The following is a 125,931-nucleotide window of genomic DNA, read 5'->3' on the forward strand; positions in this document are numbered from 1 at the left end:
CAGCGCCTCGCCCGTGGCCCCGTCGGTCAGTCGACCTTCGGACCTTCGCTTACCGCCGACACCACCACCACCACCCCTCCTTCTCATGGCCGATCATCGGTTCATGACTTTGTACACCTCTATAAGATCTCCCATCTTCTTCCTGCGCTCCAAGGGATATTCCTTTTCCTTTTCTCCAGAAATGCTGCCTGACCCGCTGAGTTACTCCAGCACTTTGTGTCCATCTCCCCACACACTCCCTACTGCGGCCTTTCATGGCCTGTGCTGCCTTAGTGAGTTAAGGGCCTGTCTCACATGGCGATTTTGTTGCCCACTGTCATATCAGTGTCACCAAAAGATTTTGAACATTTCATTCTCCGTCTCAGAGGGCGGTGGAGGCAGGTTCTCTGGATGCTTTCAAGAGAGAGCTCGATAGGGCTCTTAAAGATAGCGGAGTCAGGGGATATGGGGAGAAGGCAGGAACGGGGTACTGATTGGGGATGATCAGCCATGATCACATTGAATGGCGGTGCTGGCTCGAAGGGCCGAATGGCCTACTCCTGCACCTATTGTCTGTTGTCTATTGTCTATAAAATCCAGCGGCGACAAAAAAAGTCTTGCGACACTTGAAAAAACACCGCACGTCATAGGCCATCACGCCGCGAATTTTACGGTGACCTGATACGTCAGTCAATGTTGCCGGCAGTCGCCGAAAAAATCATCAAGTGGGACAGGCCCCTCTACATACCGTGTCTCTGTGATCCTTGGCACACTGCCAGCAGTTCAGCAGTTCCTGCAAGCGGGGTTGAGATGATGAAATGTCAGAAGGACTCAAAACCCGAACGCGAGATTGGTCTTTTTTTCTCTTTTAATTGCATTGCAATTAATCTTCAGTCGCTTGCCTGATCCAAAGCAAATTGGCTTGCCTGGACTGAGTGGCTTTTGACATTTTCAGTTTGCACATAGATTGCTGAATCAAAACCTTATATCAGCCGCATTAAAAACAAGTCAAGTGTTGGAACCTGCTTTGTAATTCCGCGTATGATTCATGTAACGCGGCAAACAAGCAGATTAGAACTAATTAAAACTTCCACTTCCCTCGTTTACCTCTGATTAAATAATATACCCTCCATCCCGTATCTCAACCCTGTGGACGGCTTGATTGTAATCATGGTTTTGTGTAGAGATACAGTGGGGAAACAGGCCCTTCGGCCCATTGGGTATAGTCACCTCGTTGACACCGTGGGCAGCGCGGTGGTGCAGAGGTAGAGTTGCCACCTCACAGCGCCAGAGACCCCGGTTCGATCCTGACTACACTGAGTTTGCACGCTCTCCCCGTGACCTGCGTGGGTTTTCTCCGGGTGCTCCGGTTTCCTCCCACTCTCCAAAGGCATGCAGGTTTGTACGTTAATTGGCTTCGGTAAAAAAACGTAAATTGCCCCCCCCCCCCCCCGTGTGCGTGGGATGGTGCGAGCGCGCGGGGTGATCGCTGGGCGGCGCGGACTCGGTGGGCCGAATGGCCTGATTCCGCGCTGTGTCTCTCTAGTCTAAACATCTAAAGTAAAGGGAGAAGGCAGGAGAATGGGGTTGGGAGGGAGAGATAGATCAGCCATGATTGAATGGCGGAGTAGACTTGATGGGCCGAATGGCCTAATTCTGCTCCTATCACTTTATGAACTTATGAGCTTAGATGGACGTCTCGCTCAGCATTGACGAGTTGGGCCGAAGGGCCTGCGTCCATGCTGTTTGACTGCATGGTTCTCAATGGAGATTTGAGAACTTTTCGATTTTTAGCTTAGTTTAGTTTAGTTTAGAGACGCAGTCTGGAAACAGCAAGTACAGCCCACCATGCCATCCACAAACACCCGCACACTTGTTCTCTCCCACACACACCAGCGACAATTAACCTACAAACCCGTACGTCTGTGGAGTGTGGGAGGAAACCAGAGCACCCGGAGAAAAACCCACGCAGACACACGGGGAGGGAGAGCTCTGTGCAGACAGCAAGCCGGTGGTGAGGATCGAACCCGGGTCCCCGGGGCTGTGAGGTAGTTGCTCTACCGCTGTGCCACCGTGCAGCTTCAGTCTTGAAGTGGAGCTGAACGTGCCTGAAAGATATGTTGCTTCAGCCGAATGCAAACACGCTGCCTTAATCCGAACCTTAATGAATGTAACGGGTCCATTCTCATGCTTCCTCTAACATGGGATAATGTCACAATGAAACAGTGACTTATACATGAGCTGTGCAGAGTGCCTGATTACATTACTAATTGTCAGGAGCAGTTTGAAGGGTCATTCTCAATTGTTCCTCCTTTGAAGATTACTCGGGCAAAATATGTTTTTTATTGTGAGGCATTCACGGTAAAATAATCTCAGTCACAGAGTCATAGATTGATACAGCGTGGAAACATAGACAATAGGTGCAGGAGTAGGCCATTCGGCCCTTCCAGCCTGCACCGCCATTCAATATGATCATGGCTGATCATCCAACTCAGTATCCTGTACCTGCCTTCTCTCCATACCCCCTGATCCCTTTAGCCACAAGGGCCACATCTAACTCCCTCTTAAATATAGCCAATGAACTGGCCTCAACCACCTTCTGTGGCAGAGAATTCCAGAGATTCACCACTTCGGCCCAACTTGCCCTCATCGACCAACATGCCCCATCTACACTGGTTTTCTCCGGGTGCTCCGGTTTCCTCCCGCACTCCAAAGACGTGCAGGTTTGTAGGTTAATTGGCTTCGGTAAAAATTGTAACATTGTCCCTGGAGTGTGTAGGATAGTGTTAGCCTGCGGGGGGGATAGCTGGTCGGCGCAGACCAAGGGCCGAAGGGCCTGTTTCCGCACTGTGTCTCAAAAACTAAACTAGACTTAACACACCAACGGCTGGATTAAACATCCCTCTAAAGTTGTTTCAGTCGCATGATTGTTAATTAAATTGGCTCCGGTACCAGCTACTGTCTCTACGCATCAGATGCGAAGAAATTTCGGGCCAGACTGCGAATGCCAGAGCTGATTAAAGCAATAATGACAGAGAAACAGCATATTTGCCTCACGGGCAACTCTGAGCCTTGTCAGACATTCCTCGACTGCCGTGATGGATTTGCTCCATATAAATGATCACAATGACGCCCTCTCTGGAGCCTCAGCTCCGGTACAAAACGTGAAAGGAGTGGTGATGGGGAGTTTGGTGTAGAGGGGTTCAGTGGACGATATTTTATTGTCACTTGTACCGAGGTACAGTGAAACGCTTCGCTTTATATACAACCCGCTAAAACCCCTTGCGCTAAACGTTAAACGTGGCAGCGGTGGAACCTCGCGGGTCGGTGGAACCGCGGTCGATGGTGCGGGGGAACCACCGTGACGGGATGGAGGAAGAACAATGGAGGACCCATCGTGGGGGAATGTGGGGGAGATCTGACCAGGCACCAGATACTCTGTAACTTTAATGGTGCCCTTTATTTAGCGACTATTTGCATACCTTGGGTTCGCAAGCAAAGAATTTAATTGTGCCATTCCTGGTCATTTATTATGTATCTGTACGCTGTGGACGGCTCGACTGTAATCATGTATTGTCTTTCCGCTGACTGGTTAGCACGCAACAAAAAGCTTTTGTACAAGTGACAATAAACTGAACTGAATTGAACTAAAATCGTACAGCAGACCTCACCTGGGCTTCGAGTTCGAGTTTGTGTTGGGTTCCAGGCCATCCCACTTTCCCATCCACTCCCTACACACGAGGGGAAACTTTCTGCAGATTGCCAATTAACCTACCAACCCGCACGTCTTTGGGATGTGGGAGGAAACCGGAGCACCCGGAGGAAACCCAGGCGGTCCCAGGGAGAACGTGCAAACTCCACACACAGGCAGCACCCAAGGTCAGGATCGAACCCGGGTCTCCGGCACCGTGAGGCAGCGGCTCTACCAGCTGCGCCACTGTGCTGTGGTGTTGCCAGCACGTGAATGAATGGTATTTGAAGGGCCATATTTTTCAGCAACACACAGCAACTTCAAGACTCAAGTTCTCATTGCATTTACAGCGATCTAGGAGAGATGTATAAAATCATGAGAGGAATTAGATCGGGTAGAGTCTCTTCCCCAGAGTAGGTGAATCGAGGACATAGGTTCATGGTGAAGGGGCAAAGATTTAATAGGAATCTGAGGGGTAACTTTTCCACACAGAGGGTGGTGGGTGTATGGAACAAGCTGCCAGAGGAGGTAGTTGAGTCTGAGACTATCCCAACGTTTAAGAAACAGTTAGACAGGTACATGGATAGGGCAGGTTGAGAGGGGAATGGGCCAAACGCGGGCAGGTGGGACCAGTGTAGATGGGGCATGTTGGTCGATGAGGGCAAGTTGGGCCGAAGTGGTGAATCTCTGGAATTCTCTGCCACAGAAGGTAGTTGAGGCCGGTTCATTGGCTATATTTAAGAGGGAGTTAGATGTGGCCCTTGTGGCTAAAGGGATCAGGGGGTATGGAGAGAAGGCAGGGATGGGATACTGAGTTGGATGATCAGCCATGATCATATTGAATGGCGGTGCAGGCTCGAAGGGCCGAATGGCCTACTCCTGCACCTATTTTCCATGTTTCTCTACCTCCAGTTTATTCCCCCACCTCTACATTCAGTCTGAAGAAGGGTCTCGACCTGAAACGTCACCTATTCTTTATCTCCATAGATGCTGCCTGTACCTTGTTTTTAAGAAGGAACTGCAGATGCTGGAAAATCGAAGGTACACAAAAAAGCTGGAGAAACTCAGCGGGAGCAGCAGCATCGATGGAGCGAAGGAAATAGGCAACGTTTCTGGACGAAACCCAGAAGGGTTTCGGCCCGAAACGTTGCCTATTTCCAGAAGGGTTTCGGCCCGAAACGTTGCCTATTTCCAGAAGGGTTTCGGCCCGAAACGTTGCCTATTTCCAGAAGGGTTTCGGCCCGAAACGTTGCCTATTTCCAGAAGGGTTTCGGCCCGATACGTTGCCTATTTCCAGAAGGGTTTCAGCCCGAAACGTTGCATATTTCCTTCGCTCCATAGATGCTGCTGCACCCGCTGAGTTTCTCCAGCTTTTTTGTGTACCTGCCTGTACCTTGTGCCTGTGACGATAACAAGGACTCAGCTTGCCTTCTCTCAGTCCGTTTAGGACATCATCTTGATCGCCGCCAGTTCATGAACATCAAAATGATTCAGTGCAGTGTGTCATTTAAGTGCTGGGAAACTGGCAGTACTCTGCTGCACCATCTGCAAACCTAGCTGGAAATTCAACACAGGAGACTAAATGAAGGGGGCTTCAGTGCAAACTGCTTATAACCAAATAACCATATAACAATTACAGCACGGAAACAGGCCATCTCGGCCCTACAAGTCCGTGCCGAACACTTTTTTTCCCTTAGTCCCACCTGCCTGCACTCATACCATAACCCTCCATTCCCTTCTCATCCATATGCCTATCCAATTTATTTTTAAATTATACCAACGAACCTGCCGCCACCACTTCCACTGGAAGCTCATTCCACACCGCTACCACTCTCTGAGTAAAGAAGTTCCCCCTCATGTTACCCCTAAACTTCTGTCCCTTAATTCTGAAGTCATGTCCTCTTGTTTGAATCTTCCCTATTCTCAAAGGGAAAAGCTTGATCACATCAACTCTGTCTATCCCTCTCATCATTTTAAAGACCTCTATCAAGTCCCCCCTTAACCTTCTGCGCTCCAGATAATAAAGACCTAACTTATTCAACCTTTCTCTGTAACTTAGTTGTTGAAACCCAGGCAACATTCTAGTAAATCTCCTCTGTACTCTCTCTATTTTGTTGACATCCTTCCTATAATTGGGCGACCAAAATTGTACAACATACTCCAGATTTGGTCTCACCAATGCCTTGTACAATTTTAACATTACATCCCAGCTTCTATGCTCAATGCTCTGATTTATAAAGGCTAGCATACCAAAAGCTTTCTTTACCACCCTATCTATATGAGATTCCACCTTCAAGGAACTATGCACGGTTATTCCCAGATCCCTCTGTTCAACTGTATTCTTCAATTCCCTACCATTTATCATGTACGTCCTATTTGATTTGTCCTGCCAAGGTGTAACACCTCACATTTATCAGCATTAAACTCCATCTGCCATCTTTCAGCCCATTTTTCCAAATGGCCTAAATCACTCTGTAGACTTTGGAAATCCTCTTCATTATCCACAACACCCCCTATCTTGGTATAATCTGCATACTTACTAATCCAATTTACCACCCCTTCATCCAGATCATTGATGTACATGACAAACAACAAAGGACCCAACACAGATCCCTGAGGCACCCCACTAGTCACCTGCCTCCAACCCGACAAACAACCATCCACCATTACCCTCTGGCTTCTCCCATTCAGCCACTGCTGAATCCATCTTGCTACTCCTGCATTTATACCCAACAGTTTAACCTTCTTAACCAACCTTCCATGAGGAACCTTGTCAAAGGCCTTACTAAAGTCCATATAGACAACATCCACTGCTTTACCCTCGTCAATTTTCCTAGTAACCTCTTCAAAAAATTCAAGAAGATTAGTCAAACATGACCTTCCAGGCACAAATCCATGTTGACTGTTCCTAATCAGACCCTGTTTATCCAGATGCTTATATATATTATCTCTAAGTATCTTTTCCATTAATTTGCCCACCACTGAAGTCAAACTAACAGGTCTATAATTGCTAGGTTTACTCTTAGAACCCTTTTTAAACAATGGAACAACATGCGCAGTACGCCAATCCTCGGGGACTATTCCCGTTTCTAATGACATTTGAAATATTTCTGTCATAGCCCCGGCTATTTCTACACTAACTTCCCTCAATGTCCTAGGGAATATCCTGTCAGGACCTGGAGACTTATCCACTTTTATATTTTTCAAACGTGTCAGTACTTCTTTTACTTTGAAACTCATAGTTTCCATAGCTACTCTACTTGTTTCCCTTACCTCACATAATTCAATATCCTTCTCCTTGGTGAATACCGAAGAAAAGAAATTGTTCAATATCTCCCCCATCTCTTTTGGCTCTGCAGATAGCTGCCCACTCTGTTTCTCCAATGGACCAATTTTATCCCTCGTTATCCTTTTGCTATTAATATAGCTGTAGAAACCCTTTGGATTTACTTTCACCTTACTTGCCAAAGCAACCTCATATCTTCTTTTAGCTTTTCTAATTTCTTTCTTAAGATTCTTTTTACATTCCTTATACTCCACAAGCACCTCATTTACTCTGATTACCTCTGATCCATATCCAGTCATTTTCACATCACATCGAACCTCCTTCTCAGACTTGCCCTGCCCTATTGCATGTAAAGATGTTCATGCGATTAAGGGCAAAGCTGGTGAAATAGGCAGCCTAAATAATTACAGGTCCATACCTTTAGCCAGCAGACGGTCAGAAGTCCGAGAAAGAATTCTGATGGATAGATTAGTTTGTTAATTCCACAGATAACCACTTTGGTTTTAAAGCTAAACATGGCACTGACATATGATGAAAGAATGAGTCGACTGGGCTTGTATTCACTGGAATTTAGAAGGATGAGAGGGTATCTTATACCAACATAAAATTCTTAAAGGATTGGACAGGTTAAATGCAGGAAAAATGTTCTCTATGTTGGGGGAGTCCACACCCAGGAGTCACACAGTTTAAGAATAAGGGGTAGGCCATTTAGGACTGAGATGAGGAAAAAAAATTTCACCCAGAGAGTTGTGAATCTGTGGAATTCTCTGCCACAGAAGGCAGTGGAGGCCAATACACTGGATGTATACAAGAGAGAGTTCCCGGAGGTTGCAGGTGGTTGCCGGAGGTGGCAGGTAGTGGAAGCAGGTAGGGAGACTGACAATAACCTTCAGGGAACCGCACGGAAACCTTGGGTGGGGCGCAAAGTCTCCAGAGGTTTCCGTTCAGGTTTCCTAAGTGGGACAGGGGCATTAGATAGAGCTCTTAGGGACTAACGGAATCAAGGGATATGGGAGAAAATCCGGAACGGGGTATTGATTTTAGATGATCAGCCATGATCATATTGAATGGCGGTGATGGTTCGAAGGGCCGAATGGCCTACTCCTGCACCTATGTTTCTATGTTTGTTTCTATATTCCTTTTCTCCAGAGATGCTGCCTGTCCTGCTGGGTTACTCCTGCATTCTGTGTCTCCTCTCAGCAACCACTTGTGTTCCTCCACATTGGAGAGGATGTATACAGGGCCACGATGTAACCAAATTGTGCCACATCGGGTGAGTGTAATAATGGATGGGATTTATATAGCGCCTTTCTAATACTCAAGGCGCTTTACATCGCATTATTCATTCACTCCTCAGTCACACTCGGTGGTGGTAAGCTACTTCTGTAGCCACTGCTACCCTGGGGCAGACTGACGGAAGCGTGGCTGCCAATCTGCGCCTACGGCCCCTCCGACCACCACCAATCACTCACACACATTCACACACAGGCAAAGGTGGGTGAAGTGTCTTGCCCAAGGACACAACGACAGTATGCACTCCAAGCGGGATTCGAACCGGCTACCTTCCGGTCGCCAGCCGAACACTTAGCCCATTGTGCCATCTGTCGCCGTGGGCGTGGAACTGTCCAGGGGCTTCCGCTCTGCATCTCCTGAGAATACATATCGTAGGAGGGTTTTATTGAAGCTGCAAAAGGGACAATAGACAATAGACAATAGGTGCAGGAGTAGAGGCCATTCAGCCCTTCGAGCCAGCACCGGCATTCAATGTGATCATGGCTGATCATCCCCAATCAGTACCCCGTTCCTGCCTTCTCTCCATATCCCCTGACTCCACTATCTTTAAGAGCCCTATCCAGCTCTCTCTTGAAAGTATCCAGAGAACCTGCCTCCACCGCCCTCTGTGAGGCAGAGAATTCCACAGACTCACCACTCTCTGTGAGAAAAAGTGTTTCCTCGTCTCCGTTCTAAATGGCTTACTCCTTATTCTTAAACTGTGTGTGTGGCCCCTGGTTCTGGACTCCCCCAACATCGGGAACATGTTTCCTGCCACGGGGGAGAACGTACAAACTCCGTACAGACAGCACCCATAGTCAGGATGGAACCCGGGTCTCCGGCGCTGTGAGGCAGCAGCTCCACCCGCTGCGCCACCACTGAGCCGCCCTCTTGTCTGATGTCAGTGAGGTGAAGGCTCTTTGACGAAGCAATATGTCCAAGGAACTCGGTAAGTGCTTATTTAAGAGAGGATCAGTGTACGCACTGGCAGCCCGTACAGATACTCATCATGATGAGATAAGTGTGCGCTGGCAGGCTACTGACAGGATTAGCCAGCTCTAGTCAGACAGTCTTTGAGTCATAGAGTGACACAGTGTGGAAACAGGCCCTTCGGCCCAACTTGCCCACACCGGCCAACATATCCAGGCTACACTGGTCCCACCTGCCCGTGTTTGGCCCATATCCCTCCAAGCCTGTCATATCCATGTACCTATCTAACTGTTTCTTAACCATTGGTATAGTCCCAGCCTCAACTACCTCCTCTGGCAGCTCGTTCCATACACCCACCACCCTTTGTGTGAAAAAGTTACACCTCGGATTCCCATTAAATCTTTTCCCCTTCACCTTAAACCTGTGTCCTCTGGTCCTCGATTCACCTCCTCTGGGCAAGAGACTCTGTGTGTCTACCCGATCTATTCCTCTCATGATTTTATACACCTTCATAAGATCACCCCTCATCCTCCTGCGCTCCAAGGAATAGAGTCCCAGCCTGGATATGCAGGGAATGGAGGGATATGGATCACTGTGCAGGCAGAGGGGATTACTTTAACTTAACGTTATGCTCAGCACAGACATTGTGGGCCGAAGGGCCTGTTCCTGTGCTGTACTGTACTGTTCTATGTTCTAACTGGAGTGTGAGGTGGTTCTTTTTTATCCCACAGAACTATTCTTCACTGTGAGTTAAGCAATCCATCCTTCCCCACCTTAAATGTTTTAGACAAATGTTGACGACAGAAAATGAATATTTACAACGCTCTGATAATCTTTCAGTTTTTTCAGGACGTGAAAACTCCGTACAGACAGCACCCGAGGCCGGGATCGAACCGGGGTCTCTGTTGTTGTGAGGCAGCAACTCTGCCGCTGCGCCACCGTGCCGTCCCTACTTGAACTAGAGGGGAGCTCAGACGAGGGGGAATGGGACCAATTCCCTCAGGAACTACTAAAGGACTGGATGGGCCAACATGGAATGGTGTGGGTATGGAGGAAATATGGAATGTTAGATGTTGCTATTCAGGAAGGAACTGCAGATGCTGGTTTACACCGAAGATAGACACAAACTGCTGGAGTAACTCAGCGGGACAGGCGGCATCTCTGGAGAGCAGGAATGGGTGACGTTTCTGGTCATAGAGTGATACAGCGTGGAAACAGGCCCTTCGGCCCAACTTGCCCACACATGCGTGACATTTCGGGTCGAGACCTAATTTGAGGAAGGACATTCTTGCTATTGAGGGAATGCAGCGTAGGATTACAAGGTTAATTCCCGGGATGGCGGGACTGTCATATGCTGAGAGAATGGAGCGGCTGGGCTTGTACACTCTGGAGTTTAGAAGGATGAGTGAACATCTCATTGAAACATATAAGATTGTCAAGGGTTTGGACACGCTAGAGGCAGGAAACATTTTCCCGATGTTGGGGGAGTCCAGAACCAGGGGCCACACACAGTTTAAGAATAAGGAGTAAGCCATTTAGAACGGAGATTAGGAAACACTTTTTCTCACAGAGTGTGGTGAGTCTGTGGAATTCTCTGCCTCAGAGGGCGGTGGGGGCGGGTTCTCTGGATGCTTTCAAGAGAGAGCTAGATAGGGCTCTCAAAGACAGCGGAGTCAGGGGATATGGGGAGAATGCAGGAAGGGGGTACTGATTGGGGATGATCAGCCATGATCACATTGAATGGCGGTGCTGGCTCGAAGGGCAGAATGGCCTACTCCTGCACCCGTTGTCTATTGTCTATTGTCTATTGTCTATTGAGACCCTTCTTCAGACCTGAAGATCATCAACAATGGGCCATTGTGGGCTCCACCCTTCCTTGGCCATCTGTTGTCGGCCCTGGTTTGGTCTGGACTTTTCCTTACCTCCAGTTCCCTCCCCTCCACCTTGAGTCTGGAGAAGGTCCCTGACCCGAAACGTCACCAATTCCTTTCTCACCGGAGATGCTGCCTGTCCCGCTGAGTTACTCTGGCACCTCGGGTCTATCTTGTACGTGTGGCTGTCAGAGTCATACTGATCTGCTGTGTTGTAAACTCATCATAGAGAGAAAGATCATTTGTGAAAGAGCTCTCACAAATAATTTAAATGCATCATACAAGCCCCGAGAACAAAGGCAGGAAGATACTATAGATGATACTGACTATTCTCCCTTCATCTAAAGTAATTAGAGTTTCCGATGGAGTGCAGAATCTGCAGAAAGTTTATGAATATCCGAAGGCTATTATCATTTTAATGTGTTTTTCTTTTCTTTACATACATTATTTTCACCTTTGAACAGTGCTATTCATTGACAAAGTTTGCTAAGTCAGTGGTTGCCAATGTCTGAGTGGTCACAGAGTCACAGCAACATAGAAACACTGTAGCAGAGAAAATAGCTGCAGGAGGAGGCCATTCGGCCCATCGAGCCAGCACCTACATTCAATGTGATCATGGCTGATCATCCAGAATTAGAAACATAGAAACATAGAAAATAGGTGCAGGAGGAGGCCATTCGGCCCTACGAGCCAGCACCCCCATTCAATGTGATCATGGCTGATCATCCAGAATTAGAAACATAGAAACATAGAAAATAGGTGCAGGAGGAGGCCATTCGGCCCTTCGAGCCAGCACCGCCATTCATTGTGATCATGGCTGATCGTCCCCAATCAACAACCCGTGCCTGCCATTCCAGACAATTAGTAGGAAAGAACTGCAGATGCTGGTTTAAATCGAAGGTGGACACAAAATGCAGGAGTAACTCAGCGGGACAGGCAGTCTGAAGAAGGGTCTCGACCCGAAACGTCACCCATTCCTTCTCTCTGGGGATGCTGCCTGTCCCGCTGAGTTACTCCAGCTTTTGTGTCTACCATCCAGAATCAGTACCCCGTTCCTGCTTTCTCCCCATAATCCTTGATTCTGTTAGCCCCCAGAGAGTCATAGATCAAGTTCAAGTTCAAGAGAGTTTATTGTCATGTGGCCCGGATAGGACAATGAAATTCTTGCTTTGCTTCAGCACAACAGAATATAGTAGGCATAAATAAATACAGAACAGATCAGTGTGTCCATATACCATTGAATATATGTATACACACACACACACACACACACACACACACACACACACACACACACACACACACACACACACACACACACACACACACACACACACACACACACACACACACACACACACACACACACACACACACACACACCACAACACACTCACACACACACATAAATAAGCAGATAAAGTGCAATAGGCTATTAAAAGTTCAGATTTTTGCTTGAGTTGAGTTTAATAGCCTGATGGCTGTGGGGAAGGGGCTATTCCTGAACCTGGACATTGCAGTCTTCAGGCTCCTGTACCTTCTACCTGAAGGCAGTGGGGAGACGAGTGAGTGGCCAGGATGGTGTGGGTCCTTGATGATGCTGCCAGCCTTTTTGAGGCAGCGACTGCGATAAATCCCCTCGATGCTAGGGAGGCCAGAGCCGATGATGGGCTGGGCAGTGTTTACAACTTTTTGCAGCCTTTTCCGCCCCTGGGAGCACAAGTTGCCGAACCAAGCCACGATTCAGCACGCTCTCTACTGTGCACCTGTAGAAGCTCGAGAGAGAGTACTCCTGAACATAGAGAGTGGACACAGGCCCTTCTGCCCCACTTGCCCAAACTGGCCAACATATCCCAGTTATTCCTCCACGTAATCCCCTTGCAGGTTGGGGGGCTCATAACTTTAGGGGGAAACTTTATTTCCTAGTCCCTACCTGGTCGGAGAGGTGGCTTCCCTCTGAGCTGCTTCTTCGCCCCTTCCTCGCGGCCTACCATCGGATCCGGACAGGAGCGGCGTTTCCTGCCGGGATCGGCCGGGAATGCAGCTTCGGCGGCGGCGCAGCGCTGGGACACCATCACGGAGCGGGCGATGCCTTACCGGGTCGCCGTGCCGTGGGCTCCGGAGTGCTGTGACCGCCGACTCCAACATCCGAGGAGCTGTGGCCACGGGCGGGCGGGTGGCGCTGGATTTAGAACACCGCGGAGCCTGGGATCCGAGATCGCCAGAGTCGGAGCTCCAACCAGCGTGGACTGAGGACTTCGGGAGCCGCGGTCTCCGGGGAGGAAACGGCCGCTCCAGACATTTCCAAGCCGCTGAGGAGTGTTCACCCGACACCGGAGTTCCATCTTCCCGGCAAAGAGGGCCTGAAAACATCGGACTGGCTGCGGAGGCCACAAATAGGCCCCGACCTCGAATGTTTCACAGAGGGAGAGGACTTAACTTTCTGTTGCCTTTCCCCACAGTGGAAAATGTTGATTCTGTTATGGGGGGGGGACGTTCATGTGGAATTCTACAACGTGTTGTGTCATTTTTTTTTTTTTTTTTTTCCCCCCAATTTTTTATTTAAGCAAAACAAAACAAAAAAGAGAAAGAAAAGAAAGAAAGAAAAGACAACAGGAAAAAAGCCGCCAGATGTAACAGTATTAGTTCAATCCACATAGTGCTGCACAGTCAGGTATTGCAAGAGCACAGGACTACATCGCTGAAGATAATATGAAATTATGAAATTACTGGTCTTTGAGATGGTTGTTTAATTTTTCAATGGATGTTCGGAAACTTCATTATTTCTTCTATGTAAAGCACTTTGGTTTCAACGCGGGTTGATTTAAACATGCTATATAAATAAAACGTACTTACTTGCTATAACTCCTTACGTTTCTGTCTGCTTGTCAAAGCAAAATAGTTGTGGGAAGTTTAAGCAAAGAGAGATTGCAAGATGATAAAATCCACCGGATATCAGAGATAATTGCAGTTTCATTGTAAAGGTGTGTTTGTGTTTTTACACTTTAATGATGTTGAATCTTAACTGTACAATCAGCAATATCTCCGGGAGGTTGGGAGTATTTTTCTGTACGTTTAGAATGAATTGTGGACGCAGGCAGCCCAGACCATCGCACAAACCAACCTCCCTTCCATCGATTCCATCTACCCCTCACGCTGCCTCGGCAAGGCCAGCAGCATCATCAAGGACCAGTCGCACCCCGGCCACTCCCTCTTCTCCCCTCTCCCTTCAGGCAAGAGGTACAGAAGTGTGAAAACGCACACCTCCAGATTCTGGGACAGTTTCTTCCCGGCTGTTATCAGGCAACTGAACCATCCTACCACAACCAGAGAGCAGTGCTGAACGACTATCTACCTCATTGAAGATCATCGGACTATCTAAAATCAAACTTTATCTTGCACTAAACGTTATTCCCTTTATCCTGTATCTGTACACTGTGGACGGCTCGATTGTAATCATGTATTGTCTTTCCGCTGACTGGATAGCACGCATCAAAAAAGCTTTTCACTGTACCTCGGTCCACGTGACAATAAACCAAACTAATTAACGAATAGTTTGTCTGTATTATAAGGGCAATGGTTCAGAGTCTGAAATGGAGCAACAGTCTAGATAGAACATAGAATAGTACAGCACAGGAACAGGCCCTTCGGCCCATAATGTCTATGCTGAACATGACGCCAATATCTTACAGTCTCTCCAACTAACATCAGATGTAAAGGCATGGGCAGCACAGTGGCACAGCTGGTAGAGTTGCTGCCTCACAGCTACAGAGACCCAGGTTCGATTCCGACCTCGGGTGCTGTCTGTGCGGAGTTTGCACGTTCTCCCCGTGACCGCGTGGGTTTTCTCTGAGATCTTCGGTTTCCTCCCACACTCCAAAGACGTACAGGTTTGTGGGTTAATTGGCTTGGTGTAAATGTAAAATTGTCCCTAGTGCGAGTAGGATAGTGTTAGTGAGCGGGGATCGCTGGTCGGTCCGGACTCGTTGGGCCGAAGGGCCTGTTAAACTAAACTAGTAGATAGACACAAAACACTGGAGTAACTCAGCGGGTCAGGCAGCATCACTGGAGAGAAGGAATGGGTGACGTTTCGGGTCAATAGACAATAGACAATAGGTTCAGGAGTAGGCCATTCGGCCCTTCGAGCCAGCACCGCCATTCAATGTGATCATGGCTGATCTTCTCCCCATATCCCCTGACTCCGCTATCTTTAAGAGCTCTATCTAGCTCTCTCTTGAAAGCACCCAGAAAACCTGCCTCCACCGCCCTCTGAGGCAGAGAATTCCACAGACTCACAACTCTCTGTGAGAAAAGTGTTTCCTCGTCTCGGTTCTAAATGGCTTACTCCTTATTCTTAAACTGTGGCCCCTGGTTCTGGACTCCCCCAACATAAGGAACATTTTTCCTGCCTCTAGCGTGTCCAAGCCCTTAACAATCTTATATGTTTCAATGAGATACCCTCTCATCCTTCTAAACTCCAGAGTGTACAAGCCCAGCTGCTCCATTCTCTCAGCATATGACAGCCCCGCCATCCCGGGAATTAACCTTGTAAACCTACGCTGCACTCCCTCAATAGCAAGAATGTCCTTCCTCAAATTAGGGGACCAAAACTGTACACAATACTCCAGGTGTGGTCTCACTAGGGCCCTGTACAACTGCAGAAGGACCTCATTGCTCCTATATTCGATTCCTCTTGTTCTACAGGCCAACATGCCATTCAGTCGAGACCCTTCTTCAGACTAAACCAGTAAACAGGTACAGCTCCCACTGAAGAGCCTAACATGCTCAGCCTAACAATTTACCCAGTGCTGACAGTGCTGTGCTGTTCCACCTCAGAATACATTTCTCCATAATAACGTCGGCTCGCTTCACTTTAGTAACAGATGCGGCATTTGAGACACAACAGCAAGTAATGATCAAACTCTCCTGCCAACCCTTCAACAGCCTCGTGGAACCTTGGCTGTCACGTTGGTGTGAATAACATCCTAACAAACACATACGTACACACACACACACACACACACACACACACACTAGCTTTAGTTTCACTTATTGTCGCTTGTATCGAGGTACAGCGAAATGCTTTTGCTGCATGACTACAATACATCCATTTACAGTGTACACTGTAGATACATGATAAAGGAATGACGTTTAGTGCAAGGTAAAGCTAGCAAAGCCCGATCGAGGATAGTCCTGAGCGTTTAAGAAAGCACTGCAGATGCTGGAAAAATCAAAGGTAGACAAAAATGCTGGAGAAACTCAGCGGATGAGGCAGCATCTATGGAGCGAAGGAGGGTCTCGACCCAAAAGGTCACCTATGCCTTCACTCCATAGATGCTGCCTCACCTGCTGAGTTTCTCCGCATGTTTGTCTACCAATGATAGTCCGAGGGTCACCAAAGAGGAAGATAGTAGTTCAGGACCGCTCTCTGGTTGTGGTAGGACGATTCAGTTGCCTGATAACAGCTGCGAAGAAGCGGTCTCTGAATCTGGAGTTTTCACACTTCTATACCTTTGGCACACCCCCAACAGACCAAATCCAAAGAGTGTACAATCTTCTCCATCCAATATCTGCTCCAAATCCCAAAACACCGAATGTTAATGAGGTTGAAAGAAGCAGAACTGGGTATGGTTTACTTTAGAAAGGTTTATGTTGTACGCCTCTTTAAGATCACCCCCTCATCCTCCTGCGCTCCAAGGAATAGAGTCCCAGCCTGCTCAACCTCGCCCCATAGCTCAGGCCCTGGAGTCCTGGCAACATCCTCGTAAATCCCCTCTGCACCCTTTCAAGCTTGACAATATCTCTCCACCAACACGGTGAAAACATGAGGAAAAACAAAAGATCGTAGCAGAAAATACGTTGGCGAGGGTTTCGCGACAATAAAATGTAGGATTAATTATCCTGCTACACATCCTTCCTCGCACCAGTAGCTGGCCTTAGTTTAATTAAGAGATACAGCGTGGAAACAGGCCCTTCGGCCCACCGGGTCTGCGCCGACCAGCGATCCCCGCACACTAACACTATCCTACACACACTGGGGACAATTTGCAATTTTTACTGAAGCCACAAACCTGTACGTCTTTGGAGTGCGGGAGGAAACCGGAGCTCCCGGAGAAAACCCACGCAGGTCACGGGGAGAAGGTACAAACTCCGTACAGACAGCACCCATAGTCAGGATGAAACCCGGATCTCTGGCGCCGTGAGGCAGCGATTCTACCGCTGCGCCTCCATGCCGCCCCTCATCCTTGTAGCGCAGAAGGATGAGGGGTGATCCCATAGATTTACCTTGCACGGTGGCTCAGTGGTGGAGTTGCTGCTTTACAGCCTTGCAGGTTCGATCCCGACCACGGGTGCTGTCTGTGCGGAGTTTGCACGTTCTCCCCGTGACCACGTGGGTTTTCTCCGGGTGCTCCGGTTTCCTCCCGCACTACAAAGACGTACAGGTTCGTACGTTAATTGGCTTGGGTTTGTATACTTGGTATAAGTGTAAATTGTCCCTTGGGTGCGTAGGGTATTGTTAGTGTGCGAAGATCGCTGGTCGGCGCGGACTCGATGGGCCGAAGGGCCTGTCTCCACACCGTATCTCTAAACTAAACTAAAGGTTTAAGAAAGAACTGCAGATGCTGGAAAAATCGAAGGTAGACAAAAATGCTGGAGAAACTCAGCGGGTGAGGCAGCATCTATGGAGTGAAGGAATGGGCGACGTTTCGGGTCTAAAGGTTATGCCCTTTATCATGTATCTGTACACTGTGGACGGCTCGATTGTAATCATGTGTTGTCTTTCCGCTGACTGGATAGCACGCAACAAAAAGCTTTTCACTGTACCTCGGTCCACGTGACAATAAACTAAGCTGAAACTGAGGTGAATCAAAGAGCAGAGTGACAGAGAACTCATTATCGTCCCACAGTACGTCACACTTCCTAGAAATTCAATTTGAGCTTTCGCACTGCGCTGCAAGAGGAATACTAATGTGCGATGTACTATGTACGGTGAATACTAACTTAAAATGACAAACCTCTCTGTGTCTGGTTATTTCTCTGCTCCTTTAGCTGAGGTGCCAGTGCATCAATAATATCATGTGTCCCAATATTTCAACTCCCAAAGGCAAGTTCCCCCCTCGCATTTCCACATAATTGAAAGATTTCTTCCTTTTATGATTATTTTTTTCTTCAATTTGAGGCGTGGGCCTCAGCGGCAAGGCCCGTCCCTCATCGCCATGGAGATGGTGGGGGGAGAGGGGGGAGAGAGGGGAGAGAGGGGAGGGGGTGGGAGATGGGGAGGGAGAGGGGGAGAGGTGGGGGGGGGGAGGGGGAGGGGCGGGGGGACAGCGAGGGGGCGAGAGAGGGGGGGGAGAGGGGGAAGGGGGGTGGAGATGGGAGGGACCGGGGGGGGTGGAGATGGGGAGGGTGAGGGGGGAGAGGTCTGGGGGGGGAGGGAGACGAGGAGAGGTGAGAGGGATGCGGGAGATTAAGGAGGCGGGGGTGGTAAGGGTAAAAACGGGGAGATGGGGAGGAGCGGGGGGGATGGGATGGAGGGACAGGGGGAAGATTTGGAGGGGGGCGGGGGGTGGGGGGGGGGGCGATTAAGAGAAGGGGGTGGGCGTGAAGGACGGTGGGGGATAGGGTAAGGGGGAGGAGGAGGGGATGGGGAGGGTGGGATGGGAGAGGGGGAGATTAAGATAAGAGGGGGTGGAAGGGGGAGAGGTAGGGGAAGGGGGTGGGGGGTGGAGAGAAGGGGAGCAGAGGGGCAGGGGAGAGGGACGAAGGGGGAGGGGGGAGGGGGAGGGGGAGGTGGAGGGGGAGGGAGGGGGAGCGGTGGGGGAGGGGAGAGGGACGAAGGGGGAGGGGGGAGGGTGAGGGGGGAGGTGGAGCGGAGGGAGGTGGGAGATGGAGGGGGAGGTAGTGGGATGAACCAACCCTCTCAGACTGTTACAGCCCTTTTTTCTTACAAAAATAAATGTATTCGATTATTTGAATGTTTGGATGTTTCCACTAGTGGGAGAGTCTAGGACTAGAGGCCTCAGTCTACTCCGCCATTCAATCACGGCTGATCTATCTGTCCCTCCTAACCCCATTCTCCTGCCTTCCCCCCATAACCCCTGACACCCGCACTCACCAAGAATCGCTCAATCTCTGCCTTAGAAATATCCCATTGACTTGGCCTCCACAGCCTTCGGTGGCAACGAATTCCGCAGATTCACCGCCCTCTGGCTAAAGAAATCCCTCCTCACCTCCTCCCCCCTGAAGGAACATCCTCCAATTCTGAGGCCGTTTGCGTTGGGCCTCACTCTGACAAAGGTTTGGCGTTGAGACGGCCATTCATTCCATCCCACGCCAACAGGCGCGGAGAAAATAAACGAGAAGAAAATGGCACCGTCTGGAAAAATAAAACATCAGGGTTTAGAAATATGTATTCAATAAAAATGGCCTACTATCTGGAAAGTTACAGGCGGTGTAATCTTCACTTCATAACCCTGCATTAATCCTGTGCTCTGCAATTTGAATCACCCTCTGTTTCACAGTAAACATGAAAGGAATGTTAAACAGATCAATAGGTTAGATAACACATGTATTCACTCTTCCTTAATTGCTCAACACCAGAGTATATTTTGTAGACATCGGCAATACACATGTTTAATGTATATTAATAATAAAGTCAATACATCTTCTTAATAACATATATCATGCAGCAGCAAGAAATTCAAACACTATGCCCGTAGGTTGGTAAATTTGAATCATTGCTGGAATGGAAACACGGTGGTGGCGTTTAAAATACATTGAAAGGAAATACACAGTTATATAGTCTGTCAGTAACTTAAAATGGGAAAGAAGGGACTGCAGATGCTGGAAAGTCGAAGGTGGACAAAAATGCTGGAGTAACTCAGCGGTGAAGATCTGCGGCCTGCGTGGCTTCTGGCTGTGGCGCGGCTCGGCGGGGACTTTAAATCTTCGACCGCCGGCCTGCGGCCTACACCAACCTGAAGCCGCGGTCTCCGGTGGGGAGGCATCGATTCAGGACTTACCTGGACTTTTGCCTTGTCTACTCATCTGGAACCCCGCAGCGGAGGCTGTGGAGGGTTGAGGTCCCGACCACGCGGGGGAAATGGAGGAGGACTGGCCAAATGTTGTGCCTTCCACTACAGTGATGTATGCTGTGGTGGATGTTTGTGTTAATTTTTTATTGTGTTTTTGTGTGTTATTTGTTTAGGGAGGTTCTACTGCAGTTGTACAGGGTCTTGGTGAGACCACACCTGGAGTATTGCGTACAGTTTTGGTCTCCTAATCTGAGGAAAGACATTCTTGCCATAGAGGGAGTACAGAGAAGGTTCACCAGACTGATTCCTGGGATGTCAGGACTTTCATATGAAGAACTGGATAGACTCGGCTTGTACTCGCTAGAATTTAGAAGATTGAGGGGGGATCTTATAGAAACTTACAAAATTCTTAAGGGGTTGGACAGGCTAGATGCAGGAAGATTATTTGCGATGTTGGGGAAGTCCAGAACAAGGGGTCACAGTTTAAGGATAAGGGGGAAATCTTTTAGGACCGAGATAAGAAAAACATTTTTCACACACAGAGTGGTGAATCTCTGGAATTCTCTGCCACAGAAGGTAGTTGAGGCCAGTTCATTGGCTATATTTAAAAGGGAGTTAGATGTGGCCCTTGTGGTTAAAGGGATCAGGGGGTATGGAGAGAAGGCAGGTACAGGATACTGAGTTGGATGATCAGCCATGATCATATTGAATGGCGGTGCAGGCTCGAAGGGCCGAATGGCCTACTCCTGCACCTATTGTCTATGTTTCATTGTACCGCTGCTGGCAAATTCATTTCACTTGCACTTTATGTGCAAGTGACGAGTAAAACTAATTGATTGATTGATTGATTTTTGATTCGTACAGGCGTCAGGGTTTATGGGGAGGAGGCAGGAGAATGGGATTAGGAGGGAGAGATAGATCAGCCATGCTTGAAGGATGGGATGGACTTGATGGGCCCAATGGCCTAATTCTGCTCCTATCCCTTATGGACATGAAAATGCCAAATTGGTCAATGGCTCGATAGCAGTCCATATGTTGGAAGATTTGACTGGATAGGATGCAAACAAGATATTTTCACAGCATCACGGCGCATGTGAAAATCATAAGCCAATTCCAACAGCGATGGAGAGAGGAATCTGCTGTTCTGGAGCCTTGCCAGAGGACAGAGTGCAGCACAAAATAAACAACAAGGCTAGTGTAATCTCCAGGGCCATGTAAGTCCCTCTGTTACATGCAAACCACCACAAAAAACAAGACTCTAAACTCAACTGATTATAGGAACAGTCTCGGGAAAAAAACACCCCTTTCAACGGAGACTTTGCAAATGTACTTAGATCAGACGCAAAGTGCCGGAGTAACTCAGCGGGACAGGCAGCATCTCTGGAGAGAAGGAATGTGTGACGTTTCGGGTCGAGACTCGGACTTTAGACGTTGCAAGTTGACTTTGTTCCGCCACAGAAACGTTTTTTTTTTGGCGGAGTTTCACAAGTTTTGCAAACTTACTGTGAGAAGTTTCTAAACACCGCTCCCACCAGCACTGGAGATTTTTTCGACAAGTCCTTGCAAGTAAAGTTGAGTGGGAGGAAGGGAAGGGAAGGGAAGGCAGACACAAAAAGCTGGAGTAACTCAGCGGGGACAGACAGTGTCTCCGGAGGGAAGGAACAGGCGACGTTTTGGGTCGAGACCCTTCTTCTTTGACTGTCTACGAGGATGGCTGGACTACGCTGGCCCGATGCTCAGGAGCTCTTGGTACTCCTGCTGGGGTTGTTGCTGGTGTGCTATCTCATCAGGGCAAGGATGTCGAACAAGCTTCCCCCGGGACCTTCTGCCTGGTGGCAGCTTGTAAATATCTTCTCTTCTGACCGAAAACCTCCCCATATTCAGCTGGAACAGGTACGTGGGGAGGTGTGGGTGGGGGGGGGGGGGGGGGGGGGTTAGAGAAACGGCCGATCTCGACAAGAGGGCTTGGACACATTAGAGTCAGGAAACATGTCCCCGATGTTGGGGGAGTCCAGAACCAGGGGCCACACAGTTTAAGAATAAGGAGTAAGCCATTTGGAACGGAGACGAGGAAACACTTTTTCTCACAGAGAGTGGTGAGTCTGTGGAATTCTCTGCCTCAGAGGGCGGTGGAGGCAGGTTCTCTGGATGCTTTCAAGAGAAAGCTAGATAGGGCTCTTAAAGATAGCGGGGTCAGGGGATATGGGGAGAAGGCAGGAACGGGGTACTGATTGGGGACGATCAGCCATGATCACATTGAATGGTGGTGCTGGCTCGAAGGGCCAAATGGCCTACTCCTGCACCTATTGTCTATTGACAAAATTCATAAGCTCATTAGTGACAGGAGCAGAATTAGGCCATTCGGCCCACTGAGTCTATGGTGGCCCAGCAGAAGAGCTGCTGCCTTACAGCACTTAAAGCGCCAGAGTCCCGAGTCACGACCTTCTCCCCGTGACCTGCGTGGGTTTTCTCCGGGATCTTCGGTTTCCTCCCACACTCCAGAGACGTGCAGGTTTGTCGGTTAATTGGCTTGGTGTAAGTGTAAATTGTCCATCAAGTGTGTCGGATATTGTTAGTGTGCGGGGATCGCTGGTCAGTGCGGATATGGTGGGCCGAAGGGCCTTTTTCTGCGCTGTATCTCTAAAAAAAAGTCTCCACCGCCATTCAATCATGGCTGATCCATCTCTCCCTCCTAACACCACCCCCCTGCCTTCTCCCTGACACTCGCACTAATCAAGAATCTATCTCTGCCTTAAAAATATGCACTGACTTGGCCTCCACTGCCGTCTGTGGCAATGAATTCCACAGATTCACCACCCTCTGATGAAATAAATTCCTCCTCATCTCCTTCCTAGTCTAGACAGTGATGACTAGCCGTCTAGTCAGTGGTGGGTTCATCTGTTGTTTCTTCCTTAACCAGTACAGAAAGAGATACGGGGACGTTACGACACTGTACATATTGTGGATGCCAATTATACTTCTAAGTGGGTTTCAGACAATCCAGGAGGCTCTGATCCAATACAGCAGGGAATTTGCTGGCCGCCCTAGGACACGCATCAATGATCTCCTCACCAAATGTCAAGGTAATGGAAATGTGGCTATTTTCTACGTATGTGTAGAGCAATCTTGGCTGTGGAGGCCAAGTCAGGGGATATTTTTAAGGCAGAGATAGATAGATTCTTGATTAGTACGGGTGTCAGGGGTTACGGGGAGAAGGCAGGAGAATGGGGTTAGGGGGGGAGAGATAGTTCAGCCATGATTTGTATACTTGATGGGCCGAATGGTCTAATTCTGCTCCTATCACTTATGACATGACCTTGTGGGGTCCATAAGTGACAGGTGGACACAGGTGAGGGGGGCGTTTCTTTAGCAGATAGTCGGACAAAGGTCAGAGGTGATGAAAAGACAAAAAAAGTGGAACAGAGAAAAAGAGGAGGGACGAGGAATGTAAAGTCATCGAGGTGGAAGTTTAGTTTTAGTTTAGAGATACAGCGTGGAAACAGGCCCTTCAGCCCACCATGTCCGTGCCGGCTACTCTATCACCAACACAACACTACACTCAATAGGGACAATTTACCATTTTTACAGAAGACTAATTGGCCTACAAGCCTGTACGTCTTTGGAGTGTGGGGGAAACCTGGGCACCCGGGGGGAAAACCCACGAGGTCCCGACCGAAACATCGCCGGTCCATGTTCTCCAGGGTTGCCGCCTGAGTTACTGCAGTGCTTTGTGTCTTTATCAACAATTATTTTACCCCTTTTGTCTCAGGCATCATTTATGCACCCTACGGGAGGTCCTGGAAACAGCAGCGAAGATTCACTCTCACCATTTTGAGAAACTTTGGACTGGGGACAATTACTTTTGAGGAGAAAATCCTGGAGGAGGCCAAGTATTTGATCGACACGCTCAAGGCACCGTTGGAAGGTAAGATTCGGCACAGTTTTATTTCCCTGCTTATATTGTTCTGTCATTGATTTGACATCAATATCTCAGAATAAAGAAAGGCTTAGAACAAATGTAAAATTGTCCCTAGCGTGTGTAGGATAGTGTGAGTGTGCGGGGATCGCTGGTCAGCGAGGACTCGGTGTGCCGAAGGCCCTGATTCCGCGCTGTATCTCTAAACTTATCTATAAAAAAGATGAGGGGGAATTTCTTTGGTAAGTTTTCTTTTGTTTAGTATAGAGATAGTGTGAAAACATACCCTTCGGCCCACGGAACGAACACACACACACACGCACGCACACGCACACGCACACACACACACACACACGCGCGCGCGCACACGCACAACACTCACAACACTCACACACCACACACCACACACCACACACCACACACCACACACCACACACCACACACCACACACCACACCACATCACACACACACACACACACACACCACACACACACAAACACCACACACACACACACACCACACACACACCACACGACACACAACAACAACTACAAACACAACGCGGCGCACAACCACACACACACACACAACACACACACACACACACAACAACCAACACACACACACACACACACACACGCGCGCGCACACACACACACACACACAACACACACACACGCAACACACACACACACAACACACCCACAACACCACACACACACCACACGCACGCACAGCGACGCACGCACACACACACGCGCGCACACACTCACACACACACACGCGCGCACACACACACACACACGCACACACACACACACACACACACACACACACACACACACACACACACACATACGATGTACAATTATACCATTAGCCCATTAGCCTACAAACCTGTACGTCTTTGGAGTCTCGAAAGTAGAAACCGGAGCACCCAGAGAAAACCCACGCAGGTCACGGGGGGAACGTGCAAACTCCGTGCGGACAGCACCCGTGGTCAGGATTGAAGCCGGGTCTCTGGCGCTGTGAGGCAGCAGTTCTACCTGCTGCGCCACTGTGCCACACACGGTACACGTGACATTGAACTAAACTAGGAGTCGACCAACATCCCGCTCTCATGCAGGTCAAGCAGCGGACCCCCGCCCTGTTATCACCAGCGCCGTTTCCAATGTCATGTGCATGATCATCTTCGGCAGACGCTTCCACTATGAAGACAAGACCTTCAAACACTTGGTCGGGCTGTACGACCAGATGCTGAGAATACACTCAGGGTTCTGGATGAGGGTGAGTGAAATTTCAATGGGTAAGTGTGGCGGGTTGCCCACAGTAGGGGAATCACTACATGATGGGCCGAATGGCCTAATTCTGTTCCTATCACTTTTGAACTTATGAACTGCAGGTGCTGGTTAATGCACAAGAGGATGCAAAGTGCCGGAGTAACATGTCGAACATGTTTAGGTCTGAAGAAGAGTCCCGACCAGAAAACGTCACCTTTTTGTTTATTTTGATACAGTGCGGAAACAGGCCCTTCGGCCCACGGGTCCGTGCCGACCAGCGATCCCCGCACACCAACACTATCCCACACATACCAGGGACAATTTTTACATTCATAACAAGCCAATTAACCTACAAACCTGCACGCCTTTGGAGTGTGGGAGGAAACCGAAGATCTCGGAGAAAACCCACGCTGGTCACGGGGAGAATGTACAAACTCCGTACAGACAGCACCCGTAGTCGCGATCGAAACCTGCTGACCGGCGCTGTAAGGCAGCAACTCTACCGCTGCGCCACCTATCCACGTTCTCCAGAGATACTGCCCGGCCCGCTAAGTTACTCCAGCACGTTTTGCACTTTCACTCAGATATAATGTACATTTTTGATGGGCTTTCCAACATCTGCATCCCCTGCGCTATCGGTCAGAGAGTCATCGTGTCAGACAGCATGGACAGCAATTATTTGTGGACAGTATCACCCCACATTTCCCCCAAACCCCCACAGAATTAGTTGTAGGCAAGTACCTCGACAGCTGTTCGAAAACTTCATTGAGTTCCTGAGAGGCCCAAACCTGAGGGGCGGCCACAGTGGTAGAGTTGCTGCCTCACAGCGCCACAGACCCGGGTTCGATCCCGACTACGGGTGCTGTCTGTATGGAGTTTTGTGTTCTGCCCGTGACCTGCGTGGGTTTTTCTCCGAGATCTTCGGTTTCCTCCTACACACTCCAAAGACGTGCAGGTTTCTAGGTTAATAGGCTCGGTAAAGTTACTAGGGACAATTTACATTTATACCAAGCCAATTAACTTGCAAACCTGTACGTCTTTGGAGTGTGGGAGGAAACCGGAGCACCCGGAGAAAACCCACGCAGGTCATGGGGAGGGCGTACAAACTCCGAGGCAGCAACTCTACTGCAGTAACTAACCATATAACCATATAACAATTACAGCACAGAAACAGGCCATCTCGGCCCTTCTAGTCCGTGCCGAACACTTACTCTCACCTAGTCCCATCTACCTGCACTCAGACCATAACCCTCCATTCCTTTCCCGTCCATATACCTATCCAATTTATTTTTAAATGATAAAATCCACCACTTCCACTGGAAGCTCATTCCACACAGCCACCACTCTCTGAGTAAAGAAATTCCCCCTCATGTTACCCCAAAACTTCTGTCCCTTAATTCTCAAGTCATGTCCTCTTGTTTGAATCGTTGGAAAAAGCTTATCCACGTCAACTCTGTCTATCCCTCTCATAATTTTAAAGACCTCTATCAAGTGCCCCCCTTAACCTTCTGCGCTCCAAAGAATAACATTGTAATTAAGACTATGTCTTTGCTTCCTGCTAGATCTGTGCTGTGTTTCCCATCATCCTCTATCTTCCTGGGCCTCAGCAGAGGATCTTTGAAAACCAGGCCGCCATTTTGGCCATCCTTCAGGGCTTCATCGAGCAGCATCGAGAGACTTTGAGCGGTGAAACCATTCGGGACTTCATTGACGCCTATCTCCTGGAGATGGAAAAGGTGAAGGGACGCAGTTTGTATTGCTGGAAATTGGTGCGGCCACAAGCATGCTCTTCACGTTACTTCAGCAGCTTGATACTTTGCAGGTCCGCATCCCAGGCCTCCAGAAACCCTCTTGGAGTACGGAGCCAGGCCCTTCTGCCCTTCAAGCCAGCACCGCCATTCAATGGCTGACCATGCCCAATCAGTACCCCGTTCCTGCCTTCTCCCCATATCCACTATTTTTAAGAGCCCTATCCAGCTCTCTCTTGAAAGCATCCAGAGAACCTGCCTCCACCGCCCTCTGAGGCAGAGAATTCCACAGACTCACCACTCTCTCTGTGAGAAAAAGTGTTTCCTCGTCTCCGTTCTAAATGGCTTACTCCTTATTCTTTGAAGTCTGACCGCATTCACAACCATTTGCAAAACAGGACAACGTTTTCTCTTTCTCAGGAGCGGGATGGATCCCCCGACTCGATGCTGACAGAGGGAAACCTGCTGCACGATATTCATGACCTCTTCTTGGGTGGGACTGAGACCACCTCGACCACACTGTATTGGGGGCTTCTCTACATGATGGCTTATCCTGACGTACAAGGTAAAGGCAAAACTTCAACCAGGTCTGGGGGGGGGGGGAGGGGGGGGGGGGGGGGTGGGGGGGAGGGGGGGGGGGGTGGGGGGGAGTTCCCCCCGCCACGGGTACAATGTAATCCCGTGCTACCCGCTCCATGGTCGGATAGTCAGCGACTAAACCGTCTCCCCCACCTGGTTTGCCAGGTGAGGAGGGGGCTGTGGACCCCCAGCAGGACCAAAAACAAGACCTGTCAAAGGGCGGATGAGCTTCTAGCGAGCTGGTGATTGAGTTAAGTCAAGTCAAGTCAAGTTTATTTGTCACATACACATACGAGATGTGCAGTGAAATGAAAGTGGCAATGCTCGCGGACTTTTGTGCAAAAGACAAACAACCAAACAACCAAACAAATGATAGGCACAATCATACCACACATATTCTTTTACATAATAAATAATGAAGGGAAGAACGTTCAGTAGAGTTAGTCCCTGGTGAGATTGGCATTTACAGTCCGAATGGCCTCTGGGAAGAAACTCCTTCTCAACCTCTCCGTTCTCACCGCATGACAACGGAGGCGTTTGCCTGACCATAGCAACTGGAACGGAGGCAGTGCAGTGTAGGTTCACGAGATTTATCCCTGGGATGGCGAGACTGTCATATGAGGAAAGATTGAAAAGACTAGGCTTGTATTCACTGGAGTTTAGAAGGATGAGGGGGTGAATCTTATAGAAACATATAAAATTATAAAAGGACTGGACAAGCTAGATGCAGGAAAAATGTTCCCAATGTTGGGCGAGTCCAGAACCAGGGGCCACACAGTCTTAGAATAAAGGGGAGGTCATTTAACACTGAGGTGAGAAAAAAAGTTTTCACCCAGAGAGTTGTGAATTTATGGAATTCCCTGCCACAGAGGGCAGTGGAGGCCAAGTCACTGGATGGATTTAAGAGGGAGTTAGATAGAGCTCTAGGGGCTAGTGGAGTCAAGGGATATGCGGAGAAGGCAGGCACGGGTTATTGATAGGGGACGATCAGCCATGATCACAATGAATGGCGGTGCTGGCTCGAAGGGCCGAATGGCCTCCTCCTGCACCTATTTTCTATGTTTCTAACGGCCATCCACACTTCAGTAGAAGTTGCGATCACTGTCGTACACGGCATTGTAAGGAATGATGATAAAGCACACACACACCAACATCCGATACTTCCAGCGGCGGAAGTCCGCAGGAACTGGAGGACAGAGATGTGTGGTGCCTCCGTCACCGTTCCCGTCGGAAACCAGCGCCACTGAGTCGCTAACGTTTCCAACAATGATGAATGAATGAATGAATGACTTCAACCAGGGCCACTAAACCCCTGTCATGGAGATTTGCAGTTTGGACACAAGCCCTTCAACCCAACTTGCCCACACCGGCCAACATGCCCCGTCTACACTAGTCCCACCTGCTTGCGTTTGGCCCATATACCTCTAAACCTGCCCTATCCTTGTACCTGTCTAACTGTTCCTTAAATGTCGGATAGTCCCTGCCTCCGCTACCTCCTGTGGCAGCCCATTCCATACACCCACCATTAGTTACCCCTCAGGTTCCAATTAAATCTTTTCCCCATCCAATTCAGGTGTGGGAAGGAACTGTAGATGCTGGCTTACACTGAAGATAGACACAAAATGCTGGTGTAACAGCGGGGACAGGCAGCGCCTCTGGAGAGAAGGAATGGGTTAAATCATTCCCCCTTCACATTAAACCCAGGTCCTCTGGTTCTCGGTTGCCCTACTCTGGGCAAGAGGCTTTGCGCGTCTACCCGATCTATTCCTCTCATGATTTTGTACACCTCCTCAAGATCACCCCTCATCCTCCTGCGCTCCAAGGAGTAGAGTCCCAGCCTGCTCAACCTCTCCCCATAGCTCAGCCCGCCCCCCAGTCATGGCAACATCCTTGCAAATCTTCTGTGCACCCTTTTTCAGTTTAATGGGTCGAGACCCTTCAGATTCGGGGGGGGAAGGGAGACATGGAGATAAGGAAGTGCAAGGTGTGAAAAGGAGACATCAAAGGAGATGAAGTTCAAGGTGTAGAGTGCATCATCGATAGCTCGGAGAACGTGGCAACGAAGCAGACGGAGACAGCCAGACATTTTTGCTGTGTGACTTGTTCAGATTTCCTCCTCTCTGCTTTTCGCAGTGAAGTGTCAGAAGGAGATCGATGAGGTGATCGGCCGTTCGCGCCGCCCGTCTATGGAGGACAGTTCCGACATGCCGTACGTCAGCGCAGTTATCCACGAGGTCCAGCGATACGCAAACATATTTCCCGTGTCAGTTGTCCGGGCCATGACACAAGACACCGCATTTATGGGGCACCAAATCAAAAAGGTGACTATTTGGAACAAAAAGAACAAGTCACCCATCCATGGCCTCCAGAGATGTTTCAGTTCGGGACCCTTCTTCAGACACAAAGTGCTGGAGTAACTCAGCGGGTCAGGCAGCACCTCTGGAGGACATGGATGGATGACATTTCGGGTCGCGACCCTTCTGACTCCACCCTTCCTGAGGTCATCTGTTGCCAACCCCGTTTCATTCTGGCCTTCTCCATCTTTCAGCCTAAAGAAAGGGTTCCAACCTGAAAGATCACCTGCCCCTGTTCTCCAGAGATGCTCCCTGACCCGCTGAGTTACTCCCGCATGTTGTGCCTATTTTCACTATCTCTCCCTGGTCAATTGTCTGGAGTAACTCAGTGGGACAGGCAGATGCTCTCTGACCCGCTGAGTTACGCCAGCACCTTGTGTGTTTTTTGTAAACCAGCATCTGTAAACCAGGCCATTTGGAAAAATGGGCTGAAAGATGGCAGATGGAGTTTAATGCTGATAAATGTGAGGTGTTACACCTTGGCAGGACAAATCAAAATAGGACGTACATGATAAATGGTAGGGAATTGAAGAATACAGTTGAACAGAGGGATCTGGGAATAACCGTGCATAGTTCCTTGAAGGTGGAATCTCATATAGATAGGGTGGTAAAGAAAGCTTTTGGTATGCTAGCCTTTATAAATCAGAGCATTGAGTATAGAAGCTGGGATGTAATGTTAAAATTGTACAAGGCATTGGTGAGACCAAATCTGGAGTATGGTGTACAATTTTGGTCGCCCAATTATAGGAAGGATGTCAACAAAATAGAGAGAGTACAGAGGAGATTTACTAGAATGTTGCCTGGGTTTCAACAACTAAGTTACAGAGATAGGTTGAATAAGTTAGGGCTTTATTCTCTGGAGCGCAGAAGGTTAAGGGGGGACTTGATAGAGGTCTTTAAAATGATGAGAGGGATAGACAGAGTTGATGTGATCAAGCTTTTCCCTTTGAGAATAGGGAAGATTCAAACAAGAGGACATGACTTCAGAATTAAGGGACAGAAGTTTAGGGGTAACATGAGGGGGAACTTCTTTACTCAGAGAGTGGTAGCGGTGTGGAATGAGCTTCCAGTGGAAGTGGTGGCGGCAGGTTCGTTGGTATCATTTAAAAATAAATTGGACAGGCATATGGATGAGAAGGGAATGGAGGGTTATGGTATGAGTGCAGGCAGGTGGGACTAAGGGAAAAAAGTGTTCGGCACGGACTTGTAGGGCCGAGATGGCCTGTTTCCGTGCTGTAATTGTTATATGGTTATATGGTTATCTGCAGTCTGAAGAAGGGTCTCGACCCTAAACGTCACCCATTCCTTCTCTCTGCCTGTCCTGCTGAGTTACTTCAGCTTTTTATGTCAGTCTGCAGTTCCTTGTTCTGCCATTTCACTGGTCTGATGTGAAGATTTCTCAAGGTGTGCCTGCTTAGAAGAAATTCTCCTCCTTTCAGTGTCAACGACCGGTAGTTGAACCGAGAAAGATAGAGAAAATAGACACAGAGTGCTGGAGTAACTCAGTGGGTCAGGCAGCATCTCTGGAGGACATGGATGGGTGACGTTTCGGGTCGGGACCATTCTTCAGACTACAACCTTCCTGAGGTCATCTGTTGCCGACCCTGTTTCATTCTGGCCTTCGACATCTTTCAGCCTGAAGAAAGGGTTCTAACCTGAAAGATCACCTGTCCTTGTTCTCCAGAGATGCTCCCTCACCCGGTGAGTTACTCCCGCATGTTGTGCCTGTCTCCGTTCCTTAACCTCGATGTTCTGTCGCTGTAGGACACCCTGGTTTTGATAAACCTATACTCAGCCTTGACTGACGAGGGCCAGTGGAAGCATCCACACCAGTTCAACCCGGAGAATTTTTTGAACGATAGCGGGGAATTCTTCAAGCCAGACGCATTCATTCCGTTCTCAATGGGTGAGTAGCTGGTGAGTGTTGGTGGCCTCTCAGCGCAAGAGACCCGGGTTCAATCCTGACCACGGGTGCTGTGTGTACGGAGTTTCAACTTCAAGTGAGTTTATTGTCATGTGTCCCCGATAGGACAATGAAATTCTTGCTTTGCTTCAGCACACAGAACATAGTAGGCATTGACTAGTAGGCATAGTAGGCATTGATCCAAGCAGTCGTTCCAGGTGCGACAAAGGTTCACCTGTATCTCCTCCAACCTCATCTACCTCATCTGCTGCTCTAGATGTCAGCTGATTTACATCGGGGAGACTAAGCGGAGGTTGGGCGATCGTTTCGCCGAACACCTCCGCTCAGTCCGCAATAACCTACCTGAACTCCCGGTGGCTCAGCACTTCAACTCCCCCTCCCATTCCCAATCCGACCTCTCTGTCCTGGGTCTCCTCCATTGCCAGAGTGAGCAACACCGGAAATTGGAGGAGCAGCACCTCATATTCCGCCTGGGTTGCTTGCGTCCGGATGGCATGAATGTTGAATTCTCCCAGTTTTGCTAGCCCTTGCTGTCTCCTCCCCTTCCTTAACCCTCGAGCTGTCTCCTCCCATCCCCCCGCCCTCGGGCTCCTCATCCTCCCTTTTTCCTTCCTTCTCCCCCCCCCCCCCCCCCCCCATCAGTCTGAAGAAGGGTTTCGGCCCGAAACGTCGCCTATTTCCTTCGCTCCATAGATGCTGCTGCACCCGCTGAGTTTCTCCAGCATTTTTGTGTACCTACCATAATATAAATATATACACACATGAAATTCTTGCTTTGCTTCAGCACAACAGAACATAGTAGGCATTTACTACAAAACAGATAAATGTGTCCATATACCATAATATAAATATATACACACATGAATAAATAAACTGGTAAAGTGCAAATAACAGAAATGGGTTATTAATAATCAGAGTTTTGTCCGAGCCAGGTTTAATAGCCTGATGGCTGTGGGGAAGTAGCTATTCCTGAACCTGGTTGTTGCAGTCTTCAGGCTCCTGTACCTTCTACCTGAAGGTAGCAGGGAGATGAGTGTGTGGCCAGGATGGTGTGGGTCTCTGATGATACTGCCAGCCTTTTTGAGGCAGCGACTGCGATAAATCCCCTCGATGGAAGGGATGTACGTTCTCGCCGTGAGTTTTCTTGGAGATTTTCAGTTTCCTCACACACTCCAAAGACGCGCAGGTTTGTAGGCTCATTGGCTTGGTATAGGTGTAAAATTGTCCCTCGTGCGTGTAGGGTAGTGTTAATGTGCGGGGATCGCTGGCCTGTTTCCGCGCTGTATCTCTAAACTAAACTAAAGCCCAAAATGAGGGTCCAAGTAGTTCCAGTTTGGTTAGCAGAGTCAAGAAGGGGCGAATGGCCACCGGCTAATCTGGGACTTTGTGTAGCGCCACGAACAAGATTAGCGAGGCCGAGCGCAACACCTAACGTATTTCTGGGCCATGTTAAGCCAACCTTCCTCCGTCTCCAACAGGTGTCCGCGCTTGCCTTGGGGAACGTTTGGCCAAAATGGAGCTCTTCCTCTTCTTCACCTCGCTCCTGCAGCACTTGGAGTTTCACTGGCCCGACGCAACCACCTCTCCCAACCTGGAAGGCCAGTACAAAATCGTGGTGGAGCCCCAACCATACGAGATGCTGGTCAGACGCAGGGAGACCTTGGGCGACCTGTGACCTCCGCTAACGAGGCAGAGGGGGGGGGAAGAGTTGGTGACGGGACCAGGAACGATGGGGCGTTTATCTCACGGGCACGATTATCACGGTGGGGCAACGAATTCCGCAGATTCACCGCCCGCTGACTAAAGAAATTCCTCCACGTCTTCCTAAAGGAACATCCTTTAATTCTGAGGCTGTGACCTCTAGTCGTAGACTCTCCCACTAGTGGAAACATCCTCTCCATATCCACTCGATCCAAGCCTTTCACTAATCGGATCTCCGGTTTCCTCTAACACTCCAAAGACATACAGGTTCTTGGGTTAATTGGCTTAGTATAAATGTCAATTGATTATAGGATAGAGTTAGTGTGCGGGGATCGCTGGTCAGCGAGGACTCGGTGGGCTGAAGGGCCTGTTTCCACGCTGTGTCTTTAAACTAAATTAAACAGAAAGCAAAGAATGACTGAGCTACATTAGGACAACAGCCGGCCATGCAGCCCTTCTAGTCTGTGCTAGCCTCTGCACATCAGAACGTTCCTTCCATATGATGTGGATTATGTGCAGATGGATAACTGATGGATACAAGGAACTGCAGATGCTGGTTTACAAAAAAAGACAGAGTGCTGGAGTAACTCAGCGCGTCAAGCAGTATCTAGCTCTAGGGGCTAGCTGAATCAAGAGATATGGGGAGAAGGCAGGCACGGGTTACTGATTGTGGATGATCACAATGAATGGCGGTGCAGGCTCGAAGGGCTGAATGGCCTACTCCTGCACCTATTTTCTATGTTTCTATCTCTGGAGAATGTGAATAGGTGATGTGTTGGGTCGGGGCCTTTTAATTTAGTTTAGACATACAGCACGGAAACAGGCCCTTCGGCCCATCGAGTCCGGGCCGACCAGCGATCCCCGCACACACTAGCACTATCCTACACACACTAAGGACCATTTTTACATTTAAACCAAGCCAATTAGCCTACAAACCTGTACTTCATTGGAGTGTGGGATGAAACCGAAGATCTCGGAGTAAACCCACGCAGGTCACGGGGAGAACGTGCAAACTCCGTACAGACAGCACCCGTAGTCGGGATCGAACCCGCGTCCCTGGCGCCATAGGGCATAACTCTACCGCTGGGCCAACCTGCCTCCTGTTCTCTTTACCGATTGTATTTGGATGGGGGTGGAACAGAGTAAAGTAATTTGAAGGAATGACCTTAATCCTGCCCCTCCCCTCTTCCAAATGTCACCATCTCCCACACCCTGACAATCAGCCTGAAGAAGACCCCTGACCCAAAACCATGTTCTCCTCAGATTCTGCCCGACCCACTGAGTTACTCAAGCATCTTGTGTCTTTTTTTAAAGACAAGGGTTGATCTTGATATGCAGGGCGGCACAGACATTTTGGGCCGAAGGGGCTTTCTTGAGCTGTGCTGTTCCATGTTCTGTGTGTATGTGAGTTTTCAAATGGAGATGTACTCTGAAATGAAATTACTACAATATTAATCCATAACCCGTATAATGCCATTTCCCCCTGCTGTTTGTCTATAGTCAAAGTACCTTCTACAGCAGAATGAATAGAACTCTGTAATTCCCGATAATTAAAACTCACCAATATCTTACTGATGCAATTAATATCCAACTCTTTAAAACAGAATCAATGCAAATAAATAGTTCCAAATACCTTGCTCTGTAGCATCATTAAGAGTTGTTTCAGATCATTGTCTTGTAGGTCAAATCTTGCGGTAATTGGTTGTACTTGTAGTGTGGCACGGTGGCGCATCGGTAGAGTTGCTGCCTTACAGCGCCCAGAGATGCTGCTTTCCATACCAGGGCATCGGAGAAGTCCTCGCTCTTCAGGGAACGGGGATTCCCCTCCGCCACCATAGATGAAGCTCACACCAGGGTCTCATCCATACCCTGTAACACTGCTCTCTCTCCCCATCCCCGCACACACAACAAGGGCAGAGTCCCTCTGGTCCTCACCTTTCACCCCACCAGCCGGCAAATACAACACATAATCCTCCGCCATTTCCGCCACCTCCAACGTGACCCCACCACTCGCCACATCTTCCCATCTCCCCCCATGTCTGCCTTCCGCAAAGACCGCTCCCTCCGCAACTCCCTCGTCAATTCTTCCCTTCCCTCCTGTACCACCCCCTCCCCGGGCACTTTCCGTTGCAACCGCAAGAAATGCAACACCTGTCCCTTCACCTCCCCCCTCGACTCCATTCAAGGACCCAAGCAGTCGTTCCAGGTGCGACAAAGGTTCACCTGTATCTCCTCCAACCTCATCTACTGCATCCGCTGCTCTAGATGTCAGCTGATTTACATCGGGGAGACTAAGCGGAGGTTGGGCGATCGTTTCGCCGAACACCTCCGCTCAGTCCGCAATAACCTACCTGAACTCCCGGTGGCTCAGCACTTCAACTCCCCCTCCCATTCCCAATCCGACCTCTCTGTCCTGGGTCTCCTCCATTGCCAGAGTGAGCAACAGCGGAAATTGGAGGAACAGCATCTCATATTCCGCTTGGGGACCTTGCGTCCGGATGGCATTAACATTGAATTCTCCCAATTTTGCTAGCCCTTGCTGTCTCCTCCCCTTCCTTAACCCTCTAGCTGTCTCCTCCCACCCTCCCATCCGCCCGCCCTCGGGCTCCCCCTCCTCCTCCTCCCCTTTTCCTTCCTTCTCCCCCCCCCACCCCCCATCAGTCTGAAGAAGGGTTTCGGCCCGAAACGTCGCCTATTTCCTTCGCTCCATAGATGCTGCTACACCCGCTGAGTTTCTCCAGCAATTTTGTGTACCACTGAGTTACTCCACGTTTTTGTGTCTATCTACATGCAAACAACGGTGGAAGCTTTTAGACTTTAGAGATACAGCGTGGAAACAGGCCCTTCGACCCACCGAGTCCGTGCTGACCAGCAATCACTCCACACACTAACACTATCCTACACACACACACACACTAGGGACAATTTACAATTTTTTTAAATCAAAGTCAATTAACCTACAAACCTGCACGTCTTTGGAGTGTGGGAGGAAACCGGAGCACCCGGGGATAACCCACGCTGGTCACTGGGAGAACGTGCAAACTCCGTACAGACAGCACCCGTGGTCAGGATTGAACCCGGGTCTCTGGCGCTGTGAACGCTGCTATGTTCAGTTCCGTCCCCTTATCCTGTGATACAGCTCCCTCTGCTGGCAGAGGCTGGTGTGGGAATGCTCTCTCCCCATCGACCAATGTCCCACCTCTTCTCCCCCCCCATCTATCCCCCCCCTCTCCCCCTCCCAATGGGTGCCCTGCAGAGAAACGAGAGACGTGTTGCAAGGGACTGCAGATGCTGGTTTACACCGAAGATAGGCACAAAATGCTGGAGTAACTCAGCGGGACAGGCAGCATCTCTGGAGAGAAGGAATGGGCGATGGTCTGAAGAAGATGTCTCGACCCAAAACGTCTCCCGTCTAAGTTACTCCAGCATTTTGTGTCTGAGAAATGAGGCTCCAGATATTGTGGGCTGAAGTGCCTAGGGTTTCAGCCCGAAAAGTTGCCTATTTCCTTCGCTCCATAGATGCTGCTGCACCCGCTGAGTTTCTCCAGCACTTTTGTCTACCTTCATATTGCTATTCCATGTTGTCTAGTACTATGCAGAGTGTGTCAGTGCTGTTTGTGAGCAAACTGTGTATGGGTGATCGCTGGTCAGAGCAGACTCGGTGGGCTGGAGGTCCGGTTGCCAAGCCATGTGTCTGTAAAATTAACTATCTACCATCTAGATCTCTCCTTCCCCTTTCCCGTAACTCAGTCTGAAGAAGGGTCTCGACCCGAAACGCCACCAATTCTCTCCAGAGATGCCGCTTGACCCGCTGAGTTACTTTTCGAGTATATCTTCGGCAAAAGCCATTAAAGCTTTGTGTCACAAGGAACTGCAGATGCTGGTTTAAACCGGAAAGACACAAAGTGCTGGAGTAACTCAGTGTTTAAGAAGGAACTGCAGATGCTGGAAAAATTGAAGGTGGACAAAAATGCTGGAGAAACTCAGCGGGTGAGGCAGCATCTATGGAGCGAAGGAATAGGTGATGTTTCGGGTTGAGACCCCTCAGCAGGTCAGATTCGATTGATACATGGATACAGGTGAGGTTTTTTTTTTGATCGGCAGATGTTTGGACGAAAGGTCGAGAACCCTTCTTCAGACTAAGAGTCAGACCCGAAACGTCACCATTCCTTTTCACCACCCTATTCATTTATCCTTTCAAGCAAATCATCGCTGATTGATGAGGATTTGGCTGTCGGACTTTAGGAAGCCTTCAGGCTGAATTCCACAAAGAAAAGATTGGTCTATCACGGAAACAGGCCATTCGGCCCACCGAGTCCACGCCGACCATCGATCACCCGCTCACACTAGTTCTGTGTGATCCCACTTTCTCTCCACTCCCTCCACACTGGTGGGGGGCAATTTACGGAGGGCCAATTAACCTACAAACCCGTCTGAAGAAGGGTTTCGGCCCGAAACGTTGCCGATTTCCTTCGCTCCATAGATGCTGCTGTACCCGCTGAGTTTCTCCAGCATTTTTGTGTACCTTCGATTTTCCAGCATCTGCAGTTCCTTCTTAAAAACCTACAAACCCACATGTCTTTGGGGTGTGGGAGTAAACCGGAGCACCAGGAGGAAACCCACGCGGTCACGGGGGAGAACGTGCAAACTCCGTACAGACAGCACCCGAAGTCGGGATCGAACCCGGGTCTCCGGCGCCGCGAGGCAGCGGCTCTACCCGCTGCGCCACTGTGCCGAATAGCGGAGTAAATCAGATGTCCTTTGGTAGTCAGGCCTACATGACCACTCCAGCACGCTGTGTCATTTTTACAATAATAGACCCACCCGCAGACATATAATAAACGCACGTACTCACACCGCACACCCAGGGTGAACAAGACCAACATCGAGATCTAGTTAGCTTTTATTAATTAAAAATATTTTTCCAGAAAGCCATGCTCGAGGGCAAACTTGAAAGCAGCAAGCTTGTTATACGGCAGTGCAGTGCAGGTGGCAGAGAGACACCTAAACAGTGCTCTGACCACCAAAAACCTCAACATCATAACTCTTCACCCACTCTGTGTGTAGAGATAGGGGCAAGGCCCTCTTGCAGAAGTCTACTTTAGTTTAGTTTAGAGATACAGCGCGGAAACAGGCCCTTCGGCCCACTGAGTCTGTGCCGACCAGCGATCCCCGCACGCTAACAATATCCTGCTCACACGAGGGACAATTTACACATACACCATGCCAATTAACTTACAAACCGGCCCGTGGGAGTAAACCGAAGATCTCTGAGAAAATTCTTGATCAGTACGGGTGTCAGAGGTCACGGGGAGAAGACTTGATGGGCCGAATGGCCCAATTATACTCCTATCACACAACCTCACGAAAACCCACACAGGTCACGGGGAGAACGTACAGACAACATCCGTGTTCAGGATGGAACCCGGGTCTCTGGCGCTGTGAGGCAGGAACTCTACCGCTGCGCCACCCTGCAATTAAGGCCATGCAACAAAATAAGAAAATCTAACACGCTTTAAAAAAAATAAAATCTTCACAATATTTCCGTCACGCATCTCATCGGTGTGTCGTGCCGTTTATTGCCTCTGCTCCCAGTCGAATTGCGTTCGTCCGGAAGCCAAGGTGTGGAGAATTCTCCACCTTAGTTATAGTCCACGCTTTTTTTTTTTTCCCCTTCTTCTCTCTTTATATTTTTGCGCCGTCGACTTGCAAATGTCCTTGAACCCAAAGTGCTTTCACAAAGTGCAGAGTTGGCAGTGGTGACTTCAACCCCGAGCCACAGAGCTCCAAGGGCACCAAGGGGTTTCGGGGTAAAGCTGACAGTGAATAGACTTGAACCTGTAAAAAGACGGAGAAAAACGTCGGTTCTTTGAAGATCGACACAAAAAATCCGGAGTATCTCAGCGGGACCGGCAGTCTCGTTCGGTGACATTTCGGGTCGAGACCCTTCTTCAGACTGGTTATGGGATGATTGGAAACGAGGGATATAGACGATGAAGTAGAGACATAAAGAACAATGAATGAAAGATGTGCAAAAAAGTAACGATGACAACGAAAACAGGCCATTGTTAACCATTTGCTGGGTGAGAACAAGAAGCTGGTGCGACTTGGGTGGGGGAGGATGGAGAGAGAGAGAGGGAATGTCGGGGTTACTTGAAGTTAGAGATATCAATATTCATACCACAGCTGTGGTGCTAGCTGCCCAAGCAACCCGAAATATCACCCATTCCTTCTCTACAGAGATGCTGCCTGTCCTGTTGAGTTACTCCAGCTTTTTGTGTCGGTGCTGGCTCGAAGGGCCGAATGGCCTACTCCTGCACCTAGTGTCTATCTCTGTGTCTCCCTCTCCTCCCCTGACTCTCAGTCTGAAGAAGGGTCTCGACCCGAAACATCACCCACTCCTTCCCTCCAGAGATGCTGCCTGACCCGCTGAGTTACTCCCGCTTTTTGTGTCTATCTCCGGTTTAAACCAGCATCTGCAGTTCCTTCCTGCACACTATTATTTTTCTGCAGCGTTGTATAGATTTATGCTTCATCTTTCTTTCTCATTTTATCATTTCCTGCCACCTCCAACGCAACAAAACAATGATCTGTTGCTGCAGTGTTTTGGTGAGATATCGCTTTTCAATCATTTCCGTAGAGGTTATTTCCATATCAGTCTGGCCTGCACCAACAATTCGAAAGAGGAAGCTGCAGATGCTGGTTTAAACACAAAAAATGCTGGAGTAACTCGGCGGAACAGGCAGCATCTCTGCAGAGAAGGAATGGGTGACGTTTCGGGTCGAGATGTCTGAAGAAGGAAGGGTCTCGACCCGAAACGTCACCCATTCCTTATCTCCAGAGATGCTGCCTGTCCCACTGAGTTGCTGCAGTGTTTTGTGTAGATAGAAACATAGAAAATAGGTGCAGGAGTAGGCCATTCGGCCCTTCGAGCCTGCACCGCCATTCAATGTGATCATGGCTGATCATCCAACTCAGTATCCTGTACCTGCCTTCTCTCCATACCCCCTGATCCCTTTAGCCACAAGGGCCACATCTAACTCCCTCTTAAATATAGCCAATGAACTGGCCTCAACTACCTTCTGTGGCAGATAATTCCACAGATTCACCACTCTGTGTGAAAAATGATTTTCTCATCTCGGTCCTAAAAGACTTCCCCCTTATCCTTAAACTGTGACCCCTTGTTCTGGACTTCCCCAACATCGCGAATAATCTTCCTGCATCTAGCCTGTCCAACCCCTTAAGAATTTTGTACGTTTCTATAAGATCCCCCCTCAATCTTCTAAAATCTAGCGAGTACAAGCCGAGTCTATCCAGTCTTTCTACATATGAAAGTCCTGACATCCCAGGAATCAGTCTGGTGAACCTTCTCTGTACTCCTCTATGGCGAGCCTGCTGAAAGACTGCTGTGAATCTTCGGGTCCCCAATCTATTTCTGTGACAATAGGTCACCTCTCATTCTTCTGAGAGTTGGCTACAACCAAGCCAATTCCTTCCAGAACACAACGGGTTAAAATGAACTCACCGCGAAGGGTCTTCGTCGAATGGAAACGCTCCCTTCAATTCAACTATGTTCCTCTTGTTCTCAAACGTTCCGTAACTTAAAGTGACCTGGAAAAGAATATCACAATTTCAATGTTATATCAACATTTGGACTTTAGAGATACAGCGCAGAAACAGGCCCTTCAGCCCATCGAGTCTGCGCCAGCCAGTGACAACCCCGTACACTAGCACTATCCTACACATACTACAGGCAATTTACAACTCAGCCAAGCCAATTAGCCTACAAACCTGTATGTCTTTAGAGTGTGGGAGGAAACCAGAGTACCCGGAGAAAACCCACGCAGTTCACGGTGAGAACATAGAAACAGAAAATAGGTGCAGGAGTAGGCCATTCAGCCCTTCGAGCCTGCACCGCCATTCAATATGATCATGGCAGATCATCCAACTCAGTATCCTGTACCTGCCTTCTCTCCATAGCCACAAGGGCCGCATCTAACTCCCTATTAAATATAGCCAATGAACTGTGGCCTCAACTACATTCCTTGGCAGAGAATTCCACAGATTCACCACTCCCTGTGTGAAAAATGTTTTTCTCATCTCGGTCCTAGAAGATTTCCCTCTTATCCTTAAACTGTGACCCCTAGTCCTGGACTTCCCCAACATCGGGAACAATCTTCCTGCATCTAGCCTGTCCAACCCCTTAAGAATTTTGAACGTGCCTTATGAACGTACAACTACATACAGACAGCACCCGCAGTCGGGATCGAACTGGTGTCTCTGGAGCTGTGCGGCAGCAACTCTACCGTTGCGCCACCGTGCCTGCCGCCCCTGCACCACCGAACCTCACACACACACACACACACACCCCCCTCCCCAGGTCTATGTAGTTCGGAGCTTATTTGGAAAGTAAACCTTTCCAAATCAAGAACACACTGTGTAGGCCGAAGGGCCTGTTCCTGTGATATCCATCTACATGAGTGTCTATTGGAGTGTTAGTCAATAGATAATGGGTGCAGGAGTAGGCCACTCAACCCTTCGAGCCAGCACCGCCATTCAATGTGATCATGGCTGATCATCCACAATCAGTACCCCGTTCCTGCCTCCTCCCCATATCCCCTGACTCCGCTATCTTTAAGAGCTCTATCGAACTCTCAATTGAAAACATCCAGAGAATCGGCCTCCACCGCCCTCTGAGGCAGAGAATTACACAACTCTCTGGGTGAAAAAGTGTTTCCTCATTTCCGTTCTAATTGGCCTACTCCTTATTCTTAAACTGTGGCCCCTGGTTCTGGACTCCCCCAACATCGGGAACACGTTTCCTGCCTCTAACGTGTTCAATCCCTTAATAACCTTATATGTTTCAATAAGATCCCCTCTCATCCTTCTAAATTCCAGTCATTAGACAATAGACAACAGGTGCAGGAATAGGCCATTCGGCCCCTCGAGCCAGCACCGCCATTCAATGTGATCATGGCTGATCATCCCCAATCAGTACCCCGTTCCAGCCTTCTCCCCATATCCCCCGAAAACCCTATCTTTAAGAGTCCTATCGAGCTCTCTCTTGAAAGTATCCAGAGAACCGGCCTCCACCGCCCTCTGAGGCAGAGAATTCCACAGACTGGTTGTGGTTGGCATGGGGCATTGATGGGTGACCAGGACTACACCCACCTGGCTTGGTATCTGAGTCCTTGATACCAGCTGCAGGTTCTCCAAGTGGGAGTGGAAGAGGGGGCTTCGAACGAGCTTCACCCCCAGCAGCGCCTCCACGATGTAGCCGATCGTACAATCGTCCGGGAGACGGATTCTCTCCGCCGTGCGCATGAAACGCCCCTCGCTGAAGGGAAGAGAAAACACAATTCATCACCTAAACATGAACATTCAGTAGCGTTTCATCGGTATGGCACAGTGGCACAGCTATTGTCGACAGAAAATGCTGCCGTAACTCAGCGAGACAGGCAGCATCTCTGGAGAGAAGGAATGGGTGATGTTTCGGGTCTGAAGAAGAGTCTCAATAGACAATAGGTGCAGGAGTAGGCCATTCAGCCCTTCGAGCCAGCACCGCCATTCAACGTGATCATGGCTGATCATCCCCAATCAGTACCCCGTTCCTGCCTTCCCTCCATATCCCCTGACTCCTCTATCTTTAAGAGCCCTATCTAGTTCTCCCTTGAAAGTATCCAGAGTACTGGCCTCCACCGCCCTCTGAGGCAGAGAATTCCACAGACTCACAACTCTCTGTGTGAAAAAGTGTTTCCTCGTCTCCGTTCTAAACAGCTTAAACTAAATAATTCTTAAACTGTGGCCCCTGGTTCTGGACTCCTCCAACATCGGGAACATGTTTCCTGCCTCTAGCGTGTCCAAACCGTTAATAATCGTAATGTTTAAGAAGGAACTGCAGATGCTGGAAAATCGAAGGTAGACAAAAGTGTTGGAGAAACTCAGCGGGTGAGGCAGCATCTATGGAGCGAAGGAAATAGGCGACGTTTCGGGTCGAAACCCTTCTTTAGATTTCTGTCTACCTTAATAATCTTATACGTTTCAATAAGATGCCCTCTCATCCTTCTAAACTCCAGAAGGAAATGCCTGTCCCGCTGAGTTACTCCAGCATTTTGTGTCTACCTTCGGTGTAAATCAGCATCTGCGGTTCCTTCCGACACATAAACTAAATATAAATGTGGGAGGAAACCAAAGATCTCGGAGAAAACCCAGGCGGTCATGGGGAGAACGTACAAACACCATACAGACAGCGCCCATAGTCACGATCTAATCCGGGTCTATGGCGCTGTAAGGCCACAACTTGCCCCTAGTTTGTAGTGAGTGCATGTAGAAGTGTGATAGCATAGGACTAGTGAGAATGGGTGGAGGAAGGAACTGTAGATGCTGGTTTACACTGAAGATAGACACCAAAAGCTGGAGTAACTCAGCGGGTCAGGTAGCATCTCTGGATAGAAGGAATGGGTGACGTTTCGGGTCGAGACCCTTCTTCAGAACCATTCAGACTGTGAAGGGAGAGATAGATCAGCCATGAATGAATGGCGGAATAAATTTGATGGGCCGAATGGCCTAATTCTGCTCCGATTCCTTATGACCTTATGAACAGGTGATTGATGGTCGGCAGGGGCTCGGTGGGCCGAAGGGCCTGTTTCTGCACTGTATCTCTAAACTAAACCTTCCAGCAACAATGGGATCCTACCTTGCCCACGGTGCCATCTTCAGGGCCAATCCACGGCTGATGCAGAACCCAGCGCCTCCCGTGGCAAACCAAAAATACACTGATTTCTGGGGAAAAAAACAAAACAGACAATAGATAATAGGTGCAGGAGCAGGCCATTCGGCCCTTCGAGCCAGCACCGCCATTCAATGTGATCATGGCTGATCATCCCCAGTCAGTACCCCGTTCCTGCCTTCTCCCCATATCCCCTGACTGCTATTTTTAAGAGCCCTATCTAGCTCTCTCTTGAAAGCATCCAGAGAGAACCTGCCTCTGAAGCAGAGAATTCCACAGACTCACCACTCTCTGAGAAAAAGTGTTTCCTCGTCTCCGTTCTAAATGGCTTACTCCTTATTCTTAAACTGTGGCCCCTGGTTCTGGACTCCCCCAACATCAGGGAACATGTTTCCTGCCTGTAGCGTGTCCAAAACCTTAACAATCTTATATGTTTCAATGAGATCCCCTCTTATTCCTCTAAACTCCAGAGTGTACAAGCCCAGCCGCTCCATTCTCTCAGCATATGACAGTCCCGCCATCCTGGGAATTAACCTTGTAAACCTACGCTACGAAGAAGGGTCTCGACCCGAAACATCACCCATTCCGTCTCTCCAGAGATGCTGCCTGTCCCGCTGAGTTACTCCAGCATTTTGTGTCTACCTTCGATGTAAACCAGCACCTGCACTTCCTTCCTGCATACAAACTAAATTGAAGTCTGAAGAAGGGTGGCTTCCTGAAACGTCACAGCGGTAGAGTTGCTGCCTTACAGCGCTTGGAGCGTCACAGACCCTGGTTCGATCCCAACTACGGGTGCTGTCTGTACGGAGTTTGTACCTTCTCCACGTGACCAGCATGGGTTTCCTTTGAGAACTTCGATAGCCTCCCACACTCCAAAGACGTGCAGATTTGTAGGATAGTTGGCTTGGTATAAATGTAAAAATCGTCCCTAGTGTGTGTAGGATAGTGTTAGCGTGCGGAGATCGCTGGTCGGCACGGATTCGATGGGCTGAAGGGCCTCTAAACTAAAATCTAAAGTTATCCAGCACTGTGTGTCTATCTATAGACTAAATTAAATTTAAGTTCCAAAGGGTTTCCTAGTACTCACGAGGCTGACCCCACTCACCGTTTTGTTGTTGTGCAGCTTCACGATAGCCTCGATGGGTCGGTCTAGACTGGGCTTCCCCACGTAGACGTCCAGCGTGGGCGGGAAGCCAGACAGCAGCTCGACCAGAGCGCGCACGTTGATATAATTGTCATCGTCGACATGACAGAACCACCTAGAGAAGCAGAGGAGGGGAAGGCAATGTCACGGTGGGCCAGCGAGCTGCCATGGTGTGTAAGGAGCAACTGTAGATGCTGGTTTAACACCAAAGATAGACACAAAAAGCTGGAGGGCAGAGGATAAGGGCGGCACGGTGGCGCAGCGGGTTGATTCACTGCCTCACAGCGCCAGAGACCTGGGTTCAATCCTGACTACTGCCGCTGTCTGTACGGAGTTTGTACGTTCTCCCCGTGACCGCGTGGGTTTTCTCCGGGTTCCTCCCACACTCCAAAGGCGTACAGGTTTGTAGGTTAATTGGTCTGCTGTTGTTGTAAATTCACCCTGGTGTGTGTAGGATAGTGTTAGTGTTAGTGTTAGTAACATTTTTTATGTTTCTATGTTTTGGTGTCGAACCGAAACGTTGCCCGTTCCTTCTCTGCAGAGATGCTGCCTGTCCCGCTGAGTTACTCCAGCGTTTTGTGTCTTATCTTCTATGAAGGACGGGTCAGCGTGCGTCTGTGTGTGCTTGCGTCTCTGTGCGTGCGTGTCTCTGCGCGCGCGCGTGTGAACGTGTGCGTGTGTGTATCTGTGCGTGTGCATGTGTGTGCACGTGTCCCTGTAACACGGAGTCTCCGTGTGCTCCGTCTCCCCACCCCACCCACACGCCAGCCCAGCGGACCTACCTCAGGCGCGATGCCACAAACACGTCGAACTCTGCCGCCATCTTGCACGACAGCGCCTGGTGGCTGTGGGCTGACGAGCAGTTGGTATTGATGAATCGATGACCTGTGTGAAGAATGGCCAGAGGCTTAAAACCAGGGGATGCAGGCACTGCCATGTACTTGGTTTACAGTCTCAGCAACATAGCCAGCCAGCGAATACCAATCCCTTCATTTGCTATTCTTTTTTTTTTTTTAACCAAAAATAATGTAATCAGTTATTTACAGTAATATTACAGAACGAAATAAATCAAAACGAAATCCACCACCGGGTGCGGACATAACCCTAGACAAGGGGCAGGCAGCCGGCTCGGGCAGAGCCCTCTTCAGCCTGGTGCCGTGACTCGGGTGTGGCCAGCTTGGCCAGGTCTTTTATTTGTTTTTCGTAGAATGATACAGTGTGGAAACAGGCCCTTCGGACAAACTTGCCCACACCGGCCAACATGTCCCATCTACACTAGTCCAACCTGCTTGCATTTGACCCACATCCCTCTAAGTCTGCCCCATCCATGTACCTTCCCAAATGTTCTTGGCATTTCCCTTGTTAATTAAAAAAAAAATTAAAAATTTAATTTTAAAATAAATTATAATTTAAACATTTTTTAAAATGTTTTTAAATTAAAACAATTCTCCCTGTGACTGCGTGGGTTTCCTCCGGATGCTCTGGTTTCCTCCCACATTCCAAAGTTTAGGGCAACACAATGGCACAAAGTGCAGTTGCTGTCTCACAGCGCCAGGGACCCAGGTTCGATCCTGACTACTGGTGCTGACTATACGGAGTTTGCATGTTCTCCCCGTGACCGCATGGGTTTTCTCCGAGATCTTCGGTTTCCTCTCACACTCAAAAGACGTACAGGTTTGTAGGTTAATTGGCTTGGTGTGTGTGTAAATTGTCCCTAGTGTGTGTGTAGGATAGTGTTAGTGTGCGGGGATCGCTGGTCGGCGTGGACTCGGTGGGCCGAAGGGCCTGTTTCCGCAATGTATCTCTAAACTAAACCGAGGAGTGAGACTCACCTGTCCTGATCTTCAAATCCTCATCATCGCCATCAGTGAAGATGTACGTCTGAAGGGGAAGGAAGGAGAAGCCATTAGGAAATGTAGAAAAATTCATAACTTATAGGAACAGAATTAGGCCATTCGGCCCATCAAGTCTACCCACACCATTCAATCATGGCTGATCTATCTTTCCCTCTCAACCTCATTCTCCTGCCTTCGCCCCATAACTCCCGACACCTGTACTAATCAAGAATCGTTCAATCTCCACCTTAAAAACATCCATCGACTTGTCTTCCACAGCCGTCTGTGGCGATGAATTCAAGGGTGGCACGGTGGCGTAGTGGTAGAGTCGCTGCCTTACAGCGAATGCAGTGCAGGAGACCCGGGTTCGATCCTGACTAGGTGCGCTGTCTGTACGGAGTTTGTACGTTCTCCCCGTGACCTGCGTGGGTTTTCTCAGAGATCTTCGGTTTCCTCCCACTCTCCAAAGACGTACGGGTTTGTAGGTTAATTGGCTTGGTATAAATGTAAAAATTGTCCCTGGTGTTGTCAATGTGCAGGGATCGCTGGTCGGCGCGGACCCGGTGGGCCGAAGGGCCTGTTTCTGCGCTGTATCTCTAAACTGTACTAAACATGCAGGTGTGGAGGATAATTGGCTTCTGCAAGTTTTCAATGAGGTCCGAGTGTGCGGGATAGTGTTAGTGTACGAGGTGATCGCTGGTTGGTGCGGACGTGATGGGCCGAAGGGCCTGTTTCCGCGCTGTATCTCGAAACTAAACTCACCGCCCGTCTGCTCCTGGAGTCTTTTACTTTAGACTTTAGAGATTCAGCGTAGAGTCTGGATGGAGCCCGGGTCTCTGGCGCTGTGAGGCAGCGAATCTACCGCTGCGCGAATGTGTCGATGGGATCTATGTTCGCTCTTCTGGGGGAGATGCTAACTGCATTTCGTTGTCTCTGTACTGTACACTGCACAATGACAATAAAGATTGAATCTGAATCTGAATCTGAGGGGAGGAGGATTAACTGGTCCCGATGAGTCCGAACATCTGCTTCCTGACAGCCAGCTGGGAGTTTTCCCCCCCTCTCCCACTCCTCCCCCTGTATCTGATCAAGCCTGCACTGTAGGCCCATTCACCCATCTCCTCTCCCCACCCCTCCACAACAAAGCCACTCGCAGGCCCATTGTTGGGCCTGACGGTTTAACTTCGGCCCTCTCCACACTTAACAAGATGAATGAGGCAGCTTTGGGCTCCGTGTAATGTTCTTTGTCGCCCCAGCCACTGGATACAAAAGGCGCTGCCTGCCTTTGACTGGTTAAAGCACGGCGCTGATGAATTGCCCAGCCGGCTCCCCTCTCCTCCCTCCTCACTCCACGTTGGCCAACAACAACTTCCACATCCTCAGATAGACGTGTACAAAATCAGGAGAGGAATAGACGCACAGAGTCTCTTGCCCAGAGCAGGGGAATCGAGGGCCAGAGACATACTGTATGTTTAAGGTGGGGGAGAAAATATGAGGGGTAACTTTTTCCACACTGGATGTATGGAACCAGCTGCCAAAGGAGGTAGTTGAGACTGGGACTTAAGAAACAGTTAGACAGGTACATGGATGAGACGGGTTTGGAGGGATATGGGTCAAACGCAGGCAAGTCAAGTCACTTTTATTTCTATAGCACATTTAAAAAACAACTCTCGTTGGACAAAGTACTTTACATTGGTGGAGGTGCTAACATTATACAACAGTAGTTCATAGATTAAATACATACATCACTACATACATGGTGAGACTGGTGTAGATGGGACATGTTGGCTGGTGTGGGCAAGTTGGGCCGGAGGGCCTGTTTCCAGGCTGTAAGACACCCTCTCTGTCTCTCTCTTTCTCCCCCTCATCTCTCCCTCATCCCCCCCCCCCCACCCTCTCATCTCATCTCCCCCCCCCCCCCGAAAATGTGTATTCAACAAACATGGTCTCAATCCCGGCTTTGACTCTGGGCTGCTAAAACATATGTCCCCCGACACATTGCTCCTTGTACAAGTGTTCTGACCGCAAGTCACATCCCCAGCCCAGCGGCGGGCCATTCGGCCCCACTGCCCCATGCTAGCTTTCAGCAGCCTGGGGCTCACCCTCCACTCTCTCCCCACCCCCTCCCTCGCTCCCCCCTCCACCAACTCGCTCCCCCCCCCACCCCCTTCTGCTCCCCTCCCCCCCCACTCTCTCCTCCCGCCCCCCCCCCCTCTGCCCCGCTCTCTCCACCCCCCAGTCTCTCTCCCCCCCTCTCTCCACCCCCGTCTCTCTCCCCATCCGCTCTCTCCTCTTGTTGCCCCCCTGCTCCTCACCCCCCCCCTCCCCTCCCCCCCCACCCCGCTCTCTTCCCTTCCCCCACACTAGAGCAAGAGGAAATGGACTTCTCACTACCCACACAGTAGCACTTCCTCTCTAGACTATATTCAAGTCGAAAGAGGGAAGTTGTTCAGTTTAGCAACAAGTTACATCCCCTTCATTTCTCAATGCCCCAACATACACTGGAACAGCACCTTAGATTGCACCTGGGCAGCTAACACCCCAGCGGTAAGAACATTGAGTTCTTCAACTTCAAGTAGCCCTTGCTTTCCCTCTCTCTCTCTCTCTCTCTCTCCATCCCTCTTCCCAGTTCTCCGACCAGTCCGACTGTCTCCGACTACATTTTATCTCTGTTTGCTTTGTTGTCACCTTCTCCCAACCAACAACGATCTATTCTACATGTTCCTCGATCTCCATTCCCTTTGTCCCATTTTCACACCTTACACTTCCTTATGTCTACGTCTCCCTCTCCCCTGATGGGCCGAAGGACCTATTTACAGGCTGCATAACTCACAAAATGGTGGAGTAACTCAGTGGGACAGGTAGCATCTCTGGAGAGAAGGAATGGGTGACGCTTCAGGTCTGAAGAAGGGTCTCGACCACAAACATCACCCATTCCTTCTATCCAGAGATGCTGCCTGTCCCGCTGAGTGACTCCAGCATTTTGTGTCTATCTTCATTTTAAACCAGCATCTGCAGTTCCTTCCTACACATTACAACTCTAGGTACATGGATAGGAAAGGTTTAGGGGACATAGGCTAACTGCAGGCAGGTGGCCTAGCATGTTGGTCGGCATATGTGAGTTGGGCCGTTTATGCAAGATCGGGGAGAACCTGCAAACTCCGTAGAAGCAGCAACCGCAGTCAGGATCGAACCGGGGTCTCTGGCGCCGAGAGGCAGCAGCTCTACCCGCTGCGCCACCATGCCGCCCGACAAGTGGGTGAGGTGCTGCTGCCATCCTTCATAACAGGATGCGGGGCCTAGTGGTGGCGACGAGCTGCCGTCAGAGGTACCAATCTGCTCACCAGAAACCAGAACGGTGACAGAAACTGAACATCTTCCATCCTGTTTAGTCCAGAGATACAGCGCGGAAACAGGCCCTTCGGCCCACCGAGTCCGCGCCGACCAGCGATCCCCGCACACTAACCCTACACACACTAGGGACAATTTACAGACGAGGAAACACTTTTTCTCACAGAGAGTGGTGAGTCTGTGGAATTCTCTGCCTCAGAGGGCGGTGGAGGCAGGTTCTCTGGATGCTTTCAAGAGAGAGATAGATAGGGCTCTTAAAAATAGCGGAGTCAGGGGATATGGGGAGAAGGCAGGAACGGGGTACTGATTGGGGATGATCAGCCATGATCATATTGAATGGCGGTGCTGGCTCGAAGGGCCGAATGGCCTACTCCTGCACCTATTGTCTATTGTCTATACCAAGCCGATTAACCTACAAACCTGCACGTCTTTGGAGTGTGGGAGGAAGACCGAAGCACCTGGAGAAAACCCACGCAGGTCACGGGGAGAACATGCAAACTCCGCACAGGCAGCACCCGTGGTCAGGATCGGACCCGGGTCCCCAGCGCTGCAAGGCAGCAGCTCAACCCGCTGCGACACTGCTCCGCCCCTTTGTGACATTACGATTTGCAGGTCACAAAATAGCACAGCACAGAAACAGGCCGTTTGAGTTGCAGTCGTAAGTTCTGGAAGGGAGTTAGATGTGGCCCTTGTGGCCAAAGGGACCAGGGGGTATGGAGAGAAGGCAGGTACAGGATACTGAGTTGGATGATCAGCCATGATCATATTGAATGGCGGTGCAGGCTCGAAGGGCTGAATGGCCTACTCCTGCACCTATTTTCTATGTTTCTATGTTTCTAAGACAGAATTAGGCCATTCGGCCCATCAAGCCTACTCTGCCATTCACTCATGGCTGATCTACCTCTCCCTCTCAACCCCATTCTCCTGCCTTCTCTCCATAGCCCCTGACACCCGTACTGACCAAGAAAATAACAATTTCACAATAGTCCCAGAGTCACAGTAAAATTCCAAAACAACTTCTATTGATTCAGCGAGACAGGCAGCATCTCTGGAGAGAAGGTGACATCTCTTGGTGACATTTTGGATCGAAACCCTCCTTCAGATTCGACCCCGTTCCTTCTCTCCAGAGACGCTGCCTGTCCCGCTGAATTACTCCAGCTTTTTGTGCCTATCTTCCATTTAAACCAGCATCTGCAGTTCCTTCCTACACAAACGTCTATTGATTTTGGTGCTTCTTCAAATGGAATATGATACACTGCCTTTTTGTTTTAGAAAACAATTGAATTATCCAATAATATGACGCAACAATGCATGCCACAGTGCAAATAAACACGATGTCTTCAACACAAACAGCTGTGCCAAGGCAATTCATCAGAGACAGAATTTAACTCCATGCTTCAAGGAGCATTGGCGACTAAATCTCACCCAAGGCCCAGGCCGCATGGTGGTAGAGCCTCTGCCTCACAGCGCCAGAGACCCGGGTTCGATCCTAACCTCTGTCTGTCTGTGTGGAGTCCGCACGTTCTCCCTGCGACCAAACGCGCGAGTTTCCTCCGTGTGATCTAGTTTCCTCCCACATCCCAAAGAGGTGCGCGGGTTTGTAGGTTAATTGGCTTCTGTAAATTGCCCCTAGTGTGTGTTGGATAGAACTAGCATACAGGGTGAATGTGGGTCGGCATAGATCCGGTGGGCCGAAGGGCCTGTCTCCACACTCTAAACTAAACAAAAAAAACAGGCCTGCAGATGCGTAAAATCCGAAATTAATTCCAGGAGCACTATCACCAGGTCAGGCAGCATCTGTGGGGATTGTAAAGGTTACCACAGATGATGCTTGACCCATTGAGTGTTGCCTGCAATTGTTTATTTAAATCTTTTTACTCCAGTACTGTACACCACACTGTACAGGCTCTGGAGAGGGTCCAGAGGAGGTTTACGAGAATGATCCGTTTACGAGAATACGAGAGTGTTAACATACGATGAGCGTTTGACGGCACTGGGCCTGCACTCGCTGGAGTTTAGAAGGATGAGGGGTAAACCTCATTGAAACTTACGGGATAGTGAAAGGCCTGGATAGAGTGGATGTGGAGATGGTGTTTCCATTAGTGGGAGAGTCTAGGACCAGAGGGCACAGCCTCAGAATTAAAGATCGTTCTTTTCGGAAGGAGATGAGGAGGAATTTCTTCAGACAGAGGGTGGTGAATCTGTGGAATTCACTACCACAAACGACTGTGGAGGCCAAGTCAATGGATATTTTTAGGGAGGAGATTGACAGATTCTTGATGAGTGCGGGGTGTCAGGAGATATGGGTAGAAGGCTGGGGAATGGGGTTAGGAGGGAGAGATAGATCAGCCACGATTGAATGGCGGAGCAGACTCGCTGGGCCGAATGGCCTAATTCTGCTCCAGGAACTTATCTATGGAGTTATTTACAATAGTATTCACACAGCAAACTATAACAAAACACACACCACCATAATACAAAATTGCCAAGTATTCCTTAGAGTTAAACAACAAATTACTATAGTGATGGGGGGAGGGGGGGGGTAGACTTGATGGGCCGAATGGCCTAATCCTGCTCGTCTCTCTTATGAACTTTAAGACATGAAAACTCACCTGTCTCCACGCCCTTGTGATCCAGGTCTGCAGCAGCAACTCCAGCCTGGCTTTGTGGAACTTGTGCGTGGTTTTGATGGCGATGAAGATGTCTTTGAGCTCCACCTTGGGCGGCTGCGGGTCCCCTCCGGCCACCTGCCCGCCTGCGGCGCTCGTCCGCCGGCCACTTTCCAGCGAGGCCCCGCTGGCCCCTTCTCGCCGCCGGTGGTCCACCAGAACCAACAGCAACGACGTGACCATCGCCCCGCATACAGCCAGAAAAACCTTCTTCACACAAAGACGCATCCTGCCTCCAATCCTACAACCATGAGACCAAACTAGATCCCATCTCTGAGAGAATTCCTATTAAAATGATCTGAAAGGACTATTTCTCCCCCCCCCCCAACTAACCACCTCAAGAATCAAATCTAAAATTAATATCAACTAGCAAATAATCAATAATCTAAATTCTTATCAATAGTATAATCAATTTTAGTATGATAACCCAGACATTTTAGCCTCTATATTCTCATTCAGGGTTAGACTAATTTGTTATATTTAATACAGTCATTAAGTCCACTCTTAATATTGGAATGAAAAATAATACTTTTCTTATTTTGGGGCAATAATTTCAGGCAAGAGGAACTAAATGACTCCCTCAATCTCTCGCGTTAACCATCTGCCGCTCGCCAGCCAGACTGACTAGAGAAACCTGTCACAACTTTGTGCCTGTTTGCCATTTGTGTCATTTTCGAGAAGTTAAAGAGGTGGGCGAGGTTACAGCGAAGATTGGCGCTTGGGGTTAGCTAATCGCGTTAGTGGTCAGGAAGGAAGGGGTGTAACTGCAGCCTGTTCAGCTAAATGTCACTATATTTTAACCCCTTAAAGGACCTGCCGGTCCCAACAAGACTCAAGTGTGCAGGAAGTAACTGCAGGCCGAGGTGCTGGTTTAAACCGAAGATAGACCCAAAAAGGCTGAAGTAACTCAGCGGGACAGGCAGCATCTATCTTAACAGAGTTACTCCAGCTTTGTGTCCCATCAGGCTATTAAACCTGGCTGGGACAAAACTCTGAACATTAATAACCCATTATCTGTTATTTGCACTTTATCAGTTTATTTATTCATGTGTTTTGTAGTCAATGCCTACTATGTTCTGTGTGCTGAAGCAAAGCAAGAATTTCATTGTCCTATCAGGGACACATGACAATAAACTCACTTGAACTTGAACTTGAAGTCCCAACAAGACTCAGTTCAGTTTAGTTTATTGTCAAGTGTACAGTGAAAATATTTTTTGGAGATAGAGAGCGGAAACAGGCCCTTCGGCCCACCGAGTCCCTGCCGCCCAGCGATCCCCTACACACACTAATATGGACAATTTACACTTATACCAAGCCAATCGACCTGCAAACCTGTACGTCTTTGGAGTGTGGGAGGAAACCAAAGACCTCGTTGAAAATCCACACAGGTCTCGGGGAGAACGTACAAACTCCGCACAGACAGCACCCATAGTCAGGATAGAACCCGGGTCTCCGGCGCTGCAAGTGCTGTAAGGCAGCAACTCTACCGCTGCGCCACCGTGCCGCCCTTAGAGTCTTTTAGATCATAGACACAGAATGCTGGAGTAACTCAGCAGGGACAGGCAGCACCTCTGGAGAGAAGGAATGGGTGACGCTTCAGGTTGAGGCCCTTCTTCTCGACCCGAAAACGTCACCCATTCCCTCTCTCCAGAGATGCTGCCTGGCCCGCTAAGTTACTCCAGCATTTTTTTGTCTATCTTTGGTATAAAGCAGCATCTGCGCTTCCTTCCTACACAGCGAATAGCTTTTGTTGCGTGCTATCCAGTCAGCGGAAAGAGAATACATGGTTACGATTGAGCTATCGAGCATCGATCGACACCTGATAAGGGAATAACGTTTAGTGCAAGGCAAAGCCAATAAAGTCCGATCAAGGATAGTCCAAGGATCACCAATGAGGTAGATAGTGGTACATCACTGCTCTCTGGTTGTGGTAGGATGGTTCAGTTGCCTGATAACAGCTGGGAAGAAACTGTCCCTGAATCTGGATTTTACTGATTGCCTGCTTCATTGTCACCTTCCCCTCAACCAACAATGAATCATTCTACATGTTCCTTGATCATCGTCTGCCTTGATCTGTCCTTTTCACACCTTACCCCTCCATATCTCTAGACTCTCTCTCTCTCTCCCCTGACACTCAGGCTGAAGACAGGTCTCACACCCGAAACGTCACCCACTCCTTCCCCCCAGAGGTGCGGCCTGTCCCGCTGAGTTGCTCCCCAGTTTTTTGTGTCTACCATTGGTGTCAACCAGCAACTGCAGTTCCTTCCGACACAGCTACAGAGATGCTGACTGTGGCAGGCCAGACTTTCATGGCCCTCAACATCCTGTCACGGAAAACTCCGAGTAGAGCAGTCAGCGAGGATTTATTTTTAAAACAAGAAATCGACTTGAACGAGCTGATCCCATCTTGAATGATCACAACACACACAGACCCGACCACTTTCTTTATTTTTTTCGATACATTTAGTTAGCGCAGAAACAGGCCCTTCGGCCCACTGAGTCAGCACTAACCTGCGATCCCAGAGTATTGTGTACAGTTTTGGTCCCCTAATTTGAGGAAGGACATTCTTGCTATTGAGGGAGTGCAGCGTAGGTTTACAAGGTTAATTCCCGGGATGGCGGGAATGTCGTATGCTGAGAGAATGGAGCAGCTGGGCTTGTACACTCTGGAGCTTAGAAGGCTTCATCCTTCTAAACTCCAGTGAATACAAGCCTAGTCTTTGCAATCTTTCCTCATACGACAGTCCCGCCATCCCAGGGATCAATCTCGTGAACCTACGCTGCACTGCCTCAATCACAAGGATGTCCTTCCTCAAATTAACTGAGTTACTCCAGCATTTTGTGCCTATTTTCGCTATCTTTCCCCATTCAATTGCTGATTGACCACACCACACCAGCTCTGGGTCACAAGTTAGCCTGCGACTGCATTATATTCCTTATTCAGAACCTGCAAGGTTCAGTCCCCAGATTTTTGACACTTCCACTATTCTCTGCAGACCAGAGAAACATTCAGCGGAATCTTCCAGAAATACTTCTTCTTTTCAAGACCGCACGTACAATTTTTCAAAATGTGCGGGAAGGAACTGCAGGTGCCGGTTCAAACTGAAGATAGGCACAAAATGCTGGAGTAACTCAGCGGGACAGCATCTCTAGAGAGAAGGAATGGGTGACGTTTCGGGGCGAGACCTTTCTTCAGTCTCAGAGTCATGGGAGAGGGAAACTTTTTCACCCAGAGAGATGTGAATTTGTGGAATTCCCTGCCACAGAGGGCAGTGGAGGCCAAATCACTGGATGGATTTAAGAGAGTTAGATAGGGCTCCAGGTGCTAGTGGAATCAAGGGATATGGGGAGTGGCGGACTGGGTCTAAAAATATTGGTGGCCAGGAGACAAAGGGGGCCCATTTGATATAGGGGGCCCACTTCATCAGGGGCCCACTTGCCATCGGGCAAGCTGACACCCTGGCCAGTCCGCCACTGGATATGGGGAGAAGGCAGGCACGGGTTATTGATTGGGGACGATCAGCCATGATCACAATGAATGGCTCAAAGGGCCGAATGGCCTCCTCCTGCACCTATTTTCTATGTTTCTATGATTGAATGGCAGAATAGACTTGATGGGCCGAATGACCTATTCCTCACATGACCTTATTCTATGACATACATCGGGAACTGTAAATCCCATCGTCGAGTGAGAACGTTAATCACATCCATAACAACCACATTCTGTGTTAGTTTTTTTTTGTGAGGGTTTGGTTTAAATTCTAAACCCACCTGTCTTTCCGAGAGTAGGTCGCAGCTTGTGTGTGTGTGTGTGTGTGTTTTCGAGGGCACTTCATTGTCCGATCAGCAGCAGGACAAAGGCTTGGGGCCGGTGTGCCTGGGGCTTTGTCTATTCGACGCTCCACAGGGACTGAGCCGACGATGGCTCAGGGCTCCAGTTTCAGCTCTGCATTGTCCAGGCTCCCTGTCGGCTCTCCCCACCGCTGAGAGAGGCCCTCTGTTGTGTGGGAAGGAACTGCAGATGCTGGCTTACACCGAAGATGGACACAAAACGCTGGAGTAACTCAGCGGGACAGGAGTAACTCAGCGGGACAGGCAGCGTCTCTGGAGAGAAGAAATGGGTGATGTTCAGGGTCGAGAGAGGATCTCGTGGTCGCTTGAGGCGTATGGGCACCATATGGCCGCGCGGGGCCGGTCCCACTTAGAAGCGCGGAGAGGTACATTTAGAACGGAGACGAGGAAACCATTTAGAACGGAGACGAGGAAACACTTTTTCTCACAGAGAGTGGTGAGTCTGTGGAATTCTCTGCCTCAGAGAATCTCTGCCTCAGAAAATTCTACAGACTCACCATTCTCTGTGAGAAAAAGTGTTTCCTCGTCTCCCTTCTAAATGGTTTCCTCGTCTCCGTTCTAAATGTAAAGGTGGAGGCAGGTTCTCTGGATGCTTTCAAGAGAGAGCAAGATAGGGCTCTTAAAAATAGTGGAGTCAGGGGATATGGGGAGAAGGCAGGAACGGGGTACTGATTGGGGATGATCAGCCATGATCACATTGAATGGCGGTGCTGGCTCGAAGGGCCAAATGGCCTACTCCTGCACCTATTGTCTATTGTCTTGTTATCATTTAATCCTGGAGGAAAGCTTAGAACCCCCTGCAATAGAATAATAATGGGAAAAGCTTACGCCATGTAGAGACTTTCCTTAATAAAATAGTCACAATCAAACAAAATCCATTTATTTCCGCATCTAAAATTGATGCATTTCCATTGTACACAGGGGTACTATGATAGGGTTACTGCCTCACAGCACCAGAGACCCGGGTTCGATCCTGACTGCGGGTGCTGTCTGTACAGAGTTTGCATGTTCTCCCCGTGACCACGTGGGTTTTCTCCGGGTGCTCCGGTTTCCTCCCACAATCCAAAGACGTGCAGGTTTGTCAGTTAAATGGCTTCGGTAAAATTGTGAATTGTCCCAAATGTGGAGGAGAGTGCTAGTGTACGAGGTGATCGCTGGTCGGCGCGGACTCGGTGGGCCGAAGGGCCTGTTTCCGCGCTGTATCTCTAATGTCTAGTATAACTGTGCCCTATGTACAGTAGGATTCTCACTGAACTATGTGTGAAAAAATAAATTCACTGTACTTGGTCATAGGGGATAGGAGTAGAATTAGGCCATTCGGCCCATCAAGCCTACTCCGCCATTCAATCATGGCTGATCGATCTCTCCCTCCTAATCCCATTCTCCTGCCTTCTCCCCAGAACCCCTGACACCCGTACTAATTAAGAATCTATCTATCTCTGCCTTAAAAATATCCACTGACTTGGCCTCCACAGCCTTCTGTGGCAAAGAATTCCACAGATTCACCACCCTCTGACTAAAGAAATTTCTCCACATCTCCTTCCGAAAAGAAAGTCCTTTAATTCTGAGTCTGTGACCTCTACTCCTAGACTCTCCCACTAATGGAAACATCCTCTCCACATCCACTCTGTGCAAGCCTTTCAATTTTCTGTACTTTTCAATGAGGAACCCACTCATCCTTCTAAACTCATCTACTAACTTGTATTCGATGATACAATAAGAGCCAATATGGACAAACGTAACTACAATTTTCACCTGTAGGTAAAAAAACCCAATAACACTGATAATTAAAATAAAATAGTATAAATAGTCTAATAGAACCACAAAAAAAAAGATGTATTTACAATATATTAAAAATAGTCTTTGTAAGCTTGGTTCCTTGTTCACATTATCTTTCTTTGTCACAGTTCTGTGTAGATCCTCACCACCGTGAAGAAGGGTCCCGACCCCAAACATTGTATGTCCATTCCCCTCCACGGATGCTGCCTGACCCGCCGAGATCCTCCGGCACTTTGCTGTTTTCTCAAGATTCCAGCACCTGCAGTTCGTTGTTTCAGGGAGAAGGCAGGAGAATGGGGTTGAGAGGGAAAGAGTGGACCAGCCCTGATTGAATGGCGGAGCAGACTCCAGCATTCTGTGTCCTTTTTGTGAATGGATCTTTGGAATAAGTGTCCACGATCGGGACATCACATGTGTGTTCAGTGTTCCACATTCAATAGGAAGAGCCAGTCGATAGTGAAACGCAGTGCGTTTCAGACACAGTGGTGCAGTGGTAGAGTTGCTGCCTCACAGCGCCAGAGACCCGGGTTCGATCCTGACGACGGGTGCTGTCTGTACGGAGTTTGCACGTCCACCCAGTGACCGCGTGGGTTTTCTCCGGGCGCTCCGGTTTCCTCCCACACTCCAGAGATGTGCAGGTTTGTAGATTAATTGGCTTCTATAAATTGTCCCTAGTGTGTGTAGGATAGTGCTAGTGGACCGGGTGATCGGTGGTCAGCGCGGACTCCGTGGGCCGAAGGGCCTCTTTCCACGCTGCATCTCTAAAACGAAAACCTAAATAAAACTACAGTTGAACTGGAATTTGGAAAGACAGAAAATAAGTTTCAAGATGCACTAGAGAAAGCAAATTAAGGGAACATTGAAGATAGACACTAAATGCTGGAGTAACTCAGCGGGACAGGCAGCATCTCTGGTGAGAAGGAATGGGTGACGTTTTGGGTCGAGACCCTTATTCAGACTTCAGGAAAAGTGTGTGGTTGGGAGGAAGTGAGGAATGATTGAATGGATAAAGGGAATGATGGTTTAAGGCAAAAGGGGCTGGAATTGGGAGGTGGATAAGCGAAAGACCGGAGCATTACAGAAGGCCATTCTGCCCATTCTATCTGTACGGGCTCTATTGAAGAGCAATACGCCTGGTCCAACTCCCCAGCTCTGCAGACTCCTTCCTTGTAGATACTTATCCAGGTTCCTTCTCCACACTGCAACTGAACTGTCCACTTCACTTCCTCCATCTGCCACCCATTCCTTCTGCCTCTCTGTGTCTCCGTGGAGAAGGGGTGGAAGGTGCAATTGAGATAAAGATGTCAGTCGTGAACTTGGTGTCACCACTGGTGTGAATCAGCTCTGTTGTTGGGTTGGAGGCTTCCGCTGTGCCTACACCCAGACAGGAGCGAAGTTGATGTAGGTAGACCCAAAGTCCTTGGACAACTAAGAGAAGACCTGAGGCTGGGTTCCTTGGACATTGAGGAGATCAAATCTGGGTCCGTGGACATCTGGGAGATCTGAATGAAGCTGGTTCCTTGGACATCTGAGAGGAGATCTGGGGCTGGGTCCGTGGACATCTGAGAGATCTGAAACAGGGTCCTTCGACATCTGAGAGGAGATCTGGGGCTGGGTCCGTGGACATCTGAGAAGACATCCAAGGCTGGATCCCTGAACATTGAGGAGATCAAATCTGTGTCCTTGGACATCTGAGAGATCTGAAGCTGGTTCCTTGGCCCTGAGAGGAGACCCCAGGCTGAGGTGGATCTTCCAGTCTGTCTCTGCCGGGAGCATGGACCTTATCCATGGAACGTTCAACCGACCAGCGCCAAGGATCCAGGAACGTCTAGTTCTGCTCGACCCAGACGACCTTCTGCTGCTCCTGGACGATGCTGTCCCTCACGGCCTTGGCCAGCTCGTCCACAGTGGCCCAGGCGCCGGGCTCCACCGCGGCTGAGAGGCACGGCACCGACTCCAGGTGCTTCTGCTCGATGCGGTGGAGCTTCAGGAACTCCGCGTCGCTGCCGCACGACTTTGGCGCCAACTTCCTGTGGGGAGAGGCGACGGGAACACTGAGCGTCCACTCCCACTCTGCCGATAGTGTACCTCAATGCCGACAGTCATATCCCCTCCACAATAGTCTAACCGCTCAAAATAGTCTAATCATCTCCACCAACAGTCATCCCAATGCCTAGTGTACCACTCTACCAATAGTCTACCCCCTCCACCCACTGTACCCCTCCACCCACTGTACCCCCTCCATCCACTGTACCCCCTCCCCCCACTGTCTACCCCTCCCCCCACTGTACCCCCTCCCCCCACTGTACCCCCTCCACCCACTGTCTACCCCTTCACCCACTGTACCCCCTCCACCCACTGTACCCCCTCCCCCCACTGTACCCCCTCCACCCACTGTACCCCCTCCCCCCACTGTACCCCCTCCACCCACTGTACCCCCTCCCCCCACTGTACCCCCTCTCCAACAGCACATTAGCCCACCACTGACAATTAAGCCTTTCAACCATCTACCCCCTCTGCCAAGTCTATCCCTCCACCAACCATCTTATCCCCTCCACCAACACTCTACCCCTCTACCAAGAGTCAAACCAATGGCAATAGTCAACAGTCTAATCCAATCAAACAGTCTCTAATGAGAGGGGATCTTATTGAAATATATAAGATTGTTAAGGGCTTGGACACGCTAGAGGCAGGAAACATGTTCCCGATGTTGGGGGAGTCCAGAACCAGGGGCCACCCACAGTTTAAGAATAAGGAGTAAGCCATTTAGAACGGAGACGAGGAAACACTTTTTCTCACAGAGAGTGGTGAGTCTGTGGAATTCTCTGCCTCAGAGGGCGGTGGAGGCAGGTTCTCTGGATGCTTTCAAGAGAGAGCTAGATAGGGCTCTTAAAGATAGCGGAGTCAGGGGATATGGGGAGAAGGCAGGAACGGGGTACTGATTGGGGATGATCAGCCATGATCACATTGAATGGCGGTGCTGGCTCGAAGGGCCAAATGGCCTACTCCTGCACCTAGTGTCTAGTGTCTTATCCATTCAAAATAGTCTAATCATCTCCACCCACTGTCTACCTCCTCCACCAAGTCTACCCCCCCCCCAAAAACACATTAGGCCACCACCAACAATTCAACCATCTGGCCCTCTGCCTAGTCTACCCCCTCTGCCTACAGCCTACCCAGTAATGCCAACCATCCCCCCCTCTCCAACCACGAACAATATCATCACCGGCCTGGATGTTTACCTCAGTTTCTTCATGTTTTTGGGCGTCACCTTGATATGGATGATGATGCTGTAGATCTCCTCGGTGATCAAGTCCTTGACGGAGTGCACCCCTAAAGGCAGCAAGCCATGCTTGTTCTGAAAAGGGGGGAGAAGGTTGGCCATTGTCATTCAGAGGCCACGCAGGCAAGCTGAGTTGCGGAGAGAGGGTGGGAGGTTGAGCAGCACGAGGGCAGCGAGGGTCGTATTCAGGTCGTGTATCTGGGGGGGGGGGGGCTTCCTCCATCATCCCCCATGTCAGTGTCATAAGGAATAGGAGCAGAATTAGGCCTCTAGGCCCATCAAGTCTACTCCACCATTCAATCATGACTGATCTATCTCTCCCTCCGAACCCTATTCTCCTGCCTTCTCCCCATAACCTCTGACACCCTTACTAATCAAGTATCTGTTAATCTCCGCCTTAAACATATCCATTGACTTGGCCTCCATAGCCATCAGTGGCAATGAATTCCACAGATTCACCGCCCTCTGACTAATAAAGGGCCTGTCCCACTTTCACAACCTATTTCACCACCTTTTTTACTCGTGGACATTTTTCATCAGGCTAGAAAAAACACCCCGACCTACTTGATGCCACGAGTACCTACGACTAGCATCACGGCCTACCTACGTCCTCGTGACGACCATGCTGCGAGTTTGAGTCAAGGGCAAACTCGGCAGAGGTCGTGAAAGTGGGACAGGCCCTTAATGAAATTTCTCCGCATCTGCTTCCTAAAAATACATCCTTCAAGTCTACAATAAACTAAAATAAACTCAACTCAACTACGACTCGGTACCTTAGCGATGACATCTCGGATCGCTTCGAGGGTGATGCATTCATACTTGTCCTGGTTCAGGACCTTTTGCAAAGGAAACCGAGTCTGGTTCTTCAGCTGTTCCTCAGTGAAAACCTCTGGAAGGGATAGAGAGGGACAAACATTCTTGTTACTTCGGCAGCGGTGGGAAGATAAATGCAGAGACCGTTTCAGGTCAAATCCCTTCTTCAGACTCCATATAGTCTATTGTACTCTTATTAATTAAACTCTATCACAGAGAGTTATGGACCAATGGGATTGGTGTAGGTACGCGTCATGGCTAGCACGGATGAAGTAGACCGAAGGGCCTGTTTCTGTGCTGCGCGATTCTCTCAATCGACTATTGAGTCCATTCCAGAGGATGCAATGGGCCAAATGGCCACCTGATTTAGTTTAGTTTAGAGATACTGCGCAGTCACAGGCCCCTCGGCCCACCGAGTTCACGCCGACCACTGATCCCCGCACACCAACACTATCCCACACACTAGGGACAATTTACATTTATACCCAGCCGATTAACTTGCAAACTTTTGGAGTGCGGGAGGAAACCAGAACACCCGGAGAAAACCCACGCAGGTCACGGAGAGAACGTACAAACTCCGCACAGACAGCACCGGTGGTCAGGATCGAACCCGGGTCCCTGGCGCTGTGAGGCAGCGAAGGGCCTGTCCCACTTTCACAAGTTATTCACGAATTCTCCCGAGTTTTCCCCTTGATTCAAACTCGCAGAATAATAATAATAATGGATGGGATTTATATAGCGCCTTTCTAATACTCAAGGCGCTTTACATCGCATTATTCATTCACTCCTCAGTCACACTCGGTGGTGGTAAGCTACTTCTGTAGCCACAGCTGCCCTGGGGCAGACTGACGGAAGCGTGGCTGCCAATCTGCGCCTACGGCCCCTCCGACCACCACCAATCACTCACACACATTCACACACATTCACACACAGGCAAAGGTGGGTGAAGTATCTTGCCCAAGGACACAACGACAGTATGCACTCCAAGCAGGATTCGAACCGGCTACCTTCCGGTTGCCAGCCAAACACTTAGCCCATTGTGCCATCTGTCGTCCAGAATGTTCGTAACGAGTCCGTATGAGTCCGTAGATATATCGTAGCGGCTCGCTGTGCCGGCCGTAGGTACTAGGGGCATCAGGTAAGTCGGGGCGTTTTTTCCAGCCCGATAAAAAATGTCCACGAGTAAACAAATGGTCGGGTTGAAAGAAATTGCAACTTTTTACTCGTAAGGAGGGCATCAAAATAGTCGTGGGAATTCATAGACATACTCATCGGAGTTCGTGGACATAGTCGTGGAAGGTCGTAGGAGTTCGTAGATCACCACAATCTTGTGAGTTGTGAGTCTGTGGAATTCTCTGCCTCAGAGGGCAGTGGAGGCAGGTTCTCTGGATGCTTTCAAGAGAGAGAGATAGATAGGGCTCTTAAAGATAGCGGAGTTAGGGGATATGGGGAGAAGGCAGGAACGGAGTACTGATTGTGGATGATCAGCCATGATCACATTGAATGGCGGTGCTGGCTCGAAGGGCCGAATGGCCTACTCCTGCACCTATTGTCTATTGTCTTTTTTTATTTGGTCCTTTTTGTCCGTTTGTCTTTCTTAGGTCCTTTTTGTCTAGAATGACTGTTTTTACTTCAATTTTTAGGCCTATTGTAGATATGGTAATTTTTTTAATTTTTTAAAGCTATATATATTTATTCTGTTTTTATTAACTGCACTGATGGGAACTGATTGAGAAACCAAGTACTCAGTTAAAATGACATTAAATTAAACACTGAATACCGAATACTAAACTCGGCAGAGGTTTTGAATTAAGGGCCTGTCCCACTTTCACGACTTCAGATTCAGATTAAAATTGAATCTGAATCTGAATCTGAAGTCGTGAAAGTGGGACAGGCCCTTAACTCTACCTCCGCGCCACCTGATGTGAATATTGGGGGTACGGGAGCTCCTACCTGCTTGCACCATTTGGAAGTCTGCAGCAGTTGGTGACTGTAGGATGCGGTGCATCAGAGGCTTGGCTAACACCGTCGGCATTATGACCACTGGTCGCTTCTGACGGACACTGACGGGATGAACAAGGCTGTAAGGTACGACTCTTTCATTCCGATCTGCAATTCAAGCCGACGTCACAGTTTTAACACAATCGCTCATTCCTAAAAAAATCTTTCTTTTTCTCACACCCACTCCTACTCTCCAGAGACGCTGCCCATCTCGTTGAGTTACTCCAGCATTTTGTGTCCATCTTCGTTAAAATTAAATCCTCTAACTTCAAGTAACACTTGCTTTCCCTCTCTCTCCGTCCCTCCCCCACCATCTAGTTTCACTGTCGAATTAATCCATGATTTATTTTACTGATTGCACGCCTCCTTGTCACCCTCCCCTCAGCCAGCAATGATCCATTCCACATTTCCCTTGCTCACCATCCTCTTTGATCTGTGTTTCACACCTTACCCTTCCATATCTCTCTGTAAGAAGGATCCGCTGTTATTGTGTTGCCTTAAAATATTTGGACCATTCATACGAGGCAAGATGTGACTTATTTATAGTGTAGGGAAGAACTGCAGATGCTGGTTTACACCAAAGATAGACACAGAAGGCTGGATTTCAACTCAGGGCCGTATGTCGAGTGGCATTGACTCACCTTCATGGCAGAAGCTGAGGGAGCGGTTGACGTTGGTGGCGTTGACGTTATTAGGCAGACTCGCCACCACTATCCTCACCTGGTCACCGCCCAACGACTTCAGCTCATTGTAGTTCTTCATAGCCTTCAGGAAACAAAATGCTGACGTAACCCAGCGGGTGAAGGGGGCCACGGAGGCGTCCTGAGAAGACCCCACCGAAGTACGAGGACGGACACGTGTAAACGAGGACACCGCTGCCGGGGGAAGGAGGAAAGGAGGGCTCGGGCGTGGGGGGGACCAGCGTGAGAGGGGGAAGAACAACGGGGGACCTTGCACGTGGGGATACTTTGTATCTGTCCACGCCCTTTAGGTGGTGACTATTTTCACACCTTGGGTACACATGCAAAGAGCTTCACTGTGACTTGTCACATGACAATAACGTGTTCAATTCAATTCATCTCTGGACAGAAGTATCGGGTGACGTTTTAGGTCAAGTAACACCCTTCAGATGGTCTGTCCCGCTGAGTTACACCAGCAGGGGGCAGGGGAGAGGGACCCAAAACATCACCCGTTCCTTCCCTCCGGAGATGCCGCCTGGCCCGCTGAGTTACTCCAGCGCTTAGTGTCCATATCTGTCGGCAAGTTACCTTTTTTGCTCTCTCGTTCTTCTGGAAGTTTCCGATGAGGGAGTGGATTTTAACCATGAGTAGCCGGTGAGCTCTAAAACGGAGAGGGAGAGAGAGTGTGAGAGAGAGAGTGAGATTTCAAATCGATTCCCTTCACGGTTGGGATTCTCAGCAGATCCAAGACGACTTTTGTCAAGCAAGTGAGGTGGCTGGGATACAGAGCAGATACTGCTTGCAACATCCCATCTCTTCCCACCCACCGAATCCTACATCTATTCGCACTCTCATAGACACCTGAAGCGTCCCTTGAAATAAGGCAAATAAGGGGTGGCACGGTGGAGTTGCTGCCTCACAGCGCCAGAGAACCAGGTTCGATCCCGACTACGGGTGCTGTCTGAACGGAGTTTCTATGTTCTCCCCGTGACCGCGAGGGTTTTCTCCGGGTGCTCCGGTTGCCTCCCATACTTCAAAGACGTACAGGTTTGTAGGTTTAATTGGCTTCAGTAAAAATTGTAGATTGTCCCCGATGTGTGTGTGTGTAGGCCCGTTTCCGCGCTGTATCACTGAAGTCTATAGCCACCGCGACACACACTGGGAACTGTGAATCCCATCCTCGTGTGAGGACACTGTTTAAATCCACAACTAGCACATTCCGAAGCGCCTGAAGATAGACACAAAATACTGGAGTAACTCAGCGGGTCAGGCAGCGTCTCCGGAGAGAAGGAATAGGTGACGTTTCGGGTCTTCAGACCCTTCTTCAGACCGATCCGAAACGTCACCCATTCCTTCTCTCCAGAGATGCTGCCCGTCCCGCTGAGTTACACCAGCATTTGTGTCCATCTTCGGGGTGGCCTGTTTCCTGTCCCGGAAGACTCTACTTGCCCACAGCAGGGTACCTGTTAGCGCTGGGGATGGTTCCTTGCTCCTGGTCGCTCATGGTGACGGGGTCAACGCGGGCACAGAGCCAGTCGCTGCCCGGCGGGCAGGCCGTGTTCAAGATGTGCAAGATCTCATCGCACTTCACCTGCAAGGAGCAGCTGTCCACCTGCCCCAGGATGTTCAGGTTCACTCTGATGTAGAAGGAGTTTCCATTCAGCTGCCCGTCCACCTCGAAAACCCTGGAGAACGGCCTGCAGGCTAGAGGGTCACAAATCACAAGATCATGAGCGCGGGCAGGCGGGACTACTGTAGCTGGGACATGTTGGCCAGTGTGGGCAAGTTGGGCCGAAGGGCCTGTTCACACCGTATCACTCTATGACTATGATTTTTTTTTCTTTCTTTTTATAAAATATTTGTTTGATTAGAAGCAATTGTACAAGGAGGAAGTAATCGACACAACAATTATACACTTTTCGTACAGCTTCAGTTTTAACATTTTATAAACTAATAAGTAAATCGGAAAAAAAAGAAAAAAGGAAAAAAGGGAAAGGGAGGAACATAGAAACATAGAAAATAGGTGCAGGAGTAGAGGCCATTCGGCCCTTCGAGCCTGCACCGCCATTCAATATGATCATGGCTGATCATCCAACTCAAGAAGACAAGGAAAAAGAAAGGAAAGAATTTCAAAAAAGATATTAAAAAGAAAAACCCCCTGAACTAACGAAGAAGTGAAAAAAAGAAGCGGAGATATATCCCACTACCCTTCCCTACGCCCACTCACCCGACCCTAGTGTCGGTTTTGAATTTGTGTTCAACCATTATGTTGTTGAAGAAATTCAATGAAAGGAGACCAAGGTTCACCAGACTGATTCCTGGGATGTCAGGACTGTCTTATGAAGAAAGACTGGATAGACTTGGTTTATACTCTCTAGAATTTAGGAGATTGAGAGGGGATCTTATAGAAACTTACAAAATTCTTAAGGGGTTGGACAGGCTAGATGCAGGAAGATTGCTCCCGATGTTGGGGAAGTCCAGGACAAGGGGTCACAGCTTAAGGATAAGGGGGAAATCCTTTAAAACCGAGATGAGAAGAACTTTTTTCACACAGAGAGTGGTGAATCTCTGGAACTCTCTGCCACAGAGGGTAGTTGAGGCCACAGTTCATTGGCTATATTTAAGAGGGAGTTAGATGTGGCCCTTGTGGCTAAGGGGATCAGAGGGTATGGAGAGAAGGCAGGTACGGGATACTGAGTTGGATGATCAGCCATGATCATATTGAATGGCGGTGCTGGTTCGAAGGGCCGAATGGCCTACTCCTGCACCTAATTTCTATGTTTCTATGTTTCTACCATGTTTTAGAAAATTGAAATGATTTGTCAGACAGAACAAGCCTTCTTTTTTCTAAATGTAGTGTCTCGGTCATTTCTGTGATCCACATCTTCACTGTGGGAGGCTCTATGATTCTAATGGGCCTGTCCCACATAGGCGATTGCCGGCAAATACGACATCGAAAGTCAGCACCAGCAACAACTTACGTCACCTGGTGACAACCAACAACCTCCTGGCGACTGCCTACATTAACCTGGCGACAACCTACGACAGCACCTATGTCAAGTTACGCTCATTTGACGTCAAATCCGGGGTTGCCACTGTCGCCGAGATTTTCTTGAACATGTTGAAACATTTTCGGCGACCAGAAAGACACTGCGACTCTTAGGGCGACTGAGGAGACTACTCACGGCCATACAGGCAACACCCCCGGCGAACACATAGTCTCCTGTAGTCGCCTAAAAATATGCCAGTGTGGGTCAGGCCCATTAGGATCCCTCAGTGTGTGTCAGAGAATAAGGTCGGAAGGAATAGCAGTAGAATTAGGCCATTCGGCCCATCGAGTCTACTCCGCCATTCCATCATGGCTGATCCATCTCTCCCTCCTGAAGGGCATGTCCCACTTTCACGGCCTAATTCACGACCTCTGCCGAGTTTGCCCTTGACTCATACTCTCGAGGTCGTAGGTAGGTCTAGCAGGTCGTGATGCTAGTCGTAGGTACTCGTGGCATCAAGTAGGTTGGGGTGTTTTTTCAACGCGATCCCCGCACACTAACACTAAACCACACACACACACACACACACACTAGGGACAGTTTACCTGCTGTGCCTTTGTACCGCCCCATAATGAGAAAGGCCCCCAACCCAAAATGTCGCCTGCCCACGCTCTCCGCAGATGCTGCCTGACCTGCTGAGTTCCTCCAGCACTTTCTGCTTTGCTCCAGGATAACCAAAATCATAAGATCACAATTGATAGGAGAAGAATTAGGCCATTTGGCCCATCAAGTCTACTCCACCATTCAATCAGGGCTGATCTATCTCTCCCTCCTAACCCCATTCTCCTGTCTTCTCCCCATAACTCCCGACACAAGTGCAGTTTAGTTTAGAGATACAACATGGAACAGCGATCACCCGTACATTAGTTTATCCTACACACACGAAGGACAATTTACACCAAGCCAATTAACCTACAAACCTGCACGCCTTTGGAGTGTGGGAAGAAACCGGAGATTCCGGAGAAAAACCCACGCAGGTCACGGGGAGAACGAACAAACTCCGTACAGACAGCACCCGTAGTCAGGATCGAACCTGGGTCTCTGGCGCTGTGAGGCAGCAGCTCTAACCCGCTGCGCCACCGTGCCGCCACTGTTGAAGGAGGCATTTGTGGTCTAAAGGCACCGTTGCCAAAGAGGGCGATCAGATCAGGGATGGCCAAGATGGCTCCCAGGTGAAAACTATCCTTAGTTTAGATCACATTCACGCCGGATATTGCTCACCTACCCTTGATCGGCGAGAACGGAAGAGATTCTGGAAACGTACGGCAGGGCAGGGTCCCGAATGCGTCCGTCCCAGCGCAGTTCTGCGGAGCGATCCTCTGCACGCTTCCCTCTCCCTGCTGAGGACGCATTTAAACACATGGAGTTGAGTCGGAACGTTCACCCTCCCTGCAGTCACCAACACTAATCTACCCTGACGCAACAGGCCGGCATGGTGGCGCAGCGGGTAGAGCTGCTGCCTCACAGCGCCAGGGACCCGGGTTCGATCCCGACCACGGGTGCTGTCTGTACGTTCTGAAGAAGGGTCTCAACCCACAATGTCTCCTATCCATGTTCTCCAGAGCTGCTGCCTGACCCGCTGAGTTACTCCAGCACTCTGTGCATTCAATCAGATATAATGTACATTTTGATCCTGTACCCCGGTGTTTGTACGTTCTCCCCGTGACCTGCGTGGGTTTTCTCTGGGTGCTCCAGGTTTCCTCCCGCACTCCAAAGACGTCTGTGGAATTCTCTGCCTCAGAGGGCGGTGGAGGCAGGTTCTCTGGATGCTTTCAAGAGAGAGCTAGATAGGGCTCTTAAAAATAGCGGAGTCAGGAGATATTGGGGAGAAGGCATGAACGGGGTACTGATTGGGGATGATCGGCCATGATCACAATGAATGGCGGTGCTGGCTCGAAGGGCCGAATGGCCTACTCCTGCACCTATTGTCTATTGATGTGCAGGTTTGTAGGTTAACTGGGTTGGTATAAATGTGAAATTGTCCCAAGTCTGTGTAGGATAGTGTTGGTGTGCGGGGATCGCTGGTCGGCACGGACTCGGTGGGCCGAAGGGCCTGTTTCCGCACTGTATCTCTAGAGTAAACACCATGTACAAATGCCCCACCACTCTTCATACTGATATAGGATTGAGCAGCAAGAGAAGTCAATTGGCCCCTCAATCCTGGAATACCAAAGGTTTAGGGCCTGTTAGAAGTATATCAAATGATGACAGGCATAGACGGACAGTGTGGACAGACGGAGAGACCACGTGTGTAAGAAGGAACTGCAGATGCTGGTTTGAACCGAAGATAGACACTAAATGCTGGGGTAACTCAGCGGGACAGACAGCATCTGTGGAGAGAAGGAATGGGTGACGTTTCGGGTCAGTCTGAAGAAGGGTCTCAAGTCCGAGACGACACCTATTCATTCCTTCTCTCCAAGGAAGCTGCCTGGCCCCGCTGAGACATTCAGAGCATTTTTTCCAGGTAGGAAACCTCAAACTAGAGGGCACACTTAGTTTAGTTTAGTTTAGAGACACAGCGCGGAAAAAGGCCCTTCGGCCCACCGAGTCCACGCTGACCAACGATCCCCATACACTAGCACTATCCTACACATACACAATTTACAATTTGACCTAGCCGGTTAGCCTAGAAACCTGTACGTCTTTGGAGTGTGGGAGGAAACCGGAGCGCCCAGAGGAAACCCACGCAGGTCACGGGGAGAGGGCACAAAGTCCGTACAGACAACACCCGAGGTCAGGATCGAACTCGGGTCTCTGGCGCTGTGAGGCAGCAACTCTACCGCTGCCACTACATTTGTTGTGCAAGGCCAATAACTAGTTGATAGTTGGCGGAGAGTAGATTACAAGCATGTGGACAGACGGAGAGACCACGTGTGTAAGGAGGAACTGCAGATGCTGGTTTGAACCGAAGATAGACACTAAATGCTGGAGTAACTCAGCGGGTCAGACAGCATCTGTGGAGAGAAGGAATGGGCGACGTTTCGGGTCAGTCTGAAGAAGGGTCTCAAGTCCGAGACGACACCTATTCATTCCTTCTCTCCAAGGAAGCTGCCTGGCCCCGCTGAGACATTCAGAACATTTATTCCAGGTAGGAAACCTCAAACTAGAGGGCACACTTAGTTTAGTTTAGTTTGTCGGACTCACCCCCAGTAGCTGGTATCCCTCCTGCGGCCACGACCTTTGGTGCTCACAGTTCACCAAGATGGCCGCCCCGTTGCCCCTGGCGATGATGGGATCACGGCCCTGCTGGACTTGGGTGCAGATGCTGGTCAAGTCCGGCATTGACAACGATGAGGACAGTGGCCTACAACAGAAACAGATGCAGGTTTAACCAGCACCCAGCAGATGGGGTTGCTGCCTTACAGCGCCAGAGACATAGAAACATAGAAACATAGAAATTAGGTGCAGGAGTAGGCCATTCGGCCCTTCGAGCCTGCACCGCCATTCAATATGATCATGGCTGATCATCCAACTCAGTATCCCGTACCTGCCTTCTCTCCATACCCTCTGATCCCTTTAGCCACAAGGGCCACATCTAACTCCCTCTTAAATATAGCCAATGAACTGGCCTCGACTACCCTCTGTGGCAGGGAGTTCCAGAGATTCACCACTCTCTGTGTGAAAAAAGTTCTTCTCATCTCGGTTTTAAAGGATTTCCCCCTTATCCTTAAGCTGTGACCCCTTGTCCTGGACTTCCCCAACATCGGGAGCAATCTTCCTGCATCTAGCCTGTCCAACCCCTTAAGAATTTTGTAAGTTTCTATAAGGTCCCCTCTCAATCTCCTAAATTCTAGAGAGTATAAACCGAGTCTATCCAGTCTTTCTTCATAAGGCAGTCCTGACATCCCAGGAATCAGTCTGAGACCCGGGTTCGATCCTGGCAGAGGGTGCTTGTCTGTATTTGACAATAGGATGATTGGCTTCTGTAAACTGTAAATTGTCCCTAGTGTGTGGGGTCGTGTTAATGTGCGGGGATTGCTGGTTGGTGTGGACTTGGTGGGCTGAAGGGCCTGTTCCCATGCTGTATCTCTAAACTAAAGTAGCATCAGGCCATCGATGGAGGGTGAGGGTGGGAGGGGGGCATTTGGTACTTGGTGTGGGGCAGCGATAGATGCAGAGATAGATTCTAGACCTGCACGTGTGTTGTGGGAGTTATGGGGAGATGGGAGGAGAATGGGGTTAGGAGGGAGAGATAGATTAGCCATTATTGAATGGCGGAGTAGACTTGATGGGCCGAATGGCCTAATTCTGCCCCTATCACTTACAATCTTAGGAACTGCAGATGCTGGTTAATGCACAAAAAGACACAAAGTGCTGGAGTAACAGTGGGTCAGGCAGCGTCTCTGTAGAACATGGATAGGTCTGAAGTCAGAAGGAAGACCAGACAACTTAACTCAGCGGGTCAGGCAACATCTCCAGAACATGCATAGCCGATGTTTTGGGTTGGGACCCTTATTTAGACTGACTCCAAAGTCTGAAGAAGGGTCTCAACCCACAATGTCTCCTATCCATGTTCTCCAAGAGAGAGCTAGATAGGGCTCTTAAAAATAGCAGAGTCAGGGGATATGGGGAGAAGGCAGGAACGGGGTACTGATTGGGGATGATCAGCCATGATCACATTCAATGGCGGTGCTGGCTCGATGGGCCGAATGGCCTACTCCTGCACCTATTGTCTATTGTGTATTGTCCAGAGATGCTGCCTGACCTGCTGAGTGACTCCAGCACTCAATCAGAAAGAATGTACATTTTGATGGGGGGGCGGGGGAGAAACTCTGCAGGTCAAGCAGCATCTCTGGAGAACTTGGGGTTAGGAGGCGTGGAATCTGAGGGAGGACAAGAGGTAGGAACGATGATTGGTCCAGTGCCTCACCTCTTGTTGCCGTCGGGGTCGATGGTGGCCTTGCCCATGTCCTCAGTGCCTGGGAAGGGGATGTCTTTGTTGTGTGGAAGTTTCTGCATTTCATCTGCAAATCCAACAAGTCACATTTACACCGTGCCCATAGATGCAGTCATAGCAATGAATCTCAGACTTCTCCAACGACCAAGCAGGCCATTCTGCCCATCAAATGGGTTAGCCACCCCCCCCCGCCCCCCTTGGAATAGACAGGGTAAATACCCAGACTTTTTTACCCAGAAGGAATGGCAGCCCCAGTGGCCTAATGGATAAGGCACTGGCCTCCTAAGCCAGGGGTTGTGGGTTCAAGTCCCATCTGGGGTAAAGTCGTTTTGGGGGTGGGTGCGGTGTCTCAGCGGTAGAGTTGCTGCCTTAAAAAGCGCTTGCAGTGCCGGAGTTTGATCCCGAAATGAAATGGGTGTGTGTTAGCTGTGAAATGAACCACAAGGTGGCGCAGTGGTAGTGTTGCTGCCTCACAGCGCCGGAGACCCGGGTTCGATCCCGACTACGGGCGCTGTCTGTACGGAGTTTGCACGTTCTCCCCGTGACCCGCGTGGGTTTTCTCCGAGATCTTCGGTTTCCTCCCACACTCCAAAGACGTACAGGTTTGTGGGTCAATTGGCTTGGTGTTTGCGTAAATTGTCCCTTGTGTGTGTAGGATAGCGTTAGTGTGCGGGGATCATTGGTCAGTTCGGACTCGGTGGGCCGAAGGGCCTGTTACAGCGTTGTATCCCTAAACTAAACTAAACAGATTAGGGGAATCAAGAACCAGATAGAAAGACATAAGGAACTTTTAAGGCAGAGATTTCTTTAGTCAGAAGGTGGTGATTCTGTGGAATCCAAGTCAATGGATATTTTTAAGGCAGAGTTAGATAGATTCTTGATAAGTACGGATGTCAGAGGTTAGGGGGAGAAAGCAGGAGAATGGGGTTAGGAGGTGGAGATAGGTCAGACATGATTGAATGGCGGAGTAGACTTGATGGGCCGAACAGCCTAATTCTGCCCCAATCACCTACGAACTTATGCACTGCAGATGCCGGTTAATGCACAGAGGGACACAAAGTGCTGGAGAAACTCAGCAGGTCAGGCAGCATCTCTGGAGAGCCATGGATAGGTCTGGAGTCTGAAGAAGGGTCCCGACCAGAAAACGTCATCTATCCACGTCCTCCAGAGATGCTGCCTGGCCCGCTGAGTTACTCCAGCACTTTGTGCACTTGCACTCAGATATAATGCACATCTGCACCCCCAGCGCCATCAGTCAGAGAGTCATCGAGTCAGACAGCACAGACAGCAATTATTTGGACAGGGTCACCACACATCCACCACCCCCACCACCCCCTCGAGTTAGTTGCAGGCAGGTACCTGGACAGCTGTTCCCAAATTCCATTGAGTTCCTGAGAGGCCCAAATAGATATCTAGACAAGTGAAGAAAAGCACATTTGATTACTTTTTCTAATTTAAAGTAACTCCAGCAATCCCCCCTCCCCCCCCCCCCCCCCCCCCCCCCCCACCCACATTCCCCCCACCCTAGTCAGGGATGTCGGGTGAAAACGAGAAGCTGGTGTGACTTGGGTGTAGAAGTAAAACCCCTGCACCCCCTCTCCCTCTCCCTCTCCACCCCCCCCCTCCCCCACCCAAGTCGCACCAGCTTCTTGTTCTCACCCAGCAAACCACCTAACGATGGCCTGCTTCCTTTATCATTGATACTTTTTTGCGTATCTTTCACTCGTTTGTTCTTTGTCCCCCTGCATCATCGTCGCCTCTATCTCTCGTTTCCCTTTCCCGTGACTTTCAGTTTGAGGAAGGCTCTCGACCCGAAACGTCGCCCATTCCTTCTCTCCAGAGGTCCCACCGATGAGTTACTCCACCATATTGATCGGCGATCGGTGCAGACTCGGTTGGCCGAAGGATCTTGTTTCCACGCTGTAAACTAAATCTAAACTAAACCAAAGTTAAGTCAGACCCGTGTCCGATGGGATTGAGCCTTGATGGTATGTTTACCAAACGCCTGCCTAGTTATAGAGTGATACAGTGTGGAAACAGGCCCTTCGGCCCAACTTGCCCACACCGGCCAACATGTCCCTGCTACACTAGTCCCACCTGCCTGCACTTGATCCATATCCCTCCAAACCTGTCCTATCCATGTACCTGTCTAATAATAATAATAATGGATGGGATTTATATAGCGCCTTTCTAATACTCAAGGCGCTTTACATCGCATTATTCATTCACTCCTCAGTCACACTCGGTGGTGGTAAGCTACTTCTGTAGCCACAGCTGCCCTGGGGCAGACTGACGGAAGCGTGGCTGCCAATCTGCGCCTACGGCCCCTCCGACCACCACCAATCACTCACACACATTCACACACATTCACACACAGGCAAAGGTGGGTGAAGTGTCTTGCCCAAGGACACAACAACAGTATGCACTCCAAGCGGGATTCGAACCGGCTACCTTCCGGTTGCCAGCCGAACACTTAGCCCTGCCTCAACTACCTCCTCTGGCAGCTCGTTCCATACACCCACCACCCTCTGTGTGAAAAAGTTACCCCTCAGATTCCTATTAAATCTTTTCCCCTTCACCTTGAACCTGTGTCCTCTGCTCATCGTTCCCCTACTCTAGACAAGAGATAGTTTATCACCTGCTGACCAGTTCCACGTCCTTCAGTCTCCGCAGCAGGGAGTCCTTGCCCGGCGGAAAGGGAATCATTGAGAACCTGTTGATGCCTTGCTCATCATCCATGTTGTGCCAGGAGTCCTCCTGAAACACAGAGAGGGGGAGAGAGGGGGGGACAGGGAGAGGGGAGGGAGAGGGACAGGGAGAAAGAGAGAGAATGATGGTGTAAGCTCATCCATCATGTCCAGTGTAACAGGGCTACGTATTCTGAGGTTAGAGAGGGAAAGGGAGGTTCCTCTTCATCCCAGGGACATGCAGCGCGTGCGGGGTTAATAACACAGCACAAAGAGGTTGGGGAGATTAATGGTTTAGTTTAGTTTAGAGATACAGCAGAGAAACTGGTGACCAACCCCTGCAGCAACGAGTCCCAGCTCTCTGCCACCAACTACAATCAGTCAGAGACCCTGGTTCGATCCCGACTACGGGTGCTGTCTGTACGGAGTTTGTACGTTCTCCCCGTGACTGCTTGGTTTTTTTCCCCCGTGATCTTCGGTTTTCTCCCACACTCCAAAGACGTACAGGTTTGTAGGTTAATTGGCTTTGGTATAAATGTAAATTGTCCCCTAGTGGGTGCAGAATAGTGTTAAGGGCCTGTCCCACTGTACGAGCTAATTCAAGAGCTCTCCCGAGTAAAAAATAATAATCAAACTCATGGCAAGCACGTAGAACGTACGTAGCAGGTACGTCGGAGCTCGGGACGTCTCTTAGTGGCTCGTAACGCTAACGGCAGGTACTCGGGAAACGCGGTAAGCTCGTGAAGATTTTTCAACATGTTGAAAAATGTCCTCGAGAGCCCCGAGTACCTACGAGCGGCTATTACCGTAATTCTCCGAGTTCAAATCAGGGGAAACTCGGGGGAACTCTTGAATTAGCTCGTACAGTGGGACAGCCCCTTAAGTGTGCTGGTCGGCGTGGACTAGTTGGCCAAAGGGCCTGTATCGCTAAACTAAACTAAACTTGTGTCAGGGGTTATGGGGAGAAGGCAGGAGAATGGGGTTGAGAGGGAGAGATAGATCAGCCGTGATTGAATGGTGCAGTAGACTTGTTGGGCTTGTTGATGAGGTGGTCGCAGAAGATGTCTGGACCAAGCAGCGATCCCATGAGTGGACCTTGGGATATGCCGGGGGATTTTTTTGGAAGAAAGTCAAGATGCTGAGAGAATGGAGCAGCTGGGCTTGTACACTCTGGAGTTTAGAAGGATGAGAGGGTATCTCATTGAAACATATAAGATTGTTAAGGGTTTGGACATGCTAGAGGCAGGAAACATGTTCCCGATGTTGGGGGAGTCCAGAACCAGGGGCCACACACAGTTTAAGACTTTTTCTCACAGAGAGTGGTGAGTCTGCGGAATTCTCTGCCTCAGAGGGCGGTGGAGGCAGGTTCTCTGGATGATTTCAAGAGAGAGCTAGATAGGGCTCTTAAAAATAGCAGAGTCAGGGGATATGGGGAGAAGGCAGGAACGGGGTATTGATTGGGGATGATCAGCCATGATCACATTGAATGGCGGTGCTGGCTCGAAGGGCCGAATGGCCTACTCCTGCACCTATTGTCTATTGTCTATAAAACTAAAATGATTACGGGTGTAGCCAATGTATTTCTGCTGGCAGAGAGGGTCACACTCCAGTAGCACTCAGCACATACCATGGTCGATGATTCTTCTCCATGGTCACTCTCTGTAAACAAGAAGGACAGATTCCAGTTAGCTGTGAAGATATGATCACGACTTCACAAATCATAGGAGTAGCATTAGGCCATTCGGCCCATCGAGTCTACTCCGCCATTCAATCATGGCTGATCTCTGCCTCCTCATCCCATCCTCCTGCCTTCTCCCCATAACCCCCGACACCCATTATCATCAGGAATTTGTCTATCTCTGCCTCAAATATATCCACTGACTTGGCCTCCACAGCTCTCTGTGGCAACGAGTTCCACAGATTAACTACCCTCTGACTAAAGAAGTTCCTCCTCACCTCCTTTCTAAAAGAGCGCCCATTAATTCTGAGGCCGTGACCTCTGGTCCTAGACTCTCCCACCAGTGGAAACATCCTCCCCACATCCACTCTATCTACGCCTTTCATTATTCTGTAAGTTTCAATGAGGTTCCCCCTCGATCTAAATTCCAGCGAGTACATGCCTAGTGCTGTCAAACGCTCATCGAATGCTAACCCCACTCATTCCTGGGGTCATTCTTGCGAACCCTGGCCCAATGGGTCAGGTCTGAGTTAAGGGCCTGTCCCACTTACGCGACCTTTACAAGCGACTGCCGGCACCCGTGATAGGTCGCCGATAATTCTCAACACGTTGAAAATTCAGCGGTGACCAGAAAGACCCTACGACTTTTTGGAGACCTCTCACGACCATCGGAGATCTCTCACGGCCACACAGGCGATCCCTGGCAACATGTCGCTGGTGACCTCTCACGACAGCCTGTGTGGTTGCGAGTGATAAGTGACAATAGACAATAGGTGCAGGAGCAGGCCATTTGGCCCTTCGAGCCAGCACCGCCATTCAATGTGATCACGGCTGATCATCCCCAATCAGTTTCCGATTACATTTCCCCCCCCCCCCCTCGCCTTAAACCGATGTCGTCTGGTTCTCGGCTCCCCTTCTCTGGGGGAAAAAGGCCCAGAGCGTGCATTTGCCACAACAGACAAGAGATTTTACATTTGCCGTTTGTACTGACAAATGGAACAATGAAATTCTAATCAGCGGGCCGGCAAACATAATACTCAATGATAACACACAATCAAGTAATATTCAATAAATTAATAATATCTCCTCTTCGCAGAACATGGCGGTCTAAACATGAGCGCCAGTCTGTCGGGACGAGCAATGACTTACCTGGAAACTGTGGACTTTGACCCGATGATAATTCCAATCTCTGGAAGGAAAGGAAGGTTTAGGATTCGGCAGTGGGATGGGCAACGTTCCGGTGATCCTCAACAATCCACGTGTGTGTGATCTCGCTATTGGCTCCATGCCCCTCGATAGTCCAACCCACCATTTGAGGACAAACCAGGGGTCACAGTTTAAGAATAAGGGATCGGCCATTTAGGACTGAGATGAAGGAAAACATTTTCACCCAGAGAGTTGTGAATCTGTGGAATTCTCTGCCACAGAAGGCAGTGGAGGCCAATTCACTGGATGCTTCCAAAAGGGGGTACTGATTGGGGATGATCAGCCATGATCACATTGAATGGCGGTGCTGGCTCGAAGGGCCAAATGGCCTACTCCTGCACCTATTGTCTATTGTCTAAAAGAGAGTGAGATTTAGGTCTTTGGGCTAACGGAATCAAGGGATATGGGGAGAAAGCAGGAACGGGGTACTGATTCTGGATGATCAGCCATGATCATATTGAATGGCGGCGCTGGCTCGAAGGGCCACATGGCCTACTCCTGCACCTATTTTCCATGTTTCTATGTTAATGGTTCAATGATTCCTTAATCTCATGCATGCGCAACACAATGAAATTCCTTTTCGGGTCGAGACCCTTCTTCAGACGTGAAACATCACTCATTCCTTCTCTCCAGAGATGCTGCCTGTCCCACTGAGTTACTCCAGCATTTGGTGTCTATCTTCGATTTAAACCCGCATCTGCAGTTTATTCCTACACAAAATATGGACATGGACCAGACATATAAACATGGAAAAATAGGTGCAGGAGTAGGTCATTCGGCCCTTTGAGCCATTCAATATGATCATGGCTGATCATCTAAAATCAGTACCCCAGTCCTGCTTTTCCCCCCATATCCCTTGATTCCTTTCGCCCTAAGAGATAAATCTAACCCTCCCTTGAAAACATCCAGTGTATTGGCCTCCACTGCCTTCTGTGGCAGAACATTCCACAGATTCACAACTCTCTGGGTGAAAAAGTTTTCCTTCATCTCAGTCCTAAATGGCCGACCCCTTATTCTTAAACTGTGACCCCTGGTTCTGGACTCCCCCAACATCAGGAACATTTTTCCTACATCTAGCCAACCAATCCTTTAAACATTTTATATGTTTCTATAAGATCCCCTCTCATCCTTCTATTTTCCAGTGAATATAAGCCCAGTCGATCCATTCTTTCATCATGTGTCAGTCCGGCCAGCCCGGGAATTAACCTGGTGAACCTACTCTGTACTCTCTCAATAGCAAGAATGTCCTTCCTCGAATTAGGAGACCAATTTTGCACACAATACTCCAGGTGTGGTCTCACCAGGGCCTTGTACAACTGCAGTAGGACCTCCTTGCTCCTATACTCAAATCCTCTCACAATGAAGGCCAACTTTCTTCACTGCTTGCTGTACCTGCATGCTTACTTTCAGTGACTGATGTACAAGGACACCCCAGTCTCGTTGCACCACCCCTTTTCCTAATCTGACACCATTCAGATAATAATCTGCCTTCCTGTTCTTGCCACCAAAGTGGATAACCTGACATTTTTCCACATTATACTGCATCTGCCCACTCACCCAACCTATCCAAGTCACCCTGCAGCCTCATAGCATTCTCAACACAGCTCACACAGCCACCCAGCTTTGTGTCATCTGCAAACTTGGTGATGTCCAACGGACCCCTCTGCCTCCTCTCTCTCTCTCCCTACCTTGACACAGTTCCGCCTGCTCAGCCCAGACGAGGGGAAGCTCCTGCCTTCTCTGTGGTCCTCACTGCTCGGGTCCTCAGGGCAGTTGATGGAGTCCAAGCTGCTGCTTACCGAACTCTGAGGAATCAGATTCAGATTCAGATTCAAACTTTATTTTCATTGTGCAGTGTACAGTACAGAGACAACGAAATGCAGTTAACATCTCCCTAGAAGAGCGACATAGAATATGAGCAATAAATAAATATATTTACGTGCATGCAGTCATAGTAGTGCAATTATTTTTTCCTGGTGGAAGGAGTGTCCTGAGGGGGGGGGGGGGGGGGGGGGGTGATTGGCAGTCACCGAGGTACATTGTTGAGTAGAGTAACAGCCGCAGGGAAGAAGCTGTTCCTGGACCTGCTGGTCCGGCAACGGAGAGACCTGTAGCGCCTCCCGGATGGTAGGAGGGTAAACAGTCCATGGTTGGGGTGAGAGCAGTCCTTGGCGATGCTGAGCGCCCTCCGCAGACAACGCTTGCTTTGGACAGACTCAATGGAGGGGAGCGAGGAACCGGTGATGCGTTGGGCAGTTTTCACCACCCTCTGCAGTGCTTTCCGGTCGGAGACAGAGCAGTTGCCATACCATACTGTGATGCAGTTGGTAAGGATGCTCTCGATGGTGCAGCGGTAGAAGTTCACCAGGATCTGAGGAGACAGATGGACCTTCTTCAGTCTCCTCGGGAAGAAGCAGAGAGTTTGGGCGTCAGTCGAGTTTGAGAGGAGAAGGAAGGGTGACAAAGGACCCAGTGTGGGGGGCCGTCGTGAGTGGGGGGGAGAGGGGGAGCGGCTCGGAGAGGGGGGAAGAATCAAGGAGGACCAGGCGTGGAGGACCGCTGTGAGGGGGAGGGTGGGAGTTCGTGAACATAGTCGTGGAAGGTCGTAGGAGTTCGTAGATGACCACAATCTTGATTTTTTTTTTTTTTTATGTCCTTTAAACTCGGCAGAGGTTTTAAATTAAGTCGTGAAAGTGGGACAGGCCCTGTACACGTTAAATCGAAGGCATCGTATGGTATTTCTCTGCTGGGATAAATAAGGTTACATGTATTGTGAGATAGTTACATTGAGATCTGTTAGGTGTAGGTTGCAGGATCTGAGCTCCTTCAGCTGTGAGTGCAGGTTGGTCATCTCTCCGTCCTTCCTGGCCAGCTCCAGGTGCAGCAGGTCCATCTTCTCCTCCAGTCCCCACACCTGCCTGCGGTGGCGGCTGACGTCCACCAGGAGCTGGGCGTGGATGGTCTGCGCCTCGTCTCGGGCTCGCAGTGCCTGCAGAGGGGTGTGGCGGGGAGAGGGGTCGGCACATGAGGGGGGCCGGTGCAGGATAGAGGCGGAGGCCAGCAGCTCCACCCTGAGACCCACGGTGAATTCTGGAGGAGCCGAGAGAACAGGGGGACCCAGCATGGAGGGACCACACAGAGGGACACAATAGACAATAGACAATAGGTGCAGGAGTAGGCCATTCAGCCCTTCGAGCCACCACCACCATTCAATGTGATTATGGCTGATCATTCCCAAATCAGTACCCTGTTCCTGCCTTCTCCCCATATCCCCTGACTCCGTTATTTTTAAGAGCCCTATCTAGCTCTCTCTTGAAAGAATCCAGAGAACTGGCCTCCACCGCCCTCTGAGGCAGAGAATTCCACAGACTCACCACTCTCTCTGTGAGAAAAAGTGTTTCCTCGTCTCCGTTCTAAATGACTTACCCCTTATTCTTAAACTGTGTGTGTGGCCCCTGGTTCTGGACCCCCCAACATCGGGAACATGTTTCCTGCCTTTAGCCCTTAACAATCTTATATGTATCAATGAGATCTCCTCTCATCCTTCTAAACCCCAGAGTGTACAAGCCCAGCCGCTCCATTCTCTCAGCATACAACAGTCCCGCCATCCCGGGAATTAACCTTGTAAACCTACGCTGCACTCCCTCAATAGCAAGAATGTCCTTCCTCGAATTAGGGGACCAAAACTGTACACAATACTCCAGGTTGTGGAGGGACCACAGACAAAACAAAGAGGCACCAGTTTAACTTTGTCCCTCCCCTCTGATGCCTCCTGGTAAAATGTGTGGGAAGGAACGGCAGATGCTGGTTTAAATCGAAGATAGACGCAAAATGCTGGAGTAACTCAGCGGGGCAGGCAGCATCTGTGGAGAGAAGGAATGGGTGACGTTTCGGGTCAGTCTGAAGAAGGGTCTTGACCCGAAATGTCACCACATCCTTCTCTACACAGATGCTGCCTGTCCCAGTGAGTTACTCCAGCGTTTTGTGTCTAGCCTCATGGTGAACCTCATCTGCAACCTCCGCAGAGTCTCCACGCCGGTCCAGTAATGGGGGCTTTACCTGGTCTCGTTCCTTCTCCACCTCCTGGATCTGCTTCAGGAGGGTGTTGATCCGGTACTCTTGCATCTGGCATTGCTTCGTGACCAGCGTAGCTTGCACCCCTAGGTCTTCCTTCTCGCTCAGGTACTGGATGGAGAAAAGATTCACAGAATTAAGGGCCTGTCCCACTTGGGGTGTAATTTGCGCGCCATTTACGCGACCTGCTAGCGTGTGGGTAGCGTGGGGACGGGCGTATGGAGTGGTTTGGAGGAGTGTGGAGTTTGTCCTGCACGAAATCTTCGCGCACCACCAGCCTGTCACGGAACTGACGGCCAAAGTGGGACAGGCCCAACGCAGGCCCAACGCAACGTCTCACCTCCAACAGCAGCGGAAGCAGGCAAACGATCGCCGAGCTCGGCCTGGGGCTCACGGCCATTGCGGATCCAGATCCACCACCCACTCCTACTCCCAGAGCGGGGCCAAGATGATTGGAGATAGAGACAAAATGCTGGAGTAACTCAGCCGGCCCGGCAGCATCTCTGGAGAGAAGCAATGGGTGGTGACCTTTCGGGTGGAGATCCTTCTTCAGACTGAAGAAGATTCTCGACCCGAAACATCCTCCATCTTCAAATGACGTCACTCGCTCCAGTCACTGCCGGTCTGTCGCGTAAATGGCAGCCAAGTGGGACAGCCCTCGAGTCGGGCGGCACGGTGGCGCGGCAGTAGAGTCGCTGCCCCACGGCGCCAGAGACCCGGGTTCGATCCCGACTACGGGCGCTTGTCTGTACGTTCTCCCCGTGACCTGCAAAGATTTTCTCTGAGATCTTCAGTTTCCCCCCACGCTCCAAAGACGTACGGGTTCATTGTCTTGGTGTAAATGTAAAATTGTCCCTCGTGTGTGTAGGGTAGTGTTAGTTGGTGCGGACTCGGTGGGCCAAAGGGGCCTGTTTCCGTGCTGTATCTCTAAACTAAAGTGAGTGTAAACGGACTTTAAGAACCTTGTCGCGGAGTTCCTCGGCTTGCTGGAGCTCCAGGTTAAGGTGGTGAAACTTATCCACCAGCGTCTGTCTATCTTCAAGGGCTTCCTGCCGATCATGGTCCATGATGTCCAGCAGAGTCTTGTCCATGCAGGGGAGATTAGTCTTGCTCTGTCGGGCACACAACGGCAGAAACACAAGAGTGAATTATTGCCGGGCGTGGGGTGAGTGGAGACATACGGCACGTGAACAGGCCCTTCAGCCCAACTCGTCCATGCTGGCCCAAAATGCTACAGCCGTCAGGCCAATAAACAGTACAACCCCCAAATAAGCTCTGGACCACATAGACCTGGAGCATTGGTTTTGTATTTTTGTATCATTATTGTTTGTTCGATGTGTGTGTGTGTGTGTGTGTGTGTGTGTGTGTGTGTGTGTGTGTGTGTGTTTGTGTGTGTGTGTGTGTGTGTGTGTGTGTGTGTGTGTGTGTGTGTGTGTGTGTGTGCGTGCGCGTATATGTATGTATGTATGTACCAATGCATTCACACACAGTCACACACACTTGCACATATACACAATCTCACTCACACACAGTCACACTAACAGACAGTCACACACACACACACACACATTCTCACACATTTACAGGCACACACACACACAGTCACACACACACACAAAATCAGTCAGACACACGTACATAATCACACACACATAGTCTTACACAAATACAGTCACACACCGGTACACAATCACACACACACACACAGTCACACTGACAGCCTTACACAAATACAGTCACACACACACACACATAATCACACACACTCACACACATGCAGTCACACGCACGCACAAATACAGTCAGACACACATACATAATCACACACACACACACAGTCAAATAAATGCATTGTTGTTAATTGCTCCACTGCATGGCTGCTCTCGATGGAGAAGATGAACTTTGACCTAGCACCCTTTCCCCAGCCCCGACTTGCCGACGTGCAGTACCCCTGGTGCGCGATGCGTGCCCTTCCGCGCCGCTGCATGGGTGCGGGTCTTACCTGCAGGAAGGTCTGCAGCTGTTGAACGGTGGTGCGCAGCTGCTGGTTGTCCAAATGCAGCTTGCTAACGCTCTGCCTGCTGGGCAGGCTGTCCATGTCCTCCTGCAGCTTGCTGGACACCCTGCGCGCCAACATGCACTCCTCCTGCACCCCCGTCAGCCTCCACCGCATCTGGTCATTCTGCAACACAGCCCAGCCGTCAGCACCCACGCATGCCCAGCCCCGTCACCTTGTACACCTCTATGATCTTACATAGAAACATAGAAACTTTGTAGGTATACCTCCACTTTTTTTTTCCTTTCTTTTTTTCCTTCTCCTCTCTTACACCTTTATTCACTCTTTGGCCACACTAGTATGGTAGTCTAGGGGCCCTATCTTTTCACCTTTCACTCTTTCTCTCTATTATTCTCTCTCTTTTCTTTTCCCATATTTTCAAGTTAAAAGATCAAAATTGAAGCTGTACAATAATTGTATAATTTTATATGCCGATTGTTTTATTCTTGTACAATTGCTTCTTGTACAAAAAAGACAATAGACAATAGGTGCAGGAGTAGGCCATTCGGCTCTTCGAGCCAGCACCGCCATTCAATGTGATCATGGCTGATCATCCCCAATCAGTACCCCGTTCCTTCCTTCTCCCCATATCCCCTTGATTCCGTTCGTGACCCGAAACGTCACTCATTCCTTCTCTCCAGAGATGCTGCCTGTCCCACTGAGTTACTCCAGCGTTTGGTGTCTATCTTCGATTTAAACCAGCATCTGCAGTTTCTTCCAACACGAAATATCAGGGGATTGTGGACGTGGACCAGACATAGAAACATAGAAAAATGGGTGCAGGAGGAGGCCATTCGGCCCTCTGAGCTATTCAATATGATCCTGGCTGATCACCTAAAATCAGTACCCCATTCCTGCTTTCTCCCCATATCCCTTGATTGTATTAGCCCGAAGAGCTAAATTGAACTCTTGAATACATCCAGTGAATTGGCTTCCACTGGATGTATTCCACAGATTCACAACTCTCTGGGTGGAAAAGTGCTTCCTCATTCATCTCAATGGTCCTTATTCTCAACTTCTTCCCAACAACCCTGCACAACACTAACCTCAACAACGAACGACTTTGATTGCAATGTCGTGAGATTTTTTTTCATTAATATGGGCTTATTCTTTTGTTACATTGTTCATTATTATCTATGAGTATTGTGTTTGCTGGCCTTTATACAGATCTAACTAAGAATAGTTTCGTTTTTTTTAGTTTAGAGATACAGCGCGGAAACGGGCCCTTCGGCCCACCGGGTCCGTGCGGACCAGCGATCCCCGCCCATGACAACTAATCACTCTGGACTTGAAGATAGGCACAAAAAGCTGGAGTAACTCAGCGGGACAGGCAGCATCTCTGGAGAGAAGTAATGGGTGACGTTTCGGGTCGAGACCCTTCTTCAGACTAAGAGTCAGGGGAGAGGGAGATACAGAGATAAGGAAGTGTAAGGTGTGAAAACGGGAAAGGGGGGATGGAGAGCAAGGAAAAAGTAAAATAGATCATTGTTAGATGGGAGAAGGTGATAACAAAGCAAACAGAGATGTTCTCACACCTTAATAATAATAATAATGGATGGGATTTATATAGCGTCTTTCTAATACTCAAGGCGCTTTACATCGCATTATTCATTCACTCCTGAGTCACACTCGGTGGTGGTAAGCTACTTCTGTAGCCACAGCTGCCCTGGGGCAGACTGACGGAAGCGTGGCTGCCAATTTGCGCCTACGGCCCCTCCGACCACCACCAATCACTCACACACATTCACACACATTCACACACAGGCAAAGGTGGGTGAAGTGTCTTGCCCAAGGACACAACGACAGTATGCACTCCAAGCGGGATTCGAACCGGCTACCTTCCGGTTGCCAGCCGAACACTTAGCCCATTGTGCCATCTGTCGTCCCGACCTTACAACACCTTATCTCCATATCTCCCTCTCCCCTGGCTCAGTCTCAAGGGTCTCGAGCCGAAACATCACCCATTCCTTCCATCCAGAGATGCTGCCTGTCCCGCTGAGTTACTCCAGCTTTTTGTGTCTATCTTCGGTGTAAACCAGCATCTGCAGTTCCTTCTGACCCACGCTGAACTTGACTTTTAAGGCCCCCATTCCTCACCTCCAGCTGCAGTTCTCGGTTCCTCATGGCCACCATGTTCTTCTCCTCGTGGAGTTGCGCGTGCTTCATGGCCAGCAGGTAGCTGTCCTCTCTCACCTTGTTCAGCTGGTTGTTGAACAGCTCGATCTCTTCCTTCAGCTTGCGGTGTCGCTCCTGGACGCCCTGCAGCTCCTGGTTCTGCTGGCTGACGTGCGCGCTGGCCACCGCCAGCTCCTGGCACTTGGCCTGAAGCTTGTGGATCTCCGCGTCCCGATCCTTCAGTTGCCTCTGCACCTTCAGCGCCTCGCTCATCAAAAACTGCGTCAGTCCCTCGTAACCCTCCTCCACTGCCAGGAAGAACCACATGGATGTTTACTTGTGTGTATGTATGTTTGCGTGTGTGCATATGCGTGCATGTATGTATGTATGTATGTATGTATGTATGTATGTATGTATGTATGTTTGTGTGTGCATATGCTTGTATGTATGTATATACGGATATATGTATGTATGTTTACGTGTGTGCATATGCGTGCATGTATGTATCTATGTATTAAATTAAATTAAATTTCTTTATTTATATAGCACATTTTTAGTCAACTTGCATTGACCCCAAAGTGCTTCACATAATTACATCCACACACACAGGCAAAGGTGGGTGAAGTGTCTTGCCCAAGGACACAACGACAGTATGCACTCCAAGCGGGATTCAAACCAGCTACCTTCCGGTTGCCAGCCGAACACTTAGCCATGTATGTATGTATGTATGTTTGCGTGTGCATATGCATGTATGCATATATGTGGCTTATGTATGGATATATTTATGTATATATGTTTAAGTGTGTGCATACGCGTGCATGTATGTATGCATGTATGTTTGCGTGTGTGCATATGCATGTATGTATGTATATATGTGGCTTATGTATGGATATATGTATGTATATATGTATGCATGTTTGCATGTATGCATATGCGTGCATATGCATGTATATATGTATGTAGCTTATGTATGGATATATGTATGTATGTATGGATATATGTATGTATGTATGCGTGTGTGCATATGCTTGTATATATGTACCTATGTGGCTTATGTATGGATATATGTATGTAAGTATGTTTGTGTAAGAGTATATATATATATATATATATGTAGATGAGATAAAGTTTGTGAATTAATTGAAGACTAGCGGAGAAGGTTAGGAATAAATAAGTTTATACTTCCTCCTCCTCCTTTTCGTGCATGTAAGATTTAATCGGTGATGTTTATGAGGCTATTCAATGAGTTGTGTATAAGTTTATCGTTCATTCCATTTTATTGTTATTTTGCATTGATTTTAACTTTTATTTTATTTTCCATGCACGAAATAAAATATATACTACTGCGACGGTACCCGTACAGGACTCTGAATGCACGTTTGCCGAAGGGCAAGAAGCCAAGAAGACAAGATGCCGAAAGGACATGACGCCGAAAAGTTATGTCGCTGAACAGACATGAGGTCGAAAATCAATGATGCCAAACTGACATGAAGCCGAAATGATAAATAGATAACAGACATGACCCTCACCCTAACCCTAAAGGGCCTGTCCCACTTACGCGACCTTTACAGGCGACTGCTGGCACCCGCGATCAGTCGCCGAAATTTTCAACATGTTGAAAATTCAGCGGAGACCAGAAAGACGCTACAACTCTTTGGAGACCTGTCACGACCATAGGAGATCTCTCACGGCCCTTAACCCTAACGCCGAACGGACGTTAGGGTTTTATTCTCGTCCTGCAACAAAAGTACATTCGGCGTCCTGTCCACACACGTACGTACTACTAGTTCAGTTCAGTTTAGTTTAGTTTAGTTTAGAGATATAGCACAGAAACAGGCCCTTTGATCCTTCGAGCCTGTGCCGACCAGCGATCACTCAACACGCTAACACTATCCTACACACCAGGGACAATTTACAATTTTACCAAAGGCAATTAACCTACAAACCTGCACGTCTTTGGAGTGAGGGAGGAAGCCGGAGCACCCGGGGAAAACCCACGCAGGTCACGGGGAGAACGTACAAACTCCGTAAAGACAGCACGCGAGGTCAGGATTGAACCCGGGTCTCTGGCGCTGTGAGGCAGCAACTCTACCGCTGCGCCACCATTAAGATGTAGTCTGGTGTCATTTCGATAAGTGGTTCACCGTACAATGCTGAATAACGAAACGCACTCCAGCAGAGGCTACTCACCCACTAGCACCGAGCAACCTCTGGTCGGTTCTTTGCCCGTGATTAACTTGTACATCTCAGCGTAGTAGAGTTCTAGGCTCTCGAGGAAGGCCTCGTATCCACGCTTACCCCGCGAACGCAAGATGTCGAGAAGGCGACCTGAATAGAGGAGAATGACACGTTGGCGTCGGGAAAATCCGGGAAGAAGATGGGAATCATAGAGTCATGGAGCTGAGGATAGACACAAGGTGCTGGAGTAACTCAGCGGAACAGGCAACAGCCCTGGATAGAAGGACTGGGTGACATTTCGGGTCAGACTGCAGTCTGAAGGAGGGTTCCGACCTGAAACGTCAACCATCCTTTCTCTCCAGAGATGCAGGCTGACCCGCTGAGTTACTCCAGCACCTTCTGTCTATCTCCAGAACTCAATTAGACATGAAATGCTGGATTAACTCAGCAGGATGGGCAGCATCTCTGGATAGAAGGAATGGGTGACGTTTCGGGACGAGACCCTTCTACAGAGCTGTACAGAATAGCAAGGGTCCTTGCCGACCAAGTTGGCAAACTAAGCTAATATGGGTCCCATTAGTCTGTCTTTGGCCCATATCTCTCTAATCCTTCCAATACATGTAATTGATCTGGTATTTTGTTGGTTCACATGCTTGATCAATGGTGTTTTATCATTAATGTCTTATTATTATTATTAATGTTTAGTGTTTTCTGAGTCGTTTGTAACTGTCACTGTATGTCATGTTGTTACTTATGGGCGGAGCACCAAGGCAAATTCCTTGTATGTGAATACTTGGCCAATAAACGTACTTACTTACTTAGTTTAGTTTAGTTTAGTTTATTAACACAAACTGTTCCCCCGCAATGTTGATTACACTGCGAGTCAGGTCGGGTCCGGTTACTGAAATGGATGAAAAAAAGGCTCCGTTGCGTACTACACGTCAGCCCATTGCATTTAGCAGGAGTGGTCTATAGGATCTTTGGAATTCACTGCCTGAATGTGGAGGTTACGCCTCTTCACACTTCTGTACCTTTTGCCCGACTGGAGAGGGGAGAAGAGGGAGTGGCCGGGGTTGTGGCTGGTCCTTGATTACGCTGCTGGCCTTGCCGAGGCAGCGTGAGGTGTAGATGGAGTCGATGGAAGAGAGGAACAATGGCAATTCATGCTGAACAAACGCTTTAGAAATGCTCCAGGAATTAAGGGGAATTTAAAAACAAGTTGGCACATGTCCGCCCTGGTCTCCCTGTACAATAAACATTGAAACATTGGAGGGCCCACGGAACACGCTGCCCTATACAAATCCCCACTACGGGCGTTGTCTGTACAGAGTTTGCACATTCTCCCCGTGACCTGCCTGGGTTTTCTCCGAGATCTTCAGTTTCCTCCCACACTCCAAAGACGTGCAGGTTTGTAGGTTAATTCAAGTTAAGTCAAGTCAAGTTTATTCGTCACATACACATACGAGCTGTGCAGTAGCTACTCATTTGTTACTAATTGATACTAATTGGCTTGGAACAAGTGTAAATTGTCCCTAGTGTGTGTAGGAGGATGATGGTGTTAGTGTGCGGGGGGGATCGCTGGTCAGTGCGGACTCGGTGGGCCGAAGGGCCTGTTTCTGCGTTGTATCTCTAAACGAAACTGCACTAAACAATCGAAGATAGTCACAAAAAGCTGGAGTAACTCAGCAGAACGGGCAGCATCTCTGGAGAGAAGGAATGTGTGACGTTTCGGGTCGAGACCCTGAGAGTCAGGGGAGAGGGAGGCATGGAGATATGGAAGGGTAAGGTGTGAAAACAAGACATCAAAGGGGGTTGTGGCTCAAGGAAAATGTAGTTTCAGTTTTCAGTTTAGAGTGTAGGTTGATTTAGAGATACAGCGCGGAAACAGGGCGTTCGACCCACCAAGTCCACACCGACCAGTGATCCCCGCACACGAACACTACCCTACACACACTGGGGACAATTTACAATGTTACTGAAGCCAATTAGCCTACAACCCTGCACGTCTTTGGAGTGTGGGAGGAAACCGGAGCACCCGGAGAAAACCCACGCGGTCACGGGGAGAACGTACAAACTCCGTACAGACAGGGGAAGATGACAACGAAGCATACATTTTAATCAGGAGGACAGTCAAGCTGGTTGAAGAACTAGGATGGGGGAAGGAATGGAGAGAGAGGGAATGGTAACTAGGATGGGAGAGGGATGGAGAGAGAGGGAGAGCGGGCCAGTGACTGACTTGCTCGGGCTCTGCGGGAAGTCAGCATCAACGAGTGCAAGACCTCATCCTCGTCCTCCTCATCGATGACCTTGCACTGCCGCAGGTAGGCCGTCAGCTTGCTGGGGTTGATGGACTTGGTCAGCAGGTGCCTCTGGCTCTCCACCTTATCCCACAGTCTCTCCTCCTCGCCTTCCCTCTCCTCTTCCAGCCTCACCGCCGGGCAAATGCCCCCCCGCACGGCACCTGAACGGAACAAGAACAATCAGCACCGCGACACACACACACACACACAAGCACAGGCCACAGGTTTAACACCAGCCTTAAACAGCGACATCTTACAAGGGAACATCACAGGGCCAGAGCTACTGGAAGATTTAGCTCTGTCTTAGGGTTAACGGAATCAAGGGATATATCCAGAACCAGGGGTCACAGTTTAAGAAACTTATAGAAACATATAAAATCATAAAAGGGCTGGACAAGCTAGATGCAGGAAAAATGTTCCCAATGTTGGGCGAGTCCAGAACCAGGGGCCACACACTTAGAATAAAGGGGGGAGGCCATTTAAGACTGAGGTGAGAAAAAAACCTTTTCACCCAGAGAGTTGTGGAATTCCCTGCCACAGAGGGCAGTGGAGGTCAAGTCACTGGATGGATTTAGGAGAGAGTTAGATAGAGCTCTAGGGGCTAGTGGAATCAAGGGATATGGGGAGAAGGCAGGCACGGGTTATTGATCAGCCATGATCACAATGAATGGCGGTGCAGGCTCGAAGGGCCGAATGGCCTCCTCATGCACCTATTTTCTCTGTTTCTACAACCCTACCTCAGCAAGGGTGTACTGTTTTTGTTGGGCTACATTAAGTCGTTCTGCATTAAATTATACTACATACTTCACTTTGCACTCTTACGGTCTAGTTACCTAGAATAACTGATAATGTATTTCATTATTGTATCATTGTAGATCTATGTGTAGTAATGTGGCATTAATGTACCTCCAAAGCTGCAGCAAGTTAGAATTTCATTGTTTTGTTTCATTTGGCAAACACTCTTGGCAAGACGTGGCTCTTGAAATTTGTCCCAGTTTGAAATCTGCAACATCCAGGTTCAGGAATAGCTGCTTCCCCACAGCCATCAGGCTATTAAACTCAACTCAAACAAAAATCAGAACTTTAATAGCCTATTGCACTTTATCTGGTTATTTGTGTGTGTGTGTGTGTGTGTGTGTGTGTGTGTGTGTGTGTGTGTGTGTGTGTGTGTGTGTGTGTGTGTGTGTGTGTGTGTGTGTGTGTGTGTGGGTGTGTGTGGGTGTGTGTGGGTGTGTGTGTGTGTGTGGGTGGGTGTGTGTGTGTGTGTGTGTGTGTGTGTGTGTGTGTGTGTGTGTGTGTGCGCGTGTATATATATATATATTCAATGGTATATGGACACACTGATCTGTTCTGTAGTCAATGCCTACTATATTCTGTTGTGCTGAAGCAAAGCAAGAATTTCATTGTCCTATCTGGGACACATGACAATAAACTCACTTGAACTTGAACCCAGTAGTACGAATATTGATTTATCTAATTTCACGTAACCCTTACACCCCCTCTCTCCCCCCGTCCCTCACCAACCCTAGTTGTCGTACTAGTTCCGCTGTCGTTCATCAAACATTGACTGCTTTCTGCACAGCCCGACAAGAGAGGTGTGAGAGGGGAAAGATTTACTAGCAACTCGAGGGACATTTTCCCCCCCACACAGAGGGGTGGGGGGGAGCCAGAGGAGTTCAGTGTGGTTTAGTTTAATGTCACGTGTGCAGTTAGGTACAGTTTAATGCATTTTTGCTACTGCTAGTCTGAAGAAGGGTCTCGACCCAAAACGTCACCCATTCCTTCTCTCCAGAGATGCTGCCTGTCCCACTGAGTTACTCCAGCTTTTTGTGTCTACCTTCAGTTAATGCTATCCAGTCGGTGGAAAGAACATACATATGAGTGTTGATTTCTCTAAAGTCAAGTAACCCTGGCATGCCCATCCCTTCTCCTTCCCCTCTGTAACTATGTGTTTTACATATTTACAATCAAGTCGTCCACAGTGCACAGATACAGGATACAGGATCCATGATACAATGCAGCATAAAGTCCAGTAAAATCTAATTCAAAAATAATCAAGTCGAGGCAAGTACTATCACAACATCGACAATGTGTTTGTACAGTTACATGGATAGGGCAGGTTTAGAGAGATTTGGGGCAAACATAGAAACATAGAAATTAGGTGCAGGAGTAGGCCATTCGGCCCTTCGAGCCTGCACCGCCATTCAATATGATCATGGTTGATCATCCAACTCAGTATCCCGTACCTGCCTTCACTCCATACCCTCTGATCCCCTTAGCCACAAGGGCCACATCTAACTCCCTCTTAAATACAGCCAATGAACTGGCCTCGACTACCCTCTGTGGCAGGGAGTTCCAGAGATTCACCACTCTCTGTGTGAAAAAAGTTCTTCTCATCTCGGTTTTAAAGGATTTCCCCCTTATCCTTAAGCTGTGACCCCTTGTCCTGGACTTCCCCAACATCGGGAGCAATCTTCCTGCATCCAACCCCTTAAGAATTTTGTAAGTTTCTATAAGATCCCCTCTCAATCTCCTAAATTCTAGAGAGTATAAACCAAGTCTATCCAGTCTTTCTTCATAAGACAGTCCTGACATCCCAGGAATCAGTCTGATGAACCTTCTCTGCACTCCCTCTATGGCAATAATGTCCTTCCTCAGATGTGGAGACCAAAACTGTACGCAATACTCCAGGTGTGGTCTCACCAAGACCCTGTACAACTGCAGTAAAACCTCCCTGCTCCTATACTCAAATCCTTTTGCTATGAAAGCTAACATACCATTCGCTTTCTTCACTGCCTGCTGCACCTGCATGCCCACTTTCAATGACTGGTGTACCATGACACCCAGGTCTCGCTGCATCTCCCCTTTTCCTAGTCGGCCACGTTGATCGGTGTGGTCAAGATGGGCCGAAGGGCCTGTTCCCACACTGTGTGATTCTATGCCTCTATGTCCATGAAACTGAGTGGCCTGTTTCTGTTGTCTGTGACTGTCCGCCCGAGCTCAAAGCTGCCCCGGTCTTTCAGAAGGAATTTCAAGCCCGCGGGTGAAACGACACAGCAAACACGTTTTAGACACATCAAGCTGGAGTAACTCAGCGGGACAGGCAGCATCTCTGGAGTGAAGGAATGGGTGATGTTTCGGGTCGAGGCGACCCCTAACGTCGCTCATTCCTTCCCTCCAGAGATGCTGCTGCCTGTCCCGCTGAGTTACTCCAGCACTTTGTGTCTATCTGCATCTGCAGTTCCTTCCTGCACACAGTAAAACAACGTTTCAGCGACTTACCTTCCATGGATGAGGTTAGCTACTGGCGGAGATTGTTGCCCTGGCTCTCGAGGGGAACGGAGCAAGGAGACAAAGCTGTGTGTGTTGGTGGGCGTGTGTGTGTTTGCAGTCTGCAGCCAGCGTGGCTCAGCGGGCCAGGTGGGAAGGACACACACTCCTTGTTAGCTCACCTGCACCAGCAAGCGTGCCTGGACAGGGGGGCTGCCAATCCAGGAGGAGCAGCGATCTGACTCCAGCATGCAGCTATGCACCTCGGAATGTGCAGCCTGGCTGTGACTCACACACTCCCTGCCCCTGGCCCAGATAAGCTGGCTCACTGACATAGGGCAAGGTTCACACACAGTCACACACACTCCCTGCCCCTGGCCCAGAGAGGCTGGCTCACTGACAAGGGCGAGGTGCACACAGTCACACACACACACACAGTCACACACACACACAGTCACACACACACACACACACTCCCTGGCCCTGCCCCTGACCCAGAGTGGCTGGCTCATTGACACAGGGCGAGGTACACACACACACACACACACATAGATGGCAGGACTTTCATATGAAGAAAGACTGGATAGACTCGGCTTGTACACGCTAGAATTTGGAAGGTTGAGGGGGGATCTTATAGAAACTTACAAAATTCTTAAGGACAGGCTAGATGCAGGAAGATTATTCCCGATGTTGGGGGTCTGTAGATAACACCAATTAGTGTCTTCTTGCCTTTACAATTCCTCAACTCAATCCACAGTGACTCTACCTCCTCAGTCCCTGTCTTCCCTTGTAAGGGACTGAATTCCATCCCTCACCAGCAGAGCTACCCCCCCTCCTCTGCCCACCTGCCTGTCCTTTCTATAGGATGTATAACCCTGAATATTAAGTTCCCAGGCCCGATCAGTGATGCTGCACCGGGATCAGAGGGTATGGAGAGAAGGCAGGTACGGGATACTGAGTTGGATGATCAGCCATGATCATATTGAATGGCGGTGCAGGCTCGAAGGGCCGAATGGCCTACTCCTGCACCTAATTTCTATGTTTCTATGTTTCTATCCTCCTGCAGCCACGTCTCAGTAATCCCCACAATGTCATATCTACCAAACTCTAACTGAGCCTCAAGCTCATCTACTTTACTTCTTATACTTCGCGCATTCGAATACAATACTTTTAAATTCCTTACGCATCTCACCATTCACTTTGATCCCTACTGCACTTGCCCCTTCTCTCCTTTCCGTTTGTGAGCTATCTTTCCCGTTAATTAGAAACATAGAAATTAGGTGCAGGAGTAGGCCATTCGGCCCTTCGAGCCTGCACCGCCATTCAATATGATCATGGTTGATCATCCAACTCAGTATCCCGTACCTGCCTTCTCTTCATACCCTCTGATCCCCTTAGCCACAAGGGCCACATCTAACTCCCTCTTAAATATAGCCAATGAACTGGCCTCGACTACCCTCTGTGGCAGGGAGTTCCAGAGATTCACCACTCTCTGTGTGAAAAAAGTTCTTCTCATCTCGGTTTTAAAGGATTTCCCCCTTATCCTTAAGCTGTGACCCCTTGTCCTGGACTTCCCCAACATCGGGAGCAATCTTCCTGCATCTAGCCTGTCCAACCTCTTAAGAATTTTGTAAGTTTCTATAAGATCCCCTCTCAATCTCCTAAATTCTAGAGAGTATAAACCAAGTCTATCCAGTCTTTCTTCATAAGACAGTCCTGACATCCCAGGAATCAGTCTGGCGAACCTTCTCTGCACTCCCTCTATGGCAATAATGTCCTTCCTCAGATTTGGAGACCAAAACTGTACGCAATACTCCAGGTGTGGTCTCACATAGACCCTGTACAACTGCAGTAGAACCTCCCTGCTCCTATACTCAAATCCTTTTGCTATGAAAGCTAACATACCATTCGCTTTCTTCACTGCCTGCTGCACCTGCATGCCCACTTTCAATGACTGGTGTACCATGACACCCAGGTCTCACTGCATCTCCCCTTTTCCTAGTCGGCCACCATTTAGATAATAGTCTGCTTTCCTGTTTTTGCCACCAAAATGGATAACCTCACATTTATCCACATTATACTGCATCTGCCAAACATTTGCCCACTCACCCAGCCTATCCAAGTCACCTTGCAGTCTCCTAGCATCCTCCTCACAGCTAACACTGCCCCCCAGCTTAGTGTCATCCGCAAACTTGGAGATATTGCCTTCAATTCCCTCATCCAGATCATTAATATATATTGTAAATAGCTGGGGTCCCAGCACTGAGCCTTGCGGTACCCCACTAGTCACTGCCTGCCATTGTGAAAAGGACCCGTTTACTCCTACTCTTTGCTTCCTGTTTGTCAGCCAGTTCTCTATCCACATCAATACTGAACCCCCAATGCCATGTGCTTTAAGTTTGTATACTAATCTCTTATGTGGGACCTTGTCGAAAGCCTTCTGAAAGTCCAGATACACCACATCCACTGGTTCTCCCCTATCCACGCTACTAGTTACATCCTCGAAAAATTCTATAAGATTCGTCAGACATGATTTACCTTTTGTAAATCCATGCTGACTTTGTCCAATGATTTCACCACTTTCCAAATGTGCTGCTATCCCATCTTTAATAACTGACTGTAGCAGTTTCCCCACTACCGATGTTAGACTAACTGGTCTGTAATTCCCCGTTTTCTCTCTCCCTCCCTTCTTAAAAAGTGGGGTTACGTTTGCTACCCGCCAATCCTCAGGAACTACTCCAGAATGCTAAAGAGTTTTGAAAGATTATTACTAATGCATCCACTATTTCTGGAGCTACTTCCTTAAGTACTCTGGGATGCAGCCTATCTGGCCCTGGGGATTTATCGGCCTTTAATCCATTCAATTTACCCAACACCACTTCCCGGCTAACCTGGATTTCACTCAATTCCTCCAACTCCTTTGACCCGCGATCCCCTGCTATTTCCGGCAGATTATTTATGTCTTCCTTAGTGAAGACGGAACCAAAGTAGTTATTCAATTGGTCCGCCATATCCTTGTTCCCCATGATCAACTCACCTGTTTCTGACTGCAAGGGACCTACATTTGTTTTAACTAATCTCTTTCTTTTCACATATCTATAAAAACTTTTGCAGTCAGTTTTTATGTTCCCTGCCAGTTTTCTTTCATAATCTATTTTTCCTTTCCTAATTAAGCCCTTTGTCCTCCTCTGCTGGTCTCTGAATTTCTCCCAGTCCTCCGGTATGCTGCTTTTTCTGGCTAATTTGTACGCATCATCCTTCGCTTTGATACTATCCCTGATTTCCCTTGTTATCCACGGATGCACTACCTTCCCTGATTTATTCTTTTGCCAAACTGGGATGAACAATTTTTGTAGTTCATCCATGCAGTCTTTAAATGTCTTCCATTGCATATCCACCGTCAACCCTTTTAGAATTAATTGCCAGTCAATCTTGGCCAATTCACGTCTCATACCCTCAAAGTTACCTTTCTTTAAGTTCAGAACCATTGTTTCTGAATTAACAATGTCACTCTCCATCCTAATGAAGAACTCAACCATATTATGGTCACTCTTGCCCAAGGGGGCACGTACAACAAGACTGCTAACTAACCCTTCCTCATTACTCAATACCCAGTCTAAAATAGCCTGCTCTCTCGTTGGTTCCTCTACATGTTGATTTAAATAACTATCCCACATACATTCCAAAAAATCCTCTTCCTCAGCACCCCAGCCAATTTGATTCACCCAATCTATATGTAGATTGAAGTCATCCATTATAACGGTTTTGCCTTTGTCGCACGCATTTCTAATTTCCTGTTTGATACCATCTCCAACTTCACTACTACTGTTAGGTGGCCTGTACACAACACCCACCAGCGTTTTCTGCCCCTTAGTGTTTCGCAGCTCTACCCATACCGATTCCACATCCTCCAAACTAATTATCCTTCCTTTCCATTGCATTAATCTCCTCTCTAATCAGCAACGCTACCCCACCTCCTTTTCCTTTCTCTCTATCCCTCCTGAATATTGAATATCCCTGGATGTTCAGCTCCCAGCCTTGGTCACCCTGGAGCCATGTCTCCGTGATCCCAACTATATCATAGTCATTAATAGCTATCTGCACATTCAACTCATCCACCTTATTACGAATGCTCCTTGCATTGAGACACAAAGCCTTCAGGCTTGTTTTTACAACACTCTTACCCCTTATACAATTATGTTGAAAAGTGGCCCTTTTTGATTTTTGCCCTGGATTTTCCGGCCTGCCACTGGGGTCTGGGGTCATTAGCTATCCCTTTACTCCCTTTCCCTTTAACTCCATCCTTGACTATCCCATTCGACACCCCACCCCCCTTATTCAGTTTAAAACCACCCGTGTAGCAGTGGCAAACCTGCCTGCCAGAATGCCGGTCCCCCACCTGTTAAGGTGCAATCCATCCCTTTTGTACGGTTCCCCCTTACTCCAAAACATATCCCAGTGATCTAAGAATCTAAATCCCTGCCCCCTGCACCAGTTCCCCAGCCACACGTTCAGGTCCCGTATCTCCCTGTTCCTGCTCTCGCCAGCACGAGGAACTGGAAGCAAACCGGAGATAAACACCCTGGAGGTCCTGCTTTTCAGCATTTTTCCGAGCTCTCTAATGTCACGCTGCAGAATATTCATCCCCTTCTTTCCGACATCGTTTGTGCCGACATACACTACAACTTCCGGCTGTTCACCTTCGCCCTTGAGGATTTTCTGCACTCTGTCCGTGACATCCTGGATCCTGGCACCAGAAAGGCAGCACACCATCCCCGAATCCCGTCTGTTCCTGCAGAAACCCCTGTCCGTACCTCTCACAATGGAGTCTCCAACTACAATGGCGTTGCCTGATGTCGGTCTCCTTGGTTTTGGCTCAACAGCACTTTTTGCATCGCAAGCCAGTCCGCCGCTCAGTGCGTCAATATCTTCTGTCCCGACAGCTTCTAAGTGGGTGAACCTGTTCACAAGAGGTACAACACCCGGGGATGTTGGCATTCCATGCTTACTTCCATTTCTCACTGTCACCCACCTTCCCTCTTCCAGTACATTAGGTGTAACAATCTTATTGTAGGACTTGTCGAGGAACGACTCAGCCTCTCGGACAAACCTGAGGTCATCCACTTGTTTCTCCAGTTCCCCAACACGGTCCTTCAGGAGCTGTACCTGGATGCACTTCTCACATTTGTAGCAGCCAGAGGCACCAGCAGTGTCCTTGACCTCCCACATACTGCAAGCATCGCACTGAAGCAGCTTGCCTGACACCTCCTTTTTTGTCTCTCTGTCTCCAGCGTATTGCGTAGTCTCCTCGCTGAAGACTCACACTTCCCTCACAAGGCACTTCCCTCACAAGGCCGCACCCTAAGAGCTGTCTTGCTTATATTGACTCATAAATTGTCTAATTTACCATTTTACCAATTTACAAACCAAATTCCTCAGTTTTAAACTGTTTTCCCCCTCTGACTCACTTCTAACTCTCCTCCCACTCAGGCTACAGCCAATCAGTGCTTTTTCCTGCTTCTCTTTGCTGCTGTTTCTTCAAAATCCACGGAAGACACGCACACACACACACACACACACACACACACACACACACACACACACACACACACACACACACACACACACACACACACACACACACACACACACACACACACACACACACACATATATATATGCACATATATACACACACACGCACACTCATATATATATATATACACATATATACACACACACACACATATACACATGTATACACACACACACACACACACACACACACACACATATATAGTATATATTTATATATACACACTACACACACACAGTCACACACATTCGCACATACACGCTAACACGTACACACACACATCTATATATATATATATATATATATATATATATATACACACACACACATACAGTCACACACTCATTCGCATGCACCCACACATATATATATATACACACACACACACACAGTCACACACACACACGCGCATTCACACACCTACACACACACACTCACAAACACACAGTTTAAAGCGGAATTATTGACTGAGATCAGAATAAATTCCAGGCTGGGATTAAGTTTTAAATCTTTTAAAGTTTTAGGTTGTAAACTAACTCTAACAGAGTACATTCTTAGTTTAATTGATTGGCCAACCTCCAGGCTCAGCATTGTAAAGAGGGAATGTAAAGAGAATCTGAAGAAGGGTCCCGACCCCAAACATCACACATGCTCTTTCTCCAGAGATGCTGCCTGACCCACTGAGTTACTCCAGCACTTTGTGTCTATCTTTGGTGTAAAACCATCATCTTCTCACCAGCCTCTGTCTGAAAAATCTACTCGTCTGATCTTTTTTATTTTTCCTTAAATCTGTTTATTTATTTATACATTTCGCCCCCTTCGCCTTGAACTTGTGTAGTATACTGACTTGTTTTTGACAAATTTCCCTATTCTGGGAAAAAGTCTGTGACTACCCCATTTATGCCTCACGATTTAAAAAAATCCTCATAAGGTCAGCCCTCAGCTAACATCTCTCGAGGGAAAAAAGTCCCAGCCGAACTGGGCGGCACGGTGGCGCAGCGGTAGAGTTGCTGCCTCACAGCGCCAGAGACCCGGGTTCGATCCTGACCACAGGTGCTGTCTGTACGGAGTCTGCACGTTCTTCTCGTGACCGCGTGGGTTTTCTCCGGGAGCTCTGGTTTTCCTCCAAAGACGTACAGGTTTGTAGGTTAATTGGCTTAGTTATAAAGTGAGAGTTCGCTGGTTGATGCAGACTCGGTGGGCCGAAGGGCCTGTTTCCGCGCAGTTTCACTAAACTAAACTAAACTGATCTCCCCTCATTACTGTTCAAAAGGGAACTGCAGATGCTGGAATATCGAAGGTACACAAAATTGCTGGGGAAACTCAGCGGGTGCAGCAGCATCTATGGAGCGAAGGAAATAGGCGACGTTTCGGGCCGAAACCTGAAGGGTTTCGGCCCGAAACGTCGCCTATTTCCTTCGCTCCATAGATGCTGCTGCACCCGCTGAGTTTCCCCAGCAATTTTGTGTACCTCCCCTCATTACTGATGGCCTCTGTTGTCATCCACATTCTTGTGAATCATTTCTGCACCCTCTCCAGCTTAACCACACCCCGTATGACTGTGACTATTATTAGCTTAGATAGGCATCGCTTCCTATGAGTTCTCTAATCAATTCCATAGCCCACACAAAACATTCTCTCTCCCAGGCACGGAAATCCATATCAAAACATGGGGGGGACCGGGGAGGGGGGTGGGGGGGACACAATTTCTTAGCGGCCGCGCGTGCATGCGAGGCTTCGGAGCCTGTGGACGATAACTAGTGACGGGTGCCGGCAGTCGCCGAAAAGAATTGCGTAAGTGGGACAGGCCCTTTAATTTCCCATCGAGTCTTTCCTTCTGGATTTCTGAATTTGGAGTCGGCAGGGCAGTACTCTGCATATCGCCAACTTGAGCTCCCACTAGTCGAGTGCAGGTGCTTTGTGATGAAAGCGATGGACAGTGCGGGCGCTGTCTGTACGGAGTTTGTACGTTCTCTCCCCGTGACCCGCGTGGGTTTTCACCGAGATCTTCGGTTTCCTCCCACAAGTCAAGTCTATTCGTCACATACACATACGAGATGTGCAGTGAAATGAAAAGTAGCAATGCTCGCGGAGTTTGTGCAAAAAGACAAACAAACAAACAACCAAACAAACTGCAAACAGAATGGAACAGAATCACATATTATTTTACATATTAAATATTGTGGGCGGAAGGAAAAAGGGAAAAAAACAGCACTTTTAAAAAAAGCAGTAGAGTGGTTCAGTAAAAGTTAGTCCCTGATGAGATAGGAGTTTACAGTCCGAATGGCCTCTGGGAAGAAACTCCTTCTCAACCTCTCCGTTCTCACAGCATGGCAACGGAGGCGTTTGCCTGACCGTAGCAGCTGGAACAGTCCGTTGCAGGGGTGGAAGGGGTCTCCCATGATCTTATTAGCTCTGGAGTTGCACCTCCTGATGTATAGTTCCTGCAGGGGGGGCGAGTGAAAACATGCAGGTTTGTAGGTTAATTGGCTTGGTGTAAATGTAAATTGCTCCTAGTGTGTTTAGGATAGTGTTAATATGCGGGGATCGCTGGTCGGCGCGGACTCGGTGGGCCGAAGGGCCTGTTTCTGCTCTGTATCTCTAAACTGAAAAAATGAAGAGACATTTGAACAGGTACATGGATAGGAAAGGCACCCATAGTCAGGATCGAACCCGGGTCTCTGGCGCTGTAAGGCAGCAGCTCTACCCGCTGCTCCACTGTTCCACCCCTACCAGAGGTAGGGACTGCTAAATAGATTCTCCACATCTCTGGAGTATGCAGGGTTAAAAAATATCTCCCGTTGTGGTTTATACTACCATGAGTCATCGAATTCACTAGAGATTGAGTCAGGGTTCTGGAGAAGTTAGAGAGGACGTCAGGACAAGTAAATAATATCGCTGCCTACTGTCGGGTCGGACACAATGAGTTTCGTATTTGTTAGACAAGTTTAGTTTAGAAGCACAGCGCGGAAACAGGCCCTTCAGGCCCACCGAGTCACCGCCGACTACACACACTAGGGACAATTTACACTTATACCAAGCCAGTTAACCTACAAACCTGTACGTCTTTGGAGTGTGGGAGAAAACTGAAGATCTCGGAGAAAACCCACGCAGGTCACCACGGGTAGAACGTGCAAACTCCGTACAGACAGCGCCCGCAGTCGGGATCGAACCCGGGACTCTGGCGCTGTGAGGCAGCAACTCTAACACTGCGCCACCATGTGGTTCATTTCACAGCTAACACCCACCCATTTCATGTCATTGTAGTATTGTAATCATTGGATACCATTGTAGCATACCCATTGTAAACAGCATCAGGCACGATGGTTCGACAAAAAATGCTGGAGTAGCTCAGCGGGACGGGCAGCATCTGTGGAGAGAATGAATGGGTCGAGACCCTTCTTCAGACTGAGAGTCAGGGGAGAGGCAGACATAGAGATGTGGAAGGGCGAGGTGTGAAAACACAGATCAAAGGGGACAGTGATCAAACAAATGTAGAATGGACTAAGCGGAAGGTGACAAGGAGGCACACAATCAGTTAACATTAATCAGGGGGAGAGTCACACTGGTCGGAGAACCAGGGTGTGGGAGTGACGGAGTGAGAGGGAAAGCAAGGGTTTCGTGAAGTTAGAGATATCAACATTCAGACCAAATATAGACACAAAACGCTGGAGTAACTCAGCGGGACAGGCAGCATCTCTGGAGGGAAGGAATGGGTGACTTTTCGGGTCGAGACTATTCAATATTCATACCACTGCCCAGGCGAAATATGAGCTGCTGGGTCTGAGGGAGTGGTCTATCAATGAATCTCTCGGCTCAGGTCAATGTCAACGCATTTATGGAGCAATTGGCAGTGAACCGTACAGATGTGATTATTATGTGGATTTACGCCAATTCTCTGCCTGCCTTTCCTGCTCACTGGACCATCTTTCCCTTGTTTCCTCCACCCCTTCCTCCCGGCCCGCCCTGATCTGCGTTTTCACACCTCACCCTTCCGCATCTCTATGTCTGCCCCTCCCCTGACTCAGGAGTTTAGAAGGATGAGGGGGAGAATCTTATGGAAACATATAAAATTATAAAAGGGCAGGGCAAGCTAGATGCAGGAAAAAATGTTCCCAATGTTGGGCGAGTCCAGAACCAGGGGCCACACACAGTCTTAGAATAAAGGGGAGGTCATTTAAGACTGAGGTGAGAAAAAACTTTTTCACCCAGAGAGTTGTGAATTTGTGGAATTCCCTGCCACAGAGGGCAGTGGAGGCCAAGTCACTGGATGGATTTAAGAGAGAGTTAGATAGAGCTCTAGGGGCGAGTGGAGTCAAGGGATATGGGGAGAAGGCAGGCACGGGTTATTGATAGGGGACGATCAGCCATGATCACAATGAATGGCGGTGCTGGCTCGAAGGGCCGAATGGCCTCCTCCTGCACCTATTTTCTATGTTTCTATGACCCTCTTCCCCCATCTCTCCCCTTCTGTAAAGTTGCTGCCTTAGACCCGGGTTCGACCCCGACCACATGCACTTGTCTGTACGTTCTCCCCGTGACCTGCGTGGGTTTTCTCCGAGATCTTCAGTTTCCTCCCACACTCCAAAGACGTACAGGTTTGTAGGTTAATTGACTTGGCGTGAATGTAAAATAATTGTCCCTCGCGTGTGCAGGATGTTGTTAGTGTGCGGGGATCGCTGGTCGGCGTGGGCTCGGTGGGCCGAAGGGCCTGTTTCCGCTCTGTACCTCTAAACTAAACTTCTCAATCACATTCTTCCCTCATCCTTCTCTGTAGTCTATCTTTAGACTCACTCTCCCCTGACATCAGTCTGAAGAAGGGTCACCCATTCCTTCTCTCCAGAGATGCTGCCCGTCCCGCTGAGTTACTCCAGCTTTTTGTGTCTATGTTCGGTGTAAACCGGCATCTGCAGTTCCTACCCACATGAATTTAATGCTTGATGGCACGGATTTGTAGGGCCGAGATGGCCTGTTTCCGTGCTGTAATTGTTATATGGTTATATGGTTATATGGTTACCAATGTCCAAGATGAGTCACGTTTAGTCACGTTCTGAGTTCCCCTCAACTCAGAAGCCCCAGTGTTGAGGGGAATTCCATCATTTTGCAAGTGAATTTCTTTGTGTTTTGACGTTCCAGGAAGACTCAGAAGTTAGAAATTACAAACTAATTTGTCCCTGTTCCTTGAGTTTCTATGATACCGTTAGATGAATGGGGTGTGAGTCGGTGATGTGTGGGACCCAGTGTGGGTCTGTGTGAGACCCAGTGGTCTGTGTGAGACCCAGTGGTCTGTGTTAGACCCAGTGTGGCCCAGTGTGAAATCCAGTGTGGCCCAGTGTTAGATCCAGTGTGGGTCAGTGTTAGATCCAGTGTGGGTTAGTGTTAGACCCAGTGTGGGTCAGTGCTAGATCCAGTGTGGGTCAGTGTTAGATCCAGTGTGGCCCAGTGTTAGATCCAGTGTGGGTCAGTTTTAGATCCAGTGTGGCCCAATGTTAGATCCGATGTGGCCCAGTGTTAGATCCAGTGTGGCCCAATGTTAGATCCAGTGTGGCCCAGTGTTAGATCCAGTGTGGCCCAATGTTAGATCCAGTGTGGCCCAGTGTTAGATCCAGTGTGGCCCAATGTTAGATCCAGTGTGGCCCAGTGTTAGATCCAGTGTGGCCCAGTGTTAGATCCAGTGTAGGTCAGTGTTAAATCCAGTGTGGCCCAGTGTTAGATCCAGTGTGGCCCAGTGTTAGATCCAATGTGGCCCAGTGTTAGATCCAGTGTGGGTCAGTGTTAAATCCAGTGTGGCCCAGTGTTAGATCCAGTGTGGCCCCGTGTTAGATCCAGTGTGGCCCAGTGTTAGATCCAGTGTGGCCCAGTGTTAGATCCAGTGTGGGTCAGTGTTAGATCCAGTGTGGCCCAGTGTTAGATCCAGTGTGGGTCAGTGTTAGATCCAGTGTGGCCCAGTGTTAGATCCAGTGTGGCCCAGTGTTAGATCCAGTGTGGCCCAGTGTTAGATCCAGTGTGGGTCAGTGTTAAATCCAGTGTGGCCCAGTGTTAGATCCAGTGTGGGTCAGTGTTAGATCCAGCGTGGCCCGATGTTAGATCCAGTGTGGCCCAGTGTTAGATCCAGTGTGGCCCAGTGTTAGATCCAGTGTGGCCCAGTGTTAGATCCAGTGTGGCCCAGTGTTAAATCCAGTGTGGCCCAATGTTAGATCCAGTGTGGCCCAGTGTTAGATCCAGTGTGGCCCAGTGTTAGATCCAGTGTGGCCCAGTGTTAGATCCATTGTGGCCCAGTGTTAGATCCAGTGTGGCCCAGTGTTAGATCCAGTGTGGCCCAGTGTTAGATCCAGTGTGGGTCAGTGTTAGATCCAGTGTGGCCCAGTGTTAGATCCAGTGTGGCCCAGTGTTAGATCCAGTGTGGCCCAGTGTTAGATCCAGTGTGGCCCAATGTTAGATCGCTGGTCGGTGCAGACTCGGTGGGCTGAAGGGCCAGCTTTCGCGCTGTATCTCTAAACCAAACAAAATTTAAACCAGAATCTGCAGTTCCTTCCTACACATCTAAACTAAAACAAAAGATAGACACAAAAAGCTGGAGTAACTCAGCGGGACAGGCAGCATCTCTGGAGAGAAGGAATGGGTGGTGTCTCTGGTCAAGACCCTTCTTCAATCAGACTGATGTCAGGGGAGAGGGAGATACATAGATAAGGAAGTGTAAGGTGTGAAAGCAGGACAAGGGGAATGGAGATCAAGGGAAATGTCTAATAGATCATTGTTAGGTGGGAGAAGGTAAAGCAAAGAGAGATGAAATGTAGTCGGAGACATTCAGACTGGTCAGAAAGCTGGGATGGGGGAGGGATGGAGAGAGCGAGGGAAAGCAGGGGTTACTTGAAGTTAGAGAAGTCAATGTTCAAACAACGATAGCAACATTGGTTGAGAAGAATTTGGGCCAAATTTGGGTAAGTGAATTGTGCTTTATGTGGGTTAATTGGCTTGGCGTAAATGTTAAAGATTTGTCCCTAGCCTGTGTAGGAAAGTGAAATGTGGATTATCATAGTAGCATCTTGGTGGGCGTGGGCATGTTGGGCTGAAGGGCCTGTTTCCATGTTCTATGACGCTGATGGCTGCAATGTTGGTCAATACCCCAACGTGCCTGTAGAGGTCACCGTTGGACCAGTTGCCTCCCATGGAGGAAGGCAAGGCAACTCCAAGTCTCTTCTAAAGACGACACAAGATGCCCATTCCTGCCTTCTCCCCATATCCCCCGACTCCGCTATCTTTAAGAGCCCTATCTAGCTCTCTCTTGAAAATATCCAGAGAACCTGTCTCCACAGACTCACCGATTTCCACAGACTCACCACTCTCTGTGAGGAAAAGTGTTTCCTCGTCTCCGTTCTAAATGGCCAACTCCTTATTCTTTAACTGTGGCCCCTGGTTCTGGATTCCCCCAACATCTGGAACATGTTTCCTGCCTCTAGTGTGTCCAAGCCCTTAATAATCCTATATGTTTCAATAATATATCCTCTCATCCTTCTAAACTCCAGAGTGTACAAGCCCAGCTGCTCCATTCTCTCAGCATATGACAGTCCCGCCATCCCGGGAATTAACCTCGTACACCTACGCTGCACTCCCTCAATAGCAAGAATGTCCTTCCTCTGTGTGAAATATACATAGAAACATAGAAACATAGAAATTAGGTGCAGGAGTAGGCCATTCGGCCCTTCGAGCCTGCACCGCCATTCAATATGATCATGGCTGATCATCCAACTCAGTATCCCGTCATGCCTTCTCTCCATACCCTCTGATCCCCTTAGCCACAAGGGCCACATCTAACTCCCTCTTAAATATAGCCAATGAACTGGCCTCGACTACCCTCTGTGGCAGAGAGTTCCAGAGATTCACCACTCTCTGTGTGAAAAAAGTTCTTCTCATCTCGGTTTTAAAGGATTTCCCCCTTATCCATAAGCTGTGACCCCTTGTCCTGGACTTCCCCAACATCGGGAGCAATCTTCCTGCATCTAGCCTGTCCAACCCCTTAAGAATTTTGTAAGTTTCTATAAGATCCCCTCTCAATCTTCTAAATTCTAGAGAGTATAAACCAAGTCTATCCAGTCTTTCTTCATAAGACAGTCCTGACATCCCAGGAATCAGTCTGGTGAACCTTCACTGCACTCTCTCTATGGCAATAATGTCCTTCCTAGATGCACTGGGACGCTTCCTCAGTGATGTGACCTGGGGTCCTCGGGTGTTTCGGGTCCCACAACATCAGACACCCTCGCCCAGGCGACCCAGCCGGGATTGATCAAGCCCCGACTTGCGTCCCAGCAGCAACCACCCACGGATCAGCCCTCTTAATCCAAAGCCACCTAGTGGCTTTCTCTGCGACCTTACTCAGTGGCTCAGCCAGCATCCCTGGAGAACATGGACAGGTGATGTTTTGGGTCGGGACCCCTCTTCAGACTGCTATCTGTCCCAGGTGCCAACCGACAACAAGGAGGAACCATCAAGATAGACAAAAAAAAGCTGGTGTCACTCAGTGGGACGGGCAGCATCTCTGGAGAGAAGGAATGGGCGATGTCTCGGGTCGAGACCCCTCTTCAGACTGAAGAAGGGTCTCGACCCGAAACGTCCCCCATTCCTTCTCTCCAGAGATGGTGCCCGTCCCGCTGAGTTACACCAGCTTTTTGATTTTGTGTCTATCTTCGGTTTAAACCAGCATCTGCAGTTCCTTCCTACACAACACCATCATGACTCTAATAAGTACTTTTGTAACCTTAGTGTCGGCTATGTGGCAACTCTTTGTGTACTTTGTATATTGAATGCAAGAACAAAGGATTTCACCGTGGATTGTACTACAAGTATCATTGAATCATTGAAACTTCAAATCCCGTCTGCACAGTCTGAACAGGTTAGTTTGGTTTATTGTCACTGAGGTACAGAGAAAGGCTTTTTCACAAGTTCACGTCATCAGAGCAGAATTAGGCCATTCGGCCCATCCTGCTGAAACGGCCTGTTTCGGTGCTGTACGATTCTCCGACTAACCTGCCCAGATTTTTAGTTTAGTTTAGAGATGCGGCGTGGAAACCAGGCCCTTCGGCCCGCCGAGTCCGTGCTAACCAGCAATCCCCGCATACTAGCAGTACCCTGCACACACCAGGGGCATCTTTTATAATTAGGAGTGTGGGAGGAAACAGGAGCACCCGGAGAAAACCTGGAGAAGGAACAAACTCCGTGGTCGGGATCGAACCCGGGTCCCTGGCGCTGTGAGGCAGCAATGCTACCGCTGCGCCACCGCGCCCTGCCAACAGCAATTAAAATTCCTGGACAAACGTGGAAAAATGTGGGATTAGATTCCTGGCAAATATTAGCAACCGACTTCGGATCCTTGGAATGAGAGGCAGGGGAAGGTCGGAATATTCACAGCGAGCACTGAGTACCTCGCGACAGACTGGAAGAGATAGCAAGCGTGTATTAAAAATGAAACTGAATATATACTCGAAGGAGCATTGGTTGAACTGCGCTACCAGGGATGGATGGCCAGGGTAATGGTGTTGTTGTAGAGCTATATAGCATGGAAAGAGGCCCTTCGGCCCACTGGGTCCATGCTGATCAAGTTGCTATACTGGGCTAGTCCTATTTGCCTGCATTTGGCCCCTTGCCCTCTGAACCTTTGCTGTCCATAGATCTGTCCAAATGTCTTTTATTAGGATTTGAGTATAGGAGCAGGGAGGTTCTACTGCAGTTGTACAGGGTCTTGGTGAGACCACACCTGGAGTATTGCGTACAGTTTTGGTCTCCAAATCTGAGGAAGGACATTCTTGCCATAGAGGGAGTACAGAGAAGGTTCACCAGACTGATTCCTGGGATGTCAGGACTTTCATATGAAGAAAGACTGGATAGACTCGGCTTGTACTCGCTAGAATTTAGGAGATTGAGGGGGGATCTTACAGAAATTTACAAAATTCTTAAGGGGGTTGGACAGCCTAGATGCAGGAAGATTGTTCCCGATGTTGGGGAAGTCCAGGACAAGGGGTCACAGTTTAAGGATAAGGGGGAAATTCTTTAGGACCGAGATGAGAAAAACATTTTTCACACAGAGAGTGGTGAATCTCTGGAACTCTGCCACAGAAGGTAGTTGAGGCCAGTTCATTGGCTATATTTAAGAGAGAGTTAGATGTGGCCCTTGTGGCTAAAGGGATCAGGGGGTATGGAGAGAAGGCAGGTACAGGATACTGAGTTGGATGATCAGCCATGATCATATTGAATGGCGGTGCAGGCTCGAAGGGCCGAATGGCCTACTCCTGCACCTATTTTCTATGTTTCTATGTTTTTATAAGTTGTCATTGTGTCCGCTTCGGTAGCTTCCATGTTCCTCAATAAACCCAGTGTCGAAACTCAGGTTACTAATCTAATTAGGAATCTAATCCCACATTTATACCAAGCAAATCAACATACAAACCTGCACGTCTTTGGAGTGTGGGAGGAACCTGGACCGTGACTTGCGTGGGTTTTCTCTGAGATATTCGGTTTCCTCCCGCTCGTCAAAGACCGACAAGTTTGTAGGTTCATTGGCTTGGTATGAATGTAAAATTGTCCCTAGTGTGTGTGTAGGATGATGTTAGTGTGCGGGGATCGCTGGTCGGTGCGGAGTCGGTGGGTCGAAGGGCCCTGTTTCCGCGCTGTATCTCTAAACTAAACTAAACCAACGCTGGTCCACATCGAAACCAAGAATTGCAAGTCGGCGGAGCCAATGTTATGAATAATGCGATAGAAATTTCAATCCTCTATTTTTGTTTAGTGGGAATCTAAGAAACGGGATCAAAGTTTGTTGAGTCAAGCATCGAGAATAGAGATTAAATGCCACATTTAACCGCAACAGAACATTGAAATTCTGACTCACAGCAGAATAACAAGTCTAGTCAATTATATTTCTTTAGCACATTTAAAAACAACTCTCGTTGACCAAAGTGCTTTACATCGGTGGAGGTACTAATGTGCTACATACAGTGGTACATGGATCAACAATACATACATAAATACATACATACAGCCCTCCCTCAGAGGACCTCAAGAAAGGCTTGAGAGTAGAAATAAGTTTTAAGCATGACTTAAAAGAGTTGATGGAGGGGGCAGTTCTGATGGGTAGAGGGATGCTCCTGTTCCATAGTCTAGGAGCTGCAACCGCGGGATGGTCAGTAACCCCAAGTCGGCTGATCTGAGGGACCTGGAGGTAGAATGGTGGGTTAGCAGATTTTTGATGTAGGTGGGGGCAAGTCCGTTAAGGGCTTTGTAGACACAAAGGAGGAGTTTGAAATTGATTCTGAGCCACACAGGGAGCCAGTGGAGAGTGGCCAGGATCGGGGTGATGTGGCCTGTAAGCACAATACACATAGATAATAATGTATTAAACAGCAATGCAGTAAATTAATTAGTCATAGTGTGGAAACGGGCCCTTTGGCCCAACATGCCCCATCTACACTAATCCCACCTGCCTGCCCTTGGTCCATATCCCTCCAAACCTGTCCTATCCATGTACCTGTCTAACTGTTTCTTAAACATTGCAATAGTCCCAGCCTCAACTACCTCCTCCGGCAGCTCGTTCCGTACACCCACCACCCTTTGTGTGAAAAGGTTTTAGCTCGAGATGAACAAACACTTTGGCTGAGTTCCAAACAAAATCTAAGAAGTTGTAAATCCCACAAGACACTTTCTGGAATTAAATTTCAAGCTTTCTTAAACCCAAAGAAGCTTCTAAAACATTTCTGGTCAATTGGTGAAGAGTTGTGGGGAGTTCCATCATTTTGCAAATTAATTTCTTAGTGTTTTGACTTTCCAGGAACTCAGAAGTTAGAAATTACAAACTCGTTTGTACCTGTTCCTTGAGTTTCTATGCGTTAGGCAATAGAGTGTAAGTCGGTGGTGTGCGAGTCAGTGTTAGATCCAGTGTGGGTCAGAGATGCTGCCTGTCCCGCTGAGTAACTCCAGCATTTTGTGTCTTTCTTCAGGGTAAGCCAGCATCTGCAGCTCCTTCCTGTGGAATTCTCTGTCACAGAGGGCAGTGGAGGCCAATTCACTGGAAGTTTTCAAGTCAAGTCAAGTCAAGAGAGTTTATTGTCATGTGTCCCAGATAGGACAATGAAATTCTTGCTTTGCTTCAGCACAACAGAATATAGCAGGCATGAATACAGAACAGATCAGTGTGTCCATATACCATTTATAGACAATAGACAATAGGTGCAGGAGTAGGCCATTTGGCCCTTCGAGCCAGCACCGCCATTCAATGTGATCATGGTTGATCATCCCCAATCAGTACCCCGTTCCTGCCTTCTCCCCATATCCCCTGACTCTCCTATTTTTAAGAGCCCTATCTAGCTCTCTCTTGAAAGCATCCAGAGAACCTGCCTCCAGCAGATAATTCCACAGACTCACTACTCTCTGTGATAAAAAGTGTTTCCTCGCCATTCAATGTGATCATCCCCAATCAGTACCCCGTTCCTGCCTTCTCCCCATATCCCCTGACTCCGCTATTTTTAAGAGCCCTATCCAGCTCTCTCTTGAAAGCATCCAGAGAACCTGCCTCCACCACCCTCTGTGAAGCAGAGAATTCCACAGACTCACCACTCTCTGTGAGAAAAAGTGTTTCCTCATCTCCGTTCTAAATGGCTTACTCCTTATTCTTAAACTGTGTGTGGGCCCTGGTTCTGGACTCCCCCAACATCGGGAACATGTTTCCTGCCTCTAGCATGTCCAAGCCCTTAACAATCTTATATGTTTCAATGAGATCTCCTCTCATCCTTCTAAACTCCAGAGTGTGCAAGCCCAGCTGCTCCATTCTCTCAGCATATGAGAGAATTTAGAGAGAGTTAGATTCAGCTCTTGGGGCTAATGGAATCAAGGGATATGGTGAGAAGGCAGGAACGGGGTACTGATTGTGGATGATCAGCCATGATCATATTGAATGGTGGTGCTGGCTCGAAGGGCCAAATGGCACCTATTTTCTATGTTTCTAAAAGGTTTTGCATGGTTGAAGTACACACATTGAAATGTTGCCCAGGTTTAACATAAACAGTTCTAGTTTTATTTTTAACTCTTTGCTTTCTTCATGCTTCATCTCACTGACAGCTGGTGGTTCAGAAAAGATTACTTCTTATTTACAGTGTGGTTGTTACAGTTTTGGAAAGGCTCTATATTCCTCTGGGACTGCACAGGTTGAAATTTGGCTGCATGCAGATTCGAACCCCAAGATGATTTGGAGGGATATGGGCCTAGAAGGCAGGTGGGACTAGTGTTTCATTTTCAGATCCGCCTTTATTGAAAATAAATAAGCCTCATTTTTTACATTATTACATAGAAACTCAAGGAATAGGTACAAATGAGTTTGTCATTTCTGACTGGAAAGTCTACCTGGAAAGTCATAATACAAATAAATTAATTTGCAAAATGATGGAACTCCCCACAACTCTTGACCAATTTGACCAGAAATGCTTTAGAAGCTTCTTTGGGTGAAATTTAATTCCAGAAAGTGTCTTGTGGCATTTACAAATTCTTAGATTTTGTTTGGAACTCAGCCAAAGTGTTTGTTCATCTCGAGCTAAAACTTTTTCACACAAAGGGTGGTGGGTGTACGGAACGAGCTGCCGGAGGAGGTAGTTGAGGCTGGGACTATCGCAATGTTTAAGACATAGTTAGACAGGTACATGGATAGGACAGGTTTGGAGGGATATGGACCAAGCGCAGGCAGGTGGGACTAGTGTTTCATTTTCAGATCCGCCTTTATTGAAAAATAATAAGCCTCATTTCTTAAATTTATACACACACACTGAACTTTTTTTCCTCCTATATTATAATGTGTACAGTGTACTACGTTTATGGATTCAGTTGTGCCTCTGCAAGTAAGCATTTAATCGTTCTATCTGGGACACATGACAATAAAACACTCTTGAATCTCTGACTCAGAGGGCGGTGGAGGCCTGTTCTCTGGATGCTTTCAAGAGAGAGCTAGATAGGGCTCTTAAAAATAGCAGAGTCAGGGGATATGGGGAGAAGGCAGGAACGGGGTACTGATTGTGGATGATCAGCCATGATCACATTGAATGGCGGTGCTGGCTCGAAGGTACTTCTGCACCTATTGTCTAGTCTATTGTCTATTGTCTATTGTCTTTAATACACAATAAACTATATTATAAATACACAATAAACTAGTTATGCATTCTTGTACTCTTACATGGGTATGGCCGCACATGAAAAATCCCCCCCTTCCTTCCCAACCTCAGCCTCACGGACCTTAGAGTACCCCTAGTTCCTAAAACCCATTTCCATCACTCTACACAGCCAGGTATCGGTAAACAACCCCAGGCGCGACGAGTTGAAACTCTGAGCCTGTTGCCGCTAACACTGAAGCTGCTCGCAGGTCCGGACAAGTAGGCAGCACAAACAAAGGGAAATATTTTTTCTCTGGCCTTGAGACGCATCAACAAAGGTCATTAGCGACGGGTTTAATCAGTGGCGGGCTGGGTCTAAAAATATCGGTTGCCGGGAGAAAAAGGGGGCCCACCCACAACTACAATGCTATCATTTAACAGGGGCCCACTTGCCATCGGGCAAGCTGACACCCTGGCCAGTCCGCCACTGGGTTTAATGTTCTCCCTGGCTCCAAGCACGAGTGGATCGGTGGTACATGGCAGAGTAAAAGGCGGAAGGCTGGTGTGAGGGGAGGGAGGAGAGGGCGGGAGGAATTCTTCAGAGTTTGGACACAAGGAGTAACCCAGAAGGTTACCCAGGAATGGGTGACGTTTCGGGTCAAGACCCTTCTTCAGGCCCGAAACGTCACCTATTCCTTCCCTCCAGAAATGCTGCCTGACCCGCTGAGTTACTCCAGCATTTTGTGTCTATCTTTGGTTTAAACCAGCATCTGCAATTCCTTCCTACACATTTAGTCACAAGGTATTAGCTGTGTTCTATACTCTAAATGTGGCCTCACCAATGTCTTATACAACTGCAACATGACCTCCCAGCTTCTATGTGTAGGAAGGAACTGCAGATGCTGGTTTAAACTGAAGATTGACACAAAAAGCTGGAGTAACTCAACGGGAGAGACAGCAGCTCTGGAGAGAAGGAATGGGTGACGTTTCGGGTCGAGACCCTTCTTCAGAGTAGTCTGGGGAGAGGGACACGAGGGACATTGGCAGTGAGCGGGAATTTACTTCACACCAGCGGGAGAAATAAGAAGATGCCTCCGTTGCCATGCTGTGAGAACGGAGAGGTTGAGAAGCAGTTTCTTCCCAGAGGCCATTAGGACTGTAAACTCCTAAATTTAATTTAATGTACAATTCTACAGTTTTTTTTATATTGCTGTTTTTTTCCTTTTTCCTTCCTCCCACAATATGTAATATGTAAATTGTCCCTGGTGTGTGTAGGATAGTGTTAGTGAGCGGGGATCGCTGTTCGGCACGGACCCGGTGGGCCAAATGGCCTGTTTCCACGCTGTATCTCCAGACTAAACTTGTAATATGTGATTCTGTTCCATTCTATTTGTAGTTTGTTTGTTTGTTTGTTGCACAAACTCCGCGTGCATTGCCACTTTTCATTTCACTGCACATAGAAGCATAGAAGCATAGAAACATCGAAACATAGGTGCAGGGGGAGGCCATTCGGCCCTTCGAGCCAGCACGGCCATGGCTAATCGTCCCCTATCAATAACCCGTGCCTACCTTCTCCCCATATCCCTTGACTCCACTAGCCCTAGAGCTCTATCTAACTCTCTCTTAAATCTATCCCGTGACTTGGCCTCCACTGTCCTCTGTGGCAGGGAATTCCACAAATTCACAACTCTCTGGGTGAAAAAGTTTTTTTCTCACCTCAGTCTTAAATGACTTCCCCTTTATTCTAAGACTGTGTGTGGCCTCTGGTTCTGGACTCCCCCAACATTGGGAACATTTTTCCTGCATCTAGCTTGCCCAGTCCTTTTATAATTTTATATGTTTCTATGTGTATGTGTGGTTACTGTATGTGTATGTGTATGTTTGTGTATGTGTACATGTATGTGTATGCGATGAATAAACTTGACTTGCCTTGACAAGGCAGAGGATGAGTTCAGTATGGTCATCTTGGTCAATAATTCCAAGAAGCAAGATCTTCATGTTGACGCACAATTTTTTCCATCCCTTTTGTTGTTGGTTTTAACAAAAAAGAGGAAGGAAAAGAGAGGGTAGAACAGTGACAAGTTTAAATAAATAAAAGGAAGTTGAGGTTTCTCAACTGAAACTTGCCACATCCCCACAATTTCGTCTTTTGTTTGTTATCTGGCTTCTGAACGTTCCTTCCGCAATCTAGGGTGCTGCCCGATTCACCTCTACCCCCTTGGGGACATTGGACTTTGTCTGTGGAACTGTTGGGCTACAATGTGTAGGAAGGAATTGCAGGTGCTGGCTTAAGCTGAAGATGGACACAAAGTGCTGGAGTAACTCAGCGGGACAGGCAGCATCTCTGGAGAGGAGGAATGTGAGACGTTTCGGGTCGAGACCCTTCATCAGACTGGAGAAGGGTCTCGACTCGACCCAAAATGTCACCCCTCCCTTCTTTCCAGAGATGCTGCCTGTCCCGCTGAGTTACTCCAGCAGGGGAGAGAGAGATACATACCTTTGCCAAGCCAACAATTTCCATTGATACATTTTCCTTGATCCTCATCCCCTTTGTCCTATTTTCACACCTTACACTTCCTTATCTACGTGTCTCACTAACTCAGAAGGTTCAGTATCTTCCCCTTCTCTCTACCCATTGTATGTGAGTTGGGTCTGATTGTATTAATGTACAGTATTCCACCTTCCTGCATAAGGTGGATGTGGAGAGGATGTTTCCACTAGTGGGAGCGTCGAGGACAAGAGTGGACAGGCTCAGAATTAAAGGACGTTCCTTTAGAAACATAGAAAATAGGTGCAGGAGGAGGCCATTTGGCCCTACGAGCCTGCACCGGTCGAAGGAGATAACATCATCAAGGACCCACACCATCCTGGCCACACACTCATCTCTCCGCTACCATCGGGCAGAAGGTACAGGAGCCTGAAATCTGTTACATCCAGGTTCAGGAATAGCTACTTCCCCACAGCCATCAGGCTATAAAACCCGCCACCAAACAGTCTCTGAACTGTAACAGCCTATTACAATTTATCTGCTTATTTATGTGTATATTGAACTGAAGTGTTCTGTATTTATGCTTACAATATTCTGTTGTGCTGCAGCTGTTGAAACATATAAGATTGTTAAGGGTTTGGACACGCTAGAGGCAGGAAACATGTTCCCGATGTTGGAGGAGTCCAGAACCAGGGGCCACAGTTTAAGAATAAGGAGTAAGCCATTTAGAACGGAGACGAGGAAACACTTTTTCTCACAGAGAGTGGTGAGTCTGTGGAATTCTCTGCCTCAGAGGGCGGTGGAGGCTGGTTCTCTGGATGCTTTCAAGAGAGAGCTAGATAGGGCTCTTAAAAATAGCGGAGTCAGGGGATATGGGGAGAAGGCAGGAACGGGGTACTGATTGGGGATGATCAGCCATGATCACATTGAATGCTCAAAGGGCCAAATGGCCTACTCCTGCACTTATTGTCTGTTGTCTATTGCCTATTGTCTATTGTCTATTGTCTAGCAAGCAAGAATTTCATTGTCCTATCTGGGACACATGACAATAAACTCTCTTGACTTGACATGACATGACTTTAGTCAGAGGGCGGTGAATCTGTGGAATTCATTGCCACAGATGGTTGAGGAGGCCAAGTCTTTGGGTATATTTAAAGCGGAGATGGACAGGTGGAGAAGGGAACTTCAGATGCGGGTTTACACCGAAGATAGACACAAAATGCTGGAGTAACTCAGCAGAACATGCAGCATCTCTGGAGGGAAGGTATGGGTGACATTTAGACTTAGAAAGGGCAGAATGCATGAGGTGTATCCAAGACAGTTTCATATGGTCATGTGATAGAAGCAGAATTAGGCCATTCGGCCCATCGAGTCTACTCCGCCATTCAATCGGTGATCTATCTCTCTCTCCTAACCCCATTCTCCTGCCTTCTCCCCATAACCCCTGACACCCGTACTAATCAAGAATCTATCTATCTCCGCCTTAAAAACATCCATTGAAAAATATCCACCCCAAAGACGTACAGGTTTGAGGGTTAATTGGCTTAAGGTCTACACTCTAGTCGGTGAGAGGACATAGAAACATAGAAACATAGAAAATAGGTGCAGGAGTAGAGGCCATTTGGCCCTTCGAGCCAGCACCGCCATTCAATATGATCATGGCTGATCATCCAACTCAGTATCCCATCCCTGCCTTCTCTCCATACCCCCTGATCCCTTTAGCCACAAGGGCCACATCTAACTCCCTCTTAAATATAGCCAATGAACTAGCCTCAACTACCTTCTGTGGCAGAGAATTCCACAGATTCACCACTCTCTGTGTGAAAAATGATTTTCTCATCTCGGTCCTAAAAGACTTCCCTCTTATCCTTAAACTGTGACCCCTTGTTCTGGACTTCCCCAACATCGGGAATAATCTTCCTGCATCTAGCCTGTCCAACCCCTTAAGAATTTTGTACGTTTCTATAAGATCCCCCCTCAATCTTCTAAATTCTAGCGAGTACAAGCCGAGTCTATCCAGTCTTTCTTCATATGATAGTACTGCCATCCCAGGAATCAGTCTGGTGAACCTTCTCTGTACTCCCTCTATGGCAAGAATGTCTTTCTGCAGATTAGGAGACCAAATCTGTATGCAATACTCCAGGTGTGGTCTCACCAAGACCCTGTACAACTGCAGTAGAACCTCCCTGCTCTTATACTCAAATCCTTTTGACGGTTCAGTTGCCTGACAATGAATGTATGAATGTAAAATTGTCCTTAGTGTTTGTAGGGTAGTGATAATATGTGCATTGGTCGCTGGTCGGTGTGGACTCGGTGGGCCGAAGGGCCTGTAACCACGCATTATTTATAAACTAAGCTATAGCTCAGTGCACAGCTTCCATTAGCCCAGCTTCCAAAGCAGTAACACCACTCAGACAAACATTGCTGACTCTCACACCTTCCGGCTGAGTCATCAACAAAGTAGACTGTGTGGACAGCTCTTCCGATAACTTCTTGTTTGACTGGACAGCTGGTAACATTAACCCCTGCAGTGCCGGTCTCTCCTCTTCATAGTTTAGCTTAGTTTAGTTTACTACTGCCATATATGCTTAAGGGCCTGTCCCACCAGCATGCGACTGCATGCGGCGAGCGCAACTAAACGTGGTGGCTTGAGGCGTACGGCCTCGCGGGGCCGGTCCCACTTCCAACCGCGGAGCCGTCTGGAGTTGTGCGGGGCTGGTCAGGAGGCGGGCCGATGGAATTTGGACGTCGCACGGCGTCGGGCGGTTACGTCATCGTGCAACGCCACGTGCTAGGCGTACGGCGTCAAGATGCTGCGTACGGCGTCGAGGCGGTGCATACTGCCTCAATGCGGCTGCGGGCCGTTAGGCCGTTGCCGCGCAGAATTTCTGAACACGGTCAGTTTTTCGGAGCACCGCGCGATGTCCGGACCAGCCCCGTACAACTCCCTACGGCTCCGGCGATCGAAGTGGGACCGGCCCCGCGAGGCCGTACGGCTCAAGCGACCACCTTAGATCGCGCTCGCCGCATGCAGTCGCATGCTGGTGGGACAGGCCCTTTAAGGGGCAAGACGCCCATACAGCTGAGTTTCTACAGTTTAAGAGGTCGACAGTTTGGCTTATTGTCACGTGTACCGAGATGCAGTGAAAAGCTATTGTTTGCATGTTAACCAGTAAAACAAAAGACTATGCGTGATTACAATCAAGCCATTCAAAGTGCACATAAGATAAAAGGTGCAACATTTAGGGCCCTAGCGGGACCACACCTCATGAGGAGTATTGTGTGTAGTTTTGGTCCCCTAATTTGAGGAAGGACATTCTTGCTATTGAGTGCAATGTAGGTTCACCAGGTTAATTCCCAGGGTGGCGGGACTGTCATATGCTGAGAGAATGGAGCGGCTGGGCTTGTATCAAGTCTCAAGTCACTTTTATTTCTACGGCACATTTAAAAAACAACTCTTGTTGACCAATGTGCTTTACATTGGTGGAGGTACTAACGTTATACAACATTTGTTCATAGATTAAGTACAAACATCACTACATACAAATAGCCCTCGCTCATAGGACGTCAAGAAAGGCTTGCGAGTAAAGATGAGTTGTAAGTCTTGACTTCAAGGAGTCGATGGAAGGGGCAGTTCTGATGGGAAGAGGGATACTGTTCCACAGTCTAGGACTGTGTATACTCTGGAGTTTAGAAGGATGAGAGGCAATCTCGTTGAAACATATAAGATTGTTAAGGGCTCGGACACGCTAGAGGCAGGAAAGATGTTCCCGATGTTGGGGGAGTCCAGAACCAGGGGCCACAGTTTAAGAATAAGGAGTAAGCCATTTAGAACGGAGACGGGGAAACACTTTTTCTCACAGAGAGTTGTGAGTCTGTGGAATTCTCTGCCTCAGAGGGCGGTGGAGGCAGGTTCTCTGGATGCTTTCAAGAGAGAGCTAGATAGGGCTCTTAAAGATAGCGGAGTCAGGGGATATGGGGAGAAGGCAGGAACGGGGTCCTGATTGGGGATGATCAGCCATGATCACATTGAATGGCGGTGCTGGCTCGAGGGGCCGAATGGCCTACTCCTGCACCTATTGTCTATTTAGTACAGAGATATAACGTCGTGAAAACGCACATCTCTAGGTTCATGGATAGTTTCTTCCCAGCTGTTGTCAGGCAACTGAACCGTCCTCTCACCAACAGTCCTGACATTCCCATCTACTTCTTTGGAGACCTCGAATCGAACTACATCACACTTCTGTACCTCTTGCCTGATGGGAGAGGGGAGAAGAGGTGAGACGGGTCATCGATTATGCTGCTGGCACACGTCCACCATCTTGTAGGAAAGGTTTAATCTGCAATCAACTGAAACTTCCAGAAGGTCACTTGACCTCAGTCACGAGGCACAGGTACATTTGCCAGCTTCTGCTTTTGGCCTCAAGGGGCACTGAGATTTACATTACATATTACATTACATATACACCACATCTCCCCCTTCACTTTAATTACATCACAGTGCCTATGCTGCTGTACATTTACAGCCCTAAGGTCAGAAGTGATAGGAGTAAGAATTAGGCCCATTCGACCCATCAAGTTTACTCCGCCATTCCATCATGGCTGGTCTATCTCTCCCTCCTAACCCCCATTCTCCTGCCTTCACCCCATTACAGACCAGTTAGTCTAACGTCGGTAGTGGGGAAACTGCTAGAGTCAGTTATTAAAGATGGGATAGCAGCACATTTGGAAAGTGGTGAAATCATTGGACAAAGTCAGCATGGATTTACAAAAGGTAAATCATGTCTGACGAATCTTATAGAATTTTTCGAGGATGTAACTAGTAGCGTGGATAGGGGAGAACCAGTGGATGTGGTGTATCTGGACTTCCAGAAGGCTTTCGACAAGGTCCCACATAAGAGATTAGTATACAAACTTAAAGCACACAGCATTGGGGGTTCAGTATTGATGTGGATAGAGAACTGGCTGGCAAACAGGAAGCAAAGAGTAGGAGTAAACGGGTCCTTTTCACAATGGCAGGCAGTGACTAGTGGGGTACCGCAAGGCTCAGTGCTGGGACCCCAGCTATTTACAATATATATTAATGATCTGAATGAGGGAATTGAAGGCAATATCTCCAAGTTTGCGGATGACATTAAGCTGGGGGGCAGTGTTAGCTGTGAGGAGGATGCTAGGAGACTGCAAGGTGACTTGGATAGGCTGGGTGAGTGGGCAAATGTTTGGCAGATGCAGTATAATGTGGATAAATGTGAGGTTATCCATTTTGGTGGCAAAAACAGGAAAGCAGATTATTATCTAAATGGTGGCCGACTAGGAAAAAGGGAGATGCAGCGAGACCTGGGTGTCATGGTACACCGGTCATTGAAAGTAGGCATGCAGGTGCAGCAGGCAGTGAAGAAAGCGAATGGTATGTTAGCTTTCATAGCAAAAAGATTTGAGTATAGGAGCAGGGAGGTTCTACTGCAGTTGTACAGGGTCTTGGTGAGACCACACCTGGAGTATTGCGTACAGTTTTGGTCTCCAAATCTGAGGAAGGACATTATTGCCATAGAGGGAGTGCAGAGAAGGTTCACCAGACTGATTCCTGGGATGTCAGGACTGTCTTATGAAGAAAGACTGGATAGACTTGGTTTATACTCTCTAGAATTTAGGAGATTGAGAGGGGATCTTATAGAAACTTACAGAATTCTTAAGGGGTTGGACAGGCTAGATGCAGGAAGATTGCTCCCGATGTTGGGGAAGTCCAGGACAAGGGGTCACAGCTTAAGGATAAGGGGGAAATCCTTTAAAACCGAGATGAGAAGAACCTTTTTCACACAGAGAGTGGTGAATCTCTGGAACTCTCTGCCACAGAGGGTAGTCGAGGCCAGTTCATTGGCTATATTTAAGAGGGAGTTAGATGTGGCCCTTGTGGCTAAGGGGATCAGAGGGTATGGAGAGAAGGCAGGTACGGGATACTGAGTTGGATGATCAGCCATGATCATATTGAATGGCGGTGCAGGCTCGAAGGGCCGAATGGCCTACTCCTGCACCTAATTTCTATGTTTCTATGTTTCTATGTTTCTATGACCCCTGATACCGCTGCCAGCCATCGTGGTGCTATTCAGATTCAGATTCAGATTCAGATTCAACTTTAATTGTCATTGTCAGTGTACAGTACAGAGACAACGAAATGCATTTAGCATCTCCCTGGAAGAGCGACATAGCAAATGATTTGAATAAATAATAATAAGTGTCCGGGGTGGGGGGGTGATTGGCAGTCACCGAGGTACGTTGTTGAGTAGAGTGACAGCCGCCGGGAAGAAGCTGTTCCTGGACCTGCTGGTCCGGCAACGGAGAGACCTGTAGCGCCTCCCGGATGGTAGGAGGGTAAACAGTCCATGGTTGGGGTGAGAGCAGTCCTTGGCGATGCTGAGCGCCCTCCGCAGACAACGTTTGCTTTGGACAGACTCAATGGAGGGGAGCGAGGAACCGGTGATGCGTTGGGCAATTTTCACCACCCTCTGCAATGCCTTCCGGTCGGAGACAGAGCAGTTGCCATACCATACTGTGATACAGTTGGTAAGGATGCTCTCGATGGTGCAGCGGTAGAAGTTCACCAGGATCTGAGGAGACAGATGGACCTTCTTCAGTCTCCTCAGGAAGAAGAGACGCTGGTGAGCCTTCTTGATCAGAGTTGAGGTATTGTGGGTCCAAGAGAGGTCATCGGAGATGTTGACTCCCAGGAACCTGAAGCTAGAAACACGTTCCACCTCCGTCCCGTTAATGTGGATGGGGGTGTGCGTGCCGCCCCTGGACTTCCTGAAGTCTACAATGAGCTCCTTGGTCTTCTTGGAGTTAAGGTCCAGGTTGTTGTCAGCGCACCATGCTGCTAAGTGCTGGACCTCCTCCGGGTTTGTCGAGCGTGGAATTGTTTTCTCATCATTGTTGTGCTTCTGGTCACTTGTTTCTGGCAAATTGACTCCTCCTTCGACGTTGCTATGCCCTAAAATCCTGGACTCTCCCACGAGTGGAGACATCCTCGCCCGGGTGGTTTTGCACCCACCCTGGGGGATTTCCGGGACCGCTGGGCACCGCGAGGGTGGGGGGTGAAATCTATCTTTAATAAGGATGGGGAAATAGTTATTTAATATTCAGAATTTAAGAATATGTTTTACTTTCTATGATGGTGGTTGGTTTGTTTGTATTGTTCTGTATGGTACATATCATTTTTGTAAATAATTGATTAAAACATTTTTATTTTTATTGTTTTTAAGTGGTAACATCCTCTCCACATCCAATCTATCCAGACCTTTCACTGTTCACTACCTTGCCCCCCTTGGAGTTTGTCCTCTTCAGAATATTTCACCCTCTGAAATTCCCGCTCCCAGAGCAAGTCTCCCTTGGAAACTCCTTTGCAAGCACCTCTCACTCAAGAGAGACGTGGAGTTAACTCTTAGGGCTAATGGATTCAATTCAAGGGATTTGGGGAGAAAGCAGGAACGGGGTACTGAAGTTGGCAATTCTACCGCTGCACCACCTTGCCGCCTTTTAATTTCAAGATTAAAGCTAAACTTAACTATACTAAACTAAACAAAAACAATCTATACTATACTAAACTAAACTATCTATATTACTAAATGTCTGAGCTTGACCACTTCCTGTTGTTCTGTATATGGATTTTAGAAAAAACGCTGCCACTTACGGCTGCGATTTTTGGCCATCTTACTCAGATTCCCCCTCCGCTGCGCAGGACAAGAGGATTTTTCCCCATCGACGAAAAATAAAAGAGTTATTAGTGTTTAAAAAATGTTGAGATTCTCTCTCCTGAAGGCCACGCCCCTCCCAGAGAGACTATAAAACCCGGAGAGTGTTCAGTGCCTCAATCGGTCTCCGCAAGATGGAAGAAGCGAGAGGGTCACGTCTCTCAGTCTGAGATGTGGATAACATTGTCACCCCACTGTCAAGTCAAGTTTATTCGTCACATACACATACGAGATGTGCAGTGAAATGAAAAGTGGCAATGCTCGCAGACTTTGTGCAAAAAGACAAACAAACAAACAAGCAAACACTGGTCACCAATATTGGAATTGGTGGAGAGGTGGAATATTGCGTTGGGGGACTAGCCCTCCCGTGTGATGCTGGGACCCAACGGGTCCCACTTAGTATATCACCAAACTAGATTGAAACAAACTATAAACTAAACTATACTAAGTTCGGGGACGACAGATGGCACAATGGGCTAAGTGTTCGGCTGGCGACCGGAAGGTAGCCGGTTCGAATCCCGCTTGGAGTGCATACTGTCGTTGTGTCCTTGGGCAAGACACTTCACCCACCTTTGCCTGTGTGTGAATGTGTGTGAGTGATTGATGGTGGTCGGAGGGGCCGTAGGCGCAGATTGGCAGCCACGCTTCCGTCAGTCTGCCCCAGGGCAGCTGTGGCTACAGAAGTAGCTTACCACCACCGAGTGTGACTGAGGAGTGAATGAATAATGCGATGTAAAGCGCCTTGAGTATTAGAAAGGCGCTATA

At 48.8% G+C, this 125,931-nt stretch overlaps 3 protein-coding genes and 1 non-coding gene across 4 annotated transcripts; 2 read left to right on the forward strand and 2 right to left on the reverse strand.

The window, feature by feature from the left end:
• Positions 1–21,530: 21,530 nt before the first annotated feature.
• Positions 21,531–34,172, forward strand: LOC116966744 (cytochrome P450 2D6-like). Its single transcript, XM_033013044.1, has 9 exons — positions 21,531–21,957; positions 22,985–23,147; positions 23,834–23,989; positions 25,108–25,268; positions 26,824–26,997; positions 27,430–27,574; positions 29,722–29,909; positions 31,707–31,848; positions 33,345–34,172. The coding sequence occupies exons 1-9, from the start codon at positions 21,775–21,777 to the stop codon at positions 33,539–33,541; spliced, it is 1,509 nt and encodes a 502-aa protein (XP_032868935.1). The 5' UTR covers positions 21,531–21,774; the 3' UTR covers positions 33,542–34,172.
• A 5,066-nt stretch (positions 34,173–39,238) lies between these two features.
• LOC116966745 (beta-1,3-N-acetylglucosaminyltransferase lunatic fringe-like) lies at positions 39,239–54,091 on the reverse strand. Its single transcript, XM_033013045.1, has 8 exons — positions 53,239–54,091; positions 47,273–47,321; positions 46,223–46,325; positions 45,402–45,555; positions 44,264–44,349; positions 42,739–42,904; positions 41,093–41,178; positions 39,239–39,405 (listed from the first exon to the last, which is right to left on the reverse strand). The coding sequence occupies exons 1-8, from the start codon at positions 53,521–53,523 to the stop codon at positions 39,333–39,335; spliced, it is 1,002 nt and encodes a 333-aa protein (XP_032868936.1). The 5' UTR covers positions 53,524–54,091; the 3' UTR covers positions 39,239–39,332.
• Positions 54,092–59,611: 5,520 nt separating this feature from the next.
• LOC116966743 (caspase recruitment domain-containing protein 11-like) lies at positions 59,612–95,470 on the reverse strand. Its single transcript, XM_033013043.1, has 23 exons — positions 95,227–95,470; positions 91,881–92,105; positions 89,657–89,794; positions 87,449–87,774; positions 85,298–85,477; positions 84,258–84,407; positions 83,281–83,406; positions 82,007–82,210; positions 80,910–81,026; positions 79,165–79,204; positions 77,965–77,996; positions 76,289–76,407; positions 75,010–75,062; positions 73,624–73,717; positions 71,898–72,057; positions 69,979–70,093; positions 67,167–67,407; positions 66,292–66,364; positions 65,665–65,788; positions 64,976–65,131; positions 62,983–63,098; positions 62,169–62,284; positions 59,612–60,956 (listed from the first exon to the last, which is right to left on the reverse strand). The coding sequence occupies exons 1-23, from the start codon at positions 95,231–95,233 to the stop codon at positions 60,755–60,757; spliced, it is 3,114 nt and encodes a 1,037-aa protein (XP_032868934.1). The 5' UTR covers positions 95,234–95,470; the 3' UTR covers positions 59,612–60,754.
• trnar-ccu lies at positions 73,899–73,971 on the forward strand. The gene has a single exon. It is a non-coding gene; the product is annotated as a tRNA-Arg (tRNA).
• Positions 95,471–125,931: the final 30,461 nt, after the last annotated feature.

Source organism: Amblyraja radiata, chromosome 38 (assembly GCF_010909765.2).
Source record: "Amblyraja radiata isolate CabotCenter1 chromosome 38, sAmbRad1.1.pri, whole genome shotgun sequence".
Taxonomy (NCBI): domain Eukaryota; kingdom Metazoa; phylum Chordata; class Chondrichthyes; order Rajiformes; family Rajidae; genus Amblyraja; species Amblyraja radiata.

Coding starts and splice junctions, on each gene's coding strand:
- LOC116966744 (XM_033013044.1), top strand. CDS start 21,775: ATGGCTGGACTACGCTGGCCCGATGCTCAGGAGCTCTTGGTACTCCTG. Junction 26,998..27,429: donor ATCTCCTGGAGATGGAAAAG/GTGAAGGGACGC, acceptor TCTCTTTCTCAG/GAGCGGGATGGATCCCCCGA. Junction 27,575..29,721: donor GGCTTATCCTGACGTACAAG/GTAAAGGCAAAA, acceptor TGCTTTTCGCAG/TGAAGTGTCAGAAGGAGATC.
- LOC116966745 (XM_033013045.1), bottom strand. CDS start 53,523: ATGCGTCTTTGTGTGAAGAAGGTTTTTCTGGCTGTATGCGGGGCGATG. Junction 47,322..53,238: donor TCACAAGGGCGTGGAGACAG/GTGAGTTTTCAT, acceptor CTTCCCCTTCAG/ACGTACATCTTCACTGATGG. Junction 42,905..44,263: donor AAGATGGCACCGTGGGCAAG/GTAGGATCCCAT, acceptor TCTTCCCTTCAG/CGAGGGGCGTTTCATGCGCA.
- LOC116966743 (XM_033013043.1), bottom strand. Junction 70,094..71,897: donor AGGGATACCAGCTACTGGGG/GTGAGTCCGACA, acceptor ATGCGTCCTCAG/CAGGGAGAGGGAAGCGTGCA. Junction 65,132..65,664: donor CCTCAGCTTCTGCCATGAAG/GTGAGTCAATGC, acceptor CTTGAATTGCAG/ATCGGAATGAAAGAGTCGTA.